This window comes from Entelurus aequoreus, linkage group LG02, assembly GCF_033978785.1.
Source record: "Entelurus aequoreus isolate RoL-2023_Sb linkage group LG02, RoL_Eaeq_v1.1, whole genome shotgun sequence".
NCBI classification, from domain to species: Eukaryota; Metazoa; Chordata; class Actinopteri; order Syngnathiformes; family Syngnathidae; genus Entelurus; species Entelurus aequoreus.
In genome coordinates, this window is record NC_084732.1 from 21,029,003 (window position 1) to 21,173,181 (window position 144,179).

Sequence of the window (144,179 nt, forward strand, 5' to 3'; positions counted from 1 at the left end):
GATACTGTACATTCAAATCCACAACTGCATCCTACTTATTTCAAGATACACCAAATGAGGGTACAGCAATGTTAATATTTGGTTACATGTCCCTTGGCAAGTTTTTTAATTGATTGATTGAAACTTTTATTAGTAGATTGCACAGTACAGTAAATGGTAAATAGGTTATACTTGTATAGCGCTTTTCTACCTTTTTAAGGAACTCACAGCGCTTTGACACTATTTCCACATTCACCCATTCACACACTGATGGCGGGAGCTGCCATGCAAGGCGCTAACCAAGACCCATCAGGAGCAAGGTTTTTTTTTGATTGATTGATTGATTGAAGCTTTTATTAGTAGATTGTACAGTATAGCACATATTCCGTACAATTGACCACTAAATGGTAACACCCCAATAAGTTTTTCAACTTGTTTAAGTCGGGGTCCACTTAAATTGATTCATGATACAGGTATATACTATATATATACTATCATCATAATACAGTCATCACACAGGATAATCATCAGAGTATCTACATTGAATTATTTACATTATTTACAATCCGGGGTGTGGGATGTGGGGGGGGGGGGGGGGGGTAGGTTTGGTTGATATCAACACTTCAGTCATCAACAATTGCATCATCAGAGAAATGGACATTGAAACCGTGTAGGACTGACTTGGTAGGATATGTACAGCATGTAGTGGACATAGAGAGAGAGATCAGAAAGCATAAGAATAAGTATCTCCATTTGATTATTTACATTTGATTATTTACAATCCGGGGAGGTGGGATGTGGAAGGGGGAGGGTGTTAGTTAAGGGTTGAAGTTGCCTGGAGGTGTTCTTTTAGTGCGGTTTTGAAGGAGGATAGAGATGCCCTTTCTTTTACATCTGTGAAGTGTCTTGCTCAAGGACACAACGGACGTGACTAGGATGGTAGAAGGTGGGGATTGAACCAGTAACCCTCAGATTGCTGGCACGGCCATTCTCCCAACTTCGCCACGCCGTCCCCACGCCGTACATATTCCGTACAATTTACCCCTATATGGTAACACCCGAATAGGTTTTTCAACTTGTTTAAGTCGGGGTCCATGTTAATCAATTCATGGTTTCACTGCAATAAGGCTCTTTGAGCCAGGAAAAACCCTGATATATATATATATATATATATATATATATATATATATATATATATTATATATATATATATATATTCAGGTTTTTTCCTGGCTCAAATTGAGGCAGAGGTGTTACAATCCTGACCATGCACCATCATTTTAATGCAAAAAAAATGGTAGTTTTTTTTTAAATTTACAGTAATATGCTGTAAAGAAAATCGTAAAATGTATTGTCATTTTTATCAATTTGACGGGTAGTTTGCTGCAAATATTTAAGTATGTATTTTTATTTAGACAAAAAATGTTTGGAACGTATGATAATATACTGTAATATTTGTTGCAATAATGAATACTATTAAAGTTTAAAAGGCATGCACTTTCAAGCAGTACACACACATATATACACACACATATATGTATATGTATGTGTGTATATATATATATATATATGTATGTGTATATATATATATATATATATATATTATAAACACACATATACACACACACATATATATATAACTAAATAAGAGAGAGAGAATTTATATATATATATATATATATATATATTATATATATATATATATATATATATATATATATATATGTATGTGTATATTATATAGTATATATATATATATATATATATATATATATATATTATATTATAAACACACATATACACACACACATATATATATAACTAAATAAGAGAGAGAGAATTTATATATATAATATTATATATTATATATATATATATATATATATATATATATATATATATATATATATATATATATATATATATATATTATAATCTATGTATGTAATATAATATATATACAATGTATAAGTATATACATGATGTGTACAGTAACAACCAAAAACCATGAATGATGCAGTAGCCAAATGAGTAGTAGCCAAAGGAGAATCATTTTATATATATTAATTAAATATAATATATAGGAATAATATCCATTCATCCATCCATCCATCCATTTTCTACCGCTTGTCCCTTTCGGGGTCGCGGGTATAGTAATAATAAACAATATATTAACAATATACAATATAATAATTAAAGATGCATAAATAATTAATTTATAATCGAATTGTAGCTGCTGAATCGTAATCGTAATCAAATCGTGAGATGCCCAAAGAAGAGAGAGGAGCAATTGCATTAATTTAATGAGATGTATCTATATTGTGCGCAGATGTCCTCACAGTAGCGCTGTGAATATTTGGGGACCACACGATTTGATTCGATTCTTGTGGGTAACGATTCAAAATGATTTGATTCAAAATTAATACCTTTTAATAACATTAGGTGCCAGTTCTATGATTAACTACATTCCTCCATAAAAAAGATTAACCAGCTGTGAAAAATGTCTATATTACTTAAAAGAAAACTGGTTTTGTTTAATAAGATTATACGATAATATGATTTGGCCAAGTGGTTAACAGGACAGATTAAAAAAAAATAAAAGTTTTCAATTAAAAAAAATACATGTAAAAAAAAATGTTTTTTTAAGTTTTCTATTTTAGATTTTTTTTTTTAATCGATTAAGAATCGTCTACAAAGAAGAATTGTGATTAATTTGAAAATCTTTTTTTTGACACCACTAGTTTTCAGTCTGAATTATTTTCTGTATTTGTATTATTTCAATAATGAAAGGTGGAGGTTATCATTAGGATATGTTAAGATCAAATGGCTTTTCAGTAGGAATGTGCCGGTTGATCGGCCACCGATCAGTATCGACTATTTTCATGACTAGGTATGTGATCGCCATTGCCGATTAATGCCTTCCTATGCCAATTACAAACGCTGATCCCCTATGGATCTCCATACAGTGTGGAGCCGCTTCCCTCAATTTATAATAATCACCTCCATTAGGGCAACTAAACTGCATCTTTTGATATCTTAAGTATCATTATCAAGCCAGGAGCAGGCATGCTAATGGCTAAGTAGATTAGAGGGAGGAAAATATAACAACAACTGTTGGTGTGTCAGCATTGTCACAGTAAGTACACGACAGGTAAGGGAAGGGCAGATTGATCCATAGATTGGTGGCGTCGACACAAAGGGTAGTATCAGTATAGATGATCAATATGAGATTGATTTGACCAATATTTTTATTTTCTCAAAATTATACCTGTTGTTTTTGTTATCGTTTACAAATTTAGGGAGTAAGTCCTTGGACACAGGAGGACTTTGAGGGAAAACACCTAAGAATTTAAATGAGTAATAGAAAGTAGTTGCTATTATTTAGTTATTAACTACTCACTTAGTTTTGCTCAAACAATTGCATGTAATAACATAAAATAACGAATTTAAGTGGACCCCGACTTAAACAAGTTGAAAAACGTATTCGGGTGTTACCATTTAGTGGTCAATTGTACGGAATATGTACTGCATTGTGCAATCTACTAATAAAAGTTTCAATCAATCAATCAAATATTGTTTAACTGTCATTAGCACTGACCATACATACATTAAAACATTTACAGTTAGTAATTGGTATTGGTATTAGTATCGGCTAATTTCACTCATGGACGATCCGTATAAGTATTAGCAGCATTAACACCTTGACCAGAACATCCCTACTTTTCGGAGCTTTTCACACGCTTTGCACGTGTGACTGCATGGCCAGCCATGCCGGGCCCTGGCCCGTCTCCGTCGACTGGGCAAGAGGAAAGAAAGTGTACTGAAATGGAGAGGAGGTTGGAGCAAAACATGCTGCCAAACTTTCAGTGTTCAGTGGGGTCAAGCACACTTTGTAAAGCCTTGAGTACGGCTTTAGTGTTGGGAGTCCAAAATGTTTGCATAAGCAATTGTCAGAATATAGTTGAGCAGTAGTGGTAGTAGCATCTTTATCAAGAGGTGTGATGTTCACACCTGCAGTTCAATTTTGAAATGTTTGCCCCTATGGGACGTGTATTTTATTTTATTAATTTTTTTCATGTCAATGTGAATAGTACAATTCGTATGTGGATATAAATCAGATAAATTGCGTTCATCCGACCTATATGTCCTCAAAAATCTATGCTTTTTCATCTTCTGTGCAAAATAATTACAGGGTTTCCCCTTGATGTATTTGATTGGGGTGTGTGCCACGGCTTCATATTAGCCGCCACACCTAACAAAATAAAGTACCGTATTTTCCGGACCATAGGGCGCACCGGATTATAAAGTGCACTGCCGATGAACGGGCCTAGGCAGGTCTATTTTCATACAAAAGGCGCATTAAAGGAGTCATATTGTTATTATTTTTTTCCAAATTGAAAACACTTAACATGTAATGGTGGTTCTTTGGTCAAAAATGTTGCATAGATGATGTTTTACAGATCATCTTCAAGTCGCTTTCTGACAGTCGCTTCAGGATGCGCCGTTTTGTGGGCGGTCTTATATACGTGGCTCCGCTTCGGCTGCGTCTTCTCCCCGTCATCTTTGTTGTAGCTAGGGTTGGGTATCGAGTATCGAGTATTGATTTGAACCGGGACTAACTTTCCGATTCTCCCGGAATTGTTCAAAAGTTTAAATTTCGATTCCTATTTTCGATAACCAGTCCGCCGACCGGAAAAAAATATGTCCGCCGAACCGGAAGAAGAAGCCGCTGAACACCAACGAAGAAGCGCCCACCGCCGGAAGTGTTAACATAGCCGAGCGAGTCAGTCAAGCTCAAGCATGGATAGCGGGCGTCGGCGGTCGAAAGTGTGGCTTTACTTTACAAAAAAAAAAATGAAATAACCGCGAAATAACAGAGCTCCATGTCCATCAAGAAACGAGTGGAGAGAGAGCTGCAGATGTACCAGGACGTTCCACCGATACTTATGTCTGACGACCCTGCTGCATGGTGGTGGAACCAACAAAAGACTTATCCTTTGCTGTCATATCTCGCTTTCTCCTATTTATGCGTTCAAGCTTCTTCCACACCCAGCGAACGTGTATTTTCCACAGCAGGAGACACTATCTGTCCAGAACGCTCACGCATCCTGCCTGAGAAGGCGGATATGGTCATTTTCCTAAACAAGAACTGTCTCTGATTTTATACTGTACCTGCTGCTAATCTGGACTGGGTTTTGCAAGTTGTTTCTTATTGTTTATTTGCTTTTCTGCACCAGGTTAGCCCATCAGTGGGAGCACGGTAACATTTTTAAGTACCTGCAGCATCATACACTTGTGTGTGTAAATGTGTTTTCATGAGGTTTCCTGCAGCATCATACACTTATGTGTAAATGTGTTTTCATGAGGTTTTCAAAAATAAAGCTCTCTTGAGGAAAGTGTACCCCTGGGAAAATGTATTCATAATTTATAATATTTATATTCAAGTTCATAGATTTGATATTTATATTCTAGTTGAAAACAGCCCTGTGAGGAATTTATAGTAAAGTTCATAAAAAGTTAATAGAATTAAAATTGATGGAGAATGTCAGACTATTTCATTCAGAAAGACTGTAGGTTAGCTAGCTCATTTAAAATGTTCTAAACTTTTTTTTGACCCTGCCTCTTAAAAGAATCGGAACCGAGAATAGTCAGGAATCGGGAACGAAACAAAGAATCGGAATTGGAATTGGAATCGTTCGAATTCAAACGATACCCAACCCTAGTTGTAGCGGCGTAGCGTGCAAGGACGGGAGTGGAAGAAATGTCAAAAGATGGAGCTATATGTTTTAATGACATCCAGACTTCACTTAAATCAATAACGAAGCAGCATCTCCTCATCCGTGGCAAATATTGACTTATGCAGATCCCAAATACAGATCAGCAGGTACCAGAAGGTAAGATAAGTTGCTTTTGCATAATATTGCAAAAACAAAATGGCAGATATGTCTTACCTTATACACACACCATAATAATACTCGTATGTTGAAGCACAGTACAATCCATCAAGCGGTGCGGCTTCATACCTTACCAAAGTCGTACTAAAACATTTTGATAGATTTTTGAGTGCTGTGTGTAATGTTCTATATTTTCAATGAAACATAAACATGTTGTTTACTTGAGTCATATTGCAGCCTACACTTATCTCTTATTTGTGACTGCCATCATATTGCAGTCTACACGTATCTCTTATGTGTGACTTCCATCATATTGCAGTCTACATGTATCTCTTATGTGTGACTGCCATCTACTGGTCACACTTATCATTTCACCATGTACCAAATAAAATAGCTTCGAGGTCAGGAAGCACAACCAAAATTATTCCGTACATTAGGCGCACCGGGTTATAAGGCGCACTGTCGAGTTTTGAGAAAATCTAAGGATTTTAAGTGCGCCTTATAGTCCGAAAAATACGGTAATACAATGCACAGTAACGTCCAGAAGAAAACAAAGTCTGACGTTTTGTTTTTTTTAGCTTTTATTGCCAATTTTATGCTAACAACGGGCCCAGTTCCAACAAGTATTTCCTCCATGCACATGCCTCCGTGCTTCACTCCTAGAAACACAACAACACTTTTCATTCTCCGCCAACAAGATGTGTTCACAGACTAAAAATTAACATTGTAACATACTAACATACACATTAACACCAGCAGGTAGTTACAGTGTGAATGGCTATATATTTTAATAGGGCACTATTGACTAATTTGGCCGGGAAATTACGTATTTTGATCACCGAAACAGTGCTCCCGAAACCGAATGTTGTGATGCCGTAAGCTATACGCACAGGGTTGTCTGGAGCAATGGCAGCGTGTCCACGCTTTGGACGTACTCTAATATATTTGAGATATAGCCGCAAACGGCGATCTTCACAATTTAGGATGACATTGGCGGCTTTTAATGAGAGAAAGGCACCCAGCAACGCAGTGTGACATCAGGCTCTCTGCAGCTCAAGTGACTTTTTGTCACAGACATGGAGCGACAGAAGTAAAGAGTCTCTAAACACGAGTACAGTCTCCTATAAAACCATAAATAGATGATCAATTTGTTGCCAGTCGTTTTTCTTAAAGAGAATGTGACTAAAAAGGTTAGAGAAAAATCTTTAAAAAAAATAAAAAATTCAACAAAGTACATTTTACAGTAAGTAGCAACCATTTAAAAAAAATAGAACAAAGCAATATTATGTAAGATTTTATTTTTTAATACCCTACCTAATATTAACATATTTGTTTTAAATGTATATTCAAATTTGTTTGCCTTTTTAAAAAATATATGCATCATAGCAAATCATGCAATGTCATTGTGGAGGGGGGCGTGGCCTGCGGGCCTGCAGGAGTGGGAGTTGGAGCTGGAGGAGAGTTGGAGCGAGAGCGAGAGTGACAGACACAGACCTTGTGCTGAAAAGCAAACTAATGGAGAACGCTGAAAATAAACCAGCATCAAACCCTGAAACCACGGCTCTCATGTCGGTGATTGGTGGTCTGGAGAACCCACTGGGGGGCAACCTCCACAGTCTTATTGACCACGCCCCTAACCACACCCCCAACGCCACAGGTATTTTGGCAATTTAGGGGAAACCCTGAATTAGGTGAAGGAAATGTTGACTGAGGTTGCACAAAATCTTTGAAATTGCCACAAAAGTTCCAGGAACAAAACCCACTAGAATTGTAGCCATGTTTTACAAAACCCAAAACCAGTGAAGTTGGCACGTTGTGTAAATGGTAAATAAAAACAGAATACAATGATTTGCAAATCCTTTTCAACCTATATTCAATTGAATAGACTGCAAAGACAAGGTACTTAAAGTTTGAACTGAGAAACCTTGTTATTTTTTGCACATATTAGCTTATTTGGAATTTGATGTTTAAAAAAAGCTGGCACAAGTGGCAAAAAAGACTGAGAAAGTTGAGGAACGCTAGTCAAACACTTATTTGGAACATCCCACAGATTAACAGGCTAATTGGGAACAGGTGGGTGCCATGATTGGGTATAAAAGCAGCTTCAATGAAATGCTCAGTCATTCACAAACAAAGATGGGGCGAGGGTCGCCACTTTGTGAACAAATGCGTGAGCAAATTGTCAAACAGTTTAAGAACAATATTTCTCAATGAGCTATTGCAAGGAATTTAGGGATTTCACCATCTACGGTCCATAATATCTTTAAAAGGTTCAGAGAATCTGGAGAAATCACTGCACGTAAGCGGCAAGCCCGTGACTTTTGATTCCTCAGGCAGGACTGCATGAAAAAGCGACATCAGTGTGTAAAATATATCACCACATGGGCTCGGGAACACTTCAGAAAACCACTGTCAGTTACTAGTTGGTCGCTACATCTGTAAGTGCAAGTTAAAACTCTATTACACAAAGCGAAAGCCATTTATCAACAACACCCACAAACGCTGGGCCCGAGCTCATCTAAGATGGAATGATGCAAAGTGGAAAAGTGTTCTGTGGTCTGACAAGTCCACATTAGCAAAAACAAAATAAAGTTTCTCAGTTCGAACATTAAATATCTTGTCTTTGCAGTGTATTCAATTGAATATAAATTGAGAGGGATTTGCAAATCTTTGTATTCTGCTTTTATTTACGATTTACACGACATGCCAACTTCACTGGTTTAGTGTTATGTACATAAACATGGCTGTAGCATATGATGTCCTGACATCATTGCACATATGGGTCAATTCAGGGACACATTCCGTTAACGTTAGTAACCAATTTTTTTTTGGTAATACGGACAACATAAAAAGATCAAATTTAAGACAAAAAATCCTAATTAAGCATCACAGTCTGCAGTGTGAATTTAGTCCAAGGCACGTCACGATTCGATTATGATTCGGGATGCTACGTTCAATTGTTCAGAATTGCTGTATCGGCACACTGTTAGGCAGCCCGTTGTTTTCTCTTTCCATTTCAGTAGCTAAAAGATGTTTGCTGGCCCGATGCCCTACCACTCCTTATATTGCTTGCGTAGTTTCCTCTCAGACCAGTGGTCCTCAAAGTTTTTTCACCAAGTACCACTTTAGAAAACACTTGGCTTAAGTACCATCAACATTAAAATACAGTCACATAGTAGGCCTAACTATTCCTTTAAAACAAAGCAGAGTTTTTTTATCAAGTATATTCTGTATTTTTGGCCACTTGAGATTCACTGACTTACAAGGTGCCCGACCGACAAAGACTGGAGATTCACTGACTCACAGGTGCTTGCAAAAGACTGGAGATTCACTGACTCCAAGGTGCCCAACAAAGACTGAAGATTAACTGAGTCAAACATGCTCGGCAAAGACTGGAGATTCACTGACTCAAAGGTGTTCGACAACCACTGCAGATTCACTGACTCAAAGGTGCTCGACAAAGACCGGAGATTCACTGACTCAAACATGCTCGACAAAGACTGGAGATTCACTGACTCCAAGGTGCTCGACAAAGACTGGGGATTCACTGACTCAAACATGCTCGACAAAGACTGGAGATTAACTGAGTCAAACATGCTCGACAAAGACTGGAGATTCACTGACTCAAAGGTGCTCGACAACGACTGCAGATTCACTGACTCCAAGGTACCCGACAAAGACTGGAGATTCACTGACTCCAAGGTGCCCGACAAAGACTGGAGATTCACTGACTCCAAGGTGCTCGACAAAGACTGGAGATTCACCGACTCAAACATGCTCGACAAAGACTGGAGATTAACTGACTCAAAAGTGTTCGACAACGACTGGAGTTTCACTGACTTAAATGTGCTCGACAACGACTGCAGATTCACTGACTCAAAGGTGCTCGACAAAGACTGGAGATTCACTGACCTAAACATGCTCGACAAAGACTGGAGATTCACTGACTCAAAGGTGCTCGACAACAACTGGAGATTCACTGACTCAAAGGTGCTCGACAACGACTGGAGATTCACCGACTCAAACATGCTCGACAAAGACTGGAGATTAACTGACTCAAAAGTGCTCGACAACGACTGGAGTTTCACTGACTCAAATGTGCTCGACAACGACTGCAGATTCACTGACTCAAAGGTGCTCGACAAAGACTGGAGATTCACTGACCTAAACATGCTCGACAAAGACTGGAGATTCACTGACTCAAAGGTGCTCGACAACAACTGGAGATTCACTGACTCAAAGGTGCTCGACAACGACTGGAGATTCACTGACTCCAAGGTGCCCGACAAAGACTGGAGATTCACTGACCTAAACATGCTCGACAAAGACTGGAGATTCACTGACTCAAAGGTGCTCGACAACAACTGGAGATTCACTGACTCAAAGGTGCTCGACAACGACTGGAGATTCACTGACTCCAAGGTGCCCGACAAAGACTGGAGATTCACTGACCTAAACATGCTCGACAAAGACTGGAGATTCACTGACTCAAAGGTGCTCGACAACAACTGGAGATTCACTGACTCAAAAGTGCTCTACAACGACTGGAGATTCACTGACTCCAAGGTGGCCCGACGCCCTACCACTCCTTATATTGCTTGCGTAGTTTCCTCTCAGACCAGTGGTCTGCATGAACGACTGCATGAAGTTTGGTTCTTTTATGAATTTATTATGGGTCTACTGAAAATGTGACCAAATCTGCTGGGTCAAAAGTATACATACTCGTCTTGTCTCGTCTAAAGTTATCTGCTGATCACATGGACAAAGAAAAGACCTTCTGGAGGAAAGTTTTGTGGTCAGATGAAACTAAAAAATAGCTGTTTGGCCACAATACCCAGCAATATGTTTGGAGGAGAAAAGGTGAGGCCTTTAATCCCAGGAACACCAATCCTACTGTCAAGCATGGTGGTGGTAGTATTATGCTCTGGGCCTGTTTTTCTGTCAATGGAATTGGTGCTTTACAGAGAGTAAATGGGACAATAAAAAGGAGGATTGGTGCTTTACAGAGAGTAAATGGGACAATAAAAAGGAGGATTACCTCCAAATTCTTCAGGACGACCTAAAATCATCAGCCCGGAGGTTAGGTCTTGGGCGCAGTTGGGTGTTGCAACAGGACAATGACCCCAAACACACGTCAAAAGTGGTAAAGGAATGGCTAAATCAGGCTAGAATTAAGGTTTTAGAATGGCCTTCCCAAAGTCCTGACTTAAGCCCCATTGAGTACATGTGGACAATGCTGAAGAAACAAGTCAATGTCAGAAAACCAACAAATTTAGCTGAACTGCACCAATTTTGTCAAGAGGAGTGGTCAAAAATTCAACCAGAAGCTTGCCAGAAGCTTGTGGATGGCTACCAAAAGCGCCTTATTGCAGTGGAACTTGCCAAGGGACATGTAACCAAATATTAAAATTGCTGTTTGTATACTTTTGACCCAGCAGATTTGGTCACATTTTCAGTAGACCCATAATAAATTCATAAAAGAACCAAACTTCATGAATGTTGTTAGTGACAAACAAGTCTGTGCTCCAATCACTCTATCACAAAAAAATAAGGCTTGTACAAATTATTGGAAACTCAAGACAGCCATGACATTATGTTCTTTACAAGTGTATGTCAACTTTTGACCACGACTGCATATAGTGCAGTGGACACGTAATCGATGATAATAAAAATGTGTTTGATGAATTGTTCAATTTTTTTTTCTTCGTCGGAAAAAATACAAGTTGTGAAGCAAGATTGGATGCATGAAGAAGTGCACTCGCTCTCTAATAACCGAGCAACGCAAGAAGTGACCACTGATCAGTGGGAGTGACTCACAGCCAATCAGGTAACTGTATCAACTACCATGTTTGGTTGCGCCATTTTGTTGTTTGCATTTGATTCTTGAGTGAGAAGAGAAAGTAAAAATGAGTGCCGCAGAGTGCCAAGAAATTGTGGATAAAACAGGAAAAGTCACCTAGTCAGTATGGCAGTTTTGGGGATTTTTAAAAACCATACCGTTGTGAGACCAATAGTAGTCTGTAAAAGAAACAAGGCGCTCGTCCCTAACAAGACCGGTAATACCACCCCACCTTTGATGTGCTCATCTTTTAGAGCACAGCCGTAACTTCCTGGCACTAATCCTGCAGAAAATATTTCTTCTCAGGTTTCTCTACGTTTACATTTTCACACTATCTTGTTACACAATAAGCATTTCTTACAAATTCCTTATTTTTTCCACATTAATTTTAAAAAGTTCTTGTTAAGTGTTCATTGAGGGTTTTTTTTAAATTGCGTTTACATTAATTGTTTTCCATGGTTGTGTTGACATTTCCTTTCTATTCTGGCTTAATAGCTGAGGGGATTTTAAATAAAGGAAGGTTACATTTTAAATAAATATGTTTACACTTAAAAATATTTTTCTCCTGGTCCTCATTTTCGATAGGTCATAAAAAATATCAATAATTATAGATATCGACTTGCTCCAGCACCTCCCACGACCCCAAAAGGGCCAAGCGGTAGAAAATGGATGGATGGATGGACTTAACACACTTAATTAGGGTTGTACGGTATACCAGTACTGGTATAGTATCGCGGTACTAATGAATCAAAAATGGTACTATATTCTGCTTGAAAAGTACCGGTTCCCAGTCATGGCGGTGCGTCGTCGTCACATTGCTGGTTTACGAGCAGACGAGCATGTTCGGCAGCGCACAATCACAGAGTACTTATAAGCATACACAGTGTGTAGACAGAAAACGGAGAACGGACGCATTTAGGACGAGGAATAGCTAAACATGCTTCATTACACACCGTAGGAGGATACGATAGCTAACCGCTAAAAGCAAGCTAGCACCCTGAATGTAAACAAATGCCATGGGTGGATGTACACCTGACATCCACTGTAATGATACCAAGTACAATAGCGTATCTAGTCGATACTACTATGATTACATTGATATTTTTTATCATCACAAAATATTTTTTCCTTTTTTAAAAATTAATATTTTGTTTATAAACTCCCTGGACACATGAGGACATTGAATATGACCAACGTATGATCCTGTAACTACTTGGTATCGGATTGATACCTACATTTGTGGTATCATTCAAAACTAATGTAAAGCATCCAAACAACAGAAGAATAAGTGATTATTACATTTTAACAGAAGTGTAGATAGAACATGTTAAAAGAGAAAGTAACCAGATATGAACAGTAAATGAACAAGTGGATTAATAATCAATTTTTACAGTTGTTCCTCATAATTTTGACAAAATAGAATGATATTACAATATAACACAATATGTTACTGCATACGTCAACAGACCAATTAGGAGCCTTTGTTTGCTTATTTACGAATAAAAGACAAGTTGTCTTGTAGGGCTGCAATTCGATTCAATATAGATTCTTGGGGTCACGATTCGATTATAAATCGATTATTTCGATACAACGCGATTCTCGATTCAAAAACGATTTTTTTCCCGATTCAAAAGGATTCTCTATTGATTCAATACATAGGATTTCAGCAGGATCTACCCCAGTCTGCTGACATGCAAGCAGAGTAGTAGATTTTTGTAAAAAGCTTTTATAATTGTAAAGGACAATGTTTTATCAACTGATTGCAATAATATAAATGTGTTTTAACTATTAAATTAACCAAAAATATGACTTATTTTATCTTTGTGAAAATATTGGACACAGTGTGTTGTCAAGCTTATGAGATGCGATGCAAGTGTAAGCCACTGTGACACTATTGTTCATTTTTATTTTATTTTATTTTTTAATAAATGTCTAATGATAATGTCAATGAGGGATTTTTAATCACTGCTATGTTGAAATTGTAACTAATATTGATACTGTTGTTGATAATATACATTTTTGTTTCACTACTTTTGGATTGTTCTGTGTCGTGTTTGCTCTGTTTATTGCTGTTCTGAGTGTTGCTGGGTCGGGTTTGGTTTTGGAATTGGATTGCATTGTTATGGTATTGCTGTGTATTGTTTTGTTGGATTGATTAATTAAAAAAATAAATAAATAAAATAAAATAAAAATAAAAATAAAAAAAGATTTTTGAAAAATGAGAATCGATACTGAATCGTACAACGTGACAATGGCGATTTGAATTCGAATCGATTTTTTCCCACAACCCTATTGTCTTGTATGTACACTATTGTATTTAAGGAAAAACTTGCAATAAGAAACACATGTTTAGTGTACCCTATGATTTTTTTGTTAAAATAAAGCCAATAATGCCATTGTTTTGTGGTCCACCTTATTTAGAAAAGTACAAAAAAGTATCGAAATACATTTTGGTACCGGTACTAAATATTGGTATCGGGGCAACACTACACTTAATCGTGATACAGTTTTCAGCCATGGTTACAGTAAATGTACACATCAACGTCTACACTGTAGCCAAAGACATCATTTCTACCCAATTGAACCTCTGAGTAAGACCAGTCCCCTGGGACAATGACTCACTCTTGAACCCCGGGAGGCTCATCACACCTGCAAGCTGGCAGTGGCAGCGCTCGGAGATCCTAATTAGGTGCTTTCACTGCGGGGGAGGACTGTAGCGAGAGAGAGAGAAAATGGGCCCGCTAACCCCTGATGCCTCGCTTGTTCAGCAAACACACCACAGTCAGCAGGCTCTTCACAAATCAGTGCACATGTTTAGCACTGTCAGCCTGGAGGCATCAACGCCAGACCGGACAAAGGGTCTAGTCAAAAGGGTCTTGGTAAGGACAAATGCTAGGCAGCAATCGCCCGTTTGTTTCAAAACGGGTTGTACTTGGACACGCACTTGTAAGTCAACATAATCCAATGGACCTCACTTGGTGCCCTGCTCTGATCAGAGTTTGAATTCTGACCAGTATTACAGGACTACCTGAACTGTGCATACAGTAGTTTTCCTACCATTGATGTATTTGTTTCATATTCAATGTACAAATTGTCCATCAACGGGCATTGTCGGGACACTTCAAGACAACGGAAGCATACTTTTGCCAGCATATTTGTCTTTGTTTGCAAATACAGGGGGTGAGATGTGGTCCTGCAACAAGTGGTTAACACAAGTGTGAACAGAGGCTGCGTTATTAGGATGTTTTGACATATATATGTACAATATGAAGGACATACATTTACTATCTATTACTATCGTTATATTGAAATAATCAGGGTTTTTACTGGCTCAAATTGAGGCCGAGGCGGTGCAATCCTGACCATGCGGCATAATTTTAACGCAAAAAAATTGTAGTTTTTTTTTTTTTTTCAATTTACAGTGATATACTGTAATGAACACCGTAAAATGTTATGTCATTTTTATTAATTTGATGGGTTCGCTTGACACATCCATGGATGATTTTGAAGCAGCCTTCAAGTACTCTGTGGACAAAAATGTCCACATGCTGTCACCCCCATGAATTATTACATTTGAACTGCCTGTTACGTTAATTTCTCTGCTCTGTTTCACCTGGACTCACTGTAAAAAGTCAAAGTACGAAAAAAAAGAAAACAAATACAAAAATTAGGGGTATTTTATTTGAACTAAGCAAAATTATCTGCCAATAGAACAAGAAAAATTGGCTTGTCAAGACTTTCCAAAACAAGTAAAATGAACCCAAAAATACTTTAAAATAAATCTATTCTCACTAATAACAACTGTACTACTATATGAGTACGTATTTTCTATTGTTTCATTGAAAATAAAACAGCAAAGTCCATTTGGTTGTCATCTGTTTTAATATGAGACACAATTGTGTCAAAGTCATGATTTTTTTTTCATGCTTGAAATAAGAAATTATTACTTTAAAAAAGTAGTTTTGTACTTGTGAGTGTTGATGACACAGCTTTGCAACAGTTGATATTCTAGTTTCAAGCATGTTTTACTCAATATAGGTCATAACATCTCAGCAACAAGCTGTAATATCTTACTGAGATAATTTAGGACCAAAACCCTTAAAACAAGTAAAACATTCTAACATAAAATCTGCTTGGTGAGAAGAATTATCTTATCAGACAGAAAATAAGCAAATATCACCCTTATTTGAGATATTGAATCTTACTGAGATTTCAGTTTTTGCAGTGGACTCTTGACTTTCCTCCTCGCGAGATCGCTTTTTAAAGTACTGGCTGATTTTGCCTGCCATATCTGCAACACTAAACAACATAAACGTTACGCTGACACGGAGGAAACTTTTTTAAAAATAAACACGACATGCGTTTAATGCTTTCTTGGGGTAACTCCTTTTAGTTGACCTTGTACCAGTCAATCTGTACCGTCATGAAACTCTACCTGATCCTATGCAAACTTCTAATAAATTCTACAATCAATCGACCTGTTATAATTAGTCAGAAAAGGTTGGAAACGAAGCCAACACTACTAGCTGTGTCAGAGACAAAATGTTCACAGCACAGTCTGGAGTGTTCTGTAAGAGTCCAGTGATCCCTCTGTATGGCAGAAATCCACTTGTTACGGCGGTCAACGTTATGCACCAAGTAGCGGGAAAAAACACGATTCGATCTGTTTCTTCTTCGGTAGTTGCTTCAAGTATTTCCGGTGCACTGCTGTCGATATAGCGCCTCTATAGTGGTGCAACGCTGCAACTGCAGTTAAAATACGTAGCTGCCGCAGAGGGACATCAATCAAGCGAACGGCCGCGTACTCCACGCAATGTAGCACCCTCGCTGGTAGCTAACGTCCCTCCACAGTGCAACTGCAAAGCCACTTCCAAATCTGTAATCCTCGCCACAAATAATCAATGTGTTTTTTTTTACATATACAATCCCAGGAGGGTAAGGAGTAATGAAATACGCGACACTCCACGACATAGGAAGATACGCTAACCGCAAGCTAGAGCTCTTGAATGTCAACAAGGTGGGCAAATTGTTATAAATATCGAAAGTAGTGATACCGAGTAGTAGTCTTTTTTTCTTATTGTTTACAATCTCAGGAAAAAAAGTCCCTGGATACAAGATGGCTTTAAGGGCAAAATCCAAAGGACTTGAAACAGGGACAAAAAAAAAGGCTAATTGATAAAGGGACAAGCGGTAGAAAATGGATGGATGGATGGATATTGTTATATTCTATGTTTGTTTGTCTGATTATAATTGTGATTAAAAAAAAAGTTTATCATTCAATGACGTTGAAAATCTGAAATATCGGTATTGCTATGACTCATACTGCTCCTGTAATAATTTGTAATTGGATCTGTACCCAAATTTGTAGTATCACCCAAAACAAATAAATTGTTACCTATTAATTTAGCAATATAACTCAAAAGCCAGATTTTAATGAAACTTCCAGAAAATGTCAGAAATAGGTTAAAGAACAACTGGTTCCATTTTGGCGGATGATCTCGATCACTTCTACGACGTTACCTTACGTTAACGTTACAGGGCTAAAATTATCTGTGTGTGTATGCGAGCGGCCCCACCTCCACCCGCAGAGACAAAGAGACTGACACAGCAGAATTAAATAACAAGAGTAAATCTGCTTAAGTGTTGAAAAAAACAGAAATGCCAATTTCATTTAACTTTAGATTAATTACCTCTGTCAATACATCGCATGTTCACTGGGGATTGTCTGTATGTATGTTAAGTAGCTACATCAAAAAGCATTATGCGTATTTTAATTCAACGTTCAGGAAATGTCAGACATGGGATGACTGATAAGATTTTGGGATTTATCGGTCTGTTTCTTTAAAGGGGACCTCCGATTAATTTCTTTTTTTTGATTGTTACAAAGTTGGATACTCACTAGAGATCGACCAATATGTTTCTTTCAGGGCCGATACCAATTGTTATTAGTAAAGGAGGCCGATAACCAATATTTTGAACCAATATTAATTTGCGATAAAATTGAGCTAAACATGGATAGTATACTTCAGTAAACAACCATATGAGTTGGGAAATTGTGTTAGATGTAAATATAAACGGGATACAATGATTTGCAAATCATTTTCAACCCATATTCAGTTGAATATGCTACAAAGACAACATATTTGGTGTTCAAACTGATAAACATTTTTCCACATGGGCTCAGGAACACTTCAGAAACCCACTGTCAGTAACTACAGTTGGTCGCTACATCTGTAAGTGCAAGTTAAAACTCTCCTATGCAAGGCGAAAACCGTTTATCAACAACACCCAAAAACGCCGTCGGCTTCGCTGGGCCTGAGTTCATCTAAGATGGACTGATACAAAGTGGAAAAGTGTTCTGTGGTCTGACGAGTCCACATTTCAAATTGTTTTTGGAAACTGTGGACGTCGTGTCCTCCGGACCAAAGAGGAAAAGAACCATCCGGATTGTTATAGGAGCAAAGTGGAAAAGCCAGCATCTGTGATGGTATGGTGGTGTATTAGTGCCCAAGACATGGGTAACTTACACATTTGTGAAGGCGCCATTAATGCTGAAAGGTACATACAGGTTTTGGAGCAACATATGTTGCCATCCAAGCAACGTTACCATGGACGCCCCTGCTTATTTCAGCAAGACAATGCCAAGCCACGTGTTACATCAACGTGGCTTCATAGTAAAAGAGTGCGTGTACTAGACTGGCCGGCCTGTAATCCAGACCTGTCTCCCATTGAAAATGTGTGGCGCATTATGAAACCTAAAATACCACAACGGAAACCCCCGGACTGTTGAACAACTTAAGCTGTACATCAAGCAAAAATGGGAAAGAATTCCACCTGAGAAGCTTAAAAAATGTGTCTCCTCAGTTCCCAAACGTTTACTGAGTGTTGTTAAAAGGAAAGGCCATGTAACACAGTGGTGAACATACCCTTTCCCAACTACTTTGGCACGTGTTGCAGCCATGGGATTCTAAGTTAATTATTATTTGCAAAAAAAAAATAAAGTTTATGAGTTTGAACATCAAATATCTTGTCTTCGTAGTGCATTCAATTGAATATGGGTTGAAAAGGATTTGCAAAACATTGTATTCCGTTTATATTTACATCCAACACAATTTCCCAACTCATATGGAAACGGGGTACGTATGTCGACCGATTACTCAACGTCTAGTTTTGTACTCCATAACTATTGTGAAGCCATGAAGTGATTGCGGCCGTCAAGTACGACCGCCAATTTCAGCCCACAAGCACAGTGTCCTGACCAGATATCTAGATCCCTAGATTGATTGTTGTAAAATGTTATTTATCACATTGTTTACTTTCACACGTCCATTAAAGATATGATTCATGTATGATGGCTAACTATGACGCACACATTTTTTGCACGCATGCGTACTGGGTCGCGTTGCATCGGCGGACGGAGGGGCGAGGGGGTCTTAAACGGTGGCATTGTGTGTGTGTGTGGACAAGGATAAGGTTAGGTGGGATAGAGCCTGGATAACCTTAGTGTAGAAGGGGCCTGAGAGAAGCATCAACATATTAATTACCAAATATGGGAAATGTCCTGAAAATGAGTAAAAATATGAGCAGGGCAGCGCAACTTAGCAGCAAGGACCACTGGTTATTACGACTAATTTACTCTCTACTTGTCAGTATTTTGTATACTAAATACTGGTATCATGTGTGTATATTTTGTATCTGCTGATGTATTTCTGTTGCAGTTGTAAAAATAAATAAATAAAATAAATATCGACCGATACCGATAAAAGAAGGCCGATATCGGTGCCGACAATATCTCGATTCCCAATATTGATTGATTGATTGATTGATTAAAACTTTTATTAGTAGATTGCACAGATCGCTGTACATATCCTACGGAGTCAGACCTACACTGTTTCAATGTCCATTTCTCAGATGATATAATTGTTGATGACTGAAGTGCTGATATTAACCCAACCTAACCCCCACACCCCAACCCCCTCCACATCCCACCCCCCGGATTGTAAATAATGTAAATAAATCAATGTATATACTCTGATGATTAACTTGTATGTTATGTATTTTAAAATGTATGTCTTAATGTATTTATTTTGAAACTGCTCTGTGACATGTGCTGTTGACCTCTTGGCCAGGTCACCCTTGTGAAAGAGATCTTGATCTCAATGGGTTTTCTTATCTGGTTAAATAAAGGTTCTATTGTGTGATGACTGTATTATGCTGATAGTATGTATTTGTACCATGAATTGATTAACGTGGACTCCGACCTAAACAAGTTGAAAAACTCATCCGGGTGTTACCATTTAGTGTTACTGTACTGTGCAATCTACTAATAAAAGTTTCAATCAATCAATCAAACAGATAAACAGTGCTAAAGCTTCAAATCATAAAGTTTGTGCATTTTGCCGCAGGCTTGTACACCGTTTTGGATGCCTATTTTGGCAGGGTTTTGCAGTCTGGCTACGTCGTGACGTCACAGCGGGGTAGACGTACTTATTTAGACCTTAAGGCAAGCTCTCAGTCAGAGGGGGAGGAGCTCCCCTGCTTCAGGCTGTGAGGAAACACAAAAAAGGTAGGATAAAGTATAATGTCCATACAATCTTGGCATGTGCATAGTAACACCAATGTGTGACACGCAGAGACATTAATGCTGCTCAAAACAGCTTTTTTTTAATGCACTCTCTGAATCTATCAGCAAGTGTGCAGGTGTACCTAATGTAGTGACCGGGTGACTGCTATAGATTGCTTAGAAAGTTTGTTTTAAACCGTGTCTAGAAAGTAAATAGCGGTGACGACTTCCATCCATCCATCCATTTTCTACCGCTTGTCCCTTTTGGGGTCACTCAGCTGCATTCGGGCGGAAGGCGGGGTACACCCTGGACAAGTCGCCACCTCATCACAGGGCCAACTCAGATAGACAGACAACATTCACACTCACATTCACACACTAGGGCCAATTTTAGTGTTGCCAATCAACCGGTGACGACTTCAACATATATATTTAAACATAGTACATTTTCAATAGATAAATTATGATACTTTTTGAGAGAGCGGGGCATGGTTTCATTCGCAATCTGGGAGCGCCTCCAGAATCTAACATCTTGTAGAGACTTTTTTCCAAAATTTACAAAGTACAGTTTATCTAATACATATCTTTCAGACCAAAAAAGGTGTTTTAAATGTAGATTAAATTATTATAGGTCCCCTTTAATCATTCTTCACGATTGGGAGGTAGGGCCTGGTTAAGGAGTGCTTTTGTAGTTAGAATTGTGGCACCTGAACACTGTCGTGTCTCCTCAAAAGGGGAACTGCACTTTTTTGGGAAATTTGTCTATCGTTGACAATTATTATGAGAGACATGAAAACGGATGTTTTTTTTTTTTTATGCATTCTAAATATTTGATCAAAAGTCTGCTTACAATGGAGCCTATGGGAGCCGCTGAATTCTGCCTATAAAGCCCTTGAAAAATATCCAAATACCTCCATTAAAAGGTTTTATATACATGCTGTAAGTATACATTTAATGTTGTAACAAGCACATTTATTATTTACGTATTTTGATAATTTTAAGCATATGAGGCGTACTAATTTAAAAAACGCATCACATTGGTTTCTTTTTTTTTTTTTTTTTTTTGAAGAACATCACTGATTACTGCAGACTTTGAGAGCCAACAAACATAATACAACATCGCTTACTGTACAATGTCTGCTGTCATTAGTAGAGGTGGGAATCTTTGGCACCTCATGATTCTATTACGATTCAGGAGCTACGATTCAAATACAAATCGATTATTGATGCATCTTTAAATTTATGTTTACTGATGCAGTTTAAAATTATTTTAATTTCACTAAATAACTTTTAAAACACTGCATTTGTAATAAGAAATTCCCATCACATTTATTAAATTCATGGAAATTTGTGCAAAACTGGAACATAAGTGCCCAATAATGAAGGAGCTGGTCGGATCTCTCAGTGAGGTCGCTCGTTGCATTCAGCCAAATTTTAGAACTGTCTGAATTACTTAATTCACAATAAATCAATCAATTATCTTGCGATGAGGTGGCGACTTGTCCAGGGTGTACCTCGCCTTCCACCCGAGTGCAGCTGAGATAGGCTCCAGCACCCCCGTCACCCCGAAAGGGATTAGCATTAGAAAATGGATGGATGGAAATCGATTTTTTGATTGACATTAGCTAATCAATTTTATAATCGTCCATGTCCGAATTGCGATGCATTCAAAAATCGATTATCCACCCCCCCAGTCATTAGGATGCAGACTGATAGGATGTACAAAAATTACCATTTACATAAAGAATGACTCATCATCCTCACAAAGAGACGGAGGGTGCGACCAAGCGTCTTATCGTGTCATTCTCGCCATTTCTGGGTCTAATTTGGCTGTCAAAGTGTACGAGCAAGTCGGAGTACGTCCTCAGCCTTCTTCTCTCCAGGTGAGAGGCATGATTTATGATCTACTATAAACTTCCAGGGATCAAGGAAGCGAATAGCACTCGATGATGTAAATATCGGCACACACGGTAGTGATAACGGCGACGCTATAAATAGTTTGTCTGCGTTAGCGCTTATGATAACAATATCACTAATACTTGGTTAATATTCAAGTCACAAAATGTAAATGGGGTATTGTTCTTTTTGGATGGTTATTTGTTGGGTTTTACGGGCGTAATAGAGGACCACGCATAAGCGGACTTTAATTTATGTTCACTTAGTTACAACATAGATTGCATTAAAAAAAGTCAATTTGTCATCATGTCTTTCATAACGATTGTGAACGATAGGCTAACAAAAAAAACAAAAAAAAGTGCAGTTCCCCTTTAAGTTTTGAGCAACATTGAAGCCGTCAAGGAAAGGACACACACGCGCCGCGACGGTTATCAAACTTTTCTGGCTTTTTTGCCTCTGGACATGTGTCATCACTGATGGTCTGTGCGGAGGCTGCTAGGTAACTGGCCAACTAAAGAACCAGGATCTGCCTGGAGCCTGTTAGAGCCAGCTGAGGCAAATCACCCAGCATCCTCCCCCCACCTCCTCCTTTATCCCCTCCTCAACTCACTGCTCTCCGTTGCTGTCTCATTCCCTCCCTTCCTTTCCGAAGCTGTCCGTCTTTTTTTCCATGAGCTACTGCTCTCCACATCTCACAGACCCCTTCCCCCTCCCTTGAGTGCTCTCCTTCAGCACACACTTTTTTTTTTTTTTCCTCCTTCCTCCTCCTACAGGCTGCCTCTCTCATACATGCGCACGCCGGACACTGTGGCAGCTACCACAACAGTGTGCAACCTCCCCCATACTCTGGCGAGGCGGTGCGCGAGTGCTCCTGGCTTGCCCTGACCCACATCTTGATATAGCCCTAAGTATGCTTACAGCTAAGTCCTGAAGACACTCCGCTCTTAGCCTAATCAGGCCTGACCTGCTGTCGGTGCACGGGACAGATAGACTGACAAGCCAAGGCTGGACAAGAACATTAATGACACACATTTCCAGCGACTCTTTTACCTTCATGCTCAACAAGACCACTGACTGCTGATTCCCTACAAGTTTTATCAGGCCAAGCTAGTTAAACATTACACGACGGGTCAGATTCAGTGCCATTATACACTGGCAAGAAACAGAAATGTTCTTTTGATGTTTACTTGCTAGAGTTATGCCATTGCAACCATCTTTGATCGCGGCATAAGGGACCAGATTCAACAGATTTCAACTTGAACCGTCTCACACTATACAACACAAATCCCTCAACTATCCTTTGCTTTTTTCGCTTGGTCTCATTCTGGTCCCAAGTAGACTGGGGCCTATCCGAGTTGACTTTGGGCGAGAGGCTGGGTACACCCTGGGCTGGACACCAGTCAATCCCAGCGCAAATATAGACAATTAACCATTTACATTCACATTCAAACCTATTGACACCTTAGTTTCCAATGACCACAGGAGGATGCCAGAGCACCCACAGAAAATAAAACAGAACCTGCGAACTCCAGAGATTTGTTCTAAAGACCACTATGCCACAATTATTTAGAAGTAATACAAATATACATTACCTCCTCTCTTTGCTTAACAGGTAGCGGTGTCCTGTGCTCCGGACCCCACGCCTGGTTCGAATCTACCCAGGAGGTGTTGGATTGATCCTGCTGGCTGATGGCGGCCTCCAGCTGGGGCAGTAATTCAGGCAGGAGGTCAGGGGGCTCCAGAACCCCTCCCAAATGTACATCCTGAGCCTCGGATGCCAGTAGATTGTCTCCGAGGGACGGGTATCCGTTAGTGTTGGCGGCCCCGCAGCTTCGCGGCTGCTCAGAGGGCATCTGGCGGGTCGTGCTCGAGTAGCAGCTCATTGATTCCCCGAAAATCTCAGACGACCTGTTGTTTCCTGGCGTCTCTGCAGAACAGCGTAGAGCCCGGAAAGGACACTCCTCTGCCTGGCTAACTGGGGTCCTAGCATGTTGCTGGCCTATAACTGACGCAGACGGAAACTGACATGCTGCCCCCGGGAGCTCGGGCAGAGCCGCGGCGAGGGGAGCGGCGGTGGTGGCGGGTCTCGCAGCCACTGAGGCTGAGGACATAGACGGCTGACTGAGACTGGCCATTTCTGGTTCGCCAGGGTAGGCAGGGTACTGAGCCGGTTGGTAAGTGGCGGCAGAACTCACAGAGTACGTGGGCAGTGAGTGGACAATGGATGACGCATCCATGGGTGGGTTATTGTTGGTCATTACAGCTCTGCCAAAGTCTTGAGCTCCCATTTGGTAGCCGCACTGTTGCAAGCAAGACACGGTGTCTTGCAGAGGGTCATTTTGACCATCCACATAAGACTTACTTGTCAGCACACCCGAATGAAATCTTGCTCCTCCTGCAGTCAGGTGGTGTTGGATCTGTTGCGGACTCTGGTGAACTCGCTGCTGCTGGCTTTGAGGCTGACTCTCCTGGTGGAAGGAGAAACCGTGATGGTGCTCCAGGGGGATGGCCTGCGCGTTAATTTGTTGGTGATGGCGCTGGTTTAACGGCTGTTGCCGGTGACTTTGCTGTTGCAGCAGCTGCTGGCGCATTCTGTGGTGCTGTGGATGATGTGTTTGTTGCTGTCTGACGTGAAGCTGCTGGTTGTGCAGTCGCTGCTGCTGCTGCTGCTGCTGCTGATGACAAAGCTGCTGTTGCGACACAGGATGGTACATGTTCCCATTCTGGTCCTGGTTGCCCCACATTGGGCTGCTACTGTTAAAGAACAGCCCATTGGATTGAGGTACTTGGGTCACAGCGGCGTTACGGTACTGGCCCTGTTGCTCTACAACTATGCCATCACCTCCGCTACCTGCACCTACAAGACCTGGAAATGCCTGGCCAACAAGATTCTGCGCCTTATTTCCAATGTAGTGACCCAACTGCTGACTGTAAGATGACATGGCTTGTTGGGTGGACGTGGAGGACGCTGGGAGCATCATGTCCTGACTTTTCCCCGAGCCAAGAGACTCTGATACTTGGATGGGCTCAAAGTCAGTGCTGAGATTGAGCTCGTCCGCGAACGACGGCGCCGGGGTGAAGCAGTCGACGTCCACCCCTTCCAGACCCCCACCAAAGAGGTTGGGGTCGTCGAAAAAGTCCATGGCGGTGCTTTGAAAGTCGATGGAACCTTCTGAATGGTCTGCGGATCCCGGTTGGTTCAGCGGAACCACGGCAGCAAAAGGAGCTATGGCATCATCTCAAACGTGCCTGTGAAGAAAAAAATTAGTTTAGTTAGCAATAATATTAAAAACGTTAGGCTGAATCATCCCGCAGACATGCGGACTAAACCAAAACTACTGGGATTTCTTTTGATGGTTGTCTAAACTTAACCAAAAAAAGTTACCCGTGTCAAATTCTATGAAGCTGCCAACCGCCAAAGTAAAATGCTGTAAGACAGTTTATTGATTGAGAAATAAATAAAAAATGTGGTTTCATGGATGGGGATGATTGATTATATCTTGCTAAGGATTTGCTCATTTGTGTGACTTCGGTTTAATCATGTCCTGAAGCATTTGGAGGCAAAATTAAGTTTAGTAATTGGCTTCAACCAGTGGTGGTGTCAGCTATAGGAGTTTGGGCTACATCTATGTAGTCATTATGGTAACTCCTCTCGGTAGTAATATTCTTTTCAATACAATGGAAAGAGGAGTTCGGAACATTCAAAGAAATGTTTACATGTACAGTATTTGCCCGTAAAATCTGAATACTTGTACCATTACTAAGGCTACAACTATCGATTATTTTCGTAATCGAGTAAACTATCAATTACTTTGTTCGATTAATCAAGGAATCTGTAAATACACTTTCTAGGCTCAATGCATATTTTAGGAAAAGTAGTTGAAATAAACAATATTTTTTTGGTAGCCATAACCATCATTCTTTTTTTTCTGGACATCAACATTGAAATTGTACTTTTATCATACAAATAAAACAAATGAAAAAAAATTCTCCACTGTCACAGATCACAGCGCCCACAAACCACGGCATTCGTGTATGCTCGATTGCAGCGGCGGTGAAAAACTATGTTACATATTTAAAGTTCAGGGCACTCATTGCCATTCGGATTTGATTAATTTTCAATAGATACACCAAAATTGTCAAACTCCAGGCCCAGGGTCAGTTGTGGCCCGCCACATCATTTAATGTGGCCTACAAAAGCGTGGAAATAATGTGCGTCAATAAAGTACTTTTTCTTTTCTCACTAAATGTATTTGTCCTTTCCGGTTTGACCAACTGCATTCAAATACATATATTTTAAACCTAATTTCCTAATAATGTAACATGTATTGTATTACTACACATATATTTTTTCGTCAAAATTAAAATAAATATCCAAATCTATTTGACTTTAGATTTTAAAGCAGGTTATCCAGCAAATTGTACACAATAAAAAAAAAAAAGAGTTGATGTTACGGTAAAAACTGGCAGCTCGGTCACCAGAATATTGGCTTAAAAAACTGGTACTGTTTTTCCATTTACAGTAATACACTGTAAAAAAACACTATAGATTATATGATAAAACAATGGCAACTTAGTCACCAGAATTTGACTGTAAAAATAGTTATCGTTTTTCCATCAATAGGAAATGTTGTAAAATCCACTGTAAATTTTACAGTAAAATTCTAAAGACTTAGGTGCCAGTTTGTTAGTTTTTTCACAATTGCAAAATCAATTCTATTTTTTTACAGGGTATGTAAAAAAATAAAATAATCAAATGCATCGCAATTGTGTAATAATATCATGAAGTGAATTTTCTACATTTATATACATACAGTACAGGCCAAAAATTTGGACACACTAGTTCTTTATTTTCATGACTATTACATTGTAGAATGTCACTGAAGGCATCAAAACTATGAATGAACACATGTGGAGTTATGTACTTAACAAAAAAAGGTGAAATAACTGAAAACATGTTTTATATTCTAGTTTCTTCAAAATAGCCACCCTTTGCTCTGATTACCGCTTTGCACACTCTTGGCATTCTCTAAATGAGCTTCAAGAGGTAGTCACCTGAAATGGTTTTCACTTCACAGGTGTCATAGTTTTGATGCCTTCAGTGACAATCTACAATGTAAATAGTCATGAAAATAAAGAAAACTTTTGGCCTGCACTGTATATTACCTACTGTTACAAGCAATACAGTAACAGTAAAATAACTGATATGGTCCTCAATGAAAACAAGTTTGACAACCCAGAGTTACGCACATTAAACGATTAATTGAAGCAATAGAATATAAGAAAAGTTTTTTTCTAAGCGATTGTACCGATTAATCGCTGCAGCCTTTCACAGGTTATCAATTTACTTGCGATATTGGGGTTTCAGAGGTGAGGAGTGGAGTGCCAGTGAACATGACGCCATCATGTAAACCAGACCTGGGCAAATTAAGGCCCGGGGGGCACATGCGGCCCGTTAAACTTTTCAATCTGGCCCGCCGGACATTCCCAAATATTTTTTTTAGATCTTTAAAATGGAAAATGTAGCTGCCATTATGATGTGCAGTGATGTTTTCAAATGACCATAAGTCTTGAACTATACAAAGTAATTCAATGGTTGGAATCTGCGCTTTTGCATGATATACTAGTTACTATGGTAATCTAATTAGTTACTATAGTAATCTAATTAGTTACTATGGTAATCTAATTAGTTACTATGATAATCTAAGTCACAGCAGCTCAGACGAGACACCAAGCAGTGTGGATGGGGAGCGTTTCCACAAAGTGTTTCCAAAGCAGCCAGCCTGAAATGCGGGTGTCAGGGACAGACGCGGTAGGAGATCTTTACAACAAATTTCTAAAGCTTAGTGATATATCAGATGTATCAGATTGTAGGTGGTTTTTTTTACTCTTCGCGTTCAAAATTTGCTGTGTTTGGTAAATTTTTGACATCACATGGACCTTCTGGAGGAAAGTTATGTGGTCAGATGAAACAAAAATTGAGCTGTTTGGCCACAATACCCATCAATATGTTTGGAGGAGAAAAGGTGAGGCCTTTAATCCCAGGAACACCATTACTACTGTCAAGCATGGTGGTGGTAGTATTATGCTCTGGGCCTGTTTTGCTGCCGATGGAACTGGTGTTTTACAGAGAGTAACTGGGACAATGAAAAAGGAGGATTACCTTCAAATTCTTCTGGACAATCTAAAATCATCAGAGGTTGGGTCTTGGGCGCAGTTGGGTGTTCCAACAAGACAATGACCCTAAACACACGTCAAAAGTGTAAAAGGAATGGCAAAATCAGGCTAGAATTAAGGTTTTAGAATGGCCTTCCCAAAGTCCTGACTTAAACGTCTGGACAATGCTGAAGAAACAAGTCCATGTCAGAAAACCAACAAATTTAGCTGAAATGCAGCAATTTTGTCAAGAGGAGTGGTCAAAAAATCAACCAGAAGCTTGCCAGAAGCTTGTGGATGGCTACCAAAAGCGCCTTATGGCAGTGAAACTTGCCAAGGGACATGTAACCAAATATTAACATTGCTGTATGTATACTTTTGACCCAGCAGATTTGGTCACATTTTCAGTAGACCCATAATAAATTAATAAAAGAACCAAACTTCATGAATGTTTTTTTTGTGACCAACAAGTATGTGCTCCAATCACTCTATCACAAAAAAATAAGAGTTGTAGAAATTATTGGAAATTCAAGACAGCCATGACATTATGTTCTTTACAAGTTTATGTAAACTTTTAACCACGACTGTATATGGCCCCCAGACACATATTTTTCTCTAAATTTGGCCCCGCCCGAGTCAAAATAATTGCCCAGGCCTGATGTAAACGATTAATCAAGGCAACAACATATAAATAAAAAGCTTTTTATAATCGATTTATTCAATTAATTGTAAACCTGCTCTGTATGGACCGGGCCTTGGGATAACCTGTACTGTGGAGATGGTCGCTACCTAAAAACAAAAACTCATAGGTTGTGAGTTCAAACCCCGGCTGAGTCATATGAGTTCAAACCCCGGCCGAGTCATACCAAAGCAGGGTTTCCCGCACATTCATTTATTTGTGGCGGCCCGCCACGAAAGAATTACGTCCGCCACAAATAAAATAAATAAATAAATTACTTAATTTAAAAAATATATATATATTTTTTTGGTCCTCTCCAGCTTCTCAGGCAAATCATATAGTTGATGTAGATGCCCATATAGGCTGTTCAGATTTACTTTACAAAAGAGAAGTGTAGGATACTTCTCTTGTTGCCTTATTTGTATTTGACTTTATTAAATGTATTTATATTACAAACACAACATGTGTATATAACAAAGGGTGCAAAGTCTGCAGGCAGTAGGAAACACATGGTTAAGTGTAGGGAGTAAAACTGATAGCAGTCTAAAGTTCAAGATTTTTGGAGCTCTTTGTTCAGTGGATCACATGTTTGATGAAGCTCTGTGTCTATCTACCACCACTACTGTTTTCTGTTTATTTGTTACTGACTGTGGCAGGACACCTCTGCCTCTGTTTCACTTTATGTTGCTGGTAAATAATATGGTTGTAGTAGTAGGCTAAAGTTAAATTATTTAGTATGCACTAATTAAAGGGGCAGAGCTTTGAGACATTTTAGCTTTTATATTTTATAAGATATATTTTTTGTAAGAACCACAATTAATAAATATATTTCAGTGAATAACTTATTGTTCAAATCTGTATATAAATATGTACATAAAGTGTTGTAATTATATTGTAAAATGGATGGATGGATGGATGGATGGATGGACGTTTAAAACAAAACTGTTATTATTAATTAGTAAGTATACATTTTTTGAGGCTTTTTAGAGAAAATCAAATAATGTAGTAAATTATGCAAATTACTCGATGATGTCATGGTGACCACGCCCATAGCCACGCCCCCACCGCCACAGGTATCTTGGCAGTTTATGGCAAACACTGCAAAGACTATACAAATGGGACCCATTAACTCCCTGCTTGGCACTCAGCATCAAGGGTTGGAATTGGGGGTTAAATCACCAAAAATGATTCTCGGGCGCAGCCACCGCTGCTGCTCACTACTCCCCTCACCTCCCAGGGGGTGATCAAGGGTGATGGGTCAAATGCAGAGAATAATTTCGCCACACCTAGTGTGTGTGTGTGACAATCATTGGTACTTTAACTTTAACACTGATCATTCTTACCAAAGATGACTAACTCCAAGTGACTTACACCCCCACCCACCAACCTCAGTTTCTACCATCTGCTTCTGCGGCGAAAGCATGCGAGTAGAACTTCATAATGGCCCACCCTGCCGAGTTGAAACGGGGCGCTCCGAAGCCACATAATAGCTAGGTCAGAAACTCAACCCTGTCAATTATCTATCAGCAGGTCTTTCATGTGTGCTGCAAAGCAGCTGCTGCTGTGAGCCAACTGCCAGCCAGTGGCAGCAGGTGCCTTTTCCTGCAACAACACCACCCCCTCTTTCTTTCCAAGCCCACCTACTCTGGCCGAGCTCGACAACCGACAGAGCTGCCGGCCAGGACACGTCAGACAGCTGACAGAATTTCAACAGAGACCGAGACGCAGGAAAGACGAGGTTCTTTGAGGGCGTGGGCTCGGCGACCACAGACCACAGGAAAATGACAAGAGGCTGACGTCGCCGCGACAGTCATTGCCCTGCGCGGACAGACAGTGATCGCAATGATGTCGGTAGTTTGTTTGGGAAAACCCAAACAGACACATTTCCTTTTACTATTTGGAAATCCTCAAATTCTTGCATTTGTGAGAATTCTGAGCACCTGTTGCAATCCGGTTTGTTTGGGAAAACCCAAACAGAAACATTTCCTATTAATATTTGGAAACCCTCAAATCCTCGCATTTTTAATCCAACTTTTTTTATTGGCATTTTCAAATACAGAAAAAAGTGCAAGTCGAAACAGTACAATTTTAAAGTCAGAAAATTCAAATCCTCGCATTTTTGAGAATTCTGAGCACCTGTTGCAATCCGGGTGGGAGACTGTCAAGACAAAATGACCATATTGGAGAACAAAACGTTACCCTGATTTCGAAGTCAATGATACGACTTGAACGCGTAGTTCTTGTGCGTTCAAAGGATCACTTCTTTGAAGTTGCTTGTGATGACGTCATAAAGGAGAAAAAATTAATAAAAAATTCCTTCCTCATGGACATGACACCCACTCTGACCCATACTTGCCAACCCTCCCGATTTTCCTGGGAGACTCCCGAATTTCAGTGCCCCTCCCGAAAATCTCCCGGGGCAACCATTCTCCTAAATTTCTCCCGATTTCCGCCCGGACAACAATATTGGAGGCGTGCCTTAAAGGCACGGCCTTTAGCATCTTCTACAACCTGTCGTCACGTCCGCTTTTTCCTCCATACAAACAGCGTGCCGGCCCAGTCACATAATATATGCAGCTTTTACACACACACGAGTGATTGCAAGGCATACTTGATCAACAGCCATACAGGTTACACTGAGGGTTGCCATATAAACAACTTTAACACTGTCACAAATATGCGCCACACTGTGAACGCACACCAAACAACGACAAACACATTTCAGGAGAACATCCGCACCATAACACAACATAAACACAACAGAACAAATACCCAGAACCCCTTGCAGCACTAAATCTTCCGGGACGCTACAATATACACTACCGTTCAAAAGTTTGGGGTCACATTGAAATGTCCTTATTTTTGAAGGAAAAGCACTGTACTTTTCAATGAAGATAACTTTAAACTAGTCTTAACTTTAAAGAAATACACTCTATACATTGCTAATGTGGTAAATGACTATTCTAGCTGCAAATGTCTGGTTTTTGGTGCAATATCTACATAGGTGTATAGAGGCCCATTTCCAGCAACTATCACTCCAGTGTTCTAATGGTACAATGTGTTTGCTCATTGGCTCAGAAGGCTAATTGATGATTAGAAAACCCTTGTGCAATCATGTTCACACATCTGAAAACAGTTTAGCTCGTTACAGAAGCTACAAAACTGACCTTCCTTTGAGCAGATTGAGTTTCTGGAGCATCACATTTGTGGGGTCAATTAAACGCTCAAAATGGCCAGAAAAAGAGAACTTTCATCTGAAACTCGACAGTCTATTCTTGTTCTTAGAAATGAAGGCTATTCCACAAAATTGTTTGGGTGACCCCAAACTTTTGAACGGTAGTGTACACCCCCCGCTACCACCAAACCCCGTCCCAAGCATCCCCCCCTACCCCATCTCCCGAATTCGGGGGTCTCAAGGTCGGCAAGTATGCTCTGACCCGCCCCCCAGCGGGATAAGCTAACCCCGTGTTTACGTCCGCCATTTAACAGAAGACAGCTTTGTTATTAAAAAAAAAAGTCAGCCACAAATGTGGGAGCTGTAAGTTTGAACAATTTGTTTTTAACCTGTTGCTGGTGAAATGCTAGCATTGTAGCTTACCGTATTTCTCGGACCATAGGGCGCACTGCCGATGAATGGTCTTTTTTTTTTCATATATAAGGCGCACCGGATTATAGGGCACATTAAAAGGAGGTTTTTTTTTTTCCTAAATTGAAAACACTTTGTTGTGGTCTACAATTTTGGTCCTAATTTATTTGTGACAGCCCAAAATCGTAATTAGAATGTGATTACCGCATTTTCTGGACCATAGGGCGCACCGGATTATAAGGCGCACTGCCGATGAGCGGGGGTCTATTCAGGTCTTTTTTCTATACAAAAGGCGCACCGGATTATAAGGGGCATTAAAAGGGGTCATATTATGATTTTTTTTTACATTTAAAAAAATTCCTTGTGGTCTACATCAGTGTCCCCAACCACCGGGCCACGGCCTGGTACCGATCCGTGGATCGATTGGTACCGGGCCGCACAAGAAATTAAAATATATATATTTTTTATTAAATCAACATAAAAAACACAAGATACACTTACAATTAGTGCACCAACCCAAAAAACCTCCCTCCCCCACTCATTCGCACAAAAGGGTTGTTTCTTTCTGTTATTAATATTATAGAAATATAGAAGGGAGCTGGAGATCTTAGTGGACAACAAACCCCTGGAGTTCCAGCAGGCCCCAAAGTACCTGGGCGTACGCTTGGACAGGACACTGTCCTACAAACAACATTTGGATGAAGTGAGGGCTAAAGTAACAGCAAGGGTCTCACTCATCCGGCGCCTAGCTGGTACAACCTGGGGGGCCTCGGCCAAGGTACTACGTATCTCCACACAAGCCCTCGTATTCTCTGCAGCGGAGTACTGTGCCCCAACCTGGTGTAGAAGCCCACATGCCAAGAAGGTCGATACGGCCGTCAACAATGCCCTCCGGATCATAAGTGGCTGCCTGAAACCCACCCCCGTGTTCTACCTGCCAGTCCTAGCAGGGATAGCGCCAGCCGGCCTACGGCGAGAGGCCGCTACCCTCGCCCTGGCAAGGAAAGCCCAGGAACACAGCTGGCACATCCTCCATGAAACCACCACCATGGCAACACCTCCAAGCAGACTCAAGTCCCGCCACCCATACAATCAGGCCGCACAAGAGATGCTTATTTCCATCCCGGAGGATCTGACAACCAAAGCCTGGCTGGCAGCGGAATGGAAGCAGGAGTGGGAGTCAGCAGGACAGACACGCCTACACCATTACATCCAGGATCCTGGAGGTGGCGTGGAGGGAGAACATCTACCTCGCCGGCAATGGACCCTCCTGAACTGCCTTCGCACAGGGGTTGGTTGCTTCAAAGCGTCCATGAAGAAGTGGGGCCTAACAGACAGTGCAGCGTGTGAGTGCGGGGAGCCTGAGCAGACCTGTTCCCGGCATAGACCACCTTCAGAGGAGGGCCTCTTCCAAGTGGTACCTGAGACGAGGGAGTGGCTACACGACACGAAGATGGACATATGAAGACGATACACGAAAGAAGAAGATTAATATTTCTGGTTCCTACATTATATATCAATATAGATCAATACAGTCTGCAGGGATACAGTCCGTAAGCACACGATTGTATTTTTTTATGACAAAAAAAAAAAAAAAAAAATTCCCATTCCCCCCCAACTGCCTGGCCGCCCCCCCGGTCCGTGGGACAAATTTTCAAGCGTTGACTGGTCCGCAGTTACAAAAAGGTTGGGGACCACTGGTCTACATAACATGTAATGGTGGTTCTTTGGTCAAAATGTTGCATAGATTATGTTTTACAGATCATCTTCAAGTCGCTTTCTGACAGTCGCTTCAGGATGCGCCGTTTTGTGGGCGGTCTTATTTACGTGGCTCACCTTCGGCATCGTCTTCTCCCTGTCATCTTTGTTGTAGCGGTGTAGCGTGCAAGGACGGGAGTGGAAGAAGTGTCAGAAGATGGAGCTAACTGTTTTAATGACATTCAGACTTTACTTAAATCAACAACGGAGCAGCATCTCCTCATCCGTGGCTCACTAGTGCATCAACGGCGGAAATGTGTCCCGTGAAAAACCGTCCGACCGAAACTCTCTAATAACTAAAGTTCCGTGGGTGAATAATGTAAACCCACTACACTGGTAGTTTTTAGCGCTTCCATAGCGAGATATAAGTTACAACTTTACGCTACTTTATAGTAGAAATGGCAACAGCAGAGGATGAACAAGAAAATAGTGAAAAATAAGAAGCTTATCGACTACGGCATCGGCACGGACTACAGTGGCGGACGTGCGAAAATTTTCAGGACTTATGCAGATCTCAAATGCACATCAGCAGGTACCAGAAGATAAGAAAAGTTGGTTTTGCATAATATTGTGAAGAAAAACGCCAGATAATATGTCTGCTAATGGGTACCATTTTGCAGTCCTTATACACACACCATAGTCATACTTCTATCTCTGACTATGGTAGCCGTAATGGGCCGACAATCCATCAAGCGGTGCGGCTTCAAAGTCATACTAAAACATTTTGACAGATTTTTGAGTGCCGTGTGTAATGTTCTTTATTTTCAATGGAACATTTAAAGTTTTGGTGTTGTTTGCTGGCGTCATATTGCAGTTTACACATATCTCTTATGTGTGACTACCATCTACTGGTCACACTTATTACACATGTACCAAACAAAATTGTTTCTAGGTCGGTAAGCACAACCAGAATTATTCCGTACATTAGGCGCACTGGGTTATAAAGCGCACTGTAGATTTTTGAGAAAATAAAAGGATTTTAAGTGCGCCTTATAGTCTGAAAAATACGGTGATTGTGCAGCCCTAATATAAGAGTGCAGGATCAATCTATCAATCAATCAATCATTGTTTATTTATATAGCCCTAAATCACAAGTGTCTCAAAGGGCTGCACAAGCCACAACGACATCCTCGGTACAGAGCCCACATAAGGGCAAGGAAAACTCACCCCAGTGGGACGTCGATGGGAATGACTATGAGAAACCTTGGAGAGGACCGCATATGTGGGTAACCCCCCACCCCCCTCTAGGGGAGACCGAAAGCAATGGATGTCGAGTATCACAGTGTGTATACAAAAAAGGGGTATAAATTGCACAATAGTGAAGTGAAGTGAATTATATTTATATAGCGCTTTTTCTCTAGTGACTCAAAGCGCTTTACATTGTGAAACCCAATATCTAAGTTACATTTAAACCAGTGTGGGTGCTCTTTCAAACCACACACGCTCATTAGTACCGACACAGTCTAAATACCAGAGCCAAAATTAAATTTTGGTCATTAAAATAGTATTTGACCTCTGGGACTGATTTAAATGTGTTGTAAAATATTATTCTAATGTTTCTATTCCACTCCAGTACTGTATGTGGTGCTAATGCGCTTTACAGCATGGACCACAGGTCTCACAATAATGAAAAATTACCCAAAAATGACCACAAAAAGTTAATGCTTTCTGTCTGAGTAAATGATTTTGAAGGGAAATCATTAGTTTTTGAGTTATACTGTCAGACAATTAGGAAGTCATTAAGAAGGGAAGCGGGCCAAAAACAAGGTGACCTGCTGACTTACTTGCCTTGAATCAACAACCAACCTTTTTACAGGCCCGACATCTTCCTTCTCACCCTAAGGCTCTAACCTTCACACGGTGTCGGCTTCCAGCTGTTTCCTGCACAATCGTGACGACACATGCCCAATAATATCAACGCACAGCTTCACCCTCCCTGCCCTTCCATGACTCACTTGTTGGAGAAAACTGCTGTTTTTTAAACATCTACTGCAAAAACACTGGTTAAAAATCTCCTATATGCAGGGAGCACTCTGCTGTTTTTTTAAGAACCTACTTTAAAAATCTTCAAAATTACAGGAATGTTTATGTTTTTAAGAACCTACTACAAAAAACACTATTCAAAGATCCTTCATATAAAATGAAGGCTCTGCTGTTTTTTAAGCACCTTCAGTGAAAACTGCTGTTTTTGAGGACCTACAGTAAAAAAATAAAAAAAATAGTCAAAGAGCATATACTGTACAGTATATGACAGGAAAACTGCTGTTTTTATGAACATACAGCAGACACACTAGTCAAAGAGCATCTATATGACAGGAAAACTGCTGATTTTGGGGACCTACTGCGAAAAAAACAAAAAGGGTAATTCATATAAACATGAGGGATCTGCTATTTTTAAGAACATACAGCGAAAAACAGCAGTTAAAAATCCTTTAAATGACACTGCTGTTTTTTAAGGATGCAATGTGAAACACGAGTCAAAAATCCTTTATATGACAGGAACACTGCGGTTTTTAAGGACCTAATACAGGAACACTAGTCAAAGAGGATCTATATGACAGAAAAACTGCTGTTTTTAAGGCCCTCCAGGAAAAACACTAGTAAAAGATCATCTATAAAACAGGAAACTGCTATTTTTGAGGACCTACAGTCAAGGAGCATCTATATGACAGGAAAACTGCTGTTTTTAAGGACATACAGCGAAAAACGGCAGTCCAAAATCCTTTAAATGACAAGAACACTGCCGTTTTTGAAGACCTACTGCAAAAACACTAGTCAAAGATCATCTATATGACAGGAAATTTGCTGATTTTGAGGATCTACTGCGAAAAAACACTAAAGGTAATTCATATAAACGCGAGGGCTCTGCTATTTTTAAGAAAAACAGCAGTAAAAAATCCTTTAAATGACACTGCTGTTTTTAAGGATGAACTGTGAAACACGGGTCAAAAATCCTTTGTATGACAGGAACACTGTGGTTTTTAAGGACCTAATGCAGAAACACTAGTCATAGAGCATCCTGTATGACAGAAAAACTGCTGTTATTGAGGACCTACAGCAAAAAAAACACTAGTCAAAGAGCATCTATATGCCAGGAAAACTACTGTTTTTAAAGGACCTGCATTAAAAAATCCTTAAAATGACAAGTTATGACAAAGATAATCCATAAAAAAGGAAACTGCTGTATTTGGAGGACCTACTGCAAAAACACTAGTCAAAGATCATCTATAAAACAGGAAACTTCAATTTTTGAGCACCTACAGTCAAGGAGCATCTATATGACAGGAAAACTGCTGTTTTTATGGGCCTACAGTGAAAAACGGCAGTCCAAAATCCTTCAAATGACAAGATATGACAAAGACAATCTATAAAACAGGAAACTGCTGTTTTTAGAGGACGTACTGAAATAACATTAGTCAAAGAGTATCTATCTATATGACAGGAAAACTGCTGATTTTGAGGACCTACTGCGAAGAAACAAAAAAGATAATTCATATAAACGCCAGGGCTCTGCTATTTTTAAGAACCTACAGCGAAAAACAGCAGTCAAAAATCCTTTAAATGAAACTGCTGTTTTTAAGGATGCACTGTGAAATAGAGCTGAAACGATTCCTCGAGTAACTCGAGTTAATTCGATTACAAACTATATTCGAAGAACTTCCGCTGCCTCGAGGCGTCGTTAAGTTTTTGTTTTGGTTGTTTTTACGGCATTTTGCCTCGTTTAGTAGTCAAAGCTCAGGTTTCGTACGGACTGTTTAGGTATGTCCCAGCGTGTTTACGTGACAGATCATACGGCCCCTGCTCTGCACAACACCGCTCCTTTAAATACGCTCAAGTTTAGAAAGTGAAGTGAATTACATTTATATAGCGCTTTTTCTCAAGTGACTCAAAGCGCTTTACATTGTGAAACCCAATATCTAAGTTACATTTAAACCAAAGTAAAAGTAAAAAAAGTTAAAGTGTGGTGAAATGTGTCCTCTGCATTTGACCCATCACCCTTGTTCACCCCCTGGGAGGTGAGGGGAGCAGTAGGCAGCAGCGGTCCTGCGCCCGGGAATCAATTTTGGTGATTTAACCCCCAATTCCAACCATTGATGCTGAGTGCCAAGCAGGGAGGTAATGGGTCCCATTTTGTTTGTTATAGTCTTTGGTATGACTCGGTTTAAACTCACAACCTACCGATCTCAGGGGGGACACTCTAACCACTAGGCCACTGAGTAGGTAACCACGCGGAAGTTGTCATGCAAAAGTTATTCGGGTTATTCAAGTCATGCAACCACATGCTACTTGGATTGCTTGCACTTGCACCCACTATAGTCTCTATAGCATAGGCGCCGATCTACATTTCTGCCAGTGGGTGCTCTGACGGGCGGTAAGTCTGACGCTACTTTTCTGAGCATGCGCCGTTTTTGCTTGGTGGTGACTCACCACTGGTTGTACATTTCAAATGCAGTATTAAAGGCCTGATAGTTTATATATCAATGATGAAATCTTAACATTGCAACAACACATGCCAATACGGTCAGGTTAGATTAGTAAAGTGCAATTTTAAATTTCCCGCAAAATATTCTGCTGAAAACGTCTCGGTATGACGACGTTTGCGCGTGACGTCACAGATTGTGCGAAAGTATTGGGACACCATTGTGGCCAGCTATTAAGTCGTCTGTTTTCATCGCAAAATACCACAGTATTCTGGACATCTGTGTTGGTGAATATTTTGCAATTTGTTTAATGAACAATGAAGACAGCAAAGAAGAAAGCTGTAGGTGGGATCGGTGTATTAGCGGCTGGCTACAGCAACACAACCAGGAGGACTTTGAGTTGGATAGCAGACGCGCTACCGTGAGTACAGCTTTGGCTTCCAAACATTTGATCGCTTGCCCGTACGTGCGTGCCGCTATGTGCATGTCACGTACGTAACTTTGGGGAAATATATGTGCTGTATGAACTTTACAGAGGTGAACGGTACTTTGGGCTGTGGGATTGAGTGTGTTGTGCGGGTGTTTGATTTGTATTGGCGGGTTATATGGACGGGAGGGGGGAGGTGTTTGTTATGTGGCATATTAAATAAAAGCCTGGTTGTGTTGTGGCTAATAGAGTATATATATGTCTTGTGTTTATTTACTGTTTTAGTCATTCTCAGCTGAATATCAGGTCCCACTCGCCTCTCACAGCATCTTCCCTATCTGAATCGTTTCCACTGCCCTCTAATCCTTCACTCTCACTTTCCTCATCCACAAATCTTTCATCCTCACTCAAATTAATGGGCTAAACTTCGCTTTCTTGGTCCGAATCGCTCTCGCTGCTGGTGGGAATGATTGTAAACAATGTGCAGATGTGAGGCGCTCCACAACCTGTGTCACGCTACTTCCGGTACAGGCAAGGCTTTTTTACCAGCGACCAAAAGTTGCGAACTTTATCGTCGATGTTCTCTACTAAATCCTTTCAGCAAAAATATGGCAATATCGCGAAATGATCAAGTATGACACATAGAATGGACCTGCTATCCTCGTTTAAATAGGAAAATTTCATTTCAGTAGGCCTTTAAAGGCAGTACCTAATCCACTTTTTATGTTTGATATAAGGAAAATTGTTTGTGGAGGGGGGTGTGGCCTGCGGGCCTACAGCGAAGCGGGGTGTGCCAGGACCGGCTTCGAAATCAGCGACAGGTGTGTAGATGGCCCACCTGGGCCTGGTTATCTAATCACCTGTCGCTCTGTTAAAAAGCAGCAGCCGAGTGGGAGTTGGAGCTGAAGGAGGGTCGGAGTGAGAACAAGAGAAAAAGACAATTGCTGAAAAGCCACAAAAAGACTGTATTTGGAAAAATAAAACGTCATTGTGAATCTAAATTGGACTCTCATGTCAATGCTTGGTGGTCCGAAGAACCCACTGGAGGGCAACTTCCACACTGTTCTTATTGTTTTATTTTTAGAACCCACTGGAGGGCAACTTCCACACTGTTCTTATTGTTTTATTTTTGATACTAAGAATATAGTTTTATTTTAACTTTCTCAGGGAATATTCATTTTGAACTAATTTTATATATGTGTTTTCATCTCAAGCATAGTATGATAGCAAAATGAACATTGATTACCATTTTGCATGCAAAGAATGCAATGGACTGTATTGCATTCTTAAAATGTAAAACTGTTGTCGTCATTAAGTGGTTTGTCTTTTTATATTGTTTATGTATTGTTGGCAGGTTGAAAACAGCTCAGCGGATTTGCGTGGAGAAACCACCATTTAAATGGCACCGTATAATAATCATCAAAAACGCACTAAAGACAAGAGCTTCGTTTATGCGGTCACACCACACAGCACATAGGGCTGTGAGCGCACCTGTTTTTCTTAGCACACACAAATTGGCACAATCAACCACGGAGGCATTTCAGCTGTGCGTGTCAGCCTTCAATAATGAATTAGGCCAAACGCAAGGCCACCTGCTCAGTGGCCTTGTGGTTTGAGTGTCCGCCCTGAGATCGGTAGGTCGTGAGTTCAAACCCCGGCCGAGTCATACCAAAGACTATAAAAATGGGACCCGTTACCTCCCTGCTTGGCACTCAGCATCAAGGGTTGGAATTGGGGGTTAAATCACCAAATGACTCCCGGGCGCGGCCACCGCTGCTGCTCACTGCTCCCCTGTGGGGATGGGTCAAATGCAGAGGATAATTTCACCGCTCCTAGTGTGTGTGTGACAATCATTGGCACTTTAACATGTATAATTAAAACTTAATTAAGCAAAAATATTGTTTCGGCCCAGCTGCACCAAATGATAATATAAATCCATTTAATAAAGTCAAAATACAAATAAGGCAACAAGAGAAGTATCCCACACTTCTCTTTTGCGAAGTAAATTTGTACAGCTGATATGGGCATCTACATCAACTATATGATTTGCCTGAGAAGCTGGACAGGACACAAAAAAATAAAATAAAATAAAAAATAAATCAAATTTAGGAAAAATATGATTTATTTGATTAATCGATCGGGATATTCGATAAAATACTCGATTACTAAAAAATGTGATAGTTGCAGCTCTACTGTGAAACACGTGGCAAAAATCCTTTATATGACAGGAACACTGCGGTTTTTAAGGACCTACTGCAGAAACACTAGTCAAAGAGCATCTGTATTACAGAAAAAATGCTGTTTTTGAGGACCTACAGCAAAAAAACCACTAGTCAAAGAGCATCTATATGCCAAGAAAACTGCTGTTTTTAAGGACCAACAGCAAAAGACAGCAGTCAAAAATCCTTTAAATGACAAGAACACGGCAGTTTTTAAGGACCTACTGCAAAAACACTAGTCAAATATCTATAAAACTGCTATTTTTGAAGACCTACAGTCAAGGAGCATCTATGAAACAGAAAAGTGCTGTTTTTAAGGACCTATGGTGAAAAATGGCAGTGCAAAATTCTTAAAATGACATGATATGACAAAGATTGTCTATAAAACAGAAAAGTGCTGTTTTTGGAGGACCTACTGCAAAAACACTAGTCAAAGAGCATCTATATGACAGGAAAACTGCTGATTTTGAGGACCTACTGCGAAAATGTAATTCATATAAACGCGAGGGCTCTGCTGTTTTTAAGAACCTACTGCGAAAAACAGCAGTCAAAAATCCTTGAAAAATGACACTGCTGTTTTTAAGGATGCACTGTGAAACACGAGTCAAAGATCATCTATATGACAGAAACACTGCTGATTTTGAGGACCTACTGCGAAAGGGTAATTCATATTAACGCGAGGGCTCTGCTGTTTTTAAGAACCTACTGCGAAAAACAGCAGTCAAAAATCCTTTAAATGACACTGCTGTTTTTGAGGATGAACTGTGAAACACGAGTCAAAGATCATCTATATGACAGAAACACTGCTGCCTTAAGGGCATACTTCAACAACAACAATGGAACATCCTCTATATTGCTCTTTTAAGGACACACTGCAAAACTAGCTAAAGATCGTCTATATGACAGGAGCATTTTATAACTCTATTAAAAAAGTTTGCAGCAATTTACCATAGAGTAGGAAGAGGTCGCCATGTTTGTTCTTGTCTCAATCAACAGCCATCAGGCTAACCTCTCAAGTCAAGTAGCATCCTTAGCAGCGATTGCTCCTTACTTCCAATTTCAATTTATTAAAATAAAAATTTAAAAAGCTTCAAAGTTCAAACGGTTAGCTTCAAAAATGTTTAGAGGAGGAAGACCAGGGTGGAATGGATAGTTAAAAATCCTTTAAATGACAGCAACACTGCTGTTTTTAAGGACCTACTGCAGAAACACTAGTCACATAACAGGAATATTGCTGTTTTTGAGGACCTACAGTAAAAAAAAAAAAAAACTCAAGTCAAAGAGCATAGACAGTATATGACAGGAAAACTGCTGTTTTTAAGGACTTACAGCAAAAACACTAGTCAAAAATCATCTATAAAACTGCTATTTTTGAGGACCTACAGTCAAGGAGCATCTATATGACGAGAAAACTGCTGTTTTTAAGGACCTACAGCAAAAAACGGCAGTGCAAAATCCTTAAAATGACAAGATATGACAAAGATCATATATAAAAAAGGAAACTGCTGTTTTTGGAGTACCTACTGCAAAAACACTAGTCAAAGAGCATCTATATGACAGGAAAACTGCTGATTTTGAGGACCTACTGCGAAAGGCTAATTCATATAAAGGCGAGAGTTCTGCTGTTTATAAGAACCTACAGCGAAAAACAGCAGTCAAAAATCCTTTAAATGGCACTGCTGTTTTTGAGGATGCACTGTGAAACACGAGTCAAAGATCATCTATACGACAGAAACACTGCAGATTTTGAGGACCTACTGCGAAAGGGTAATTCATATAAAGGCGAGGGCTCTGCTGTTTTTAAGAACCTACAGCGAAAAGCCGCAGTCAAAAATCATTTAAATGACACTGCTGTTTTTGAGGATGCACTGTGAAAAACGAGTCAAAGATCATCTATATGACAGAAACACTGCTGCCTTAAGGGCATACTTCAACAACGACAATGGAACATCCTCTATATTGCTCTTTTAAGGACATACTGCAAAACTAGCTAAAGATCGTCTATATGACAGTAGCATTTTATACAACTATTAAAAAAGTTTGCAGCACTTTACCATAGAGTAGGAAGAGGTCGCCATGTTAGTTCTTGTCTCAATCAACAGCCAGCAGGCTAACCTCTCAAGTCAAGTAGCATCCTTAGCAGCGATGGCTACTTAATTCCGATTTCAATTTATTAGAATAAAAATTAAAAAAGCTTTAAAGTTCAAACGGTTAGCTTCAAAAATGTTTAGAGGAGGAAGACCAGGGTGGAATGGATAGTTAAAAATCCTTTAAATGACAGGAACACTGCTGTTTTTAAGGACCTACTGCAGAAACACTAGTCATATGACAGGAAAACTGCTGTTTTTAAGGACTTACAGCAAAAACACTAGTCAAAAATCATCTATAAAACTGCTATTTTTGAGGAACTACAGTCAAGGAGCATCTATATGACAGGAAAACTGCTGTTTTTAAGGACCTACAGCAAAAAACGGCAGTGCAAAATCCTTAAAATGACAAGATATGACAAAGATCATCTATAAAACAGAAAACTGCTGATTTTGAGGACCTACTGCGAAAAGGTAATTCATATAAACGTGAGGGCTCTGCTGTTTTTAAGAACCTACTGCGAAAAACAGCAGTTACAAATCCTTTAAATGACAATGACACTGCAGTTTTTAAGGACCTACTGCAAAAACACTAGTCAAAGATAATCTATAAAACTGCTATTTTTGAGAACCTACAGTCAAGGAGCATGTATATGACAGGAAAACTGCTGTTTTTAAGAACCTACAGCGAAAAACGGCAGTCCAAAATCCTTAAAATGACAAGATATGACAAAGATCATCTATAAAACAGAAAAGTACTGTTTTTGGAGGACCTACTGCAAAAACACTAGTCAAAGAGCATCTATATGACAGGAAAACTGCTGTTTTTTAGAACCTACTGCGAAAAACAGCAGTCAAAAATCCTTTAAGTGACACTGCTGTTTTTGATGATGCACTGTGAAACACGAGTCAAAGATCATCTATATGACAGAAACACTGCTGCCTTAAGGGCATACTTCAACAACGACAATGGAACATCCTCTATTATTTCTCTTGTAAGGACACACTGCAAAACTAGCTAAAGATCGTCTATATGACAGTAGCATTTTATAACTCTATTAAAAAAGTTTGCAGCACTTTACCATAGAGTAGGAAGAGGTCGCCATGTTTGTTCTTGTCTCAATCAACAGCCAGCAGGCTAACCTCTCACGTCAAGTAGCATCCTTAGCAGCGATGGCTCCTTACTTCCAATTTTAATTCATTAGAATAAAAATTAAAAAAGCTTCAAAGTTCAAACGGTTAGCTTCAAAAATGTTTAGAGCAGGAAGACCAGGGTGGAATGGATAGTTAAAAATCCTTTAAATGACAGGAACACTGCTGTTTTTAAGGACCTACTGCAGAAACACTAGTCATATGACAGGAAAACTGCTGTTTTTAAGGACTTACAGCAAAAACACTAGTCAAAAATCATCTATAAAACTGCTATTTTTGAGGACCTACAGTCAAGGAGCATCTATATGACAGGAAAACTGCTGTTTTTAAGGACCTACAGCAAAAAACAGCAGTGCAAAATCCTTAAAATGACAAGATATGACAAAGATCATATATAAAACAGGAAACTGCTGTTTTTGGAGTACCTACTGCAAAAACACTAGTCAAAGAGCATCTATATGACAGGTAAAGTGCTGTTTTTGAACCTAAAGTTAAAAAAAAAACTCAAGTCAATGAGCATACACAGTATATGACAGAAAAACTGCTGTTTTTAAAGGACCTACAGCAAAAGACGGCAGACAAAAACCCTTAAAATGACAAGATATGACAAAGATCATCTATAAAACAGGAAACTGCTGATTTTGAGGACCTACTGCGAAAAGGTAATTCATATAAACGCGAGGGCTCTGCTGTTTTTAAGAACCTACTGCGAAAAACAGCAGTCACAAATCCTTTAAATGACAATGACACTGCAGTTTTTAAGGACCTACTGCAAAAACACTAGTCAAAGATAATCTATAAAACTGCTATTTTTGAGAACCTACAGTCAAGGAGCATGTATATGACAGGAAAACTGCTGTTTTTAAGAACCTACAGCGAAAAACGGCAGTCCAAAATCCTTAAAATGACAAGATATGACAAAGATCATCTATAAAACAGAAAAGTACTGTTTTTGGAGGACGTACTGCAAAAACACTAGTCAAAGAGCATCTATATGACAGGAAAACTGCTGTTTTTGAGGACCTACAGTAAAAAAAAAATAAAAAAACTCAAGTCAAAGAGCATACACAGTATATGACAGAAAAACTGCTGTTTTTAAGAACCTATAGCGAAAAACGGCAGTGCAAAATCCTTAAAATGACAAGATATGACAAAGATCATATATAAAACAGGAAACTGCTGTTTTTGGAGTACCTACTGCAAAAACACTAGTCAAAGAGCATCCATATGACATGAAAACTGCTGTTTTTGAGGATTTACAGCAAAAGACGGCAGTTAAAAATCCTTTAAATGACAAGAACACTGCAGTTTTTAAGGACCTACTGCAAAAATACTAGTCCAAGATAATCTATAAAACTGCTATTTTTGAGGACCTACAGTTAAGGAGCATGTATAAGACAGGAAAATTTATGTTTTTAAGGACCTACAGTGAAAAACGGCTGTCCAAAAATCTTAAAATGACAAGATATGACAAAGATCATTTATAAAACAGGAAACTGCTGTTTTTGGAGGACCTACTGCAAAAACACTAGTCAAAGAGCATCTATATGATAGGAAAACTGCTGATTTTGAGAACCAAATGCGGGACGGCAATTCATATAAACGTGAGGGCTCTGCTGTTTTTAAGAACCTGCTGCGAAAAACAGCACTCAAAAATCCTTTAAATGACAAGAACACTGCAGTTTCTAAGGACCTACTGCAAAAACACTAGTCCAAGATAATCTATAAAACTGCTATTTTTGAGGACCTACAGTCAAGGAGAATGTAAAAGACAGGAAAATTTATGTTTTTAAGGACCTACAGTGAAAAACGGCTGTCCAAAATCCTTAAAATGACAAGATATGACAAAGATCATTTATAAAACAGGAAACTGCTGTTTTTGGAGGACCTACTGCAAAAACACTAGTCAACGAGCATCTATATGACAGGAAAACTGCTGATTTTGAGAACCTACTGCGGGACGGCAATTCATATAAACGCGAGGGCTCTGCTGTTTTTAAGAACCTGCTGCGAAAAACAGCAGTCAAAAATCCTTTAAATTTTTAGACACTGCTGTTTTTGAGGATGCACTGTGAAACACGAGTCAAAGATCATCTATATGACAGAAACACTGCAGATTTTGAGGACCTACTGCGAAAGGGTAATTCATATAAGGGCGAGGGCTCTGCTGTTTATAAGAACCTACAGCGAAAAACAGCAGTCAAAAATCCTTTAAATAACACTGCTATTTTTGAGGATGCACTGTGAAACACGAGTCAAAGATCATCTATATGACAGAAACACTGCAGATTTTGAGGACCTACTGCGAAAGGGTAATGCATATAAAGGCGAGGGCTCTGCTGTTTTTAAGAACCTACAGCGAAAAGCCGCAGTCAAAAATCCTTTAAATGACACTGCTGTTTTTGAGGATGAACTGTGAAACACGAGTCAAAGATCATCTACAGGTATATGACAGAAACACTGCTGCCTTAAGGGCATACTTCAACAACGACAATGGAACATCCTCTATATTGCTCTTTTAAGGACATACTGCAAAACTAGCCAAAGATCGTCTATATGACAGGAGCATTTTATACAACTATTAAAAAAGTTTGCAGCACTTTACCATAGAGGAGGAAGAGGTCGCCATGTTTGTTCTTGTCTCAATCAACAGCCAGCAGGCTAACCTCTCAAGTCAAGTAGCATCCTTAGCAGCGATGGCTACTTAATTCCAATTTCAATTCATTAGAATAAGAATAAAAAAGCTTCAAAGTTCAAACGGTTATCTTCAAAAATGTTTAGAGGAGGAAGACCAGGGTGGAATGGATGGTAAAAAATCCATTAAATGACAGGAACACTGCTGTTTTTAAGGACATACTGCAGAAACACTAGTCATATGACAGGAAAACTGCTGTTTTTGAGGACCTACAGTAAAAAAAAAAAACTCAAGTCAAAGCGCATACACAGTATATGACAGGAAAACTGCTGTTTTTAAGGATTTACAGCAAAAGACGGCAGTCAAAAAATCCTTTAAATGACAAGAACACTGCTGTTTTTAAAGGACCTACTGCAAAAACACTAGTCAAAGATCATCTCTAAAACTGCTATTTTTGAGGACCTACAGTCAAGGAGCATCTATATGACAGGGAAACTGCTGATTTTGAGGACCTACTGCGAAAAGGTAATTCATATAAACGCGAGGGCTCTGCTATTTTTAAGAACCTACAGCGAAAAACAGCAGTAAAAAATCCTTGAAAAATGACACCGCTGTTTTTAAGGATGCACTGTGAAACACAAGTCAAAAACCCTTTATATGACAGGAACACTGCGGTTTTTAAGGACCTAATACAAAAACACTTGTCAAAGAGCCTCTATATGACAGGAAAACTGCTGTTTTTAAGGACCTACAGCAAAAGACGGCAGTAAAGGTTCCTTTAAATGAAAAGAACACTGCAGTTTTTAAGGATATACTGCAAAAACACGAGGAAAAGATCATCTATAAAACAGGAAACTGCTATTTTTGAGGACCTACAGTCAAGGAGCATGTATATGACAGGAAAACTGCTGTTTTTAAGGACCTACAGTGAAAAAAGGCAGTCCTTAAAATGACAAGATATGACAAAGATCATCTATAAAACAGGAAACTGCTGTTTTTGGAGGACCTACTGCAAAAACATGAGACAAAGATCATCTACATGACAGGAAAACTGCTGATTTTGAGGACCTACTGTGAAAGGGTAATTCATATAAAGGTGAGGGCTCTGCTGTTTTTAAGAACCTATAGCGAAAAACAGCAGTCAAAAATCCTTTAAATGACACTGCTGTTTTTGAGGATGAACTGTGAAACACGAGTCAAAGATCATCTACAGGTATATGACAGAAACACTGCTGTCTTAAGGGCATACTTCAACAACGACAATGGAACATCCTCTATATTGCTCTTTTAAGGACACACTGCAAAACTAGCTAAAGATCGTCTATATGACAGGAGCATTTTATACAACTATTAAAAAAGTTTGCAGCACTTTACCATAGAGGAGGAAGAGGTCGCCATGTTTGTTCTTGTCTCAATCAACAGCCAGCAGGCTAACCTCTCAAGTCAAGTAGCATCCTTAGCAGCGATGGCTCCTTAATTCCAATTTCAATTCATTAGAATAAAAATTAAAAAGCTTCAAAGTTCAAACGGTTATCTTCAAAAATGTTTAGAGGAGGAAGACCAGGGTGGAATGGATGGTAAAAAATCCATTAAATGACAGGAACACTGCTGTTTTTAAGGACATACTGCAGAAACACTAGTCATATGACAGGAAAACTGCTGTTTTTGAGGACCTACAGTAAAAAAAAAAAACTCAAGTCAAAGTGCATACACAGTATATGACAGGAAAACTGCTGTTTTTAAGGACTTACAGCAAAAACACTAGTCAAAAATCATCTATAAAACTGCTATTTTTGAAGACCTACAGTCAAGGAGCATCTATATGACGGGAAAACTGCTGTTTTTAAGGACCTACAGCAAAAAACGGCAGTGCAAAATCCTTAAAATGACAAGATATGACAAAGATCATATATAAAACAGGAAACTGCTGTTTTTGGAGTACCTACTGCAAAAACACTAGTCAAAGAGCATCTATATGACAGGTAAAGTGCTGTTTTTGAACCTAAAGTTTAAAAAAAAACTAAAGTCAAAGAGCATACACAGTATATGACAGAAAAACTGCTGTTTTTAAAGGACCTACAGCAAAAGACGGCAGACAAAAACCCTTAAAATGACAAGATATGACAAAGATCATCTATAAAACAGGAAACTGCTGTTTTTGGAGGACCTACTGCAAAAACATGAGACAAAGATCATCTACATGACAGGAAAACTGCTGATTTTGAGGACCTACTGTGAAAGGGTAATTCATATAAAGGTGAGGGCTCTGCTGTTTTTAAGAACCTACAGCGAAAAGCCGCAGTCAAAAATCCTTTAAATGACACTGCTGTTTTTGAGGATGAACTGTGAAACACGAGTCAAAGATCATCTACAGGTATATGACAGAAACACTGCTGTCTTAAGGGCATACTTCAACAACGACAATGGAACATCCTCTATATTGCTCTTTTAAGGACACACTGCAAAACTAGCTAAAGATCGTCTATATGACAGGAGCATTTTATACAACTATTAAAAAAGTTTGCAGCACTTTACCATAGAGGAGGAAGAGGTCGCCATGTTTGTTCTTGTCTCAATCAACAGCCAGCAGGCTAACCTCTCAAGTCAAGTAGCATCCTTAGCAGCGATGGCTCCTTAATTCCAATTTCAATTTATTAGAATAAAAAGAAAAAAGCTTCAAAGTTCAAACGGTTATCTTCAAAAATGTTTAGAGCAGGAAGACCAGGGTGGAATGGATGGTAAAAAATCCATTAAATGACAGGAACACTGCTGTTTTTAAGGACATACTGCAGAAACACTAGTCATATGACAGGAAAACTGCTGTTTTTGAGGACCTACAGTAAAAAAAAAAAACTCAAGTCAAAGCGCATACACAGTATATGACAGGAAAACTGCTGTTTTTAAGGACTTACAGCAAAAACACTAGTCAAAAATCATCTATAAAACTGCTATTTTTGAGGACCTACAGTCAAGAAGCATCTATATGACGGGAAAACTGCTGTTTTTAAGGACCTACAACAAAAAACGGCAGTGCAAAATCCTTAAAATGACAAGATATGACAAAGATCATATATAAAACAGGAAACTGCTGTTTTTGGAGTACCTACTGCAAAAACACTAGTCAAAGAGCATCTATATGACAGGTAAAGTGCTGTTTTTGAACCTAAAGTTTAAAAAAAAACTAAAGTCAAAGAGCATACACAGTATATGACAGAAAAACTGCTGTTTTTAAAGGACCTACAGCAAAAGACGGCAGACAAAAACCCTTAAAATGACAAGATATGACAAAGATCATCTATAAAACAGGAAACTGCTGTTTTTGGAGGACCTACTGCAAAAACATGAGACAAAGATCATCTACATGACAGGAAAACTGCTGATTTTGAGGACCTACTGTGAAAGGGTAATTCATATAAAGGTGAGGGCTCTGCTGTTTTTAAGAACCTACAGCGAAAAGCCGCAGTCAAAAATCCTTTAAATGACACTGCTGTTTTTGAGGATGAACTGTGAAACACGAGTCAAAGATCATCTACAGGTATATGACAGAAACACTGCTGTCTTAAGGGCATACTTCAACAACGACAATGGAACATCCTCTATATTGCTCTTTTAAGGACACACTGCAAAACTAGCTAAAGATCGTCTATATGACAGTAGCATTTTATACAACTATTAAAAAAGTTTGCAGCACTTTACCATAGAGGAGGAAGAGGTCGCCATGTTTGTTCTTGTCTCAATCAACAGCCAGCAGGCTAACCTCTCAAGTCAAGTAGCATCCTTAGCAGCGATGGCTCCTTAATTCGAATTTCAATTTATTAGAATAAAAAGAAAAAAGCTTCAAAGTTCAAACGGTTATCTTCAAAAAAAAAAATGTTAAGAGGAGGAAGCCCAGGGTGGAGTGGATGGTTGAAGGCTGGAGGTTGGAGAGGGGTCGACGGACGGTGATGTTGTCCGAGATAACAACACCGACAGCGGCTACACCGGGTGTCATTTCCGGGGCTGCTACTCCGGCGTACAAGTCACAACACACGGGGTCCACTCGCTATCAACCGGTCGCTGTCAGTTCAGGACCAGCGGACGCACGCACCACTTCCCCGCGGGTGGAACTGCGCCAAAGTGCGGCTGTGATGTTCCAAAGTAGCCCCCGCAGCAAGTGCGGTAAAAGTCGACGGGCGTCGGAGTGACATGAGGCGCAACACTTGACAGCTTCCGGAAGAAGCCGAAACAAACCGAGCGGCGCGGCAGTGTCTTACCCGAAAACGGAGCCCCGGCTGTGCGCTGCGTGTTGTCGGAGAAGTTAGTTTTGCGGTGCTCGGCACCACACAGCTGCTCCGCCGCCGCCGCCGTTGCTGCTGACGTCACTGTGATAACGCCTCATTTGCATACGAGTGACCTCCTCCCTGATTGGACGTCACACCGAGCCTTCGCCTCAATTTGGCCCCCGGGTTTTTAAAAACTCGTTCCCCGGGTCTGGGAGAGAGCGGGGGCGTGCGGCGCCGCCCCGCGGGTCCGCGCAGGAGAGAGGGGGCTGGATTCGACCACAGATTCCGCTACCAAAGTCCTGCGCTTGATGACACGGGAGCATATAAAATGGCCGCGTTAGGAGCCAAAGCCAATCCGGAGAGCTTTTACTTTGGCAGCACGAGTCAGTCCTTCATGCTAATCGTGTCAGCCAGGACCCGAGAGGGCGCACGTCACCGCGAGAATATAGCGACCTCTAGTGGAGGAATGGCAGTACTGGTTCTACTGCTAAAACACGGGTCGAAGATGTTCTGTGTGACAGGAGCGTTTTGCTGTTTTTAAGTCACAAACACTAATCAAAAAAGCTGGTCAAAGATCCTGTATAAGTCAGGAGTGCTATGTTGTTTGTAAGAACCTACACAAGCATGTTAAGTCATAGATCCTCTTTTTAAAAATGACTTTGCTGTTTTAAAGAACCTACGCCAAAATGTAAGGTCAAAGATTTTCCAGAGGAGTTCGGCTGTTCTTGAAAACTTACTGAAAAAAGCTAGTCAAAGATCCTCTATATGACAGGAGCGCTCTGCTGTTTTTTCGAGAACCTTCTGCAAAAAACTAGTCACTCTTTAATAGACAAGGAGTGCTATGCTGTTTTTAAGAACCTACGCCAAAATATAAGGTCAAAGATTTTCCAGAGGAGTTCAGCTGTTCTTGAAAACTTACTGAAAAAAGCAAGTCAAAGATCCTCTATATGACAGGAGCGCTCTGCTGTTTTTTCGAGAACCTTCTGCAAAAAAACTAGTCACTCTTTATTAGACAGGAGTGCTATGCTGTTTTTAAGAACCTACGCCAAAATGAAAAGTCAAAGATTTTCCAGAGGAGTTCTGCTGTTCTTGAAAACTTACTGAAAAAAGCTAGTCAAAGATCCTCTTTATGACAGGAGCGCTCTGCTGTTTTTTCGAGAACCTTCTGCAAAAAAACTAGTCACTCTTTATTAGACAGGAGTGAGTGCTATGCTGTTTTGAAGAACCTACGCCAAAATGAAAAGTCAAAGATTTTCCAGAGGAGTTCTGCTGTTCTTGAAAACTTACTGAAAAAAGCAAGTCAAAGATCCTCTATATGACAGGAGCACTCTGCTGTTTTTTCGAGAACCTTCTGCAAAAAACTAGTCACTCTTTAATAGACAAGGAGTGCTATGCTGTTTTTAAGAACCTACGCCAAAATATAAGGTCAAAGATTTTCCAGAGGAGTTCAGCTGTTCTTGAGAACTTACTGAAAAAAGCAAGTCAAAGATCCTCTATAGGACAGGAGCGCTCTGCTGTTTTTTCGAGAACCTTCTGCAAAAAAACTAGTCACTCTTTATTAGACAGGAGTGAGTGCTGTGCTGTTTTTAAGAACCTACGCCAAAATGAAAAGTCAAAGATTTTCCAAAGGAGTTCTGCTGTTCTTGAAAACTTACTGAAAAAAGCTAGTCAAAGATCCTCTATATGACAGGAGCGCTCTGCTGTTTTTCGAGAACCTTCTGCAAAAAAACTAGTCACTCTTTATTAGACAGGAGTGCTATGCTGTTTTTAAGAACCTACGCCGAAATGAAAAGTCAAAGATTTTCCAGAGGAGTTCGGCTGTTCTTGAAAACTTACTGAAAAAAGCAAGTCAAAGATCCTCAATATGACAGGAGCGCTCTGCTGTTTTTTCGAGAACCTTCTGCAAAAAACTAGTCACTCTTTAATAGACAAGGAGTGCTATGCTGTTTTTAAGAACCTACGCCAAAATATAAGGTCAAAGATTTTCCAGAGGAGTTCAGCTGTTCTTGAGAACTTACTGAAAAAAGCAAGTCAAAGATCCTCTATAGGACAGGAGCGCTCTGCTGTTTTTTCGAGAACCTTCTGCAAAAAACTAGTCACTCTTTAATAGACAAGGAGTGCTATGCTGTTTTTAAGAACCTACGCCAAAATATAAGGTCAAAGATTTTCCAGAGGAGTTCGGCTGTTCTTGAAAACTTACTGAAAAAAGCAAGTCAAAGATCCTCTATATGACAGGAGCGCTCTGCTGTTTTTTCGAGAACCTTCTGCAAAAAAACTAGTCACTCTTTATTAGACAGGAGTGCTATGCTGTTTTTAAGAACCTACGCCAAAATGAAAAGTCAAAGATTTTCCAGAGGAGTTCTGCTGTTCTTGAAAACTTACTGAAAAAAGCTAGTCAAAGATCCTCTATATGACAGGTGCGCTCTGCTGTTTTTTCGAGAACCTTCTGCAAAAAACTAGTCACTCTTTAATAGACAAGGAGTGCTATGCTGTTTTTAAGAACCTACGCCAAAATATAAGGTCAAAGATTTTCCAGAGGAGTTCGGCTGTTCTTGAAAACTTACTGAAAAAAGCAAGTCAAAGATCCTCTATATGACAGGAGCGCTCTGCTGTTTTTTCGAGAACCTTCTGCAAAAAAACTAGTCACTCTTTATTAGACAGGAGTGAGTGCTATGCTGTTTTTAAGAACCTACGCCAAAATGAAAAGTCAAAGATTTTCCAGAGGAGTTCTGCTGTTCTTGAAAACTTACTGAAAAAAGCTAGTCAAAGATCCTCTATATGACAGGAGCGCTCTGCTGTTTTTTCGAGGACCTTCTGCAAAAAAACTAGTCACTCTTTATTACACAGGAGTGATATGCTGTTTTTAAGAACCTATGCCAAAATGTAAGGTCAAAGATCCTCTATTTGACAAAGACGCTGCTGTTATAAAAACTTACTGCAAAAACGTTATTCTTGTTTTACTTTTGACAAGAGTGTTCTGCTGTTTTTAAGTCACAAACACTAATCAAAAAAGCTGGTCAAAGATCCTGTATAAGTCAGGAGTGCTATGTTGTTTTTAAGAACTTACACAAGCATGTTAAGTCATAGATCCTCTTTTTAAAAAATGACTTTGCTGTTTTTAAGAACCTATGCCAAAATGTAAGGTCAAAACTTTCCAGAGGAGTTCTGCTGTTCTTGAAAACTTACTGAAAAAAGCAAATCAAAGATCCTCTATATGACAGGAGCGCTCTGCTGTTTTTTTCTAGAACCTTCTGCAAAAAACTAGTCACTCTTTAATAGAATAGAATAGAATGGACTTTATTGTCATTATATTTGCATATAACGAGATATAAAATGTAAGGTCAAAGATTTTCCAGAGGAGTTCGGCTGTTTTTGAAAAACTAAAACAAAGATCCTCTATATGACAGGAGCGCTCTGCTGTTTTTTCGAGAACCTTCTGGAAAAAAGTAGTCACTCTTTATTAGACAGGAGTGCTATGCTGTTTTTAAGAACCTACGCCAAAATGTAAGATCAAAGATCCTCTATTTGACAAAGACTCTGCTGCTATAAAAACCTACTGCAAAAACGTGTTATTCTTTTTTACTTTTGACAAGAGTGTTCTGCTGTTTTTAAGTCGCAAACACTAATCAAAAATCTGGTCAAAGATCCTGTATAAGTCAGGAGTGCAATGTTGTTTTTCAGAACCTACACAAGCATGTTAAGTCATAGATCCTCTTTTTAAAAATGACTTTGCGGTTTTAAAAAACCTACGCCAAAATGTAAGGTCAAAGATTTTCCAGAAGAGTTTGGCTGTTTTTGAAAAACAAAAACAAAGATCCTCTGTATGACAGGAGCGCTCTGCTGTTTTTCCGAGAAACTTCTGCAAAAAACTAGTCACTCTTTATTAGACAGGAGTGCTATGCTGTTTTTAAAAGAACCTACGCCAAAATGTAAGGTCAAATATTCTCTATATGACAAATAATTTGCTGTTTTTGGGGACCTATTGCAAAAATCTAGTCAAAGATCCTTTAAATGGCAGGAACGTTGCGGTTTTTAAGAAACTACACAAACAAGTTAAGTCCCAGATGTCACTGTTTTGGGAACATACTGCAAAACAGCCAGTTGAACATTTAAATGACAGGAGCATTCTGGTGTTTTTGAGAACTTATTGCAAACAAGCTGGTCAAAGATCCTTTATATGACAAATACTTTGCCGTTTTTGGGGACCTATTGCAAAAATCTAGTCTAAAATCCTTTAAATGACAGGAACGCTGACGCTGCTGTTTTTGAGAAACTACACAAAAAAGTTAAGTCCCAGATGTCACTGTTTTGAGGACCTACTGCAAAAAAGCTAGTCAAAGATCTATTTTTGCAGTAGGTTCCTGGTCTGATGAAAGTCCTGAGCCAAAGAGAGATAATCATGTCCACTGTTTTTAAAACGACCTACTACCAAAAAACTAAAAAAACAAAAGCGGGTTCAACCTCTATGACAGGAGAGCTCCACCGTTTTTGGGAACATACTGCAAAACAGCCAGTTGAAGAACCTTTAAATGACAGGAGCATTCTGGTGTTTTTGAGAACTTATTGCAAATAAGTTGGTCAAAGATTCTCTATATGACAAACCATTTGCCGTTTTTTGAGAACCTATTGCAAAAATCTAGTAAAAAATCCTTTAAATGACAGGAATGCTGCTGTTTTTAAGAAACTACACAAACAAGTTAAGTCCCAGATGTCACTGTTTTGGGGAACCTTGTGGAAAACAGCCAGTTGAATGACAGGAAGGCTGCTGTTTTTGAGGACCTACTGCAAAAAAACTAGTCAAAGATCCTCTATATCAGTGGTCCCCAACCTTTTTGTAACTGCGGACCGGTGAGGTTGGGGGAGGGGGGGGGGGGGGGTATGGTATTTTTTTTTTTGTCATAAAAAATACAATTATGTATGCTTCGGACTGTATCCCTGCAGACTATATTGATCTATATTGATATATAATGTAGGAACCAGAAATATTAATAACAGAAAAAAACAACCCTTTTGTGCGAATGAGTGTGAATGACTGTAAATTTTTCTTTTTCTTGTGCGGCCTAGTACCAATCGATCCACGCACCGGTACCGGTCCGCGGCCCCGTGATTGGGGACCACTGCTCTATATGACAAATCATTTGCCGTTTTTGAGAACCTATTGCAAAAATCTAGTCAAAAATCCTTTAAATGACAGGAACGCTGCTGTTTTTAAGAAACTACACAAACAAGTCAAGTCCCAGATGTCACTGTTTTGGGGAACCTAGTGCAAAACAGCCAGTTGAAGAACATTTAAATGACAGGAACACTGCTGTTTTTGAGGACCTACTGCAAAAAGGCTAGTCAACGGTACCGGTCCGCGGACCGATTGGTACTGGGCCGCGCAAGAAATTAAATTTTTTTTTTTTTAATTAAATCAACATAAAAAACACAATACATACATTATATATAAATATAGATAAATACAGTCTGCAGGGATACAGTCCGTAAGCACACATGATTGTGTTTTTTTAATGAAAACAAAAACAAAAAACAATTCCACTCCCCACCCCCCGTCCGTCCGTGGGACAAATTTTCAAGCGTTGACCGGTCCGCAGCTACAAAAAGGTTGGGGACCACTGCTCTATATGACAAAAGCACTCTGTTGTTTTTGAGGACCTACTGCATTCAAAGACTGTTTAACCTACAGGAGTGTAATGAAAGTCAGTGGCGGAAACAAATAAGAAGGTCCAAGAGTATTAAATGAATATTTTATTGTAGTCAAAAGAAAGCATTGACAGATGGTTGCAGTGATGTCATTCACACTCAATAGAAAGGATCTGTGGTGATCATTGAACAAAAGCCAAATGAAACAGTTTGATGGGAGACTAAATGGCAGAAACTGGTTTGTCCTTTCGCAGAGATTATAAATAGATCCAGCAGCTTTTAGCACCATCTATTAATATTCTTACACCGTCATATACAGGTAGTTAATTTGGAAGAGTGGAAAAGAGAAATACATGTGATTATCATTTTGGGGCCATGGGTGAATCAGGACTTATTAGGACTGAAAATGGGGAACAAATCAGCGTAAAGATTGCAAGCTTTACTCAAATCAAACCTTCACCGACGCAAGCATTATTTACATAAAGATCCTTTAATTACATGATCACCAAATTAAAACCAAACCATAGTAAAAGACTAATTAACTTCTGCAATGTACATATGATGAACTGTAAGACAATGGTTTGCACGTCATTAAAAATAAATCCGATAAGAAAGAAAAGAATAAAAATGTCGCTTAGATGGACAGGTTGGAGGTCGTCGACCCAGCTGTGATTGACATTCCTGGTCTGATGAAAGTCCTGAGCCAGAGAGAGATCATGTCCACTGCACTCAAATCTACTCAACATGGAGACATCCATTTGTCATCTTTGCCTTGCAAACTTTCTTTTCCTTAAGCTAAAGCTGTTGGCGGGCGAAGCTTTTAAAGCTGAGCAATAAATATGATAATGCTCTTTTTCTTCTTCTCCAAAAAGGAAACCAGCTCACGGACATTGATTGGGGGAGGCAAAAGTGGCGTGGGTGCTTCCCTCTAGTGGCCGTGCGCAGGTTCAGCTCCGAGGAGGACTGTCGTCTTTGCTGAAGGGCTGCGTTGAGCCCGGTTTGACCCAAGACAGGCCTGAGCCCTGCGTTCCCTTATGGTGATCCTCAGGTCGTCTCTGGAGGGAAATCGGTCACGTAAAAAAAGTGGTCTGGCTATAAAAAATACAGACGGTTATAAAATAGTTTGCTAGAAAAGCCAATCGATGGCTTTGTAAACCTGGGTCGGTTTCTCTTCTGTTTCTTCTTATAAACAAAGCATCGCAAACTAAGAGTGCTCATTGGTTGCAAGAATGTAAAGAAGGAGGTTTACAGTATGGACTAGTGAGCACTACCTTCATTCAAACAACAAAAGATGACCCATTTGGAAAAATGTTTTTTTCAAGACAAAAATCAAGTACAAAAGGAGGACGACGCTTAATAGCTATGAAATAAGTGCCATTATTTGTAGCTGCTCAGAAGTTTTTGGATGGCTTTTTCCATTGATTATCATCACCTAAAAGGAAACTACCCTTTTTTTTTTTCAAATGTTGCCTGTCATTCACAATTTCTATTTAAGAACATGTGTTTTTCTTTTATGCATTGTAATTACCGTAATTTCCGGACTATAAGCCGCTACTTTTTCCCCTCGTTCTGGTCCCTGCGGCTTATACAACGGTGCGGCTTATTTACGGCCTGTTCTTCTCCGACACCGACGAAGTGGATTTCGGTGGTTTTAGTACGCAGGAGGAAGACGATGACATAATGATTAAAGACTGACTTTTCATATACCGGTAGGCTGGTTATTTTGATAACGTACAGGCGAGCACTTTGTATTACTTTGCACCGTTATATTATTTGTACTCTGCACAAATGCTGTTTGCCATGTCAAAGATGTGAAAGTTTGATTGAATGATTGAAAGATTTATTGTAAATAAATGGGACGCTTTGCGTTCCCAAACAGTCATCTCTGTCCCGACAATCCCCTCCGTGGTAGCAGGAACCCCTATATACTACGGTAATTACACATCAAAACCCTGCGGCTTATAGTCGGGTGCGGCTTATATATGGAGCAATCTGTATTTTCCCCTAAATTTAGCTGGTGCGGCTTATAGTCAGGTGCGGCTTATAGTCCGGAAATTACGGTAGTAAAATACAGCAAGTACGACAAGGCAGCCAATAGGACTAATCGGTTGGGCCCTCTAAAAAACACATCCAAAAAGCGCCAACAATGCTCAATTTAAATGTTTTGGTCTGAGTATTAACAAAGTATTGGCGATATTGTCATTATAAGCAATTATGGAGACAAACTACTTTCAGCGGCACCGTGATTACAGAGAGCTAACTAGCTTATGCCTCTATTGACATACTGAGCCGGTGAGCTGCTGCATCGCCTTAGTGTAAGTAAAAGTTAATTACAAATCATGCCTCTCACTTGTATAGTAGAAGGATGTGGCCGTAAACTGAGAAGTTGGTCCACTTTGACAGCCAACTTAGAACCAGAGATGGCGGGAAAGACAAACAGTTTGGATCACCTTTTATTGTTTTTTTTTAACCTAGTGAGGTATATGAATAATCCTTCATCTAAAGACAGGAACATATAAAGAACCCATCAGTCGGCATCCCAGTGAGAGCAGACATTGTACAGTAAGTGATGTTTTATTATGTTCGTAGTTTGCATTTCTTGTTTAGCGCTTAGCAGGATCTGTTTATCGCACAGCTTCTAAAACTTGTAGTTCATCCTTTCATTCAGACTTAAAAATATAAGTTGCTGGTCATCATTTGTTCCAAAGCAGTAGTTGTTGGCGCTCATAAAGTCTGTCATGAATAGCAGTAGTTATTGGAAAAAAATAGAGAACCTTGTGATGTAATTAATACATCGTCGTATGTTTAAAATGAGCAAAATACGTAAATCTCACATGTTTTTATGAACGTTCCTGTCACTCCATTACATATATACTTACAGTGTAGGGTTGGGCGATATGGACCAAAACTGATATCCTGGTATTTTTAGGTTGTATCGCAATATAGGATCCATCCATCCCTTTTCTACCGCTTATTCCCTTTGGGGGCGCTGGAGCCTATCTCAGCTACAATCGGATATAACAGTATTTTAAACAAAATGTGCAATGTTTAGTTTAAACTCAACACCACATTACTGTTTACTACCAGTGTCCTGAAAATTACTTTTAAAAACGAATTATAGTTACTTGTTACTTAACCAAAAAAGTGATTTAATTACTAATAGAATTAATCTTTAATAAATGATGGAGGCTTTTGGATGTTTTTTAAAGTGCTATATAGGCTAAATAGAGCGGAATCCCATTACCTCCATTGTTTATTTATAAGTTAGAATGCATAAAATAAAAACGTGTGTTTTGTCTCACACAAGGAGTGTGAATGATAGACAAAATTCCTAAAAAATGTAGTTCCCCTTTAAAAATTAGCATCATAACGCCTCCTTGTTTGTTTACCAATGTCATGCAATATTCTATCAGACAACATGTTCGGTAAACCCAATTTTTTAGGTTTAGGGGTCAGATCAGACCGAGACCGGCGAACATGCTGAGCATCAGGTTTGCTTAGCATCAACAGCAGCGTTTTTATCATACAAATCATTGGCACAAAAGTTACCCTAGAAAAAAATAAAAAATTATATGGCGAAATGCACTTTGTCCCCAACAAACACACGGATGGAGACACAAGGGTTGTACGAGTGTCCAAGCTTGACGTAATGAGGCAAACACGAGCACAGGAATCGCACCAGACTTCAGTAAACACTTTGACTGTCCGCTGATATGATTAGTTAGATTTTGCCCATTAGCGACGCAATGTCACATCTATGGCATAATACACAGATTGTGATGTAGTTCTGTACACTGCCTAGTCACTAAAAGTGTCAGGATGGAGTTGCAAAAGTTTCCATATGTGAACCTGCGGAAGGATTGTTACTAGAGCTGCTTTAGACTAAGTATTTTTATAGCTGAATCTGATTAATTAGATTTTGCTAATTTCTTCGAATCTATGGCGTTTTTTTTCTAAAGAGAAATAAACAGATGGTGATATGTAGTATACTGACTGGTCACTGGGTGTCAGTAACGTCACATGGATGTGATGTAGCACGTACAGTATACATGAATATATAAAAAAAAGCACTTATGAAAGGAATACAGTCTTTCCTTAAAAAGGAACAAACATCTTATTTGTGACTTTTTTTAACCTAAAAAAATAAATTTAAAAAATAACCATAGTTGTTAAAGTCCTCCGCTTTGGCGCGCAGCAACATGAAGACATCAAACTTGACTAAATAAAAGTTATAACAAGGTTTCTGTATGTGAACTGATCTAAAAACTTGGTTGAGGGGAATTCTAAATCCACTGTTTACATAGACAATAAAAAAAAATCATCCAATCATGAAAGGCATTTTATTTCCGGAAATAAGTAAGAAAAAACTACTTCGGCCTCTGTGGTAAACAAATTCCGTGTCGACCGCACATCCTCAGTTAATTTTTCCTTTGTACTCCACATGTTTATTTTCCAGTGATGAGCAGTAACAAGCTACATGTAGCTAAGTTATGTAGCATAACTACCTTTTCTAGTAGCTTAGCTACTTTTTTAACGAGTAGCTTTGCTAGCTACTTTTAGAGCCATGTAGCGAGGTAGCTTACACCAAAACTACAAGCTACAAAGAGAGAAAATGGAGGCCAGGCCAAAAAAATAATACAGAGAAAATCGAATGACCTGGATTAATGAGAACATCCACACATACAGAGAAAATGATTGGTTAGTGTTTGTATGATGAGTCATAATTGGCTAATGTTAGGATCATTATCTTTTGTAAGAAGAGAGCTACACCTCCAGGACGAGGCAGTGCGTCCCATGTCCCGATGAGGCTCAACCTCACCACTCCAAGTAGAAACATCCCCCCACACTATTAGTACAATATTGTGTGCAGACAAAATACTTTATATAATAAGCGATGTGGGAGGCCAGCTGATGTTACAGATGGGACATCACACCAAGAAGTAGCGACCGCTTTGAGGAAGGCTGAGGAGACAGCCGGAACTAAGATTTATCTTTTACTCTCTAAATACAATTTTTCTGCACACATAAATCTCATAAAAAATTTAAAGACATGATGAAGAAACATTTTACAGACCTACCGGAGATAAATTTTTGTGTAGCCAAAAAGATAGCGACTTACTTTGTATGTGAACATTCGCTCCTTTGCCTCCTCGTGAACAGCTGGGTTCCATGGAGAAAAGCTGCAGCACAGACAGCATCAATTATTATCATGTACACAAACGTAAAATAAAAGAAGCTGGCGACGGTTTAAAGAAGCCACCTTATTGCGTAGGGATCGTCTATCTTGGGCTGGTCAAACAGACGACTGTTGCATAGTTTCACATTGTCCACCACTTTGCTCTTGAACAACTGCACATCCTTTTCGTAGCTGAGGACACAACAGTTTTAAAGAACTCCGATGGCAAATGGTTGACATAATGCACGAGGCAAACAAACATGGACACGCTGTAAGGAAACAACTGGAAATACTGCAAGTGATGTATTTCATTGTCACTGCATGCATGTTTGAAATAAGATGACAACAACCAACAAACAAGAGCTTTAAAACATTTGTAAGGATAACAACTGAAATCAATATGAAGAGTAATGGAATGTACTGAATAGAGAACTTAAAAGAGAACTGCACTTTTTTGTAATAACTTTTTGCCTATCAGTCACAATCCCTATGTGAGACAAGAACATTTTTTTCCCTCTTTTTTTATGCATTCTAAATTGTAAAATACGACTCGTACTAGACAGCAACAATATACCTAATGGCAGTCAACTATTCCGCCATCAAAGCCCTCAAAAAAACATCCATAAATACGCCATTTACATGTCGTGACCAGAATATTAACCAAGTATTGGCAACATTGGTATACGCAGAAGAACCACTTTTACCGAGATGTAACTAGCTCCTGCAGCTATTGACCTACTGAGCTGCTGCATCGCCTGTGAGTTGGTAAAAGCTTGTGCTCTATTTTAAGTCATGCCTCACACCTGTATAGTAAAAGGTTGTGGCCATAAGCCAAATAGTTGGTGAACTTTAACATTGAATTTAGACCCCAAGAAATCGGGATGGTACGACAAGATGATCGTTTCTCACATTTAATCTACCTGAGGAGTGAAGATTATGATTAATGTATTATCTAAAATGAGGAAAACAAGGTCTTGTGCTGAAAGATATAAACATCCCATCAGTCAGCATCCCAGTGAGAGCAGATGTTGGACAGTACGGGATTATTTTTAGGACAGCTTTATAGGCGGAATAGATTGAATCCCAATTGCTTGCATTGTTAGCCACCCATTGATACCATTTATTTACGTTTTAGAAATCCATAAAAAAAAGAAAGACATAGGATTTTAAATGATAGGCAAAAATACAAAAAGCGCAGTTCCCCTTTAAGCAAAAACTTATTGGAGCTTTTTTCCATTTTAGGTAGCAGTTTGCCCAACTAATGGAGTTGTAAGCATTCAAGACATGAAACAATTATACCAATTGGTGGTATTTAGTTGAAATATTTTTGACTGTGAGAAGTTATTTTGATGAGGTGCTGATTTTGGAAACTCACAGCACAGCAGCTTCTGGGTTGAAGGGTTCTGTCGTGTTGATCTTGTAGAAAATGGTACGTGCATACATGAGGACTTGCCAGATGTGGTTGTGATTTCGCCTGCAATGAACACACGGCATGGTGTCGTCGGTGTTGTATATACTGCACATGTGTAAAAAGGAGAAAACAGTACCTCCATTTGGTGAACGCTCTTTTAACATCAAGCTCGCCAGAGACGGGGTCGACGAGCGGGTGGAAGACTGGCATATCAAACACCAATTTCTGTAATTATGTATTTAAACAACATTTTTTGTCAAAGGGATCTACCTGAATATGTGCAAGGGCTGAATTCACATCTTAGTCAAATAAGACATCAGCATGACAAAACATTTCAGTTAAGCAAGCATCAAATGATCAGATGTTTTGCTTCTTCAAGTTACTCCAAAATCAGCCTCAAAAAGAGTTAAGACGTGTGTGAAATCATAAAAGATTGTTGTCATTGAGGTAGTGTGGTTTTGACATTTTACTGTGCATTTGTGACAGATAAGGATATAAAAATGTGGCGCCAATCGTCACTGTATTGTTAAAGTTAACTGTTATAGTTGAGGGGATTGATTATTTTGACACATGTATGACATTTTAGAATGTTAGTGTCACAATGCACCGCTAATCAGAACGTGGGCTAGATGTTGTTGGCGGCCCAGCCGGGGACCGTCAGGTCCGTTGTTGTTTTCCATTTGTGTAAACATTCTCTGTGATATCGTGTCAGATGCTGTGTTTCCCTTCTATGCAGATGACGTGGTTATATATTCAGGCATGTGATTTGACCACAATGAAAAAGACTGAAAAAATTTCCGGAGGTCTGGGGGACGAAGGCCCCCAGCCAGCTCCTGGTTTTTCACCAAATTGACATGCTAAAATTAACAAAGACAGCACCATTTGAAGAAAATATTTTAGTGTTTAAAGACATGAAAACATCATTAATAGAACATACATAACCCAATTATAATAATGAATCACTGTATATGGTTCAGTCCCAACAGTATTTAGTCACTAATATTTACATCTTGTGTTCATTTCACATCCACAGGTGTCACATTGATCAGTGATATTATCTACAGTTTATTTACAGTATTACCACATTACTTCAGTTCACTTCACACATTAGCTTTCTCTGAGAGCCCTAACATGAGCCTTCTTTGCAAATTTCTGAGCAGCCTGCATTTTCCTTTTGGTCTCTGCTTTTGTAGCTTCTTTTTTGGATTTTCGGATAAATATAACAAAATACCAAATGTAAACATTTCATTCTTTTCGCCAAAATAGGATAAAAATTTATGAAAATATTTAAACATGTTTAGTATTGTTTACTCATATTTGAAAATAGGAAATAATAATAATGTGAGAACACTGACATATTGCATGAAACAAGTGTGAAACTATTTACCTTCAAGATTGTTACACCACTGACAAAAGTTTCAAGAGACTACATAAGAACTTAATATTACAAAATAGTATTATATGCAAATTTATTTCAAATAAATTGTTAACTGGAATCAATAATGCGACTCTTTGAATTTCTGTAATTTCATAATATATTTTCACGTGGCTTTTTATTTTTAGAAAAACCCATTTATATTTCGCAAAGCAATAATTGGTTAATATTTAAAACAAACATGTGTATTTCGCAAGCAAATATTTTTTAGCTTACCTCATTATTAACAACCCTGTCTGCAACTGAAGTGGGTTGTGGGTGGATCTTTCCTCTCGATGTCACTTTCGGTTGACATCCAAAAGTACCAGCTAGTGAAAAGTTTGTTTTCCTTACTTCAAGTTGTTTCATATGTTTTTGGCGTTTCGCATGTACTTCCAAAGCCTTGAAACCTTGTGATCCATAGTCAATATTATCATGACACCACGTGCACAAAACCTTTCCGGGACGATCGATTTTCCGAATAAAATCACCGAACAAAGTCGTAACTTCCTTCTTCCCAACAGTATCAGTGATTTCCCTTTCCATCCAGTCCCATCGAAACTTATTTTTGACATGTTTATCAATTTCTTTTACTCGTAAAGCATCCTTTCTCTCGAGAACCGACATCGTTTACATATGGAAAATGGCGGTAATAACCATTATGAATGATGACGTTATTAACGTCATCATTCATAACAGATGTCCTGATTGGTCGATATGTTTCTTGTGACCAATCAACTACGGCGTAATATAAACTACGTCTCGAATCTTGATTTAGGGTCGGAAAAAAAAACGGAAAAACGGGAGATAATTTTTTTTTTTCCCCCGAGATTAAAAAAGACGGAATTCCGACTTTAGACGGAAAAATCACATGTCTGTATATTGTTCATCCCCTGCTGTAGCGCAAACCTTTGAGCTCCTGCAGTCTGCTTTTGATGTTGTTCAGTCCCAGCTGACTCAGTTGACCAGTGCTAAATGCAGACAAATCTAAGGTGATGTTATTTTCAAATGGCAAACGACTGCCATTAAACATTCCAAAATTATCAACTGCTCATAAAGGTGGCCTTGAAATGGTCACGAAATAAAAGTACTTAGGGATTGTTATTAATGAGAATTTATCTTTTAAATTACACAGAAAAACTTCTTGCTAAACTTAAAATTAAATTTGTTTTTTTCTTTAAAAACAAGTCCTGTTTTTCCCTACAAGTTATGAAACGCTTGATTCTGAAGACTTGTATGTCTTTGCTAGATAATGAAAACTTGCTTTTTATGAATGCACCCCTAAACGTATTTGAAAAAACTGGATACTGTATATCACTGTGCTTTATGTTTTATTACCAGTTTTGGCAACCTTTTTTTATATACTGTATAAATCACTTCTTGGTCTGGGTTCCCCCTATTTATGTTCTTTTATGTGTAGAGACTCGAGTTGCTACAGTTTAAGGTCACAGGACATCCTTGGCGTGTTGGTTCCTAGAGCCAACACAAGACTCAATAAAAAAAGTCCCATGGTCATGAAATAAAATTACAAAAGGATCTGAGGCTACCTGAACTGACCACTTTGGGTGAATTTCAGACCATTTTTCAAAAAGGATCGAGAAGCTGTTTCTTTCTATTGGGAACTGTACTTGTTTTTATTTAAACATTATATGTTTTACCTTTTGTGTGTTTTTTATGTTTATGTTGTAAGTAATTTGTACTTTTAACTATAGTGTGTGACTGCTCCTGTTTTTTAAAAATTATATTTATTTATGAAACCTGTTTTTGCTGCACTCTTGGCCAGGTCACTCTTGCAAAAAAGATTGTTATTGCAATGAGGTTTGTTTTACCTGGTTATATAAAGAAAAATGAAATGAAAATGAATTGTCGTTGGCGCCATTATGGAACTAATACTGTTGCTGATACGGCGGTTATTGCAAGTACTGTACTGCCTCTTGTCCCTCCCCCAGTTGTTAAACCTCTCTGCCCCCTTTTCTCTCTCTAGCAACCCTCTGTACCTCAGCTCTGTCTCTATCTCAACCCAACTGATTGAGGACGGCCACCCCACGGAGCCTAGGTTCTGTTTGAGGTATCTTCCACAAGGGGAGTTTTTGAGGTTCAGTATGAGGAGCATGGTTCTACACCTGCTCCATGTGTCCAATTCGGTGAGATCATTTTTTTTGGCACTATATAAATAAAATGTACCTGTAATTTAATGAATCAAAGTACTATGAGGGACACAGTCTGGAAACAATTACCAGTGGTTCTCAAACTTTTTTCCACAGATGACCACCGCAGAAAAAACTTGTCTCTCTCCAAGTACCACCATTATGACAAACATTAAAATACAGTAGCATAGTAGGCCTAAGTATTCGTTAAACACAAGGCAGAGGTCTTATTTAACTAGTATATTAAATATTTGTGGCCACTGTGACATTACACACAGTTTGAACAGTAACCGTTTGAATATAGAAAAAATAAAACACTGTACTATAATCAAGTGATTTGGTGTACCAGTAGATGTAGCCCACGCAGTTTGACAATTACTGCTGTAAATGTTCAATTTAACGCCTCTATTTAATTAATCAGTCTTCCACAGTTTAGGGGTGTATGGTCTGCAAATAGCTAGGGCTGTAGGCAACCTCCTCAGGTATTTTATTAATCCCACAAGCTGGCCGAAGCTGCATTTGCATTATCACGAGTAGTCGGCATTAGGGATATAACGATATGAAAATCATGACCAAAATACCACAGTTATCAATATCATTGTGGAATTGTTAAATATGCTCAAAAAGTACATGTACACACACTAAAGTCTTTTGACCAAGCTACTTTAAAAAAAAAAAATAAAAAAAAAATAGACAGTTAGAAAACCCAATATTTTGCAAGTTTTGTTTCTTACGCTTCACTGATAGTGTTTTATTATTTGTATTTTATCTGTTTTAATTGCTAAGCTTAATAGTTTTAAATATTGGTTTGTACTGTAGCACTTTAAAGATGTATTTAAATTAAAAGTGCACAACAAATAAAATGTATTATTTCTGGCGGGTCTTGTAGCGTGCTACTGTTAAGCGATCCTTGAACGCACCGTAAAAACACCTCTGTCTCGTATTCTTCAGAGTGTAAAACAATCACTATGTGCTGAGAGAGCATAGCTTATAGGTTCAATGTGCACAATAAAATATCTTAGTCCCTCAGTGTGTGTCTATTTACTTTTAGAATCGGGTACGTTGTTATTTGAACGGGGAAAGATGTTAATGTTTCTAGTTTTCATGTCAGCATTTCAGCGAGCGAGCAAGCTGGTGCCAGTCTGTCCATGAGTTTATCAAAGTGCGGTTATCAGTCACGGTTTTTCAATACTTTTATTATGGTAATAACCAACACGAGTTTCACCACGGTTATCATAAATATGTTTGTTAAATCCAGAGTCTAGCAGCTTTATTTACCGCTTTAAATGAGGCCAATGCTACTTAGCTATTGGTATAAAATTCACAACTGTGAATGTAAAGCACCACTCACTGGACAATCGCCATCTGGATAGTTATCTGGGATATACACAGTGAATTTGAAGACTCCATCCTGGTACAAGCCGTGTCTGATGAATATGACCCCAAACCACACTAAACAGGGGGAGACGGAAAATGTTAGCGGCGCAAGCTCAAAGCGGGTAATAGAGTCAGTGACCAATTTCCACATTCCAAAAGTGAGAAATCAATACTCACTTAGTGCCGACTTGTAAGACGGCTGCACATAAATTCCTGGGAGTTTCTGCTTAACCACGAGTGTGCTGCAGGTCACATGACAATCAAGTTAAAACCATTCGAAATGCATGCAACCTTCAGCAGTGAGTCCAATTGATTTTGTAAGGGTCACACAGACGCCGCTACATACAACTCGGCCAGCAGGGAGTACTCCAAGTAAAAGGGTCCGTAGGGTGCATGTGGGCCGTTGGCAGACTGGGCCGGGCTGCCCATGCCTGTGGGCTTGGTGACGGCGGTTGCATTCTTAGGGATGGCTGGAAGCTGCTTCTTGATGAACGGCAGCCGGGGCGGGCTGGGTCTCTGCTCCCCCTGTCCGCCCTGGTCTTCGCTGTCAGGTCTCTGCAAAATAACAGCTGACATCTCAGCATGTGGGCGCTTAGGGTGGGGTCGACATGTGCTTTGACAATCTTCTCAGGTTACGGTACACCTCGTCGAGATGAAGTCAAAAGACACAAGTGTCCTGATAAAACTGGGAGAAAAATGTCACTGTAGACGTTTTTAACTGCACAGAAGGGAATCTACCAGGAAGTTTTAATGATGACAATCAGCATTTGGAAAGACGGCCCGCTGAGTATTTTGGAGGCCATGCCTGTCTCATGAAACTCTGCAAGCACCTAAGGATGAACTGTGTTCTGCTTTTGAAAAATTGTGTGAAATTGGAAAATGGTACAGATTTTATAACTAAAGCCCCAAATTTACACCTCATACTGAAAATTGTCATTAACTAATTCAAAAAATTGGATTTAGCTAACGTAATACTAATTTGACTTCTCCTTACACTTGTATAAAAGCTAATGTTCCAGCCGATGTTTGAACCTTTATAAAGATGCTTAGAGGGCGCTAACTTTCCAATGTGTTTAAAGTAGGCATGTAACGGTATCAAATCTCACGGTACGAAATTATTAAGGCCACGGTACAATATATTGTGGTATATGTCCAAAAGAAAGACTTAAAAATGTTAGTGTAAAATGAAGTGGCAGGAATATTTAGAAATAAACACAATTACTGTATAATTAAAGACAAACATAATGCTATAATGTTCTAATCATATTCATTACTACATATACATATTTTTAAGTGCAAAGAATTGTGCAAGGACATTCACTATTTCAAGCAAAAAAAATAATTAATAGTATTAGTTAATTAAATAATCAACTAAGATATTATGAGCAACTTCTACTTTGCTTATTTTCATTCATGTGGTGTTTGACCAAATAATCTAAATGTGACAAAACCAATACATTGAGAAAAGTTTTTAAGACACCATTAGGTATTTCCATCCATCCATTTCCTACCGCTTGTCCCTTCTTTTCTTGAATACTTTACCTTTCGACTTGTATTGGCTGACATGCTCCAGAAGGGGTTCATTACACATGAAGAGGTTCAGTGGTGTGCTCCCCTTTTTCTCCCTTTACGTAGGTCCCATGACAAGTGCTTTCCAGGACATACATTCACAGATGGTGTGGCTCTGCAGACAGAGAACATATAAACACTTAAACAGCTTGCATTGCATTTGAAGTTCTGTTAGGTACCAATCATATAGATGGAAACATTGGTATCTGTGTCTTTTATAAAATGTGTAGACACATTTTTAAAGTATATATACTGTATTTTACTATCTGAACTACATTGGGTTGACCTAGCGTCACATCGTGTATTTTAAAAATTGTGTTAAAACGTTAGTGTAAAATGAAGTGGCAGGAATATTTAGAAATAAACACACTTACTGTATAATTGAAGACAAACATAATGCTAAAATGTTCTAATCATATTCATTACTACATAGTTTACAGGCCAAAAGTTTGGACACACCTTCACCTCATTCAATGCGTTCTTTATTTTCATGACTATTTACATTGTAGATTGTCACTGAAGGCATCAAAACTATAAATGAACACGTTTTATATTCTGGTTTCTTCAAAATAGCCACCCTTTGCTCTGATTACTGCTTTGCACACTATTGGCATTCTCTTGATGAGCTTAAACCACACCTGTGAAGTGAAAACCATTTCAGGTGACTACCTCTTGAAGCGCATCGAGAGAATGCCAAGAGTGCTTTCCAGGACATACATTCACAAATGGTGTGGCTCTGCAGACAGAGAACATATAAACACTTAAACAGCTTGCATTGCATTTGTAGTTCTGTTAGGTACCAATCATACATATGGAAACACTGGTATCTTCGTCTTTTATAGAATGTGCAGATGCATTTTTTAAAGTATATACATATTTATTAGAGATGTCCGATAATGGCTTTTTTGCCGATATCCGATATCCCGATATTGTCCAACTCTTAATTACCGATTCCGATATCAACCGATACCGATACATTTTCTACCGCTTGTCCCTTTGGGCGGAGTCTTTAAGCAACAACTGTGTGGTACTACTTTTTTTTCGGTGTTTGCTTTTCATCCATCTTCCGCTTGTATTCATCGTGTATCGCCTGAAAATTCTTGAAGAGGTGGGAGATCTAATTGCTCGTATTAAAAGGAAGACGTCTTGGTTCCTCCTCGCATAACCAACTTTTTTGCAGTCATTGCAAATTGCCAGTTCTGTATCCGTCAGACACACTTTAAAATAATCCCAAACCATAGACATGGTGTCGTTAGTCAGTCACCGAGCGAGCTCGCTTGTTAGCCACGGCTACAGCAACAACACACTCTTGTTGTTGTTATGTTCCGCTCGCGGCGGTTTGATGAGGTCATCAAGCGTCGCCAGTAAACCTCTCATGCTGCAGTCATCAACTCCTGTGTTGTGTGTGGGAGAGGGGTGAGCGGAGGGGCTGCTGACTGGGAGATGCAACTGCTCTGTACTGCTCCCTACGTCCATGTTTTACCGGATACGTACCGCTCCGTACAGAGGCGTTTTAAAAAGTCATTAATTTTAATTTATTAATTTCCAATATTCCATTTTAAAGCATTTATCGGCTGCAGACGATGCAGGTGGAGGCCCCCTTGGTGTCCTGGGTTGTTGATTACCTGACTGACAGACCACAGTACGTGCGACTGCAGGACTGTATGTCTGATAGGCTGGTCAGCAACACCGGGGGCCCGCAGGGCACAGTCCTCTCCCCCTTCCTCTTCACCATCTACACCACCGATTTCCACAATCAGTCAGAGTCCTGCCACCTTCAGAAGTTTTCTGATGACTCTGCGATAGTGGGGTGTATTGAGGATGGTGATGATGAGGAATACAGGGCACTGGTGGAGGACTTTGTCACATGGCGTGGAAAGAACCACCTCCAGCTTAATGTGACAAAGACCAAGGAGCTGGTTGTGGACCTGGGAAGGAGGATGAGTACTCCGGCGACCCCTGTTTCTATCAGGGGGGTCGATGTGGACATGGTTGAGGATTATAAATACCTCGGTGTACACATAGACAACAAGCTGAATGGGTCAAAACACACTGAGGCACTCTACAAGAAGGGACAGAGCCGCCTCTACTTCCTCAGGAGGCTAGGATCCTTCAACGTCTGTACAAAGATGTTGAAGATGTTCTAAGAGTCAGTGGTGGCGGGCGCCTTCTTGTACGCAGTGGCCTGCTAGGGCAGCGAGCTGAGAGCAAGGGAAGCAAACAGACTGGACAAGTTGGTAGAGAAGGCCAGTAACGTGGTGGGAGTGGAGCTAGACTCTCTGGCGGTGGTGTCAGAGAGGAGAAGTCTAGCAAAACTCCTAGCCATTATGGACAACACCTCCCACCCACTACACTCGGACCTTGCGTAGAGAATGAGCATGTTCAGTGGAAGGCTCAGACTCCCAAAATGCAACACGGAACGACACAGGAGGTCCTTCATACCGACAGCCATCAGACTGTATAATGAATATGTTCCTTCTTGACTGCACTTAAATGTAGAGTATATGTATAATATATTTATATATTATATATATATATTATATTATGTATTATTATTACTGTCTATTGTGAGCGAACTGTGGTGCTGAATTTCCCCCAGGGATCAATAAAGTACTTTCTATTCTATTCTATTCTATAATATCGGCAGGCCGATATTATTGGACATCTCTAATATTTATTTATGTTTTATTATTTTTATTGCTGCTTTTATTTATTTATTAGATGCATTTTACTGAATATGCACAAGCACTGTTTTAATATTATGTGATAATGCTTTTTATACTGTACTTTTTTGTTTTCTCTTATGTAGTGTATGTGATTAGCGTCACATGTTGTACTTTAAAAATTGGGTTACAACATTATTCATGTTCTAGAAGGCTAACTGCAATAAGAATATACGTTTAATATTTCTAAAATGGGTTGTTAACTGCATGGCGTATATGACAAGGTAATTTACTGTCATTAGCCTAGCTAGCTTTAGGGCTGCCTTACACTGGCAGGTTAGCCATTGCGACGTGGATAACTTTATACCAAACATACTTGGAAGTTAACTTTAATGGCGTGCGTATCTAAATGACTTGATAAACTTCAGTATGTGGATTTGTCAACAAGCTGACGTAACCTCACCTGCTTCCTTGCCTCACTGAACCAAACCTTTAACATTAGCATTAGCAATGCAGACTTAGCGTCGATGACAACTTCAACACACCTCAAATTTAACAGGTTAGCCTTCGGAAAAGATTTAACACGCTTCTCCGAAACCTACAAAAACGTAAAAAATGGGTTTACCTCAGCTTAAGTGTGGCAAAAGTTCATCTGCTCGTCATCGCCTAGGTGTAAACACGGCTAGCTCGCCAGTGTCCGTGCAGCTCAACACTTTGACAGCCCGAGCTCAATCTAACGCCGCAAGAGGGGGCGGGTCTGTCCGTCACCCTGCCATTCCATTGGTCCTTCGAGAAGACTTCTTTGGTCTGTGATTGGCCATAATTCAGTCACGTGAGAAACGAGGAAATGAGTACTTGACGTGGCTGCAGCGACGACGTGTGGAAGAAGTGTGGAAGAAACATCAAAAAGGTACATTTTTTTGTACAAACAGACACCCAGAGGTCATTTAATTTTTGGAGTATGTGCTAAAAAAACAACAATTGTAACAGCCTGATTGTAAATAATGTAAATAATTCAGTGTGATTATCTTGTGTGATGACTGTATTATGATGAATGAATGAATGAATGAATGAATGAATGAATGAATGATCTTTATTGTCATTGTGCATGTACAGGTACAGGTCCAACGAAATGTAGGTTGCTTCCCTAAGGTGCTTTGCATTTAAAAAAAGAAGAAACCACACAATATACAAAAACCACACAATATACACAACATGCAATATGGCCTAAGACCACTCTAAGAAGCAATGTAGAAAAAACGAGACAGTAAAAAGTATAAAGTGACTAGTGAACTGACTAGAGAGGAGTAATGCTGGTTCCCAGTGTGCTGAGGGGGTGGGAGTCAGCATTTCCTACCTCCTATGCTGTGCAGGCATTATTATTTTGGATTAAATATGTAAATAAATATGATAACTATTGTCCAGTTGGCGTGTAATCGCTGATTGCACAGTCCCGGATCGTGATTGACCGGTGGCTTCCTCATGTTGCACGTGAGGGAGTTTTTATTTTTTTATTTATTTTTTAAAATTTTTTACATTCCAGCTGCGTTTAGTGCAGTTATGGCCCGGGGGTAGAAACTGTTCTTGAGTCTATTTGTGCGGGTTCGCATGGTTCTGAAACGTCTGCCGGAAGGCAGCCGATCGAAGTATATATCTGATAGTATATATCTGTATCATGAATCAATTTAAGTGGACCCCGACTTAAACAAGTTGAAAAACTTATTTGGGTGTTACCATTTAGTGGTCAATTGTACGGAATATGTACTTCACTGTACAACCTACTAATAAAAGTCTCAATCAATCAATCAATCAAAGCCTTCATTCATATCTGTTTCACATGTAATCCATTTAAAGTGGGGAAAAGGATAGCAAATGACTCAGCAGCCAACTGTCACTATTAGCAGCTGTTAAAATGTCAAGACATCAAATTACTTTTTGTCCATCAAATACCGTAAAGAATTATTGTCAGGATATTGTGGTACATGGGTTATACTTGTATTGCGGCCCTGATAATATCCCCTCCAGATTCCTCAGGGACTCTGCCTCCATCATTGCCCCAATCATCACGCACATAATAAACCTATCAATTACTCAAGGCCAAGTACCAAAAGATTTCAAAATAGCAAGAGTAACTCCCCTCTTTAAAAAAGAAGCAAATTAGATCCTGGCAACTACCGACCTCTTTCGATTCTCAGTTCCATTTCGAAAGTAATGGAGAAAATAGTTTATGAACAGGTCGATAGTTACCTTGCCACTAATAAACTCATGTACAAATTCCAATCCGGCTTCACTGACACATGCCTTCTCTATCTGACCGACCACATCAAACATGAGATGGACGCGGGCAAATACTGCGGCATGGTCATGCTGGACCTTCAGAAGGCCTTTGACACCGTTAACCACGCTATACTGTTGGATAAGCTCAGAGCAATCGGATTTGATAAAACCTCATGGAGCTGGATGCAATCCTACTTGGAGGGGAGGAAACAGGTGGTAGAGGTGAACGGCACCGTGTCCCGTCCCCCCCCCCCCAGTAAGCTGCGGAGTCCTCCAAGGCAGTATATTAAGGTCTTTTCTGTTCCTAATATACATAAACGACATGTCATCAGCATGCGACTGTGAATTGTTTTTGTTTGCGGATGACTCGGCCCTGCTGGTATCAGACAAGGACAAGTCACAGGTGGAGAAAATCCTCAGTGCTGAACTCTGTAGAATTTGCACCTGGCTCGCTGACAACAAGCTATCCATACACTTGGGTAAAACGGAATCCGTCCTATTTGGGTCCCACATCAACCTTAAGAAAGTCAATGACTTCACTATAAAAGTGGGTGACATTGTTATCACCAGGAAAGATGAGGTCACCTACCTAGGTTCCATTCTAGAGGCTAATCTTTCCTGTGATAAAATGGCAACCAAGGTAATCAAAAAGGTCAACCAACGAACAAGATTTCTCTATAGAATCTCCTCTCTGGTCAACAAAAGAACCATAAAGATTCTGGCGGGAACTCTCGTTCAACCCTTTTTCGATTACGCATGCACCTCCTGGTACCCTAGCACCTCCAAAACCCTCTAGACTCCAAACATCCCAGAACAAGCTTAGTCAGGTTACTTCTAGACCTCCACCCCAGATCACACCTCACTCCTACCCACTGGCTCAGGGTGGAGGACAGAGTAAAACAACTTGCACTGAGCCTAGTCTATAAAATCCGCTGCACCTCCCTGATACCGAAGTACATGTCAAACTACTTACTTAACGTAAATGACCGACATAACCACAACACTAGAGGTACCTCCAAAAACCATGTTAAACCCAGATTCCGATCTAACAAAGGTCTTAACTCATTCTCCTTCTATGCCACATCAATATGGAATGCACTCCCAACAGGTGTAAAAGAAAGGGCATCTCTATCCTCCTTCAAAACTGCACTAAAAGAACACCTCCAGGCAACTTCAACCCTAAACTAACACCCTCCTGTCCTCATCATACCTCTTCGGATTGTATATAATCAAATGTAAATAATCAAATGTAGACACTTTTTCTTATACTTTTTCTTATACTTTCTGATCTCTCTCTCTCTGTGTCCACTACTTGCTGTACATATCCTACCAAGTCAGTCCTACACTGTTCCAATGTCCATTTCTCTGATGATGCAATTGTTGATGACTGAAGTGTTGTTACCAACCAAACCTAAACCCCCCTCCATATCCCACACCCACATTGCAAATAATGTAAATAATTCAATGTATATACTCTGATGATTATCTTGTGTGATGACTGTATTATGATAATAGTATATATCTGTATAATTAATCAATTTAAGTTAACCCCGACTTAAACAAGTTGAAAAACTTATTCGGGTGTTACCATTTAGTGGTCAATTGTACGGAATATGTACTTCACTGTGCAATCTACTAATAAAAGTTTCAATCAATAAATCAAAGCCTTCATTCATATCTGTTTCAAATGTAATCCATTGAAAGTGGGGAAAAAAGGATAGCAAATGACTCAGCAGCCAACTGTCACTATTAGCAGCTGTTAAAATGTCAAGACATCAAATTACTTTTTGTCCATCAAATACCGTAAATAATTATTGTCAGGATATTGTGTTTGGTATATTTTAAAACATATCAGGGTTAGTAAAATAAGTAAGGTGGACGCCAATCAGAGACAGCAGCGGAAGCCAGCCTTTAAACAGTATTTATAACAAACATGGCATTTTTATTAGAGTAAGCCAGCGTTTGTGGGTGTTTTTTGTCAGATGCAAAAATATTGTTTCATTGCTTGGAATGAAATTGAATTAAATCAATCAATCAATGTTTACTTATATAGCCCTAAATCACAAGTGTCTCAAAGGGCTGCACAAGCCACAACGACATCCTCGACTCAGATCCCACATTAGGGCAAGAAAAAACTCAACCCAATGGGATGACAATGAGAAACCTTTGAGGGGCTCTCAGACGGCGCAAGAAACGTTACAATATAAACAGAACAACCGAAAGACTAACTTCATCAGCTTTGGACCAACAATCATGTCAAAATGATGACTTTTGTGTGAAGTATGTCAACTGTGGTGGCTGCCTCCAATGTTTTGTTTGTAATCACTGCGCTATGCCTGTGCTTTTAGACTTACAAAAACTTTATTGATCCACTACCATCTATCATTGCACCCAAAATGTGGTTTCTTCTACTATTTCAACATCTACTCCACCAATTTGTATTTGTGTTTGACTTTCTCTTCTGCTGTACCGAATAGCATTACTTTAGTTTTACTGAGATTCAAGGATAGTCCAAACCATCTCTTTAATTTGTTAATTTCTTCTGTTATTATTTGTATTAGCTTCTGTAATTCTACTCAACAAAATGCAGACGTTGTGTTCACTTCTCATACTGGTCTTCTTCCGGGGTTGTTGGGAAAGCAATGTAAAAACTTTCTGCATTTCTCGCAGATTGAGCAGCCCCATCCTGCACAGAGCATTTTTAGTTTTTACACTTTGAAAAACTGACAAGAAAGCGCCCAAAACACATAGCCTTAGCTCAACGTTGGAAGCAGTCATGGCACCCTGTTGGCACGTGAGTGCCTTTTGACCAATCATTGAGGAGGTCGCCTGCAATTGGGTGGCCATACTCTCTATACACGGTTTTGCCCAGGCCGTGATCATGTCGCCACCTAGTGGTTGTGGCCCTAAAGAACCGCATAGTGTGTTTATGATGACGGTTGAACCTTTAAGCCAGTGTTTTTCAACCCCTGTGCTGTGACATAAAGTCTGGTGTGCCGTCTGAGATTATGTAATGTCACCTAATTGGGTTGAAAATATTTTTGCAAACCAGCAATTATTATCCGCAAATATTGTGCCGTTGTTGAGTGTCGGTGCAGCAGAGTAACCATGTTATACTCTTCCATATCAGTAGGTGGCATCAGGTAGCTAATTGCTTTGTAGATGTCGGGAACGTGGTTTGTTGTTGAGATCACAATATGCAGACGACAGCGGGAGGCAGCGTGCAGGTAAAAAGGTATCTAATGCTTAAACCAAAAGTAAACAAAAGAGGAATGCCACTAAGAAAAGGCATTTAACCTGCTCAGTGGCCTAGTGGTTAGAGTGTCCGCCGCGAAATCGGAAGGTCGTGAGTTCCAACCCCGGCCGAGTCATACCAAAGACTTTAAAAATGGGACCCATTACCTCCCTGCTTGGCACTCAGCATCAAGGGTTGAAATTGGGGGTTAAATCTCCAAAAATTATTCCCAGGTGCGGCCACCGCTGCTGCTCACTGCTCCCGTCACCTTCCAGGGGGTGATCAAGGGTGATGGGTCAAGTGCAGAGAATAATTTCGCAACACCTAGTGGCCACACCTAATCATTGGTACTTTAACTTTAAGCTTAGGGAAGTGCTATGCAAAACAAAACTAGAACTGAACTGGCTGCAGAGTAAATAAAAACAGAATGCTGGACGACAGCAAAAACTAACAGCGTGTGGAGCTGAGACAGCGTCCACAAAGTAAATTCGTACATGACATGACAATCAACAAAGGATAGCAACAACTTAAATAGTCTTGATTTCCAAAACAAAGCAGGTGCGAGGAATAGGGCTTGAAGGAAGACATGAAACTACCAAAATAGGAGCGCAAGACAAAAATTAAAACACTACACACAAGAAAACACCCAAAAACTCCAAATAAGTCACGGCGTGATGTGACAGGTCGGGACAGTACACTTAATTTGAGACAAGAGCTATATTGATGCACGGTTGGTTATGGTTTAAATTCATATACAACAATTGCAAGAACAACTTTTTACTGTCAATATCGGCTACTGAGTTTCATTTTTTAATGTTTTCTGCTGTTGGTGGGCCTTCGTATTTGTTCAATGAAAAAACTGGGACTTGGCTCAAAAAAGGTTGAAAAACACTGCTTCAAGCTGTATTTTTCCCAATTTGTCAGTTCAAATCCCAAGGTAAGAACCAATGTATCTACAAAACTAAGTGTGCTTAAAGACACTTTGCTGACTTTAGCAACAGTACACACTTGGCGTTTGCGTCGGTTTAAATTGAACGTCTCGGGGCGCTGCACAGCAAATATCCCTGGAGAGTTAGATGCATCCACGCCATCTGCGTCTCGCATTTATTTAGTTTTTGACCACACTTTCTTTGGCGCTCAGTTGATGAATTGATTTCTTAACAATTACACCTCGTTATTTTTCCGGGCGAGTGGAAAAAAACTAATTTAATGCGTGAGCGGTTGTATTAATTGGTAGGGATGACATTGTCCAAGTTTGGGAGTAAATACAAATGATTGACCTCATCATTGTTTTTTGATTGTATATTGTCCCACGTGCACTTGACTGACAAAGCTAATTTGTGTCCTGCCTGCTTATTTGAGCAGCAGAGGAGACAAGGTCATCAGCGCACTTTTGACACGGACAAATCAAAGACGACCGCAAAAGCAAATACGTTTACGGCGCCTTTGCCTTCCTTGACATTGAGCTAAACAATCCGAGGCTAACAAGGGTGCAAATATCCACACCGCTGATTTTGTAATGAGTTGTTTTTTTTATATCTTTAGATGATCAACCCATGACCTTGCATGGTCAAACAAATATACTAATGAACGTAATCAAAATGGGGAGATTGGATTACTTAATTGAATGTGCGAAACTGCAGGTTTTTTTTTTTCAAAACTGCCAACTGTCAACTTTGTCGAAAGCTATCACTTGCTAATTAATTTGACACCCAAACAAACTTAGTTTTAAATTGCACCTTTAATTTAAAGACTTGTTGCCATTGAACATATTTTCCAACCCCCAAGTAGGTAATGTTTTTGGACATGTGTGTTGGTAATGTTACACAACTACATACTGTAAAGTAGATATCAATGCAGGTCCAGTTTTTTACAAGTACTTTTTGAGCACATTCAACAATACTGCGATAATAATGATAACCCTGATAATTTTGGTCACAATAACGGTGATGTGAATGTTCATATTGTTAGATCCATACTATGAACATATCAGTATACATGACAATCAACCCTAAAGAGACCTAGATGACCAACCCCAGATAGCTAATTACCATCTAAACTACAGCTTTCCTTCAGCTTGCACCTAAAAAAAACTGTTGTTGTGAAGCAGTGTCCCCCGATTAAAAACAATGAAATCCATTATATATGTGCTTAAAGCTGTTGCTGTAGAGATGACTATGTATATCAGGGGTGTCAAACGTACGGCCCGAGAGCCGGATCAGGCCCGCGGGATGAGTTTGCTAAGTATAAACATTAACCTGAAACTTTTGAATGAAAGAAACGGCTGTTCTAAATGTGTCCACTGGATGTCGCAATAGCAATTCTTTGTATCTTTGTAGATGATGCTACATATGTACATAATAAACCACCTGATGTTAGTAAATCAGTCGAGGAAAATGATCAAACTACATAAATAACATACTGTAATTTGATTTTGATATTATTTTTTTTATCTTGATAGATTGAAAATTAACACCAATGTGTTGACTGATGAATGACAAACAAAGTATATATACTATTAACCGCAACAGGTAATTGTAAAAAAAAACAAAAAACAACAACATTATGATTTGTACAATTTCAGAATGTGCTTGTTCTATTTTTAAACAAAGAAAACAATCTGAAGTTGTCTTTATTTTTAAGTTTTACCAGTCCGGCCCACTTGGGAGTAGATTTTTCTCAATGTGACCCCCGATCTAAAATGAGTTTGACACCCCTGATGTATATAGTTGCCAATTTAAGAGACACCTTCGGGTGGCAAGTTTTAATAATAGCAACTTGTCTTCTTTCCCAGAGCTGCCACCATCTAACTTATAATAATAATTCACCCCTATACAATATCCTACCCTAATACCCTACTGTGCAATATTACCCTTCGAGTGCAATACGTCCGACACTGATTGTTATTTATTACTCCGGTACTCTTGTCTTGTTCTGTATATTGTACAGTATTTTGTATATTGTACAGGATTGCTTATTATTTTTATTGGATAATAGTCTGTTTATTTCAGTTGTTAGTTTTTTTTCTTTATATACCTCTTGTGTAATTTATTTTTACCCCATATTTGTTCCCACTACCGCACCTTAAATTGGAGTCCTTAATCTCGTTATATGCAAATACAATGACAATAAAGTCCATTATATTCTATTCTATTTTAATAAATGTGACAACCAACCCCATTTTCCCTTACATGTATTTGAAATCTTATTTTTGAGCAAAAAACAAAAACAACTATTTTCTAATGAAGTACTATTTGTGTAACATACACAAACACATAAGCATGTTTTATCAATGTTGAAGCTTCCCAAGTCAAAACAAGTCTGCAGTACAACCAAACTGGTGGTGGCTGCTGGTCTTTGAAGTAGGGGAAGCTAATATTTCAGCTACTTTCTGAACACGATACACACCAATAACAGATAAAAGATAAAGATGCTAGATTTTTCAAAGAAAACGTCACTTTCCTATCAACTTGGAATGAAACTTGAAAAATACCCTGGCAATGGTATAGAAATATATTTCTGCATAACTGACCTCCAAAGACATGCACCTGGGGATAGGTTGATTGGCAACACTAAATTGGCCCTAGTGTGTGAATGTGACTGTGAATGTTGTCTGTCTATCTGTGTTGGCCCTGTGATGATGTGGCGACTTGTCCAGGGTGTTCCCCGCCTTCCGCCCAAATGCAGCTGAGATAGGCTCCAGCACCCCCCGCGACCCCGAAAGGGACAAGCGGTAGAAAATGGATGGATGGATGATTCGCGCATTTTGCCTGTCAATCAAAAAGGGACTACGCCTCAGACAGATCATCCAATCATCATGCAGAAGCTCAGCGTCACGGCTAGCCGAGGTCAGGCCCACTTTCTGTACACTTCCAGAGACGCTCAGCTTCCGATGGGCGGGACAAAAAGGAGCCTTTATCCAATACCTGTCTACTTTGGCTGCAGTGGAACAACCCACTCAATGCGCCAGCATTTACCCGTAAGTTCATCACTATTTAAAGGCCTACTGAAATGAATTTTTTTTATTTAAACGGGGATAGCAGATCCATTCTATGTGTCATACTTGATCATTTCGTGATATTGCCATATTTTTGCTGAAAGGATTTAGTAGAGAACATCGACGATAAAGTTCGCAACTTTTGGTCGCTGATAAAAAAAAAGCCTTGCCTGTACCGGAAGTAGCGTGACGTCACAGGTTGAAGGGCTCCTCACAATTCCCCATTGTTTACACCAGCAGTGAGAGCGATTCGGACCGAGAAAGCGACGATTATCCCATTAATTTGAGCGAGTATGAAAGATTTGTGGATGAGGAACGTGAGAGTGAAGGACTAGAGTGCAGTGCAGGACGTATCTTTATTCGCTCTGACCGTAACTTAGGTAAAAGGGCTCATTGGATTCCACACTTTCTCCTTTTTCTATTGTGGATCACGGATTTGTATTTTAAACCACCTCGGATACTATATCCTCTTGAAAATGAGAGTCGAGAACGCGAAATGGACATTCACAGTGACTTTTATCTCCACGACAATACATCGGTGAAGCACTTCAGCTACGGAGCTAACATGATAGCAACGTGCTTAAATGCAGATAGAAACAAAAGAAATAAGCCCCTGACTGGAAGGATAGACAGCAGATCAACAATACTACTATCAGGAGACACCGAACCAAACACTGGACCTGTAACTACACGGTTAATGCTGTGCCGCCTGTCGAAGCCTAGCAATGCTGTTGCTAACGACGCCATTGAAGCTAACTTAGCTACGGGACCTCGTCAGTGCTATGATAAAAACATTAGCGCTCCACCTACGCCAGCCCTCATCTGCTCATCAACACCCGTGCTCACCTGCGTTCCAGCGATCGACGGCGCGACGAAGGACTTCACCCGATCATCGATGCGGTCGGCGGCTAGCGTCGGATAGCGCGTCTGCTATCCAACTCAAAGTCCTCCTGGTTGTGTTGCTGCAGCCAGCCGCTAATACACCGATCCCACCTACAGCTTTCTTCTTTGCAGTCTCCATAGTTCATTAAACAAATTGCAAAAGATTCACCAACACAGATGTCCAGAATACTGTGGAATTTTGCGATGAAAACAGAGCTGTTTGTATTGTGATACAATGTGTCCGAATACTTCCGTTTCAACCATTGACGTCACGCGCAAACGTCATCATACATAGACGTTTTCAACCGGAAGTTCCCCGGGAAATTTAAAATTGCACTTTATAAGTTAACCCGGCCGTATTGGCATGTGTTGCAATGTTAAGATTTCATCATTGATATATAAACTATCAGACTGCGTGGTCGGTAGTAGTGGCTTTCAGTAGGCCTTTAATGCCCTGTGATGATACCACAATGAATAGAAAGAAAGTCAGCTGTTGTGAAATAGCAAAGTCCGAGCTTCCCTTGCAGTCTTAAAGCAATCGTGTCTGAACTAAACACATTACTCTTATCAGACTTCCAAGTCAACATCAAAAAGCAACCTGTCATTTTATTGTTTGCATTTGTCATTCACAATAGTCAATCTGGACAGCTGGTGGCATAGTTAAACTTTCAGGTAAAATATGTTCCTTCGTGCAAGTCCTTTTCTCCTCCGAGAGCTTTAGGCCCGCCGATTTTCAGATCCACAATTTGGTTTGACAGCTGGCAGTCCCCCGTGGAAGCAGCCTTGGCAGCCTGAGCGCAGACAAAAATGTGAAAACGGATGACTCCATATTCAGATAATGCGTAATAACAATGTTAGTTTGAATAAAGAAAGCCAGATCTGGATTCAAATGCAATATTCATTTCGGAAATATGAACAACTGGGGAGCATGGGTTAAAAAAACAAATCCACCCACCCGGCAAATCCTTCATATAGCAATAGTCTGTTCTTATCCCCGAGGCTGTGGCCGGGCTAAAACCTCAATGCAGCAATTATTTGCTGTAATGACTGCAGTTCAAATAAGCCCAGAGATTTTATTAAACCAAATGAGGGAATAGTCTGTGTATTATCACCTGGTGATTGACAGTGACAAGTGTTGGCCACACGCTGATGTGAACAAGATGAAGAACCTCCCGGCAAAGCTCTTGATAATGTTACCCCCCTGATAAAGTTGACCGAAAACCTCATCCAACAAATGGAAACGAGTGAGCCTTGCGCATATTAATTCAAATTGACAGATCCCTCCAGTGGAGGAGAAAGAGGAGAGATGGGTGGGGGTGGTAATCTGTCAGGCACTGCCCTTCTTGTCACTCACTGACTGGCATTTTACACAACTAATGAAAAAGAAATCCATTGTGCTGATCATATGCAAAGATTTCACTCCATAATAATAATAATCATGATGAAATAGAAATATTCATAATAAAAGTAAAGGTCACTCACCACCACTGCTAAGCTTCCTAAAGCTGCAACCTTTTGCAAGAACAGCTTCCCAAGTTCGCTGCTAAAAAATCGGAAGAACAGAAGTGTGCTAAGTTTTAACCTTGCAAAGGCCAAAAGGTGACACACTGCGGCCAGGCCATGAGTAGGAAGAGGAACTTTTTGGGGTTTTCCGTCGTCCATGTCATGTCATGCAATCCATATATTGTCAAGGAGAGAGGATCTGACACCTGGTTGTCGTTTCCAGTCTCTGCAGCTCTCGCGTACATGATCAGTGCTAGTGTGTGCGTTCTTCACGAGAGCTTTGTCTCGTCTAGTTAGAACATAAATACACGGAAATATGGAAAGCTGCCTCTCCTCCCTTTAGCGCCTCCATCCTTTCATCCTTCCTACGTCTTTATGTAGGTCACCTGGGTTTCCCGCCATCTCCTGAAGGGCGTTCTTGACGTTATTACTGCTTGCCGCGACTTGCGCGCTGAGCCCCGTCTGCATAGGCATCAGACAATGGCATTTATTAGTGCCATGCACTAAGTACAGGCCATGTTATTGAATTTGAATATCAACTCCGAACCACGTCCACGCGCTCACGGAAATACATTCTATTAAGATGAGGCAATCGCGTTTAATAACACCCAAACTAATAAAAGGAGAGCAGATTGGAAAATCAAATTTAGGAATATTGCATGGCGGTGGGAGGGATCCAGAAGAAGAGCCTTGTCTCATATAAAGATATTTCTGGAGTTGTGGACGTCTGCCATTGTAGCATTCATGCTCGTCTTTGGTAAATGGTAGCCTGCCTTGTTAGTTTAGCACAGGGGTCGGCAACCTTTACCACTCAAAGAGCCATTTTGGCAAGTTTCACAAATTAAAGAAAGTAATGGGAGCCACAAAAAAAAAAATTTAAATTTAAAATGAAAAACACCGCATACAAAGCTTAAATGCTTTGTGCTATGTTAACTAGGGGTCTCCGACACACGCACCGGCACGCACTTTAATGTGGAAATTTGATGTTAGTGCAGCCCGCGAGTTTTGAATGAATGGCGCTTGATAGCGTCATACTTGCCAACGCTCTCATTTTTCCCAGGAGACTCCCGAATATCAGAGCGTGATGACACTGCATTTAGCGCCCTCTACAGCCCGCCCTAACGGTGTACCTGCTCGACCACACGTAGAATGCAATTTCAGCTTGCTAACGTAAGTGACAGCAAGGCGTACTAACTCAGCAGCCACACATCTTACACTGACGGTGCCAATACCCAGAATCCCATGCAGCCCTAACTCTTCCGCTCAACCAACGCACGGAGAGGGGGGGGGGGGGGGTTGATGTGTGGGGGGATTTGGTGGTAGCGGGGGTGTATAATGTAGACCGGAAGAGTTAGAGCTGCATGGGATTCTGGGTAATGGTTGTGTTGTGTTTATGTTGTGTTACGGTGAGATGTTCTCCAGAAATGTGTTTTTCATTCTTTTTTGGTGTGGGTTCACAGTGTGGTGCATATTTGTAACGTAACAATGTTAAAGTTGTTTGATACGGCTACCGTCAGTGTAAGCTGTGTGGCTGATGAGTAAGTATGCTTTGCTGTCTCTTGTGTGTGCAAGTAATAACAACATGCAACATGTGGCTGGACTGGCACGCTGTATGTAAATGCTATAGAGGACAATTACTGCAGTGCAATTAGGGCACGCCCTTTATTTAGTAATTATAGTGTAAATAGGATTATTTTTACCCTGGGAGTAATCTATGAGAGACACTGAGATCCATAAGTCTCCTGGGAAAATCGGGGGGGTCGGCATGTATGTGGCTGAGCCGCATCAGAGTGGTCAAGGAGCCGCATGCGGCTCCGGAGCCGCGGGTTGCCGACCCCTGGTTTAGCAGGATTGCAATGATTTAACAATTTCTACAAATCTTAGGACCAACAATCTGGATAAAGTTGGGTATTTGCTACAGTTGATTAACCCAGTGTTTTTCAACCTTTTTTGAGGCAAGGCACGTTTTTTGCGTTGAAAAAATCCAGAGGCACACCACCAGCAGAAATAATTTAAAACTAAACTCAGTTGACAGTAAAAAGTCGTTGTCGCAATTGTTGGATATGACTTTAAACCATAACCAACCATGCATCAATATAGCTCTTATCTCAAAGTAGGTGTACTGTCACGACCTGTCCCATCACGCCGTGACTTATTTGGAGTTTTTTGCTGTTTTCCTGTGTGTAGTGTTTTAGTTCTTGTCATGCGCTCCTATTTTGGTGGCTTTTTCTCTTTTTTTGGTATTTTCCTGTAGCAGTTTCATGTCTTCCTTGGAGCGATATTTCCCGCATCTATACTTTGTTTTAGCAATCAAGAATATTTCAGTTGTTTTTATCCTTCTTTGTGGGGACATTGTTGATTGTCATGTCATGTTTGGATGTACATTGTGGACGCCGTCTTTGCTCCACAGTAAGTCTTTGCGGTCGTCCAGCATTCTGTTTTTGTTTACTTTGTAGCCAGTTCAGTTTTAGTTTTGTTCTGCATAGCCTTCCCTAAGCTTCAATGCCTTTTCTTAGGGGCACTCACCTTTTGTTTATTTTGGTTTAAGCATTAGACACCTTTTTACTTGCACACTGCCTCCCGCTGTTCCTGACATCTACAAAGCAATTAGCTACCGGCCGCCACCTATTGATATGGAAGAGTATTACACGGTTACTCTGCTGAGCTCTAGACAGCACCGACACTCAACAACAACACATAATTTGCAGACTATAATTACTGGTTTGCAAAAAATATTTTTTATCCAAATTGGTGAAATTAGATAATCTCCCACGGCACACCAGACTGTATCTCACGGCACACTAGTGTGCCGCGCGGCACAGTGGTTGAAAAACACTGGATTAACCAAAGACGCAATCACACTTTGTAACGTATAGCGAACTAGGGCACACGTTGGCTAGTGTGAGCGCTCAGATTTGGACTCAAGTGGTTCCAGCAGACTTGGAAGAGGTGGACTTGGGCACTGACTATTAATTGGGTCATCTAAGACATTTCCATGACCGTGGAGAGGAAAGGTCCGTTTCTCAATACATTTGTCATCTAGGAGGGCTACTAAAAAAATGTGGCCGGAGTGTATTTTTCAAAATGGAGAACAAACTTGTGAGAGCCCAAAATCTATGATGGCCACCATGGAAATTAATTTTTGAATGGTTTGACCTACAATGACGCACAATACGTGATTTCAGAGCTTATTTTGGTCAAGGAATACATATTTGGTGGTTATGTAATGAAATTACCTATTTTCGATCTTCATATCCAAGATGACTGCCATTTTTAAGCTCAAATTTTGTATTTTTTGAAAAATCGGCCAGAGCCTTCATATTAGGCTCATTTCTATCAGTAGGCTTACCAGGCTTGCCACATTTTAGGACACATTCATAGGCCATTGTGTGCTTTGTCCTTCTTTGGGAGGGAAAGTATCTCACATAGCCACTGAAAGCATTTCTAACATGTTAGAAGTGAATGGGATCCTTATTCAAATGGGGAAATATCATTTTTAAGTGTATAATATGCTTCACGGACTGTATCCCTTGCAGACTGCATTGATATATACATGTATTGTAGGAACCAGAATATTAATAACAGAAGGAAACAACTAGGGCTGTGAATCTTTGGGTGTCCCACGATTCGATTCAATATCGATTGTTGGGGTCACGATTCGATTCAAAATCGATTTTTTTTCAATTCAACACGATTCTCGATTCAAAAACGATTTTTTTCCCGATTCAAAACGATTCTCTATTCATTCAATACATAGGACTTCAGCAGGATCTACCCCAGTCTGCTGACATGCAAGCAGAGTAGTAGATTTTTGTAAAAAGCTTTTATAATTGTAAAGGACAATGTTTTATCAACTGATTGCAATAATGTAAATTTGTTTTAACTATTAAATGAACCAAAAATATGACTTATTTTATCTTTGTGAAAATATTGGACGCAGTGTGTTGTCAAGCTTATGAGATGCGATGCAAGTGTAAGCCACTGTGACACTATTGTTCTTTTTTTAAATGTTTTTATAAATGTCTAATGATAATGTCAATGAGGGATTTTTAATCACTGCTATGTTGAAATTGTAACTAATATTGATACTGTTGTTGATAATATTCATTTTTGTTTCACTACTTTTGGTTTGTTCTGTCTGTGTCGTGTTTGTGTCTCCTCTCAATTGCTCTGTTTATTGCAGTTCTGAGTGTTGCTGGGTCGGGTTTGGTTTTGGAATTGGAATGCATTGTTATGATATTGCTGTGTATTGTTTTGTTGGATTGATTAATTACAAAAATAAATAAAATAAATAAATCAATTTTTTTTAAATCAATAAAAAAAATACATCGATTTTTTAAAAATGGGAATCGATTCTGAATCGCACAACGTGTGAATCGTGATTCGAATTCGAATCGATTTTTTCCCACACCCCTAGAAACAACCCTTGTGTGTGAATGAGTGAGAATGAGTGTAAATGGGGGTGGAGGGTCTTTGGGTTGGTGCACTAACTGTAAGTGTATCTTGTGTTTTTTAATGTTGATTTGATAATAATGAAAAAATAAAAATAAAACTGGAAGTATGGCCCTTCCCACTATTTAAAAATAACTACTATAGGCCAATACTCAAGGGTCCAATATGGCTGTCATAAAAGTAATTGCAATCATTTGTCAAATGTCAAACTTTTTTTTTTACCCAAGGCAAACTTATTTATTTGCCACTAGGTAAAGCAGCTCCTATAAAATTCCACTTTCTTTCGCTTGTGTATTTTAAGGTTTGCTTAAATCCAAAGCATGACCGCTGGGATACATTGTGGTTGTCTGTGACCGTACATGTTAAGTTGTTTGACAATTTTATAACTGTTAGCTACTATTTTCCTTGATGTCAACTTCTTCTAATCTGAAGAACAAATCACTAACTGTGTTTCGAGGTGTCACTCATCCAGCCACAGTCTTATTTTGTCAATGCCAAGTACAAATGATAGAATGTCACTCCTATACTTCACCGACTTCACTCAAGCCCATAATTTCCCCTCCTGAGTCGATGCAAACAACATTCCGTCACTCGCCTTTTTCACTCTCCAGTGTGTTTGCGCACCACCCTCTGCCCGACAGACTTGCTCAATCGCTGCGTAAATTCGGACTCCCGCCGGAGCTGTGACTGTCATTCGCTGCCCGTCCGGTGCCAGGCATTGATCGCCGTATATATCTTGTTCCCTACTTCACCAACCTTCATCAACAGATGTGACTGCAGAATTGATTGCGAGCGAGTCAATGACTTGAGTCTCTTCGGAAACATTTTTATTTATGTATGTGTTTATGTGGATAGCTTAGAGGGCCATTAGCGGGATTACCTTTGAGACTTGGCTGAACAACAGATGTTCAAGGACGGCTCAATCAATTTGGCCTGCGAGAAGGCTGTCGTTCCCGGAAACAAGCGATACGTTTGTGAAGGGGGGGAAAAAAGTACTCAATGTGGTTTTCGGATAAGTATACCAGAATTTGCCTTAGACCAATATTTAGTTCCTATCTCTAAACCAGTGTTTTTCAACCACTGTGCCGTGGTATTTTTTGCAAACCAGTAATTATAATCCGCAAATGTGCTGTTGTTGAGTGTCTGTGCTGTCTAGAGCTTGGCAGACTAACCGTGTAATACTCTTCCATATCAGTAGGTGGCAGCAGGTAGCTAATTGCTTTGTAGATGTCGGGAACATGGTTTGTCGTGATCACAATATGCGGGAGACAGCGTGCAGGTAAAAAGGTATCTGACACTTAAACCAAAGATAAACAAAAGGCGTGTGCCGCTAAGAAAAGGCATTGAAGCTTAGGGATGGCTATGCAAAACGCAACTAAAACTGAACTGGCTGCAAAGTAAACAAAAACAGAATGCTGGACGACAGCAAAGACTTACAGCGTGTGGAGCAGACGGCGTCCACAAAGTACATCCATACATGACATGACAATCAACAATGTCCCCTCAAAGAAGGCTATCGTCTGCAGTACTTAAATGGTCTTGATTGCGAAAACAAAGCAGGTGGCATTCAAGGAAGACATGAAACTGCTACAGGAAAATACCAACAAAAGAGGAAAAGCCATCAAAATAGGAGCGCAAGACAATAACTAAAACACTACACACAGGAAAACACCAAAAAACTCAAAATAAGTCACAGAGGGATGTGACAGGTCGTGACAGTACACCTATATTGAGACAAGAGCTATAGTGATGCATGGTTGGTTATGGTTTAAAGTCATATCCAACAATTGCGAGAATGACTTTTTATTGTCAATATGGGCTGTTGAGTTTAAATTGTTAATGTTTTCTGCTGGTGGTGTGCCTCAGAATTTTTTCAATTAAAAAAAGGGGCCTTGGCTCAGAAAAGGTTGAGAAACACTGCTCTATACTACAACTATTAAAATGAATATGGTATTTCTTAAAAGATTTACAGCACTACTGTAGCTTTGATTTTGACTGAAATGCCTCCACATTGTAAATCTGAGCAAAGGAAAAGTTTTTCAGCGTCAGAGTCAACTTACACTCTTCATTTGTAGTTGTTAAGTATCAGAGGAAGGATCGGCGTCTTAAAACAGAGGCTTTGGTCACACTGCCGGTCAATCACCATTTTTCCGTGTCAATATGAACAGCACAACTCTGAATTTTTCAAATCTGATCCAGGCCTCATTTGTATGTAAATATAAATCAAATATCTATTTGATGTGACTGCAGTCTGAATGACAGTGTCGCATTCTTCGACCAATAAGTCATTAAAAATCAATAAACGTCCTAATTCACACAAATGCGAGAAAGACTTAGAACTACTAGATTTGGAGCCACGTTTCTTCCAAAAACACAAAGCAGCGTGTGTTACATCATGACGTAATTTGCTCATTCTGGACGCATTCCGCTCACATTAGAGATACTGTACATAGAAGTCACATATTTTTTTGGAAATGTGAACAACTACCGGTACATAAAACGATCGTATTTAACAACAGTGCGAATCTAGCCATAGAATCAAGAGTCTCTTGCATGTCGAAATTCAGTCAAAAGCTGCAACTACATAGTTTATCCACGCTGTCACTGTTGCCATGTTTTTTTCAAGTTTTTTTTAGTAATTGTTATTCCAATAAAAATTGAATATCAAACATGACATAAAAAAAACTATGATTATTCAAGGATACAGTTTTTCTTTCTCAATTGTACGGATCTGTCCAAAAACACAAACAATCTGCTTGGCAGCTTGTGATATAAATGTTCAGTTTAAAAGTTAGTGGTCTGTATGTTTAAAATTTTTTTTTTTTAAATGTAAAATTGCATTGTGTTTTGATTGCCACCTTGTTAGAATAGAATATAAACATAAAACATAAACACTTTCTTTTAAGACCTTTTTCAGCCCTACTGACTCCCATCATTACTGCTATTTATTTTAACTCACTGTAATCCGGATATATTACTATCCTTTTCCATTGAAACTGAAACGCAAGAAAATATTGTTTTGGTTCAATTCTACCCCTTAACCACCAAACAGCGCCAGAAAACCATGAACATTATTTTCTAAGCTTTGATGAGCGTAAAAATTAGTTAAACTGCCATTGAAGTATTGAAATGCAATTAAAATGATCTTGGGCAGTTAAATGTAACATTTATTGCCGATTTACGACACTTATATGAGCGGATCCCTTTTAGATCCTAAGAGTTAGTTTGTATTGTCAATCTTAAGCTTGCACAAGTATTAAATTCAACAAAATACAAATAAATGTTACTACTTTATTCACATTGGACACATCAATTCACAGTACTGCCAATTGCTAAGTCTACATTTTTGTCTGCCTGCAGATATGGATTTAAGTAATAAAAGCTGACTCGTTGGAATATAAACTTATTCAGTGACAGTAAGGTGAAAATGATGGAAATCGTGGCCATAATACACCCTATTTTTAAAAAAAATATATCCCTTGTTCATTTTTGTATTGTTGTTCTCATTTCCGACGGTGTAAGCTTTTCTTTTTGTACAAAAAAATGTATGAAACATTTAGATATTACAGCACGTGACGTCACAGAAGCTCCGTTTAAAAATTTGAGGTAATAAGTGACATCGTTTTTGTACACGTGTGGACCGATTGTTTCTTCCGGTACCGATTGTGTAGTGACACAGACCCTCGAACGGATTTCGGTGGTTGAGTTGAGTTGAGTTGAGTTGAGTTTGAGTTTATTTCGAACATGCATGCATACAACATGATACATCACAATTTCCAGTTTCTCTATTCAACATGTTCGAAATGGAGTCGGAAGAAGCAGAGTTTATTTAATCCTACCCCTTTTCCTTTACATAGCAGTTGCTAAAACTTTTTTTCACTTCCTGTTCTCAATTTATTCACAATATACTCCATAAGTAATAAGAATAAAAATAAATAAATAATAATTGGTGAAGTAAGTTATAGTTCACATGGTGAGATGAGTAAGATTATCTTGAAAATGAATGGATGGATGGGATAAATTCAGAATGTTTATCATGGTTCTTCTTCTTTGTACTTTGTAAACACTTTAAGTTTGAAGAGTTTCTTGAAGTGGATCATATTAGCACATTGTTTGATTTTATTGCTTAATCCATTCCATAATTTAATTCCACATACTGATATACTGAAGGTCTTAAGTGTTGTACGTGTGTACAAATGTTTTAAATTACATTTTTCTCTAAGATTATATTTCTCCTCTTTTGTTGAGAAGAATTGTTGTATATTCTTGGGTAGCAGGTTATAGTTTGCTTTGTGCATAATTTTAGCTGTTTGCAAATTCACTATGTCGTGGAATTTCAGTATTTTCGATTCAATGAATAAAGGGTTTGTATATTCTCTATATCCGACATTATGTATTATTCTAACTGATCTTTTTTGTAACACCGTTACCATGGTGAAATTGATTGTTGATCGTTTGTTGTGATTGATGTAAAATAGAGTGCAGTACTTAGCTAAAACCTGCAGAGGCGCTTGTCAAGCAAATTTATCAGTGTTGATATGACAAGCGGTAGAAAAATGGATGGATGGATGGATATTCACGGGACTATTAAAGTACGTTCATATGTGTCGTGTGTGTTTTAACGTCCTGGAAATCGTTTTTGCCACTGAGCAGTACTTCCTGTTTAATATTGCTACTGTTGAGTGAAACATATTAAATAGGTTGTTAATTAAATCACTCTCAGAAAGGCCTGGTTGTAAGTAAAAGATTATCAAGCAGCTGCAGCCTCTAGAAAAGCCCAATTTCATTTATGCAGAGTAGCACATTTTAATTACAGCAGCATCGCTATTAAATTCAAATGAATGTTTGATATGGATATTTTTCATTATAGCCAAATAATCTCAATTCAACATAAACTAGAGAAAACGAGAAAATCACCCTCTTTTTTTTTTTAATGAATCAAATATGTTGCACCATCTGTCTGTCAAGTCTGCGCTTTCTTATCTGCGCACTTATTAAAATTAAGTCTCGATGCAAAATGGTATTTAAAAAGTTTAAGTGAAACAATTTACATTGAGAGTGTGTGCGGAAATGCTAATGCGTTCTTCCCGCTAAGCCTCCAAATCGCTGTCATCCGTTCTGGAGCGGTGATTGCTTTCCGCGTGGATGCCTTCATTTCATTATTGCCAAAATTACAAACATAAAGAATATCGCTGTAATATTCCTGCTTTTTGTAAAAGCTCAATCAACCATAATGTCCTAATTTCTTTCGCTGCGAACCTCATTTCATATTATCTCGCCGCTCAAGAAATGGATGTCCCAGAAGGGATTTATTTCATTTATCAGGATTATTGAATTAAATTAAACGAGACACACTTAGCACAAGCAGAACAGAGGTACCTTATCCACTAAGAGGGTAAGGCCTGCTCTTTACTTCCTATTTAGGCAAACACATTAGGCGCTCGATGCCTTTTGTTGCCAGCACCCGGGTTACTGAATTATTCATTCATTAAGAGAAAAGAGCAATTGTTGTTGAATTGATTTTAATAAGCCACTTTGCAACCAAAAGCAGTTACAGGGCGGCTATATTTTCTGTCATTTTTTTTGCATGCAAAAACAACTGAAAATTTATCATGGACATATTTTAACTTTTTGTTGGATGTTAAAATGTTATTTTTTATCTACTTTGCTGACCCTTTTGGAAAACTGTGCAATTTCTTTCTCCAGCAGCAGATGGCAGCCTGTTTCCACCGTTGAAGCGAGTGCAGGCTGAACTACTGTGATGTTGTCCTTCCTCCCTGGGAAATGCATTCCCATTTATTATAATGGATTTTTTTTGTGTGTTTTAAAGCCAGTGCTATAACAATCATCGCCCCCCCCCCCCCCCCCCCCCCGTGGAGCCAAGCCTCCACAGCCGGGAGCTCGCCGTCGCTGCCACACAGGCCGACATGTGGCGGCCTCTCCTATACGGGCCGGCCTGAACCGCAACCACGATGTGCGGTCTCCCATAGACCCCGACATCAAGGGGCACACCTGTGGGAGTGTGTTTAGGACGCCTTCATCCACCCTCTCTCTCTGCTGGCACTAATTAGCAGACATCCTGAGTGGCCACCAGTGTAAAGCTTCTTATTTAATTTTTAATTTTTTTTTTCAAAATAGCAACAACAAAAAAAGCAAGGTGGGGTGACAATGGCCCTGTCACAGGTGTCCGTCTCATTCACTGAATGTCAACAGGTTCAGGGCCATAGCAGAAACACAAATCACCAGGAAGTCACTCCTAATTTCCAAATACTGCGACCATTAAGAACATGATTTACTTTATTAGTCCTATCTAACTGTACATTTCTCTCTTTTAGACTTAGACTTCCTTTTATTGTCATTCAAATTTCAACTTTACAGTACAGATAACAACTACATTTTGTTGCATTAGCTCGTTGTAGTGCAGGATAAAATCAATCAATCAATCAATGTTTATTTATATAGCCCTAAATCACAAGTGTCTCAAAGGGCTGTACAAGCCACAACGACATCCTCGGTACAGAGCCCACATACGGGCAAGGAAAAACTCACCCCAGTGACTATGAGAAACCTTGGAGAGGACCGCATATGTGGGTAACCCCCCCCCCCCTCTAGGGGAGACCGAAAGCAATGGATGTCGAGTGGGTCTGACATAACATTGTGAAAGTCCAGTCCACAGTGGATCCAACACATCAGCGGGAGTCCAGTCCACAGCGGGGCCAACAGGAAACCATCCCGAGCGGAGACGGGTCAGCAGCGCAGAGATGTCCCCAACCGATGCACAGGCTAGTGGTCCACCCGGGGTCCCGACTCTGGACAGCCAGCACTTCATCCATGGCCACCGGACCTATGCAACTCCCCCTCGCAAGGGACAGGGGAGAAGAGGAGAGAAGAAAAGAAACGGCAGATCAACTGGTCTAAAAAAGGGGGGTCTATTTAAAGGCTAGATTATACAAATGAGTTTTAAGATGGGACTTAAATGCTTCTACTGAGGTAGCATCTCTAACTGTTACCGGGAGGGCATTCCAGAGTACTGGAGCCCGAATAGAAAACGCTCTATAGCCCGCAGACTTTTTTTTTGGCTCTGGGAATCACTAATAAGCCGGAGTTCTTTGAACGCAGATTTCTTGTCGGGACATATGGTACAATACAATCGGCGAGATAGGCTGGAGCTAAACCGTGTAGTATTTTATACGTAAGTAGTAAAACCTTAAAGTCGCATCTTAAGTGCACAGGAAGCCAGTGCAAGTGAGCCAGTATAGGCGTAATATGATCAAACTTTCTTGTTTTTGTCAAAAGCCTTGCAGCTGCATTTTGTACCAACTGTAATCTAAAAGAGCAATAATGTGCAGATATAAGTAAATAGATTACTGTACAGATAAATATATTACACTTTTGCATATACATCCACTTTTATGGATGTATGTTATATTGTCTTTATATACCAGTGAGTTAATCAGTTTTTTGGGGGGGGAATTGAGGGAATTATTATGATGCGTTCAAGAGTCTTACGGCCTGAGGGAAGAAGCTGTTATAGAACCTGGAGGTTCTGCTAAGGAGGCTGTGGAACCTCTTTCTAGAGTCCAGCAGTGAAAACAGTCCTTGGTGGGGGTGGGAGGAGTCTCTACAGATTTTCTGAGCCCTGGTCAGGCAGCGGCTTTTTGCGATTTCCTTAATAGGAGGTAGAGGAGTCCTGATGATCTTTTCCGCCGTCCTCATCGCTCTCTGCAGAGACTTCCAGTCTGAGGCACTGCAGGCTCCAGTCCAGACAGAGATGGAGTTGTTCAGTAGGCTCTCTATAGTGCCTCTGTAGAATGTGATGAGAATGGGGAGAGGGAGCTGTGCTCTTTTCATCCGACGCAAAAAGTGCATGCGCTGCTGAGCTCTTTTTACAAGAACTCTGGTGTGTAGGGACCAGGTCATATTGTCAGTTATCTGCACCCCCAGGAACTTGGTGCTGCTTACGATCTCCACTGCTGTGCCTTTGACGAAGAGTGGAGTGTGGCTGGACTGGTGGCTCCTGAAGTCGACGATGATCTCCTTGGTCTTGTCAACGTTCAGGACCAGGTTGTTGGTTCTGCACCAGTCAACCAGATGTTTCACCTGACCCTGTGCTCCCTAAACTGTTCCCACCAAGTTAAATATAAATAATTAGCAAACATGTGAATGTATGACTTATGGAATCACTAATGCAGCTTTGACGTTTTAGATATAATAATAATAATAATAATGGATTAGATTTATATAGCGCTTTTCTAGACACTCAAAGCGCTTCACAGAGAAGTGAGAACCCATCATTCATTTTTACAACTCATTCATTCATCATTCATTCTCCGGTGTGAGCGGCACCGGGGGCAAGGGTGAAGTGTCCTGCCCAAGGACACAACGGCAGCGATTTTTTTTGGATGGTAAGAGGCGGGGAGCGAACCTGCAACCCTCAGGTTTCTGGCAAGGCCGCTCTACCCACTACGCCATGCCGCCCCGGCATGGCGTAGTGGTATATATATATATAGTGCAGGTATATGTATTCATCTGGACCTGTTGTTTTATGATACTATCATTACAATATACCTGAATGATATGTTTGGCATGCATATTATACTCTAATAACAAATGTCAATATTTTTTTTAATTTCTGGAAAGAAATGATGAACTTTGTATAATATTATCAAATATTAAAATAAAATACAAATCATAAATGACAGGTTTAGGCCTCTTACGCCTTACCTCTATTACTAAAAAAAAATGCTGGTTACTCTCTGCAGTTGACTATATAGTGCTGTTTAAAATCTTGATTACATATTTAATAAAATTGATTTAATTACAGTATATTGGTCCAATATTATAATATATTAGTTTAATAGTGGTTGGAAAATATATTGATATGGCAATATATCGTGATACTTTTTGCAACGTATGATATCAATTTTTAATATCAATTTAAAAACAATTCAATGTAACTCAGGGACAGCTTAAAATAAAAAATACCTTATTAAACATCAACAAAAAACTCTAGAACGACTTCCGCATGACATTTTTTTGACATTTAAGTGTTAAAAAAAACGTTCTGTGCATTTTCAATAAACGGGAAAGGATTATTTAAATTTCATTGTTTTCACTCATTTTGTCCAATAAATGATTACTGTCATCCAGTGAACATATATGCAACTTGTACTTCAAGCTACATTTAAATGTATCAATGAATTATGTAGAATATCACAATATGTTGCCATATCACAATATTGCAAGACTGTATCGTATAGTATATTGATATTGCGCAGCCATTGCCAATACCAAACCCTTTGACATACGACTAAATAATGCTGTCATATAAAATACTGTAGTGTATTATTTCAATTAAATTTGATTTGTTTGAGAAAAACTAAAACGTACATACTATATTAAATGTTCAAATCAACATGCATTTTTACAAGTACAGTAGTTCTTCAACTTACGAACTTAATTGGTTCTGTGATGGCGCTCCGAAACTCAAAACTTTCATATATCAGATCAATGTCGCATCTTCTTCTCAGCACTGTCCTTCACCCTCACATTCTTTGTTCCAATGGTTGGAAAACAAAGTTCTGTCAATCTCTAGCTATAAACTAAGACGGAATGTTTCCGGGCGATCTTACAGGGTTCCCTTTTGGCATCTGCTACGGCAATTAATGGCAGGGATGCTTGTATCTCAAGTTTTTGCTAGCAACTTAAAGCGTAACAATTAGCCGAGAGCCTATCCCAGCTGCATTCGAGCGGACAAGTCGCCACCTCATCGCAGTACTCTTTAGTTGCTGAACTCTAAACTTGGGGTACCACTGTATAGTCCAGTGTTTTTCAATCTTTTTTGAGCCAAGGCACATTTTTTGCGTTGAAAAAATCCGGAGACACACCACCAGCAGAAATCATTAAAAAACAAAACTCAGTTGACAGTAAAAAGTCGTTGTCGCAATTGTTGGATATGACTTTAAACCATAACCAACCATGCATCAATATAGCTCTTGTCTCAAAGTAGGTGTACTGTCACGACCTGTCCCATCACACCCTGTCTTATTTGGAGTTTTTTGCGGTTTTCCTGTGTGTAGTGTTTTAGTTCTTGTCTTGTGCTCCTATTTTGGTGGCTTTTTGTCTTTTTTAAAATATTTTCCTGTAGCAGTTTCATGTCTTCCTTTGAGCAATATTTCCCGCATCTACTTTGTTTTAGCAATCAAGGCAAGGCAAGGCAAGGCAAGGCAAGGCAAGGCAAGGCAACTTTATTTGTATAGCGCTTTTCATACACAAGGCAGACTCAAAGTGCTTCACAGACAACAAAGTGAAATGAAAGAAAATAAAAGCAAAATTAAAATGCAGACAATAAAAATAAAAACAGTGCAGACGTTAAAAGTTAAAAGATTAAAAGATTTAGCTGAAAGCTAAGGTGAACATAAAAGTCTTCGGTCTAGTTTTAAAAGTAGTCAGAGTTGGGGAAAGTCTGACATCTTCAGGAAGTTTATTCCAGCTATGTGTTGCATAGTGACTGAATGATGCTCTCCCTTGATTTGAGTTTACTCTTGGAACCGCTAACAGATTGGTCTCAGAAGATCTTAGTGATCTAGAGGGCTTATATAGTGGGAGCATATCAGTAATATACTTGGGCCCTAGACCATGTAGTGATTTATATGTGAGCAGGAGGATTTTGAAATCAATTCTCTGATGTACAGGGAGCCAATGTAAGGATTTAAGAATTGGTGTAATGTGCTCACATTTTTTGGTCTTTGTTAGAACTCTAGCAGCAGCGTCAAGAATATTTCAGTTGTTTTTATCCTTCTTTGTGGGGACATTGTTGATTGTCATGTCATGTTCGGATGTACTTTGTGGACGCCGTCTGTTTCACACGCTGTAAGTCTTTGCTGTCGTCCAGCATTCTGTTTTTGTTTACTCTGCAGCCAGTTCAGTTTTAGCTTTGTTTTGCATAGCCATCCCTAAGCTTCAATGCCTTTTCTTAGCGGCACTCGCCTTTTGTTTATTTTTGGTTTAAGCGTTAGATACCTTTTTACCATCGTCGTCGTTCTTTTACCATCTACAAAGCAAGCCTGCTGCCACCTACTGATATGGAAGAGTATTACACGGTTACTCTGCCGAGCTCTAGACAGCACTGACACTCAACAAAGGCACATTTACGGATTATAATTACTGGTTTGCAAAAAATATTTTTAACCCAATTAGGTGAAATTACATAATCTCTCACGGCACAACAAACAATATCTCACGGTACACAAGTGTGGTTGAAAAACACTGGTATAGTCTTCCTTTATATAAATTGCCTTACCTCTAATAAATCTCAGAGTAAATAAATAATGAACATGTTGGCAATATTTTTAATCTTGATTTATTTATTTATTCCAACCCATTTGTACAAATGACACTTACAATACCGTAATATAATAAAGACCAATTTACAAATACATGCCTTAACTCTAATAAATGTCTGACCTCTAATAAACAATTTTTAATAATAAATACAAGTAAAATATGTGTGTCCCATGGCTTACTGGTGTATAGGTATCAATACACTTGGGACCTTACAACGTGCATTAGCAGCGTAAGCCGATGTTCTGTGATACCTCCGTGGGCGGCCATGCTTCACGTCCTTACACTCATGCGGCTGCCTGCTAAATAATGTGTGCTCATTTGACTGGGGTCATTGGATAGAGATTCCGGTGCCTGAATAATTAATTGAGACAATCTAAGGAGCCGGCTTCTGTTTCCCTTTTGCTATCGCTCGCATTCAATATAAACGTTGCCGTCTTATTCACGTGGATTGCAACCTCCATCACAGCAACGCTGTATAGGTCGACGGGTATGATGAGAAGATTGTCCTGATGGTGACCCACAGGACAGACTAAAGAAAAGATACAAAAACACAGACACACACACACACACACAGCCACATGATCTATTTCCATTTTGAAAGTAAAACTAAAACAAAAGCCTATTTAGGCAGGGGCTTTGTTTGGCTATGTAATTGCTTTTCATTATTCCCGGCGAAATTGATACCCGCCGTGTAGCTTGAAAAAAAGCGGCGTTGTCGGAGTGAGGCTGGAAATGAGATCTTTTATTGATACTGCTGCGTCTCAGATCTGAGTCTTACAAATGCTGAGAGACAAAAAAAGTGAAGCCTGATTGTGTATCTGTCTATGTGAATACTAATGCCACTTTTTGGGGCTTGGGTGAATCGGGGACAGACGGGTGTCTAGAAATGTGGAAAGTGAAGCTTGTTGTTGATGGAATTCCCACTCAGGGCAACAACACTGGGCTGCAAAATCTATGACAATCGACACGCTAATCCAAACTCGGCACGTGTCCTGACGAAGACCAGAAGGCGGGCTCACATTACACCAGTTTTAAAATCTCTGCATTGGCTCCCCGTGTGTTTCAGGATCAATTTTAAGGTTTTTCTTATGGTTTATAAATGTTTTTATGGTATTGGGCCTTCTTATCTTTCAGATTTGCTTTTACCCTATGAACCTTCCCGGGCCCTGAGATCCTCCGGCACTCATCTCCTAATTGTTCCAAAAGTCAGGACACAAAGTCACCGGATGGCATCTTTCCCCCATGGAACAGCTTGCCGGAGGACCTCAGGGCTGCGGAGAACGTTCATGTTTTTAAGAGCAGGCTTAAGACCCACCTTTTTGATTTGGCTTTTACCTGATATTAATTGAAGTCATTTGCATTTTACTTTTCATCCTGTTGGTTATGCAAGATTTTATTTAGTTACATTTATTTATTATTTATTTACTGTAAATTCATTAAATTGTATCTTTTTTTTCTATTAATCTTCATTTGTCTTACTTGTATTTTACACATGGTTATTACTATTTTACAAGTTTAATTATTTTTATTTTCCAACGATCCTCATATGAGCCATCTGCCTCAGGGGTTATCGGCCGTGCTTGTGATGGCGCTTTGTGTCAGCATCCTGGTGGTCATGGTTTTGATTGATTGATTGAGACTTTTATTAGTAGGTTGCACAGTGAAGTACATATTCCGTACAATTGACCACTAAATGGTAACACCCGAATAAGTTTTTCAACTTGTTTAAGTCGGGGTCCACTTAAATTGATTCATGATACAGATATATACTATCATATATACTATCATCATAATACAGTCATCACACAAGATAATCACATTGAATTATTTACATTATTTACAATCAGGGGTGTGGAGGGAGGGGGGGGGGGGATATGGACATCAAGTAGTGGACATAGAGAGAGAGAGAGAGAGAGAGAGAGAGAGAGAGAGAGAGAGAGATCAGAAGGCATAAGAAAAAGAATCTGCATTTGATTGTTTACATTTGATTATTAGCAATCCGGGGAGGGTGTTAGTTTAGGGTTGTAGCTGCCTGGAGATGAACTTTTATTGCGGTTTTGAAGGAGGATAGAGATGCCCTTTCTTTTATACCTGTTGGGAGCGCATTCCACATTGATGTGGCATAGAAAGAGAATGAGTTAAGACCTTTGTTAGTTCGGAATCTGGGTTTAACGTGGTTAGTGGAGCATCCCCTGGTGTTGTGGTTATGGCGGTCATTTACGTTAAGGAAGTAGTTTGACATGTACTTCGGTATCAGGGAGGTGTAGCGGATTTTATAGACTAGGCTCAGTGCAAGTTGTTTAACTCTGTCCTCCACCTTGAGCCAGCCCACTTTAGAGAAGTGGGTAGGAGTGAGGTGGGATCTGGGGTGGAGGTCTAGAAGTAACCTGACTAGCTTGTTCTGAGATGTTTGGAGTTTAGATTTGAGGGTTTTGGAGGTGCTAGGGTACCAGGAGGTGCATGCGTAATCGAAAAAGGGTTGAACGAGTCTGATGACCTATGGTGCAGAGGGATCCTGTGATAGTGTTTACTCACATGTCTCCTCTGTACTCAGCCATGCAATCATTGGTCCATATAGTTGCATATGTGTGTATGTTGTGTGTGTGTGTTTGTGTTTGGTATCTGTGTCCATGCGTACGTATGTGATAATGGGGGGATATGGATCACCGGGGTATTGTTTTTAACTTTGTAAAGCACTTTGCATTGCATTTCTTTTATGTCTGAAAGGCGCTTTATAAATAAAGCTTGATTTGATTTGATTTGATCTTGATTAGCTGCTACTAAACGTCCCTGAAGCAACACTGATGTTGTAACGTTTGTACTGTATTTGGATAACCATTCAGTGTATTCGAAAAAAATTTAGTATTTCTTCAAAGTCGTACAACATATAGAAGATTTAAGGCAAAGCTATTGATATAGTCACCCAGAAATCAGACACGCTATCGCCAGATTCTTGTCAGCGAGGATTAGCTACATTATTTTGGCCCCCAGAACCAATGGTCCAATTCCTGTGTGGACATTCTTCAAATACTTCACAGCTGAATTCCTCTCGCGCTCGTCATCGACGATTTCCTTTGCCACATGTGTTTAAATCCTATTCTGTCTTCTCTGGTTGTTTGGAGTAGCGGCGGTTGAATGTCCAGGGCCAGTAGCTTGACATAATACTCCCCCAACACGGTTGTCAGGGCCGGTGTCCTTTCCTTGCAGGCAAGGGGGATAGGGCGATAAGTCGCAGGCTGTGCTGTAAAAAAAAAAAAAAGGGACAGTAAAAAATAGAGCTCTTTAAAACATCCGCCAAGACAGGAAGAATGACACTTAGCCCTTAATCATCTCTCTGTCTGCAGGGATCCCCTGTACTTTTGTGTCTATTGCAGATAATGGCCTTTCCTCACTTGACAGTGTGTCTTCGCCGAGCCGGAGCGAGTGCAACCAATGCTTAAGTGTATCATGGTGACAAAGCGATGCCAGATTCAGTGGTGTCGCAGCCCGTCATGTTGTGACAACGCTGACAGCTGCGGTGTTAAGACAGGGCGGTGGCTGTTGAATGGAGTTAGAATAGATAGTGCAGAAAGACCCAACTTCCAGAACAACACTTTCCCTAAGGATTAGATTAGAAGCAGCAATGTGCAACCCGGTAACACCAGCTGGAACCACTAGAGGACTTAAGAGAGGGGCAATAGGGGAAATCTTGGACGGGAAAGCCACAATGCCGCATGTGTTTCAAGAGTAAAAGCAGAGGCAAACAGAACACGAATGACTATGATTTTCATGTGATTGATTTCTCATGCACTGGAGTGGCTGGCAAGCGCTTCAAGTGTACTGGCTTAGGAAAGAAATGGGAGGGGAAAAGTCCCAACCATCTTGCCAATTTATTCAGTCCTTTATTGTCAGCTTGTCTGATAGCATTCCTCAAGGTGTTTCCTGTTTGTTTTAAAAAAAGCAATGACAAATTGTATGAAGGGCATATGGCGGGCCAGATGTTGTAGGAGTTCGCCATCTCTTAACCTCAAACTAGACTAATTCTGCACCAACCTCAGAACATGCGTAAGGAACATGGCAATGGCCGTGCTGCCGTTGGCCCTGCAAAGTAGCCTCAGAGGTTTGGCTTGCTGTAGCGATAGCTACACTTTGCGATGGGCTGCAGAACATTTTTGCATTTGGGTCATCTGGTGCAAGAAGAAGAGGCCACAAGTTGTTGTTTTTAGGACACTTAATCTAACTTAAGCTTGGTTCACCACAGGTCTGTTAGGGTCAGTAAGTCCCAATCATACTTGCGTTTCCACAATAGGGCATAAAAGTGTTCTCTGTAAGTAGCATGACATCATACTCGCAAGACTGTGTGTAATGCGCCAATGGGTTAAGCCAAGAATATAAAGTCTCGCAATTCTTTATGGACAGCGGTGTAAGATAACTAAACCATTAAACACCTAATATCATGTTATTTTGTTTAATTCAAACTCGTTCTCGACCCATCTGCCTGCTAAGCTTGTTTCAATTTTCTGACCAAACTAAACTTTCTCTGGTATTTATCAGGTTCTGATTAGTTGCAGTCGACTTCTGTTTAAGCTAGACCCATAACTGTGGAAGTTTGCACCATGCGCAAATTACCTAATATCTATTAATGACAGTTGGTAGTTGTCATTGAAATATAGTGAAATCTTTATGGCCTAATATTATTTGTTCGGGGATTTTTCCTTGTCTTTGTTTCATTTAGATGAATCATTGGGTATTTCATCTTAACTTGTCTCGACTATTTATTTTTTTCAAAGTTAGGGGTACACTACATAGTGTTGTGTCGGACCAGTCTTCCTCTCAGGGAATAAAAGTCACTGGTCATACCCAAGTTCTTTCGGATTACATATATGTTGAGTAAGAAGGACCATCAAGACAGAATAGCAATATTACCAAGTTTTACTAACGCTTTAGGAGACCAGCCTTACAATGCGTTAATAGCGGCATCAAGCAGCGGTCTAAAAATCAAACGGAAAGAGTCAGCTTATTTAGTACGAAAACAGTCCCTACCCGCCCAGAAAGAAATACAGCCTTATTGTTCTAAACTGATAAGGTAAAAAGGGAGTACATTATACTCCCAATACACATTCCAGCACCTTTAAGGTAAAGCACAGAGTTTACTAGCGAACAAAAAGGAGAAAGCACAAAGTGTACACATGGGAAAATATTAGCTGCGTTAAACATGACTATGAATAAAGAAAGAACTCTAAAAAATATATGCATTCTCCACAATAGGTAATGTGCTAAGTATAATGCTAAAATAACACTGTATAATAGTTGGACAATGCATTTGTTCCCTTTTAATTCTAATTCAGCACTTTAAAATGGTTTCTAACCTACCTAAACATCTTAACCAATAACCTAAGCTCACCCTAAAATCAATCGACTGTCTTGCAGAAGACTCTATGTTTCTTCCTACCAGGCCAGTATAATAATAGTCGGGTAATAATAGACCGACGTTTTTATATTAGGTTCCGCTCTGTGTTGCTGTTGAACATTAAAGATGGTTGTCTGCTTCATCTGCCGGCCATTAGCGAGCTGTGAACACTCATTTTCCAGGTCTCTGATCGCACCAACCCGTGAGCACCTAATTCACTCAATGAAATGGGGCTCACGATTACTGAGGCAGAGATATAATATGTCGCAGAAAATTAGGCAGGTTTTCTATAAATTATCAACCGCATATGCTTGTGGCAGGCAGAGAAAGGCGTGTTTGGCTAGTTTTTGTCGCACGCGCGTGTTTATTTCTCCTGCTTTTTTAATACTACGGGATAGAATGTGTCCAAGGCCACCTCAGTGAACAGAACCACTACTTTCAATAATCAAAAGTACAGTCGTGGTCAAAAGTTTACATACACTTGTAAAGGACATAATATCATGGCTGTCTTGAGTTTCCAATAATTTCTAAAACTCTTATTTTTTTGTGATAGAGTGATTGGAGCACATACTTGTTGGTGACAAAAAAACATTCATGAAGTTTGGTTCTTTTATGAATTTATTATGGGTCTACTGAAAATGTGACCAAATCTGCTGGGTCAAAAGTATACATACAGCAATGTTAATATTTGGTTACGTGTCCCTTGACATCAAATGGACAAAGATAAGTGGTCAGATGAAACAAAAATTGAGCTGTTTGGCCACAATACCCAGCAATATGTTTGGAGGAGAAAAGGTGAGGCCTTTAATCCCAGGAACACCATGCCTACCGTCAAGCATGGTGGTGGTAGTGTTATGCTCTCTGCCTGTTTTGCTGCCAATTGAACTGGTGCTTTAAATTGGACAATGAAAAAGGAGGATTCCCTCCAAATTCTTCAGGACAACCTAAAATCATCAGCCTGGTGTCAGGTTTTTCGCTGACAGTTTAGTTAGGTTTTGGTTTTTCCTCCGTTTGTCTTTATTTCCTGTCAGCGCTCTTATTTTGGTTGTTTCCTGCTTTTCTCCCTGAGCGCTGTTTCCCCTCAGCTGCGGCTGATTGGCACCTGGCCACACCTGGTGTCAATCAGCCGGCAGCTATTTAAACCTCCTCTGCCCTCCAGTCAGTGCTGGAGTATAGTCATTGTCGCTGTTTGCGGTAAGCTGGTCCTGTTTGCGGCCCTGCAATGAGGTGGCGACTTGTCCAGGGTGTACCCCGCCTTCCGCCCGATTGTAGCTGAGATAGGCTCCAGCGCCCCCCGCGACCCCGAAGGGAATAAGCGGTAGAAAATGGATGGATGGGATGGGTCCTGTTTGCTGGTTCCTGATAGCTATTTGCAGTTTGCTGTCTCCTAGCTCCTTGTTTCTTGTTTTCCTGTTAGCTATATCCTGTTAGCCGTTAGCTGTTTCCAGTTGTTCTGTTTGCTGGTTCCTGTTTCCAGTTTGGCTGTTCCTGGTTTCTTGTTTTTTCTTAATTTTTTGGACATTAAATCATGTTTTCCTGCACCAAGCCTGCCATCTCTGCATATTGGGGTTCGTCACCAACACTTTGTGACACCCGGAGGTTGGGTCTTGGGCGCAGTTGGGTGTTCCAACAGGACAATGACCCCAAACACACGTCAAAAGTGGTAAAGGAATGGCTAAATCAGGCTAGAATTAAGCTTTTAGAATGGCCTTCCCAAAGTCCTGACTTAAACTGACTTGGACAATGCTGAAGAAACAAAGTCCATGTCAGAAAACCAACAAATTTAGCTGAACTGCACCAATTTTGTCAAGAGGAGTGGTAAAAAAAAAAAGCGCCTTATTGCAGTGAAACTTGCCAAGGGACATGTAACCAAATATTAACATTGCTGTATGTATACTTTTGACCCAGCAGATTTGGTCACATTTTCAGTAGATTCATAATAAATTCATAAAAGAGTTTTTTGGTGACCAACAAGTATGTGCTCCAATCACTCTATCACAAAAAAAAAAAGAGTTGTAGAAATTATTGCAAACTCAAGACAGCCGTGACATTATTTTTCTTTACCTTTCCCAATGGCAAATAGCAACTAGTCACACAAAGCCCAGCGTGAATAAAATATGACTTGCTACATTTTCAGTGGGTTTGCCGGAGAGTATTTTACTTTTACAGCAGCAGATTTTGGTCATTATGAGGGGGAGCGCGCAAGAAATCCAAAGCCCTCCCCTCATAATTCATTTCAAGCGCCATGCCTCAAAAATAGAGCTTGATAGATGCAAGTTTACTGGAAGCATTTTGACTCCGAACAATGAATTTGTGCATGTGCGTGCGCATGTGTGACAAATCTGGAAGCATTTTATGGTCAACCGCAGAGCCTGCAGTGATTGGATGAACTCCACTCCTGGTTCTAAAAGGCTTTGCACAACAGTGAGGGCATTCTTAAGTCACTGTGTTGTTCATGGGATAAGACATTTTCACCACACAGGTTTCACCACACAGTTTTAGGTTAAACTGAAGCTTCTCCGTAGCCCCTTTCACACATGAATACCACAGAATTTCTGCATCAGAGGTCCAACATCGGTTCACCTTTGTTATTTACGCAAAACCAAGAGAACGGGATATTGCCACAACTATGGGCCTGGTCTAATCCCAAATAACAAGCTCTAAATAGTGTGTGTAAACTAAACTAAAAAAAATGCTGTTTGTGTGCGTCAACTAACGGAGTGACGTCCGCCACTCTGCGCCACTCACTCGTGTCACACAAAACACTGCTCGGCTAATATTATGTCAAATAATCGTCTTTCCAACAGAAAAACTGTATGTAGAATGCCAACACGAGCCTGGTAGATGATCTCTCTCCATTATAAGGGGCCGTTAGGGACATTATTCAGAATCTTACATACACTACTGAAATGCTCTCACATAAACAACTCAAATGTTTTTCTCTCACACACACTACTGAAACACTCTCATACACACTACTGAAACACTCTTTCACACTACTGAAATGCTCTCACATAAACAACTGACATGTTTTTCTCTCAGACACACTACTGAAACACTCATACACACTACTGAAACACTCTTATACACACTACTGAAATGCTCTCACATAAACAACTGAAATGTTTTTCTCTCACACACACACTACTGAAACACTCTCATCCACACTACTGAAACACTCTTATACACACTACTGAAATGCTCTCACATAAACAACTGAAATGTTTTTTCTTTCACACACACTACTGAAACACTCTCATACACACTACTGAAACACTCTTATACACACTACTGACATGCTCTCACATAAACAACTGAAATGTTTTTCTCTCACACACACTACTGAAACACTCTCATCCACACTACTGAAACACTCTTATACACACTACTGACATGCTCTCACATAAACAACTGAAATGTTTTTCTCTCACACACACTACTGAAACACTCTCATCCACACTACTGAAACACTCTTATACACACTACTGACATGCTCTCACATAAACAACTGACATGTTTTTCTCTCATACACACTACTGAAACACTCTCATCCACACTACTGAAACACTCTTATACACACTACTGACATGCTCTCACATAAACAACTGACATGTTTTTCTCTCATACACACTACTGAAACACTCTTTCACACTACTGAAATGCTCTCACATAAACAACTGAAATGTTTTTTTCTCACACACACTACAGAAACACTCTCATACACACTACTGAAGCACTCTTATACACACTACTGAAATGCTCTCACATAAACAACTGAAATGTTTTTCTCTCACACACACTACTGAAACACTCTCATCCACACTACTGAAACACTCTTATACACACTACTGACATGCTCTCACATAAACAACTGAAATGTTTTTCTCTCACACACACTACTGAAACACTCTCATCCACACTACTGAAACACTCTTATACACACTACTGAAATGCTCTCACATAAACAACTGAAATGTTTTTTCTTTCACACACACACTACTGAAACACTCTCATACACACTACTGAAACACTCATACACACTACTGAAACACTCTTATACACACTACTGACATGCTCTCACATAAACAACTGAAATGTTTTTCTCTCACATACACTACTGAAACACTCTCATCCACACTACTGAAACACTCTTATACACACTACTGAAATGCTCTCACATAAACAACTGAAATGTTTTTTCTTTCACACACACTACTGAAACACTCTCATACACACTACTGAAACACTCTTATACACACTACTGACATGCTCTCACATAAACAACTGAAATGTTTTTCTCTCACACACTACTGAAACACTCTCATCCACACTACTGAAACACTCTTTACACACTACTGAAATGCTCTCACATAAACAACTGAAATGTTTTTTCTTTCACACACACTACTGAAACACTCTCATACACACTACTGAAACACTCTTATACACACTACTGACATGCTCTCACATAAACAACTGAAATGTTTTTCTCTCACACATTGTCTGTCATATTGCACTAATTGCCTCCTTCTGACCGACTGTGGTCATTTGCATTTCAATCGTGCTAAATACAGATACAAAACAGTGGCCGCAAAACAGTAAATTAGCACCATTGCGTGTGCTTAATGATTATATTTGCATCTGCCCCTCCGAGTATTGTGGCCGTTCTGATAACCAGCATATATTCTGCACACACATGAAGACAGCTGCGCTAAATGGATTGCGCTCGCTATTTTGCTCTTTTAAGAGCCGCAATCCTGTGCTCATGAGTTTAGTAAATCAAGATTACACGTTATAGTACACACAAACTTCGTAGATCAGGCCCTATGTGTGCTATTACAATGCCTCAACACAAAAGGCACACCATCTTGAGTGTTTAACTTAATGCTAAGTTCCGGCATTGCGACATTCCATTTCCACCTCTATTAGGGCTTTGATACTACCTCGTAAGTCTTTGAAAAATGTCTATGGTTAGTGTCGCGCATTAAGCACAGCGGTTCCAGGAAAAAATGCGGAAAACAAGGGGATTTTAGGTCTATGTACGAATTACAGTCTTGTGAAAACATGACCTTTGGCGTCCTCTAATGGTTGTGCTGAAAATACTTTGTAAGGCATACATTATATTTTATAATTATAGTAGTGACCCAACAAGCCATATTGTGTTCTTAGACTTTGACTTAGACTTAGACAAACTTTAATGATCCACAAGGGAAATTGTTCCACACAGTGGCTCAGTTACAGAGGTTGGAAAGGATAAGGATCGAAAGGATAATGCACACAAGGGCACAAAAAGAGGCCGAAAACAAAAAGTTTAACGTAGACTAAAAATGTACCAGGGCTGGCCTGGCTCTAACCAATCTGGCGCCCTAGGCAAGATTTTAGGTGGCGCTCCCCACATCGGCAGTGAAGTGTGTATACTCACAAGAAACCGAATAGCTTTGTCTTTGACCTTTTTTTTTTACTTAAAGAAAGCAAATTAACATATTATATGAGAATGTTATGTTATGATTATCTTCAACCGCATCACAGCAGTGCTCAAATTAAAAAACAGCATTCCCTCTCATGTGATATTGCTTAATTAACATTAATGATGTGCACTTTAACAACTAGGCTTACAACTATACCTAATGTATAAAGGGGTGGAAAAGTGACTATTACCTGCAGGGCAAACATTAGCTAACCAGAAGGCAATAACAATGTAAACAAAAAACACCTGCTTAAAAGATCTAATACAAATGTCCCTGAGGAATGTAAGGTGGGAGTACTGTAATTACCTAACGTTACATTATTATTTTCCATAACAATTTAGCCCCCTCCACAATATTAACCCGACGTTAAAACAGAACTGGCTAATAATTGATTAGCAATTGCCGAATCATGTAACATTAGCTTAATGCTAAAAAGCCAGGTTACTATCACATTCTGTAACAGACAAATAATTCCATGTAGGCTAACGTTACCTACCTGCTACCTCTGTCTTTTTCTCGTTTCTCCTCCTCTTCTTTTCTATTTTTTCTTCCCTGGGCACCTGACAGTTTTGGCCGTTTTGACATCTCATGTTGATTTTTTGATGTGGTGACGTCCAAAAAAAGCCATGATACGGGAAGGGAGGGGGCGCACCGTGCGGGGGGAGGGGGGGGGGGACTGGGGTACGTAATGTTGTAACAAATAATATTTCTATTAAATAGGCTTTACTTAGCATTTTAATTAAAGTGGGATTATTTTTTGTATTTAGAAATAATAGTACCTACTTTTTTTTTTTTTTGTCCAAAATTTGTGGCACTGGCGTGGCGCCCCCTGATGGACGGCGCCCTTAGCATTTGCCTATACGGCCTATGCCACGGGCCGGCCCTGTACCAGAGTAGCAATATAAAGTATATTGCTACCCTGGTACATTTTTAGTGATTTTCTGATTTCTGTAATGAATTTCTTTATTCAGAACACTTGTATCTCAATCAATGTTCCCCATTTAAATTAATAAAAAAAAAAACAACACACAATTTTAACACGTAACATGCCTTTTAAAAAGGAAAACTAACTTTTGGATGAATATTGTATAAAAAACAATGGAATACAATGTACTACCAACAACTTCAGTAATGTAATATTAATGTACATCATTTACCTGAAGTGCGGACTTCTAAAGTATCTCCTACTAGCTGCTTGTCCGTCAAACACACCATCAGCAGTTTTTCTATATTTTCATGGATTAATATCCGTCGTTTGGATAATATTTTAATATTCTTGGCTGGGGTTAGACTAATTCTGCTTCAGTATGATGCAGACTAGCAGTGACACACTCGGTCATGTTTTTGAGGATTTATTTATTTGATTCCAGTGGTGTGCCATCAGTGCCAGCAAGGCCTTCTCTGCTGGCCTAACATAACCAGAAATCATTATCATAATTAAAGATACAATTATTTTTTGATTAACTTTCCCTAAATATCTAAAAGTATTCATATTCTCTTCATGTCATATTATGCTCGTTCCAGTGCTGTTTTGTTTTTAGTTTTAGTTCGTATCCAATGAGAATTCAGCTAGTTTATGTTGCCATGCTGTAAAAAATCTGCCCGAGGCATTTAGAATCAACAATGCGGGCGTCCATGCACTGTAAGTGAACGGACACATACAGTTGATAGACAGTTGCGATAGCCAATCAGATCACGCGTTGTTGTCAGTAAGGCCTTCTAGCTGGCCTCACGTTGAATGTGACATTTAAGCGTCCTGTTATTGGATACTCATCGGGACCGTTAACGGATGAATTTGAGAACACAGTTGCGATAGCCAATCAGATCACAAGTTGTTGACAGCAGCCTATCTAAGTAGCCTGATGTTAACGAGACTGTAATTGGATACCCACTTGTCAGTCCAAAGTGAGTATCCAATCACAAGTTTCAATTTAGCAGGAAGCAGGAAGTGTTGCGCTGTAGCCATACCGGAATAGCATAGAAGGGGAACAAAACGTTGATTAGGTGGCAGATATATATTTGCAAGGCCATTTTCAAAAAGGATATTTAAAGATAAACTACATCTTGTGAGACGATGTCGACCAACCCCGGAAGCTAGCTCAGCTGTTCTGGCGATGACATGGGGAAATGCCCGCCATTTCCACTCAAGTAAGCCGACTACGAGCGGTACCACTGGCTTATACGGCGTATCTACAAATAGTGAGTTCAAATATTTTATTTTTTCACTTTTAATGTTATTATATGTTTTGATTGCTGATGCGTTTTAATAGCTTTTTAAGTGCGCCAGAAAATAACCCGTTTTGTACACTGTTGATGGGATTCAATACTCAGTAGTGCGTTAATGTGTTTCTGTATAGTATTTCTCCATCAATGGTCATGTGGTGACATAAATGATGGTATTTTGAGAGGTAATCATTGAAGTCGGACATCACTGAAGGCCTAGGTGGGAAACGCACGTCCCGCCACTGTTTAATTCAATGAATATCATTCACTTCTTCTCCTCCGCACTGTTCTTCACACTTATTTTCTTTTCTACCCTTGGATTGGATAACTAAGTTATGTCGATCTCTACATATAAGCTAATGCTAGCGAGTAAGACCAGATGTTCTGGGCGCATTTTACAGGGTTCACTGTGACATTTGCTACACCAAATTGTAATTCAAATTTTTTGCGTTCAACTTAAAGCATAACAAATAGCCAATAGACAGCTCTTATGTCAAAACACTTCATTTTGGGCACTCTTAAGTGTGTAGTATTAGACAAATTGTTAATGACTTACAACAGATCTGAGTCGAGGATGTCTTTGTGGCTTGTGCAGCCCTTTGAGACACTCGTGATTTAGGGCTATACAAACGTTGATCGATTGATTGACTTTGAACAGTATGGGCATTCACTGTGGTTGCCCAGTACCATCCTGCTTGTCAATCCCCCAACTATGTGTACCACGGTTATTTGACTAACTGTCACGGCCAGGGCGCATTCCAATGCGCCCTCATCCTTGCGCTCTGCTTGTCGCACCTCGGGACACGCCCACGGCCGCGCACATCCAGGGACGCGCCGAGCTGCCTTCTTAAGCCTGCTCAACCTGCCATCCCAGGCCGGAATATAACCTTCTGTTGGCGTACAGTAAGCGATCATCGGATCTTTATGCTCTCTCTCTCTCTCTCCGTGTTCCTCTCTGTGTTTCATCGTTCTTCCTTGTCCTTCCAGCGTCTGCCCTTGTTCCTGTGTTGGCGAGCTGTGCGTCTCGTCATCTTTTTGTTCCCTTGCTTCCCGGACTGCCCTTTTGGATTCTCGACCTCCCGCTTGGAAACGGACCTTGTCTCTTCTCTCCTGCCCTGGATCATCTGCCTGCCCCACGGACTTCCGTGTTCCTTCGCTCTCGACAACATTTGGTAACACACACCTCAGCTAGCTACACACATAGCCTCACACCACATACACTTTTGGATCTAGTTCACACTCCATTTCCTTAGTTTATATTATTATTGTTTGATTATTATATATATGGTGAATATATATAATAAATCTCAGCGCTACACCGTCCCCTGGTGTCTGTTGCCGTCATCGCCCAGCAACCATAACACTAACCATCCTAAAGTTACAGTGTTTGCTTTATAGAGTGCATAGAGATTTGTAGAGAAACGTTTTAACCGTGCAACTGTTTGTTGGCTTGCTTTGTCGAGCTGTGTGACAGGCAGGCAGGACTTCCAGAATTCTTCCTATCGCCACATTTCTCCTTCTGTATTTCCTTAAACCCACTCAAAACAACCCGCCCATCCTTTCTCTCCACACTCAAGATAAATATGAAACCAAAAGACGGAGAAAAAAAATCACGCTTGAAGCAAAGGGACTAATCTCCCTGCTGCCTGTTTTCATTCCTCTGTGTTTAATTGATAGAAATTGCACGCATCAAAGAAAACGCACACTGAGATTTAATGGGCATAAAATGGACATTAGCATTTTAAAGAGGTGGATTAACACATTAATCCGGGCAATTTTCACCACAGCACTTCCAATTGAGATCGTCACAGCGCGAAGGCTCCTAATAGGGTTTAACTGGCTTTCTGCTTCAGTGCTGCTTCGCTGGGATAACAGCAAACTTTTTAGTTTTTGGAGAGGCTTAATTTGTGTGATGGCTCCCTTCCTTCCAAGATGACGTGTTACACAAGTCGCAGCACAGTTTTCAGTCCATGAGACTGTTGTTGTTTTTTTTAAGATGTAGGAAATTACCCGTGCCTGGAAAGCCACAATCAAAACCGTGCATTGTTGAGTGAACTTCGCCGAGTTAACTTTTCATCCACGCTGAACATATGTGGTTTTCCGAAATAGAGGCTCCTTGGGTTACCGAGCATGACGTCTGCTCGTACAATGGAAGCATGTACGGTACATGATGCGGTGTGTGTTGGCTTGATGATCAAAGCGCACCAGATGAAAATAGTTTGGGCTGATTTTTGTCATTATCGGCAGATGCGCAACAATTGGATGCACCCATGTTCAACTCCCATGTGTGCTAGGGTCATCTTGTGTACAAATGCGGGTTTCAAAAAAGCGGCAAAATCATTGCATGTGAAAAACACACTCTGCGTGCGCGTAGACTCATTTTGCACACGCTAGGAATCCAATACTTTTTTGGCACTGACCGAATCCTTACGGTTTTACACCGAATTCACGTAAAATCCAGGGGTGTCATGTTACGGTACCGGGGTTGTGCGCATAGGCGCCGATCTACATTTCTGCCAGTGGGTGCTCGGTGTGTGTGTATTAGTGTTGTCCCGATACCAAAATATTGGTATCGGGACAACACTAATACACACACACCAGTACCAAAAGTATTTTGGTACTTTTCGGTACTTTTCTAAATAAAGGGGGACCACAAAAAATTTCATTATTGGCTTTATTTTAACAAAAAAATATTAGGGTACATTAAACATATGTTTCTTATTGCAATTTTGTCCTTAAATATAATAGTGAACATACAAGACAACTTGTCTTTTAGTAGTAAGTAAACAAACAAAGACTCCTAATTTAGGTGCTGACATATGCAGTAACATATTGTGGCATTTTCCATTCTATTATTTTGTCAACATTATTAAGAACAAGTGGTAGAAAATGAATTATTAAAGGCCTACTGAAACCCACTACTACCGACCACGCAGTCTGATAGTTTATATATCAATGATGAAATCTTAACATTGCAACACATGCCAATACGGCCGGGTTAACTTATAAAGTGCAATTTTAAATTTCCTGCTAAACTTCCGGTTGAAAACGCCTTTGGATGATGACGTATGCGCGTGACGTAGCCAGTGAAACAGAAGTATCGGTACCCCATTGAATCCAATACAAAATAGCTTTGTTTTCATCTCATAATTCCACAGTATTCTGGACATCTGTGTTGGTGAATCTTTTGCAATTTGTTTAATGAACAATGAAGACTGCAAAGAAGAAAGTTGTAGGTGGAATCGGTGTATTAGCGGCGGACTACAGCAACACAACCAGGAAGATTTTGATTCGGATAGCAGACGCGCTAGCCGACGCTAGCCGCCGACCGCACGGATGATCGTGGTGAAGTCCTTCGTCCTTCCGTCGATCGCTGGAACGCAGGTGAGCACGGGTGTTGATGAGCAGATGAGGGCTGGCTGGCGTAGGTGGAGCACTAATGTTTTTATCATAGCTCTGTGAGGTCCCGTTATACTAAGTTAGCTTCAATGGCGTCGTTAGCAACAGCATTTTTAAGCTTCGCCAAGCTGGAAAGCATTAACCGTGTATTTACATGTTCATGATTTAATAGTATTGTTGATTTTCTGTCTATCCTTCCAGTCAGGGGTTTAGGAATTTTGTTTCTATCTGCATTTGAGCCCGATGCTATCACGTTAGCTCCCTAGCTAAGTTAGCTTCAATGGCGTCGTTAGCAACAGCATTGTTAACCTTCGCCAGGCTGGAAAGCATTAACTGTGTATTTACATGTCCATGGTTTAATAGTATTGTTGATCTTCTGTCTATCCTTCCAGTCAGGGATTTATTTATTTTGTTTCTATATGCAGTTAAGCACGATGCTATCACGTTAGCTCCGTAGCTAAAGTGTTTCGTCGATGTATTGTCGTGGAGATAAAAGTCACTGTGAATGTCCATTTCGAGTTCTCGACTCTCATTTTCAAGAGGATATAGCAGAGGTGGGACCAAGTCATTGCTTTGCAAGTCACAAGTAAGTCTCAAGTCTTTGCCCTCAAGTCTCGAGTCAAGTCCCGAGTCAAGACAGGCAAGTCCCGAGTCAAGTCCAAAGTCAAGACTAGAAAGTCTCAAGTCAAGTCCCAAGTCCTGCATTTTGAGTTTCGAGTCCTTTCAAGTCCTTTTAACCACAGACTAATATTTTTACACAGATTGTGTATGCTTTTAAAACGCTGTATTTATTTATTAAAACAAGTGCATTTGAAATTGCAGGAAAAAAAATGGTGCTGACATTGCAATTCATAATAGCACTATTAACCAGTCATTTTAATAGTTTAAACAATTTTAAACATTTAACTCATTCCTTTACAGAATAAACACATTTGCAAAAACAAACATTAACATACTATTGGTTGTATTTTATGAAAATAACATTACCACAAAGTTGAGAAGGAGCAAAGATCTTCAATATTTGTATGTGAGAATCACAAAGAAATCTTCTGGGGGAGGATGACACCCCTACAGGGGTTTGGTTTACAAACTTTCAGCCCCACCTAAAACAAAATTCACCAGCCGCCACTGATTATGATGCATTCTCATTTTAGGCAAAGTATAAGACAATACTTTCTTAACAGTATAATTGTAACCAGGAATAAGTCTTCAAGTAACAATATTCAAATACTAACATTGTTGGGTAAGACAGAATTTGGTTTTATTCTGAATCCAGTGAAACAGATTGGTGGTTTTAGCTGATATAAAGACTTTCAGGTGTTTATATATGTTTAAGTATTTGGCAGACGCTTTTATCCAAAGCGACATACATAAAAAATAGATATAAAACAATCACTGTAAACATTATCATTTAAGGGAAGAATGTAGTACAAAATATCAATACAAAGTGTCAAGACAGAATAAACTCTCTGCTGCTGCAGCAACAGAGTTACAGTCTATAGGTCCCTAAAATATATAGATATCTAATGTATTCATACATTGTTTATGTAGGATATACGCATGTATATATAATCTAATCATATTGTTTCTTCAACTTAAAAATAGCTGACCGTTTTTTCCCCCCTTCTCTGGGATTATATTCCCAGTTTTCATCTCGGACGTCTGGTCATTTATAGCGTATAAGAATATTATATTACTGTTAAGCAAACTATGAATAATAAAAACGCCAAAACATGTGTCCGTTATCATAGCTACACGTATGACAAAAAAACCGCGTGAAAATCAGTGGTATTCAGTGAGGTAAGATGAATTAAATTTGCTGACAGTTCATTGCTCCTGCCAAATGAATTGCACTGAGTGGAGCGGATCACCACTCCAAGATGGCGGCTCCGCGTCTCGTCTGCGCCAGTAGGCAGTAGCGCTCAATGCTGCGTACCCTTAAAAGATGTCTATGGTTATAACGTTAGCAGTGAGTTTACAGCCTCACTGATTTAACTACACAGCAAATAAAAGTCGTGTTACTTAGCCAATAAACGTTATCTTACATTCAAAACTTACCCTTCTTTGTGCAACTTCAAATGTCGAACGAAGTTGGAAGTTGTTGCGTCTCCGTCTGTAATATTCGAACTGCGTGATTTGCATACGGCAATTCGTTTTTTGTTGACCAAGTCGTAGTTTTTATACCCGAACGAAACCAACTTTGGCATAATTGTTTCTCACTGCCGCATTGTTTGACAACTCATGTTCGGTGGTTGTCCTGCAATTGGATTGGATGAGAGCTGTGGGATGAAAACAACGTAGATTTAATTTGATTGGCTGTTGTACTGACAGCACACACGCTGACAAGCAGCACACACGCTTATAGACACAGACGTATAAAATGAAAGATACGGAGCGCTCCCAAATAACTTTTTAAGCTTTAGGTTTTGGGGAAAGTAGCAAGTCATGTCAAGTCAAAAGCCTCAAGTCCAAGTGAAGTCACAAGTCATTGATGTTAAAGTCTAAGTCGAGTTGCAAGTCTCTTTACATTTTGTCAAGTCGAGTCTAAAGTCATCAAATTCATGACTCGAGTCTGACTCGAGTCCAAGTCATGTGACTCGAGTCCACACCTCTGGGATATAGTATCCGAGGTGGTTTAAAATACAAATCCGTGATCCACAATAGAAAAAGGAGAGTGTGTGGAATCCAATGAGCCAGCTTGTAAGTTAAGTTACGGTCAGAGCGAAAAAAGATATGTCTTGCACTGCATTCTAGTCCGTCACTTTAACGTTCCTCTTCCACGAATCTTTCATCCTCTCTCAAATTAATGGGGTAACCGTCGCTTTCTCGGTCCGAATCGCTCTAGCTGCATTGAAATCAATAGGAAAATATGAGGAGGCGATCAACTGACTACGTCACGCTACTTCCGGTACAGGCAAGGCTTTTTTTTATCAGAGACCAAAAGTTGCGAACTTTATCGTCGTTGTTCTATACTAAATCCTTTCAGCAAAAATATGGCAATATCGCGAAATGATCAAGTATGACACATAGAATGGATCTGCTATCCCCGTTGAAATAAAAAAATTTCATTTCAGTTGGCCTTTTTTTTTCCTTTTCATTTACTGTTAATATCTGCTTACTTTCTCTTTTAACATGTTCTATCTACACTTCTGTTAAAATGTAATAATCACTTATTCTTCTGTTGTTTGATACTTTACATTAGTTTTGGATGATACCACAAATTTGGGTGTAGCTACAGGATCATACATTGGTCATATTCAAAGTCCTCATGTGTCCAGGTTCATATTTCCTGAGTTTATAAACATAATATAAATAAAAATTTAAAAAAAGAAGATTTTGTGATGTTAAAAAATATTGATGTAATCATAGTAGTATCGACTAGATACGCTATTGTACGTGGTATCATTACAGTGGATGTTAGGTGTAGATCCACCCATGGCGTTTGTTTATATTGTAGCGTTCCGGAAGAGTTGGTGCTGCAGGGAATTCTGGGAATTTGTTCTGTAGTGTTTATGTTGCGTTGCGGTGCAAATATTCTTCCAAAATGTGTTTGTCGTTGTTGTTTAGTGTGGTTTCACTTTATGGCACACGTTTATGACAGTGTTGGCATTGTTCATACTGCTACCCTTAGTGTGAAATGTATGGCTGTTGAGTAAGTATGCCCTTAATTCGCTCACGTGCGATGTGCTAAAAGCTCAAGAGAATTGTGTCATTAGTTCTTTATCGGGTACATTGAAATCTTGGTGGTTAATTTGTTTTGTGACTCTTTTATTATGTAAAACGGACTAAACTCACCACAAAATGAATAAAAACAAGAATAATAGTTAACAAATTATTTTAAAGATTGAAAGTTGCCATCAATCCCACTTGGGTGCTCGGGCCCTGAAGCACCCATATTTGCACTTAGGCATTTGGCTATTGCTTCAACAGCACTGAGAGCAGACTCAGCCAAACTAACTATGGGCAAAGCAATTGACTAAAAAAATAACGCTCTAACACAATATAAGTAAAGTAAGGCCCCAGTTTTCCAAAAATGCGCTAGCTTGATTCTAATATACGTTGCCTTTGCTGACATGCTACCGATTAGCATTAGCGATTTTACATAGCGATTTCAACACATCCAAATGAGGTTCATGAAAACTACAATTAAAATGCACGTTACACTCAAACAGCTGGTGCGAAAAAAACAATACTTACGGTATTAACACTTTTTAGGGCGCAACAGAAGACCAGACAGCAAAGAATGAACTGACGAGCCAACATAAAACACAAACTATACACCGTCATGGACTTGCAACTGTAATTGAGACTCAGAAATATGATAATAAAACAAGATATAACAACTAGACAGCAGTTATCGTAATCAGCTAGTTTTTAAATGTTGCAATAAAAAAGATTGATTTTTATCATCAAAACAATTCTTATTATTAACATAAAGAAAAGTACTGAAAATTGGGACCGTTTAAAATGTGCATGGTGCCCATCCCAAATTGTATTCTTGCGCGACCTTACTGCACCCACGTGGCATTTTTTTGCTTGTACACTCGCAATGTGGATTTCTCCTTCTCCATATCATCCACTCAGCGAAAAAAGAGGTATGTTGAGGAACATATGTCTGTGCACACCTCGCCGTTTTTTGTTTTTTTTCCCAAGACGGCACCGCTGTAGTGGCTGCTGTGTTCTTGTGTTATCCTTTTGTGTTCCTGATGTTTTCCTCTTGTTTTCATGTGGGTTTTTTTGCCTTTTGGTTCGGGACCCTTTGGGACTGTGTGACAAGGGGTGGCACTTTCGTGACTTCTGCGGTGCTTTTTTGTGAACTTCTGGATCTGCCTCCCAGGAGCCTTTTGGCCATGGAGACCAGCTACTGGGTCTCTGCCACACCAGAGTCCGTTTGGAGAGACTGCAGGAGATGTGGATGAAGAGACAGGGCTGCGGAGCTGGCGCTGAGCTTCACAGTGTCTTGGCTGAATGAGCAGGTATCGGACACCTCGGTCTCCTTGGACGTATCCACACCCATCCATGCAAACTGGACACCGACTGAGAGTTGGTGGGCGTCCGAGGGTGGAGTCGGCTCTCTTGGTTGCTTTGTTGGGTCTGCTCCTGTCTCTGGCCATGCTCCCCCCCAGCCCAGCAGAAGATGGCGTGGAACAGGGGACAGCGTGGCGCGTGGGAGAGTGGCCGTGCCAGCAACCTGAGGGTTCCTGGTTCGATCCCAACCTTCTGAGGGCTGAGGGAATTAATATATTTTATTTTTTGAATTTTTTTTCATAAAGAAATACAATCATGTGTGCTTACAGACTGTATCCCTGCAGACTGTATTGATCTATATTGATATATAATGTATATATTGTGTTTTTTATGTTGATTTAATTAAAAAAAAAAAAAAAAAAAAATTCTTGCGCGGCCCGGTACCAATTGGTCTGCGGACCGGGTTGGGGACCACTGCTTTAATGTTTCACTCTCACACACATGCTTATGTGTGCTATGGCTATGAGTTGTATTTCTTCCTTGGCCTCAGTCTGGACCCCCTCTCCAGGGGTCCAGACTTAGACTGAATATTTTTGTTTCTCACCTTTTTTGTAAGGGGCGCCGGAAGTTGGCGATCCTGTTCTGTCTCCCTGTAATGTTTGTTTGCTCTTGAATGGGATTGTGCTGAAAATCTTAATTTCCCCTCGGGGATTATTTAAGTATTTCTGATTCTGATTCTGATTAAAGTGACCAATGCCAAAGTGCCAAAATCGTGGAATGTCGCACGCGTAGAAAAAGAAAAAGACAACACGCGGGCGCAAAAAGTCGCAATGCCAGCACAAGAAGTTGCACCACAAGCGCAAAAAAAACGTGTATTAACGGGTGAGAATTTTGGCACCGTTCTGACGCCGCAGAACCCCCACACCAGAACCCTGCCTATTTATCCACAAGTACACGCAAAACCGACAGTGGGACTGTTTGTACGCTGCTTCATTCTCTCTCCCGACACTTTTGATTTTACCGTCCCTGTACGGCGGCTCACCCCTTTTTGTACGAGTGGTTTACACCAGTGTTTTTCAACCTTTTTTGAGCCGAGGCACATTTTTTGCGTTGAAAAAATCCGGAGGTATACACCACCAGCAGAAATCATTAAAAAACGAAACTCAGTTGACAGTAAAAAGTTGTCGCAATTGTTGGATCTGACTTTAAACCATAACCAAGCATGCATCACTATAGCTCTTGTCTCAAAGTAGGTGTACTGTCACGACCTGTCACATCACGTCGTGACTTATTTGGAGTTTTTTGCTGTTTTCCTGTGTGTAGTGTTTTAGTTCTTATCTTGCGCTCCTATTTTGGGGGCTTTTTCTCTTTTTTCTGTATTTTCCTGTAGCAGTTTCATGTCTTCCTTTGAGCGATATTTCCCGCATCAACTTTGTTTTAGCAATCAAGAATATTTCAGTTGTTCCTATCTTTTTTTGTGGGGACATAGTTGATTGTCATGTCATGTTCGGATGTACATTGTGGACGCCGTCTTTGCTCCACAGTAAGTCTTTGCTGTCGTCCAGCATTCTGTTTTTCTTTACTCTGCAGCCAGTTCCGTTTTAGTGTAGTTTTGCATAGCCTTCCCTAAGCTTCAATCCCTTTTCTTAGCGGCACTCGCCTTTTGTTTATTTTTGGTTTAAGCATTAGACACCTTTTTACCTGCACACTGCCTCCCGCTGTTCCCGACATCTACAAAGCAATTAGCTACCTGCTGCCACCTACTGATATGGAAGAGTATAACATTGTTACTCTGCCAAGCTCTAGACAGCACAGACACTCAACAACAACACATCATTTGCAGACTATAATTACTGGTTTGCAAAAAATATTTTTAACCCAAATAGGTGAAATTACATAATCTCACGGCACACTGGTGTGCCGCAGCACAGTGGTTGAGAAACACTGGTTTACACCACGGTTTATGCGCACACGACGTGTAAGCTCCGATGTAGCGCCACGCGAAGGGAATGTAATGTAGGTCATCAAACGGAGCCAACTGGGAGAGAGGATGCTGTTTTTTTTACGGGCCTTCCGAGATGTGAAAAGGAGGGGTAGGAGAAAAACAACACAATGGAACAAACAAAAGCTCCCCCGACAAACGTTAAAAGCATGGCGTGCGTCTGTTTTGGGTGTCGTCGCCGACGGATGGAGACGCAGGAATACATCGCCTTCACTCCCTCTCCTCCGACCTCTCCGGTGAATACTTGATGCCACATACCTGCCTGTGCTCCCCCTCGCCATTATCACCCCAACATGAGATTGCACTCAAGACAATGTTGGAATTTTTGATAACACGGATTGCGAAAAGCAAAACACCGTTTTAAATTAATAAACAACGCGGTCTGGTGCTTTTAGAGCAGAATTCCCCCACCACTATTTTCTTGCCACTCGGCCTAATATTAGTATTATTACTTTTTCATCCGCCGCCGCCTGTTGTCTGGTAGATATTAGAGAAAGCTCTCTCCTCCTTGGTTGGGAGTTGGGAGACGAGTGTTTCCTGAAACATACTCTGGCAGCTCGCTGTGATTTGAGTAAGCAACGAATCAAGCAACACAAATGACATGTGAAAAGACGAGATGACGATAAAGGTTGAAAGCCTGGTTTTTACGCCTTTCGGCTAATGTTATCTGAAAGCTTCCATACAGAGGAGGTGTTGTGCTATAAGTGTCCTTGTCGCACTCTGGCCTAAATATGGAACATTCTGGATAGATGTTTTTTTCCAGCCTATGGGGACAAAAAAGAAAACATCGGAAAAAAGCCAAACCATCTTAAGGTCCTAGAATTTAGAATATTGCCCAAATTTCAGTGAAAATTAGACTTAAAGGACCGATAGAGTCCAGATGACCAGATGATATCTGTCTATTGCCTGACCTGATGTTCGCTACCTCTCTTTGTTTATGATGTATATTTTCTGCTGGATCTACTCTCTATTTTAGTGAGATACAGTCTGGTATGCCGTGGGAGAATATGTAATTTTACCTATTTGGGTTAAAAATATTTTTTTGGAAACCGGTAATAATAATCTGCAAATGTGCCATTATTGAGTGTCGGTGCTGTCTAGAGCTCGGCAGAGTAACCATGTTATACTCTTCCATACCAGTAGGTGGCAGCAAACCTTGTTCCCGAGAACATGGTTTATAGGTATGTGGGCTTGTATTAAGCCTCAGGGAGTTGAACGCCCCTGCCTTACATAGTTCCGGGTCACCCTTGGGCAAGGTGTAGTACCCGAATGCCCCCCCCATCAGGGTTACGATACCCCCCATGAACTACACTAAAAGAGGATGCGTTACCCGGCCCGGAGGAAGCCCGGGGCCCTCCTCCGGAGCTAGGCCCGGAGGTAGGGCTCGTCAGCGAGCGCCTGGTGGCCGGGCTTGCCACGGAGCCCGGCCGGGCACAGCCCGAAGAAGCTACGTGGACACACCATCTTCTCTGCCACGTGGGCCCACCACCCGCGGTCGGAACCAGTGGGGTCGGGTGCGCTGCCAAGTGGATGGCAGTGAAAGTGGAGGCTCCAGACGGACCAATTCGGGGCAGCAGAGGCTGACTTTCGGGACGTGGAACGTCTCTACGCTGGTGGGGAAGGAGCCTGAGCTGGTGCGAGAGGTGGAGCGCTACCGGTTGGATCTGGTGGGGCTTACCTCTACGCATAGCAAGGGCTCTGAAACCACACTCCTGGACAAGGGATGGACCTTGTTCACTTCTGGAGTTGCTCAGGGCGTGAGGGCACAGGCGGGTGTGGGGATACTCACGAGTCCCCGGCTGAGTGCCTGTACGTTGGAGTTCACCCCAGTGGACAAGAGGGTCGCCTCCCTTCGCCTTAGGGTTGGAGGGGGGAAAACTCTGACTGTTGTTTGTGCATACGCACCAAACAGGAGTTCAGAGTATTCAGCCTTCTTGGATACCTTGCATGGGGTCCTGTATGGGGCGCCGGCAGGGGATTCCATAGTCTTGCTGGGGGACTTCAACGCGCACGTGGGCAATGACAGTGATACTTGGACTGGCGTGATTGGGAGGAACGGTCTCCCTGATCTGAACCTGAGTGGTGGATTGTTATTGGACTTCTGTGCTAGTCACGGACTTGCGATAACAAACACCATGTTCAAGCATAAGGATGCTCATAGGTGTACCTGGTACCAGAGCACCCTAGGCCAAAGATCAATGATCGATTTTGTAATCGTATCAGCTGATCTGAGGCCGTATGTTTTGGACACTCGGGTGAAGAGAGGGGCTGAACTGTCAACTGATCACCATCTGGTGGTGAGTTGGGTTAGATGGCGGGGGAAACCTCTGGACAGACCTGGCAAACCCAAGCGTGTAGTGCGGGTGAACTGGGAACGTTTGGAGGAGTCCTCTGTCCGGAAGGACTTCAACTCCCACCTCCGGCGGGACTTCTCTGCCATCCCTGTGGAGGTTGGGGACATTGAACAGGAATGGGCAATGTTCAAAGCCTCTATTGCTAAAGCTGCAGCTGCGAGCTGTGGCCAGAAGGTCTTAGGTGCCTCAAGGGGCGGTAACCCTCGAACACCCTGGTGGACAGTGGTGGTCAGGGAAGCCGTCCGACTGAAGAAGGAGTCCTACCGGGGTATGTTATCCCGGGGGACTCCGGAGGCAGTTGCAAGGTACCGACGGGCCCGAAGGGCAGCGGCCGTGGCTGTGGACGAGGCTAAGCAGAGGGTGTGGGAGCAGTTCGGGGAATCCATGGAGAAGGACTATCGGGCGGAACCAAAGCTGTTCTGGAAGACCATACGGCACCTCAGGAGGGGGAAGCAGGGAACCATCCAAGCTGTGTACGGCAAGGATGGGACTTTGCTGACTTCAAGTGAGGAAGTCGTAGGGCGTTGGAAAGAGCACTTTGAGGAACTCCTGAACCCAAATACATCAGACACACCCTCCCTGATAGGAGCAGGGCCTGAGGATGATGGGGGATCGACGTCGATCTCTCGGGGTGAAGTCACTGAGGTAGTTAGACAACTCCACAGTGGCAAAGCTCCGGGGGTTGACGAGATCCGTCCAGAAATGCTGAAGGCTCTGGGTGTTGATGGGCTGTCTTGGTTGATACGCCTTTTCAACATTGCGTGGAAGTCTGGGACAGTGCCGAGGGAGTGGCAGACTGGGGTGGTGGTTCCCCTTTTCAAAAAGGGGGACCAGAGGGTGTTTTCTAATTACAGGGGTATCACACTACTCAGCCTCCCTGGGAAAGTTTACGCCAAGGTACTGGAAAGGAGGGTCCGGCCGATAGTCGAACCTCAGATTCAAGAGGAGCAATGTGGATTCCGTCCTGGTCGTGGAACAACTGACCAACTCTTTACGCTTGCGGGAATCCTGGAGAGGGCCTGGGAGTATGCCTATCCAGTCTACATGTGTTTTGTGGATTTGGAGAAGGCGTATGACCGCGTCCCTCGGGAGATCTTGTGGGAGGTGCTGAGGGAGTACGGAGTGAGGGGAACCCTGCTAAGGGCCATCCAATCTCTGTACAACCAAAGCGAGAGTTGTGTCCGGGTGCTTGGATGTAAGTCGGATCCGTTTCCAGTGGGGGTTGGTCTCCGCCAGGGCTGCGCTCTGTCACCTATCCTGTTTGTGATTTTCATGGACAGGATTTCTAGGCGGAGTCGTGGCCATGGCGGAGAGGGTATACGTCTCGGGGGGCTAAAGGTTGCGTCACTGCTGTTTGCAGATGATGTGGTCCTGATGGCACCTTCGGTTCGTGACCTTCAGCTCTCTCTGGATCGGTTCGCAGCCGAGTGTTCAGCGGCTGGAATGAGGATCAGCATCTCCAAATCTGAGGCCATGGTTCTCAGCAGGAAACCGATGGTTTGTACAGTCCGGGTAGGGGCCAGGACTCTGTCCCAGGTGGAGGAGTTTAAGTATCTCGGGGTCTTGTTCACGAGTGAGGGAAAGATGGAGAAGGAAATCAGCCGGAGAATCGGAGCAGCTGGGGCAGTATTGCAGTCTCTCTGCCGCACTGTTGTGACGAAACGGGGGCTGAGCCAGAAGGCAAAGCTCTCGGTCTACCGAGCTATCTACATTCCTACTCTCACCTATGGTCATGAAGTGTGGGTAATGACCGAAAGAATAAGATCGCGGATACAAGCGGCCGAAATGAGTTTCCTCAGAAGGGTGGCTGGCATCTCCCTTAGAGATAGGGTGAGAAGTGCAGTCACCCGAGAGAGACTCGGAGTAGAGCCGCTGCTCCTTCGCTTGGAAAGGAGCCAGCTTAGGTGGTTCGGGCATCTCGTGCGGATGCCTCACGAGCGTCTCCCTAGGGAGGTCCTCGTTGCACGTCCCACTGGGAGGAGGCCCCCCGGCAGGCCAAGGACCAGATGGGGGGTTTACATCTCCTCTCTGGCCTGGGAACGCTTCGGGATTCCCCAGGAGGAAGTCGCAAATGTTGCTCTGGAGAGGGAAGTCTGGGGGTCTTTGCTGGAGCTGCTGTCCCCGCGACCCGATTCCGGATAAGCGGTTGAAGATGGATGGATGGATGGATGGTTTGTCGTGATCACAATATGCAGACGACAGTGTGCAGGTAAAAAGGTATTTAATGCTTAAACCAAATATAAAGAAAAGGCGAGTGCCGCTAAGAAAAGGCATTGAAGCTTAGGGAAGGCTATGCAAAACTAAACTACAACTGAACTGGCTGCAAAGTAAACAAAAACAGAATGCTGGACGACAGCAAAGACTTACAGCGTGTGGAGCAGACGGCGTCCACAAAGTACATCCGAACATGACATGACAATCAACAATGTCCCCGCAAAGAAGGATAGCGACAACTTATATACTGGTGATTGCTAAAACAAAGCAGGTGTGGGGAATAGCGCTCAAGGAAGACATGAAGTGAATTATATTTATATAGCGCTTTTCTCTAGTGACTCAAAGCGCTTTACATAGTGACACCCGATATCTAAGTTACACTTAAACCAGTGTGGGTGGCACTGGGAGCAGGTGGGTAAAGTGTCTTGCCCAAGGACACAACGACAGTGACTAGGATGGCGGAAGCGGGAAACTGCTACAGGAAAATACCAACAAAACAGGAAAAGCCACCAAAATAAGTGCGCAAAACAAGAACTAAAACACACAGGAAGACACCAAAAAACTCAAAATAAGTCATGACGTGACGTGACGGGTCGTGACAGTACACCTATTTTGAGACAAGAACTATAGTGATTAGAGGTGTGGGAAAAAATGGATTCGAATTCGAATCGCGATTCTCACGTTATGCGATTCAGAATCGATTCTCATTTTTAAAAAAATCGATTTTTATTTATTTATTAAAAAAAAAAAATGTTTTAATTTTTTTCTTTTTTTTAAATTTTTTTTTCTTTTTTTAAAAATTGTTTTTCCATTTTTTCCCATGTTTTTTCCGTATTTTTTAAATTATTTTTTATTATTATTTTTTTTAAATTAATCAATCCAACAAAACAATACACAGCAATACCATAACAATGCAATCCAATTCCAAAACCAAACCCGACCCAGCAACACTCAGAACTGCAATGAACAGAGCAATAGAGAGGAGACACAAACACGACACAGAACAAACCAAAAGTAGTGAAACAAAAATGAATATTATCAACAACAGTATCAATATTAGTTACAATTTCAACATAGCAGTGATTAAAAATCCCTCATTGACATTATCATTAGACATTTATAAAAATAAAAATAAAATAAAAATAGTGTCACAGTGGCTTACACTTGCATCGCATCTCATAAGCTTGACAACACACTGTGTCCAATATTTTCACAAAGATAAAATAAGTCATATTTTTGGTTCATTAAATAGTTCAAACAAATTGACATTATTGCAATCAGTTGATAAAACATTGTCCTTTACAATTATAAAAGCTTTTTACAAAAATCTACTGCTCTACTTGCATGTCAGCAGACTGGGGTATATCCTGCTGAAATCCTATGTATTGAATGAATAGAGAATCCTTTTGAATCAGAAAAAATAGTTTTTGAATCGAGAATCGCGTTGAATAGAAAAAAAATCGATTTTGAATCGAATCGTGACCCCAAGAATCGATATTGAATCGAATCGTGGGACACCCAAAGATTCACAGCCGTAATAGGGATGCCTGGTTATGGTTTGAATTCATACCCAACAATTGTGAGAACGACTTTTTATTGTCAATATCGACTGCTGAGTTTCATTTTTTAATGTTTTCTGCTGGTGGTGTGCCTCCGCATTTTTTCAATGAAAAAAATGTGCCTTGGCTCAAAAAAGGTTGAAAAACACTGGTATATATTATATAAAAATATAATATAATATAATAATATAATATATCAGTATATATTATATACTGTACATGTAATACGTCTCCAAGGTTCCTCATTGTCATCCCACTGGGTTGAGTTTTTCCTTGCCCTGATGTTGTTGTGGCTTGTGCAGCCCTTTGAGACACTTGTGATTTAGGGCTATATAAATAAACATTGATATATATATATATATATATATATATATATATATATATATATATATATATATATATATATATATATATATATATATATATATATATATATATATATATATATATATATATACACTACCGTTCAAAAGTTTGGGGTCACATTGAAATGTCTTTATTTTTGAAGGAAAATCACTGTACTTGTCAATGAAGATAACTTTAAACTAGTCTTAACTTTAAAGAAATACACTCTATACATTGCTAATGTGGTAAATGACTATTCTAGCGGCAAATGTCTGGTTTTTGGTGCAATATCTACATAGGTGTATAGAGGCCCATTTCCAGCAACTATCACTCCAGTGTTCTAATGGTACAATGTGTTTGCTCATTGGCTCAGAAGGCTAATTGATGATTAGAAAACCCTTGTGCAATCATGTTCACACATCTGAAAACAGTTTAGCTCGTTACAGAAGCTACAAACTGACCTTCCTTTGAGCAGATTGAGTTTCTGGAGCATCACATTTGTGGGGTCAATTAAACGCTCAAAATGGCCAGAAAAAGAGAACTTTCATCTGAAACTCGACAGTCTATTCTTGTTCTTAGAAATGAAGGCTATTCCACAAAATTGTTTGGGTGACCCCAAACTTTTGAACGGTAGTGTATATATATATATATATATATATATATATATATATATATATATATATATATATATATATATATATATATATATATATATATATATATATATATATATATATATATATATATATATATATATATATATATATATATATATATATATATATATATATATATATATATATATGTTACTTTGCATGCAGTCAGGTTTCGGCCCCCGGCCAAATTTCTTTTAGCCCCCAGTCAGTGTCCAAAAGTTTGGACACCCCTGTTATAATGTGAAGAGATCATGATATAAATAATAGTTTTTCGTAAATGTAATGTTAACACATGTAACCGTAAGGCAGAAAACTTAGTTTTGTAAAGTTTTCAATCCAGAGGTTTTTTTTTCATGCTTTGACCAAAGACTTTTGAGCAAAAGGCTAAAAATATGGTAAATAAAATCTCTATCACATACCGTAGTCTAGGAGGATGTTGCTTTATTCTAGGAGCGGAGTTACTAAGCATCATAATGAGGGGTTTCCTTTTTTTAAAGGAAAAAAAAAAATCACAAGCGTGTGAACAGGACAGGATTTGATTAGAACCGCCAGCTCTGTTTCGTGTGTACGTGCGCACACGTAGTGTAGTGTGGAATAGATCCATCCCTTCCTGATGTGGCTCCCAGCAGTCGACAAGCCCTGCCAGCCGTTGTCATTTTCTGGCAGCCAGATTACTCTTGGGCTGGCATTTTCACAGTTGTCAAGTGAGGATTTAATGGCCAATTATCCTCAGATAAATATATTTCTGCCGAGAAGAGGGGAGCCATCATAGGAAGCGGAGAAGGAGAAGGAGTAGGGTGGTGGGGGGGCGACAATGGCTTCTAATTGTAGGATTTAAACAAAGAGGAGCACACGTCTGGTCAAAGTCTTCCAAAGTGGACCACCTTCCGTATCCACCCGCTGCCACTTCATCATCAACTGGGGAGTCAGCCCTTAAAAATAACTCCAGTGTGCTGTAAATCTGATGTTACAGTGCAAAGTACATGCACTCATTAAACAAGGGGGTGCCATCCTCACTATGACCAGAAGTGAGCTGATGCTTGTCACTGATGCTCTTGACTGAAACACAGAACTAATGGGGTTATTGAACAAATACTGACATGACATTTTTAAAAGTATTATTATAATTGTAATTATTATTATTAGCATAACTGTTCCAAATAATACAGGGGTGTCAAACTCATTTTGGATCGGGGGCCACATGGAGAAAAATCTACTCCCAAGGGGGCCGGACTGGTAAAATCACGGCAAGATAACCTAAAAATAAAGACAACTTCAGATTGTTTTCTTTGTTTAAAGATAGAACAAGCACATTCTGAAAATGTACAAATCATAATGTTGTTGTTGTTTTTTTTAAACTTACATGTTGCGGTTAATAGTATTCTTGTCACGATCTGTGGTCTGGATCATGTTTTTGTTATTTTCTGTTAGTTTTAAGACTCCATCAGTTTCTGTTTTTGTACATCCTTGTTTGTTTTAGTTTCCATGGCGACGGATTAGTTTCACCTGCCTCATGTGTTCGGGACACGCACTTGCTCTAATCAAGAGACTATTATTTAAGCCTGTTTTTGCCAGTTAGGCGTCATTGCTCTTTTCATGCCACGGTTTCATGCTTGTTTCATGCTTAATTCATGCTGCTCGTTCCATGTCCTATTCCAAGTTTTTTTGCTAGTTATTTGTTTCATGCCACAGTAAGTTTTGTTTGTTCTATGTCCCTAGTTCAGGCTAAGTGTTAGCGTATGTTTCCTGCGTTAAGTTTTATGTTCCTTAGCCTCTCGTGCAATCGGCACACTTTCCTTTTGTTTTAGTTCCTGTCTTTTGTCCTGTGTAGGATTAATTAATTAATAAATATGTTCCTACCTTCAAGTCCTGGGAGAACAAACCTCGCAGTAAGTTGCGACCCCCCCCCGTTATGACAATTCTATCTTTATTTGTCGTAATTTATGCTTTCTGAATAAATTCCGTGATAATGTTCATCAAGGGGACGGCGTGGCGCAGTTGGGAAAGTGGCCATGCCAGCAACCTGAGGGTTCCTGGTTCGATCCTCCCCTTCTACCGACCTCGTCACGTCCGTTGTGTCCTTGAGCAAGACACTTCACCCTTGCTCCTGATGGGTCGTGGTTAGGGCCTTGCATGGCAGCTCCCGCCATCAGTGTGTGAATGTGTGTGTGAATGGGTGAATGTGGAAGTAGTGTCAAAGCGCTTTGAGTAGCTTGAAGGTAGAAAAGCGCTATACAAGTATAACACATTTATCATTTACCATCAGTCAACTCATTTTCAATTTTCAAGATAAAAAAATTATATCAAAATCAAATTACAGGATGTTATTTAGGTAGTTTGCTCATTTTCCTCTACTGGTGCACTAACATCATGTGGTTTATTTTTTTTACATATGTAGCATAATCTACAAAGATACAAATAATTGCTATTGCGACATCTAGTGGACACATTTAGAACAGCAGTTTCTTTCATTCAAAAATTTCGGCTAATTTTTGTACTTAGCAAACTCCTCCCACGGGCCGGATAAAACCTGTTCGCGGACCTGATCCGGCCCACGGGCCGTATGTTTGACACCCCTGAATTAATACTTCTATTCAACATTTAGACTGACCAGTCTAAAAAAAATTGTCAAACCGCAATCTTCAAATTACAGGTGCAATCCGATATTGATATTGGTCCGATTACAGCAAACAAGTGCATCTGAACACTTCGATATAAGACCGGCAGAGGTGGGTAGAGTAGCCAGAAATTGTACTCAAGTAAGAGTACTGTTACTTTAGAAATGTATTACTCAAGTAAAAGTAAGGAGTAGTCACCCAAATATTTACTTGAGTAAAAGTAAAAAGTATGTTGTGAAAAAACTACTCAAGTACTGAGTAACTGATGAGTAACATACACACACATATTATATACAGTATATATATATATATATATATATATATATATATATATATATATATATATATATATATATATATATATATATACACACACATATATATATATATATATATATATATATATATATATATATATATATATATATATATATATATATATATATATATAGGTGTATATATATACACACACACACACACACACACACACATATATATATATATATATATATATATATATATATATATATATATATATATATATATATATATATATATATATACATATATATATATATATATATACTGTATATATGTATATATATATATATATATATATATATATATATATATATATATATATATATATATATATACACATACATTGATATATACAGTATATAATTTATATTTATTTATTTTGCCGTTTTTGTTATCATGTTAAAGGTGTTTTAATGAATATACATGCATGTTTAACACATATAGATTCCTTTCTTTCATGAAAACAAGAATATAAGTTGGTGTATTACCTGATTCTGATGACTTGCATTGATTGGAATCAGACAGCAGTGCTGATAACGTCCACGTTTTCAAATGGAGGAGAAAAAAAGTTCCTCCTTTCTGTCTAATACCACATGAAAGTGGTTGGTTTTTGGCATCTTATTTGTCCAGCTTCCATATTCGTTTTTATACACTTTACAAGAAATACATTGGCGGCAAACTCCGTAGCTTGCTAGCTTGTTTGCGCTGGCTTTCGGAGACTCTTATTTTGTAAGGGCCGGCGCGATGGAGCGGCACTTTTATTGTGAAGACAGGAACTGTGCGGTCAGTCTTTAGGCTTTTGACGGGATGTACGGTTGAAATAAAAAAGGGTCTTTTTTCCTTAACACTTTTGATTGATTGATTGTAACTTTTATTAGTAGATTGCACAGTACAGTACATATTCCGTAAAATTGACCACTAAATGGTAACACCCCAATAAGTTTTTCAACTTGTTTAAGTCAGGTCATGTGACCGCCTGGCTCTGTTTGATTGGTCCAACGTCACCAGTGACTGCATCTGATTGGTGGAACGGAGTCAAACGTCACCAGTGACTGCATTTGATTGGTGGAACGGAGTGAAACGTCACCAGTGACTGCATTTGATTGGTGGAACGGAGTGAAACGTCACCAGTGACTGTATTTGGTGAAACGCAGGCACTTTGAATGTCTGTCTGACAGACCAAAACAAACAAAGCGTGCAATGCGTGCATTAACAGATCGATAAAAATTAGTAGCGAGTAGCGAGCTGAATGTAGATAAAAGTAGCGGAGTAAAAGTAGTGTTTCTTCTCGATAAATATACTCAAGTAAAAGTAAAAGTATGTTGCATTAAAACTACTCTTAGAAGTACAATTTATCCCAAAAGTTACTCAAGTAGATGTAACGGAGTAAATGTAGCGCGTTACTACCCACCTCTGAAGACCGGGCTATTTAACTACCAAATGAAAGGGCTCAGGGGCCGGTCGTCAAAATGTGGATGTTTTGTCAGAAAGTGCCTCAGCAGGTTTTGTTCCTTTGAGATTGTGTTTACGTAATTGCAAAGTAAACTTATCGGCTTTTACACTGCACCGTCAACACATTGGCTGATCAAAAACATTATATTTACAGAAATTTTCATGAAACGTTTTGCGGAAAAATATCGTCATTTTACATGAATTTGAAAGTAATTTAAGAAAACAGAAAATGCTATGTATAATTAATTTGGTATTTTCTGTAAAAAAATAGAAATATACATAGTTTGTCATTACTGGCATATTACTTCAAATAACAGGCGGATTGTTTATTTACAGATAATGTCTTCAATTCTACAGTTTTATAAACTATTTAAAAAAATAGAAAAATTACAGTAGAAATTTAGAGTAAATTAACCATAAAAATAGCATTTTTTTTTTACAGTGTAGTTAATATCTAAGTCCGGAAATGTAAATGGAGCTCTGCCCAATTGTGACCACTTTAAAGCTGTCACTCAAACTAGAGCATGTTGTTACTATGTTTTGTCACATGACCCAACTTTAACTTACCCACTTAGAAGCAAACAACGCAGTAAACTTTAACAGACAACAAGGCACGGCAACGCCTGTGTTGCAGGCAGGTTAGCGGTGGATGTCAACCCGGATCGGCGCAAACCGGCTCAGCGTCCCTCGCCAACGTCACCTCGGGTTAATGACAGTCACAGTCTCAATCAGCGTGCCGGTGGAGAGGATTTAATGCCTCCCCTTTGGCGCCAGGAAGTGCTGATTATGATGCAGGGTGGCACGGAGCATGTCCCATCTGACATCGCCAATGATTTCAACTCCTGCAAAGTTCTCGTGCACACAAACGGCACACATTTATTAAGGATGTAGACAGTTATTGTATACAAATGATTTTCTGCAACATAGTGATTGGATTATACTGTTAACAACGGGTATGTCGTCCATGGCGGCACTCGGTCCAGTCCAATATTCAATTGTAATTATTGGAGGGACTGTTTTAAAAGGCCAACAACATGAAACACTCAAATGCACATACATCCATCCATTTTCTACCGCTTGTCCCTTTCGGGGTCGCGGGGGGTGCTGGAGCCTATCTCAGCTACATTTGGGTGGAAGGCGGTGTACACCCTGGACAAGTCGCCGTCTCATCGCAGGGCAGCACGGTGGTTGGTACAAGGGTTAGTGCTAGGGATGTCCGATAATGGCTTTTTGCCGATATCCAATATTCCGATATTGTCCAACTCTTAATTACCAATACCGATATCAACCGATACCGATATCAACCGATACCGCTATATATACAGTCGTGGAATTAACACATTATCATGCCTAATTTGGACAACCAGGTACGGTGAAGATAAGGTCCTTTTTAAAAAAAAATTAATACAATAAAATAAGATAAGGTAAATAAATTAAAAACATTTTCTTGAATAAAAAAGAAAGTAAAACAATATAAAAACAGTTCCATAGAAACTAGTAATTAATGAAAATAAGTAAAATTAACTGTTAAAGGTTAGTACTATTAGTGGACCAGCAGCACGCACAATCATGTGTGCTTACGGACTGTATCCCTTGCAGACTGTATTGATTTATATTGATATATGATGAAGGAGCCAGAATATTAATAACAGAAAGAAACAACCCTTTTGTGTGAATGAGTGTAAATGGGGGAGGGAGGTTTTTTTTGGGTTGGTGTACTAATTGTAAGTGTATTTTGTGTTTTTTATGTTGATTTAATAAAAAACAAAAAAAAACAAAAAAAACACGATACCGATAATAAAAAAAACGATACCGATAATTTCCGATATTACATTTTAAAGCATTTATCGGCCGATAATATCGGCCATTAAACATGAATAACTAGGGTTATCTCGATCCGATAGTAATATGGGATATTATTATACTTTATTTTTTATTTTATTTTTATTTTTTATTTTATTTTTATTTTATTTATTTATTTTTATTTGTTATTTTTAATTTAATTTAATTTGTATTTTATTTTATTTTATAATAATTATTATTTTTTAAAAATTATTAATATTATTTTTGTTTAATCTTATTATTTATCTGTGTGTGGCGTCGCGCGGGTCTCGCTTCCTGTTGGGTGGGGTCCGTGCCCGTGTGGCCCGACCTTGCGCTTTGGGGTCTCTGTTGGCGACTTGATGTGGTGGCGGCGCGGCGCCCGTGTCTGGTCTGGATGCTGTGTCTCGGTTGTTTGGGCGGTGGTGTGTTTGTGCGGGTTTGGGTTGGGGTGGTGGGGTCTTTTGGTGGGGGGTGGGGGTGTGGGGGGGTGTTGGTGTCTCTTGTTTGCGTGTTGGCGTTTGGGCTTGCTGGCGGGCTGGCGCTGGCTGGTCTCCGTGATCCTGTTGGCGTGTGGTTGCCGGTCGCGTTTTTTTTTTATCGCTTTGATTTGATTGGGTGGTGCTGGCTGTCTGGGGGTGTTGTGGCTGCTGTGGCTGCTGTTTCTGCTGCCGTTTGTTTGTGGTGTGGGCGCCAGTGGCTGCTGGGTCTGGTGCAGGGGGGTGGCTGATGTTGTGACTGGTGGCAGCGCGCGTGCGTGGTGTTTGTCGGGGCTGACAAACTGTGTATATGTATGTGTATGTGTGTGTGTGTATGTATGTATGTATGTATATATATGTGTATGTGTATGCATGTGTATGTGTACATGAGATGTGTATGTATATAGATATGTATGTATATTTCTGGGGGTACGTTCTGGGCCTGCCTGTCGGGTGGGGGTCGGCGCCTCAGGCTACTGCATCCTGACTGCGTGTCTGGAGCTCCTGGATCCCACCGTCCATCCCTTCCGGGTGCCCGTCTTGGTTGGGGCCTGCTGGGTCGGGTCCCTGCGTCTACTGTGGTAGCTTGGTGCTGCAGGGTATTCCAAGGTGCTGCGAGTCGGCCAGTTGTTGGGGTAGCGACCTTGTGTGTCAGCATGTCTGTGATCTTCTTTTAATTCTTTTTTTTTTTTTAAATAGATGTAATTATTTATTTATTCTTATTTTTTAATATATTTTATTAATATTATTATTATTATTATTATTTATTTATGTATTTATTTAATTTATTTATTTTCCCCTACCTCAGGGGGGGGGGACTTGGCGGGGCGGTTGCTGGTTGTTCCATCTCCATCGTTGGGGTCCCTGTGGGTGGGATGGGTGGTTCCCGTGGCCCCGTGCTGGGTGGTCCTGTGGCGGCCGGCTTGGGTGGGGTGGCCGTGGGGTGGCCGTGGGCTGGCCTCGCCGCGCTCTCCGGGGGTGGGGGGTGGGATGCTTGTGGGGGCCCGGTTGCCGGTGGGGCGGGGGCGGTCTTCCCGTCCGGTTGCGGGGGTCTCCGGGCCCCTCGGGCGGGGCGTCCCGCCTTTCTGTCCGCGTGGGGTGTGGTCTCTCGCTGGCTTTGGGTCTGGCTGCCCCCTGCTTTTCTTGTGCCTTGTCCTCTGCCGGGTGCGTCTGTCTGCGGCCTGCTGCTGGCCCTTGTGGGCGGCACGGTGGGCCAGGCTCTGGGGTTCCTGTTGCTGTCCGGCTTGGCTGCGTGGGGGCGGTGGTCCCTGGTTCCCTGGGCACCACACCTACTGTTTGTGGGATGGGCTCTCGGGGAGGCTGGGGCCGTACTCTGGCTCCCGCACACACTGGGAGTCAAATGTATTGTACATGCAAATTCACATATACTCACACACATACATACACACATACATAGGTACCTACGCTCCCACATACATATACAAATACAGTACATATTTACACACTCAAAGTTCGTACATCCACACGCACGCTCATTATACAAACATACTGTATACACATACTGTACATATACATTCACTGTAAAAACATACATATACACATACTGTACATATACACTCACTGTACAAACACACACATACACATACTGTACATATACATTCACTGTACAAACACACACATACATATACTGTACATATACATTCACTGTACAAACACACATATACACATACTGTATATATACATTCACTTTACAAATACACATACTGTATACACATACTGTACACATACATTCACTGTACAAACACACACATAAACATTCTATACATATACATTCACTGTACAAACACATATACACATACTGTACATATACATTCACTGTACAAGCACACACATACACATACTGTACATATACAAGTACATATGCACACATACACTCATGCACATAATCACGTTTCATCAAACATATATTAACGTTGTTGCCCTAGGGTAAACTGGGTATAACACATGGCACACTGACAAAGCTTAACCTATTGTTACTATAACAATCTACAAGGTTAATGTAGGTTGCTTCTCTTTCTTCCCCTCCATTTTTCTGCATTCTTTCGTATCTCAAGTTATCATTACGTATATGTATTGTTGCATTTGAACAATTGTATTGTTGATAATAAAGGTAAAGTATTGGTATTGTTTATTATCAATAGCACTATTTCTATTGGTATTCATATTGCTCCATTTTTAGTGTAATAATGCTCATTGTCATTTGTGTATTATTTTTTATTTTCGCTAACTGCTTATTTGCTATTACTTTTACCATCATATTTGTACATGTCGTATTTGCTGATGTTGCTCTGTTGTTGTTGTTGTGTTTGCTGTTGTTGTTTTTGTCTCTCTGTCTAATTCCCCTCTTGTCCCCACAATTCCCCCCTCTGTCTTCCTTTTTTTCTCTTTCTATCCCCTCCTGCTCCGGCCCGGCTGCACCAAATGATAATATAAATACATTTAATAAAGTCAAAATACAAATAAGGCAACAAGAGAAGTATCCTACACTTCTCTTTTGCAAAGTAAATCTGAACAGCCGATATGGGCATCTACATCTACTATATGATTTGCCTGAGAAGCTGGGCAGGACATTATAAAAAAAAAAGTAATATGGGATATTGGTCTGACATCAGTAAATAAACCGATGTCAGATTATATCGGCTTGCATCTAAAATCTCCGATACATGCAATCCTTTTAGCACGTTTACTTGCGCAAATCTGCGACTTAACATCTAAATGTCCGCCATTGTTATATACAAAAGTTATTCACAAAAATTAAACATGATAAACAGGAGCGAGCAGCTACACAACAGTTAAGCACACAATAGCGCACAAGCTAGACATATGTAATAAGTGTCCTTAATTAAACAATATTGCAATCTAAAACACATTTGTCAATATAAAGAAGTTTAAAATGATTGTAGTTGCATAATATTTGCAGATATAAAGTCTACATGGCAGAAGCTTATTAGAAAGTATCCAGTAACAAACATGTCCGCATCATTCAATAAACATATAGGTTATAGGCTACTTGGAGTGAGTAGCACAACAACAGCAAAGCACACAATAGCACATGACAGACATACGTTGTTAGTTTCATTTAATTGAACAATATTGCAGTCGAAAACTGCACATTTGTCAATAAAAACATATGACAAATACTAATACTAGCATATTACTTACACATACAAAGTCTCCATGGCAGAATCGGATCAGAAAGTATCCAGTAATAAATATGTCGCCGCTTAATCATTAGGCTCATTAAACAGAAAATTAGCCTTATTGGATTATTGTGACCGCTAGTTGTCGCCAAAAATTCAGTTACTGCCCCACTTTAACTTAAAGACAGCATGAGCTTATTCCAGACAATTGATAATAAATACATTATTTTTTGGATTGTAAGCTGTTACATTTTACCTATGCTTTGAACCCTGCAGTTGATAAAACTGTGCAGCTAATTTGTAAATTATTATTCGCTAAAGCCCACATTATTTTATATTCAACAAATAGTTTTCAACAGACACTGAAAAAGTGTGTTATTGTTTGTGCTATGGCACCATCTTTTGGACGAATTCAATCACTGCAGGTGTTGAAAATGTACTTGTTTTAATGCCTTGAACCGTAAGTAAAACCGTCCGTAGGGTTTTTTGCTCGAAAGTATCCAAAAGTATCCAAACAACGTTTGTAAGTTTTACAATACAACTAAAACACTTCATACTTGCTAAACCGTCCCATGTGTGATGTGTGCAGGACTTTTTTCATGTATATTTGTACGTGCTATCGTAATGTAATCAAGCTAGCGTCGTTAGCATTAGCGAATATGCTAAAACGTTTACAGGTGTCTGTGTTAGTGTTATTAATTTACAATGGCAGTCTTTTTGTATTGTTTCAGTTTTGTAAATTCACCAAAACATCACCGTAGAGTTATTGAGTCTGTTTAGCTGATTGGAGAGCTAGCTTCCGCTAGTAGGTCCTTGACGATGACTTCTGTTTTGTTTGATCAGCCGTTTTACTGCCGTGTGACGGGCGCCGTTTGGAAGAAATTATTGTATGTAAATAAACATTTACAAAGTGTTCCGTACCGGAATATATCTGCGGCTTATGGTCTGGTGCGACTAATATATGTAAAAAAAATGTTTTTCTAAAATTTGGTGGGTGGGGCTTATATACCCCACTATAGCCCGGAAAATGACGGTAGGTTAGTGATTGCCATGTCTACCAGTGTTCTCTATTTGAATAATTCCACTTGTTTAAACCTTTTCTAACATTCTAACACAAAATAATAAAAGTATGTATGCTTCATGCTGATATCATATTTGTCATGGCCCGGGCGCACGTCAGTGCGCATTAATGTGTGCGATGCACTGGGCGCACCTCCAGTAGCGCACCAGGTGCCAGTCCGGCTGCAGCAAGCAGCTGCAATCAATCGCCGGCAATCAACACACCTGAAGCTGATGATGAGACCTGCCTTCTTAAGCCAGCACAACCTGCTATCCGGTGCCAGAACGTAGTTTCCTGTTCAGTAAAGTAAGCCGACACGTCAAGCTCTACTCACACTCTTTTGCTCTCTGTGTTTCTTCCCCGTCGTGTTCATTGTCCCGTGTCCTCCTTGTCGCCTCACTGCAGCCTGCCTTCGTTCCCACGTCAAGAGCTGTGGGTCTTGTCTCCCCGCGTTTCCTCTGGTTCCCTGGCTGCATCTTGGATCTCGACCTCCCGCCTTGACATGGACTTTGACGCCTCTCTCCTCCCCTCATCCTCACGTCTGCTCACGGACCTCCGAGCCAGCCTCACGCCTCTTGGACTTTCGCCTCTCGCTCAACACTCCCGGTAACACTAATTTAATTCTAACACATAGTCGCACACCATACACTCTTGGATTTAGTCACACTCCATTCCCTTGTATGTATGTATGTATATGTATATATATATATATATATATATATATATATATATATATATATATATATATATATATATATATATATATATATATATATATATATATATTAGGGCTGTGAATCTTTGGGTGTTCGATTCAATATCGATTCTTGGGGTCACGATTCGATTCAAAATTGATTTTTTTTTCAATTCAACACGATTCTCGATTCAAAAACGATATTTTCTCGATTCGAAACGATTCTCTATTCATTCAATACATAGGATTTCAGCAGGATCTACCCCAGTCTGCTGACATGCAAGCAGAGAAGTAGATTTTTGTAAAAAAAAATTATAATTGTAAAGGACAATGTTTTATCAACTGATTGCAATAATGTAAATTTGTCTTAACTATTAAATGAACCAAAAATATGACTTATTTTATCTTTGTGATAATATTGGACAGTGTGTTGTCAAGCTTATGAGATGCGATGCAAGTGTAAGCCACTGTGACACTATTGTTCATTTTTATTTTTTTTATAAATGTCTAATGATAATGTCAATGAGGGATTTTTAATCACTGCTATGTTGAAATTGTAACTGATATTGATACTGTTGTTGATAGTATTCATTTTTGTTTCACTACTTTTGGTTTGTTCTGTGTCGTGTTTGTCTCCTCAATTGCTCTGTTTATTGCAGTTCTGATTGTTGCTGGGTTGGTTTTGGAATTGGATTGCATTGTTATGGTATTGCTGTGTATTGTTTTGTTGGATTGATTAATTTAAAAAAAATAAATAAATAAAAAAAAATTGACAAAATAGAAACAATTAAATAAAATCGATTTTTTAAAAATGAGAATCGATTCTGAATCGCACGTGAGAATCGCAATTCGAATCGATTTTTTTTTACCACACCCTTAATATATATATAGTGTAATATAAATAAATAGAGCTAAAACGACGTCCCTCCTGTCTGTGCCGTCTCCTTCCTCCTGTACACATAACAGTATTGGCTCAAAATTGGTATCGTTCAATACTTCAAAGCTCCAATATTGGTGTCACATCGGAAGGGAACAAGTCTGAAAAAAAACCTTAACATTTTGGTGCAAGAAAAAGAGACTATTCAAGCTTCAACATTTTTTGGGGGTAATTTAGAGGGTTTTTTATTATTATTTTTTTTTACCTTTTTAGAATGTTCAGAATCCTAATTTCAAAATAAAAGCTTTTGCAGGAAATTGCCATCAATGCTGAACTAGCTCACTCTTTTCAGTGATTTCTCCCGTGCTGACAAGTGCAGGCAGAAAATGAGCAGCTCTCACGACGTGCCGCCAAACACCCGCCGCTTGATTTGCCAACAGGGCTCCGGCGCCCAGGTAGCACAATTACTGCACA

At 40.0% G+C, this 144,179-nt stretch overlaps 2 protein-coding genes across 4 annotated transcripts; both read right to left on the reverse strand.

Annotated features, from left to right (window-relative positions):
• Positions 1–19,747: 19,747 nt before the first annotated feature.
• On the reverse strand, positions 19,748–51,718 carry LOC133662775 (chromodomain-helicase-DNA-binding protein 9-like). Of its 3 annotated transcripts, none has more exons than XM_062066918.1 (3): positions 51,545–51,718; positions 23,764–25,420; positions 19,748–20,257 (listed from the first exon to the last, which is right to left on the reverse strand). In XM_062066918.1, the coding sequence occupies exons 2-3, from the start codon at positions 25,312–25,314 to the stop codon at positions 20,228–20,230; spliced, it is 1,581 nt and encodes a 526-aa protein (XP_061922902.1). In that variant the 5' UTR covers positions 25,315–25,420; positions 51,545–51,718; the 3' UTR covers positions 19,748–20,227. The 3 variants fall into 3 exon arrangements, with proteins under 3 accessions (XP_061922902.1, XP_061922922.1, XP_061922912.1); XM_062066938.1 differs by lacking the exons at positions 19,748–20,257; positions 51,545–51,718 and adding exons at positions 28,335–28,414; positions 47,262–47,409 and having other exon boundaries at positions 22,302–25,420; XM_062066928.1 differs by lacking the exons at positions 19,748–20,257; positions 51,545–51,718 and adding an exon at positions 47,262–47,409 and having other exon boundaries at positions 22,302–25,420.
• A 5,949-nt stretch (positions 51,719–57,667) lies between these two features.
• Positions 57,668–73,720, reverse strand: LOC133631521 (AKT-interacting protein-like). The gene is made up of 10 exons (XM_062023813.1): positions 73,579–73,720; positions 70,264–70,405; positions 69,068–69,276; positions 68,899–68,963; positions 68,696–68,796; positions 63,920–64,008; positions 63,748–63,846; positions 62,457–62,564; positions 62,316–62,376; positions 57,668–58,251 (listed from the first exon to the last, which is right to left on the reverse strand). The coding sequence occupies exons 2-10, from the start codon at positions 70,303–70,305 to the stop codon at positions 58,144–58,146; spliced, it is 882 nt and encodes a 293-aa protein (XP_061879797.1). The 5' UTR covers positions 70,306–70,405; positions 73,579–73,720; the 3' UTR covers positions 57,668–58,143.
• Between the last annotated feature and the right edge of the window lie 70,459 nt (positions 73,721–144,179).

Excerpts from the sequence above, each read along its gene's own strand:
- LOC133662775 (XM_062066918.1), bottom strand. The coding sequence starts at position 25,314 with ATGGACTTTTTCGACGACCCCAACCTCTTTGGTGGGGGTCTGGAAGGG. Across the intron at positions 20,258-23,763 it reads CTGTTAAGCAAAGAGAGGAG|CCTGAAGCAGGGGAGCTCCT; the intron begins GTAATGTATATT and ends GTTTCCTCACAG.
- LOC133631521 (XM_062023813.1), bottom strand. The coding sequence starts at position 70,305 with ATGAACCCCTTCTGGAGCATGTCAGCCAATACAAGTCGAAAG. Across the intron at positions 68,964-69,067 it reads TACTCCCTGCTGGCCGAGTT|CACACTCGTGGTTAAGCAGA; the intron begins GTATGTAGCGGC and ends TGTGACCTGCAG. Across the intron at positions 62,377-62,456 it reads GACGATCCCTACGCAATAAG|CTTTTCTCCATGGAACCCAG; the intron begins GTGGCTTCTTTA and ends TCTGTGCTGCAG.